We start from the raw sequence: 144,179 nt of genomic DNA, 5'->3' as shown, positions 1-144,179 counted from the left end.
GGTACCAATTCACATGTAGCATTTGCTTCCAAGGCATCCATTTCTTCATCCATGGCTTTCTCTCATTTTTCTTTTCCCATGGCTTGCTCAAAAGAAGTGGGTTCTGGTTCCTATATCACTTTGACCATATAGACATAGTGAATGGCTGTAAATCCATCATATTTCAGCCTGTCCACAGGATACCTAGCTCTGGTAGACCTGTGCAAAGTAGGTTCACTCCCAGGCGCTCTCAAAACATCCCTGGTCTTCCTTACTCCAAGTGTGACAATAGAAGGAATACCCAACTCATCATCAATGCTCTGTTCTGAGCCACTGGATTCACCATCCACATAAGAGTGACCTGCATTCACATCAAACATGGGCTGATCTACCTTCTCTTTTCCTTTTCGTGAAACCTGCATACCACTATCTGCATTGTTTTGAGGAGATTCTCCTGATCTCAATCTGCCTGTCCATGGCGAAGAATGTGAACCACTGCTAGAGGACACTCCATGTCCACTTATATTTTGTGACTGCTGTTGTGAAATATGTGCAGCATTACCATTTTGTGCATCTACATCATCAATCACATTTACTAGTTTATACCAGCTACTCATCTCATCAAAAACAACATCTCTGCTCACTGTAAACTTACGAATAGAAGGGTTATAGCATCTATACCCTTTCTGCTTGCAGAGAGTAACCAATAAAGATGCACTTCTCAGCGTTTGGATCCAACTTGGATCTCAACTCATCTGGCAAATGAACATAGGCAATGCAACCAAAAAACTTCAAATGAGAAATATCTGGTTTCCTACCAATATACCTCTCCTCTGGAGTCATCACATGTATTGCTGCAGTGGGAGTCCTGTTCATTATGTAGACTGTTGTAGCAACTGCTTCAGCCCAGTAAAAATCTTGCAAGTCTTTTTGGTTGAGCATGGCACAAGATACCTCTCCAATATGCTTGTTTTTTCTTTTTGCAATTCCATTTTGTTGTGGGGTATGACTACATGAATATTGCTGCTTTATGCCATGCTCCTGCAGGAACCTTGCAAACTCATTTGAGAGGTACTCTCCCCCTCCATCTGACCTTAGGCATTTTATTTGCAGGCCTGTTTCTTTTTCAACCATAGCTTTAAGAGTTTTGAAATGCCCAAAAACTTCACTTTTCTTTTTCATAAAATACACCCAAACTTTTCTGCTATAGTCATCAATAAAAGTGACAAAATAATGACAGCCTCCAAGAGATGCAGCTTTAGTAGTCCACACATCAGAGTGGATTAATTCCAATGGCTTCTTACTCTCTTGAACATGTCTAGGAAATGGTTTCCTTGCCTGTTTTCCAAATTGACAGGCTTCACATACCTTATGCATTTCTGCAACCTTGAATTTAGGCAATCCTGCAATAATATTTTGGGCCTACATTGATTTAAGTCATTGTAATTAACATGACCAATGCGTTTATGCCAGATATCAATATCTGCAACTACACTGGTCCCATGTGCAAACATTGTTGCACTCAATTCAGGCATGTCTGCATCCAACGTAAACATTCTGCCCTTCTTCTTTGCTTTTGCTATCAAGCGACCTTTATTTTTCATATCCTCAATAAAGCATCCATGAGGATTAAATCTGACCTGCAAGCCCTGCTCAACCATTTGACCAACAAAAACCAGATTCTTGGTGATATTCAGGACATGAAATACATCGGACAGGTATTTCTTTTTCCCATCCTGTATAGACAAAGGAATTTTTCCAATCTGCACAATAGGATGTGCAGTATCATCACCAGTCTCCACAAATCTCAGTTTTTCCATTTTCCTTGCATCCTCCATCCATTCTGCATGACCTGTCATGTGGTTTGATGCACCTGAGTCAACATACCATACATCGTTGCTTTCTTCTGCACTTGTCACAGAATTGTTTATGTGCTGCACCATAAACAAATGCTCATTTCTGTCATCACCCTCTCTACTAGAAGATGCATAATTCCCTTGTTGCAATTTTCCATTCATGATGTCATTCTGCTTTTTATAGCAGTCTTTAGCCATAAGACCCATTTTACCACAGTAGTAGCATTCAACATTATTGTTTGCATTTTGGCCTCTTTGCCATTCACCATGACCTCTTTGGCTCCCCCTGCCTCTAGAGTTACCATGTCCTCCTCCATAGGACTGGTTTTCTTGAGTTTGCTGCATATTCTAATTTCTACCACGGCCTCCAGATCGGCCTCCTCTACCTCTGCCTCTACCTCTTCCAGCATTTGACACAAAGACAGCTTCTTTTGAAGTTCCTCCTGAAGAAGATGCACCACCATTTCTCTGCTCCTCAGAAATTAGAAGAACAATCAACTCCTCAAAATCAGGAAATCTTTCATCGACGGAAATGGATGTTCAAAACTATGCATAATCCTTTCCTAGACCATTCAAGGTCACAGAAACTAAATCATCATCTTCCACTGGCGACCCAATGGAAGCAAGTGCATCTGCAATCTTCTTCACCTTCATGTGGTAGTCATTGATGCTCATACTTTCTCTTTGCACATTGTGCAACTCTTACTTGAGCTGCATTTTCCTGGCTTGCATATTTGTGCTATACATTTTTGACAAAGTATCCCATGCCTCCTTTGGCGTACTTGCATCTTGAATATGCACAATCATAGAGTCTGAAATGTTGATAGACAGCCAATACATAACTTTCCTGGCTCTCTCATGCCATGCTTTAAATTCCTGCATTTGCTCTTGATTGGGAACATCAGGAAGAACTGGTTCTTCTTCATTTCCTGCAACGAATTCCCAATATCCTTTTCCCATAAGGAAATTCATCATTCTAAACTTCCATGCTTGGAAGATGTTCTTGTCAAGCTTTTCAGTGACAATCTGTGAAAGAGAATCAGACGCCATTACAGAACACTGCAAAAAAAAATTGTCACTGCAAAGAACACAGCTTCAGCCTCACAAGGGCAAATCTGCAAAACTGACGAAAGTGGTATTTGACCACACAGTCACTTCCTAGTGACGATTTTGCATCAACAGGCAACAAGGATGATTCTGTAACTCCCAATGTCTTTGCGCACAGGCATACAATGCAATTTCTACAGTAACTTTTCACCGACCTGTAGAACAGTGGTCGCACAGCATAAAACAGGGCCTTTTCCTGAGTGCATGCAGAAAAACTTCCGCCTCCAAAACAGGCCCCGAAATGGCCTCAAATCAAAAAAATTGAGAAGCATATACTGCCCTCTTGCTACGCTGCGAAGGGCGTCTCAATCTGAGACAATGCACTCTTGCACTTTCCGGCTGTGCTACTTGTAGAGACTTGCTCCCAAAATAGAAAAATGAAAGCAACACTGGTCCTCTTACCAGAACACCGTGAACTTGGTTTGCTTTCTTGAGCTCCTTACCACAAACAAGGCTCTGATACCATGTCAAGATTGTGGGAGAGAAGGAAGGAGTCTCACTTGTAGCTTTCTTGCTTGCACAATGGGGGAATACACACAAAGGTGGAGACTAAAAACATTTTTCCTCTTCTTAGTTGTGTAAGCCAAAAAGAACTCAAGTACATAGAAATAGAAGAACCCTATATATGGGTCTCAAACCAAACTCAACTAACTAAGGTGACATACTAACTGAGCCATGAACTAGAGTAGATAAGGATAGATGTCATCTAGCTATTATTCAGGGGCGGTGTACCAACCGCATCTACAGCTAACAAGTCGGTGACATAAATGCACAATGGTCACCCTGGTATATCACGAGTGGAGCTCGATATCTCAACAGGGAAATGGGAATGTACCTGACTCCAAAGTTCGTAACATCCCTAAATCCTCACTCTCGGTAATTGATTGAAGAAACACCAGTCACACTCAGTCCACCCTCTGTCTCATGCTCTGTTGATAGTGTTGAGAATCAGCAACCAACCACACTTCTTCTTCCATCCTCCATAACTTCCGCCTTTGCCATGCTCTAGATCCCGCAATTCTCACATGGTATCAGAGCTTGGTAGCACTTTACATCCACTCTGCATATGGGATTCTGTCTCTCTTCCTAGAATAAACTGCATCTTCCTAACCTAGCTGTACCATATCAACCGGCTACACATCGTGTGCATCTACAGGACTTGTTTCAAAAGCGGGTTTCCTCAGCTTACGACGAGCTGCTAACAGGAGTGCATCATTTGACAATTTTGTCTACTGCCCCTCAATATTGAAGCTCAGAAAAGAGAGTTTGCATCATTTCCAACAACATTGGTTTCAGGGTGAGCCTGTCATAGTGACAGATGTACTCGACAAGACCAAAGGCCTGAGCTGGGAACCTATGGTGATGTGGTGGGCCTTCAGAGAACAAACCAAGGAAAAATTTGTTGAAGAAAGCTGCTTATGTGGCTGCACAGCTGACAGGAAATCAGCGCCAGAGTGATTGATAAATCTAATTTTGAAGCCTTCAACAATCATTTCACTTCGGGCTTGTGATCTGCAGTGGCTCGATTGATACTCAGTTCCCTTGACGGTCATATCTATGCACATATAATTGCCTATATACAGAGTAGAAGTGATGAAGGTTCCCGTGCTGCAGGGCCTCGACCTTAGTCACACCAAGGTTTCAAACATTGATGCTCCATTGCACTCTGGTTCAAAGACATTTGTGAGGCGTATTGTAGTTCATGAGATGCATCGCAAGGATCAGGAGATTGAAGGGTTGGACATGGACATGGACATGAAGACTACCAATGCAATCAAAGACCAAGAGGACCATGAAGAAGAGGACCATGAAGAAGAGGACCAAATGACCAATGCAAGCAAAACGTTGGAGAAAAAGAAGAAGAAGAAGACCTACATCAAGATGAAGAAGGACAAGAAGATTTTTTATGCTCATAATGCCATACCTAAAAAGACTGAAAACCACAAGGGCCTACCGGTCCTTGATCCATCAAATTTTTACTGACTTCTTTAGCCTTATAATGTCTTGCCCTAATGCTTCCTGCCATAAGCTTTGTAAACTCCTCATGTAACTTGGCATTACAGTCCCTGTACACTTTGTGAGGCCCCTATTACAGCCTCTAGATGTCCATCATGTTTTGGTACCCACACTTAGCCTTTTCTGCAACAGCCTCTGGTGTCTACCATGTTTGTGGTGTGCCCACACTTTGCAGGTGGTTCTCATTACAGCCTCTACACACTTTGTGCCTTTCTAGTTGTGATTGAGGAGGGGTGTTGAGAATCAGCAACCACACTTCTTCTTCCATCCTCCATAGCTTCCGCCTTTGCCATGCTCTAGATCCCGCATTTCTCACAGATAGATACAGAGGGCAGCCCGTTCCTGAAACCCATTGATGTAATCCTCACGGTCACTTGTGCAGAGGTTGTATTCCTTGTGCGCAATTGATGGTGCAACTGTGCATCCCACCCTGTGCCGGCATACAGTGCAAGAAGGAAGGCCAGGGAGCCTTATAGTGCAGTGCACAGGAACAAATCATGCTTTGTGCATTGAGAGGTCCATCCCGTGCGTGCAATACTTTGTTCACACAACTCACCTCTCATTTGATTTAAAGGGAAAGATTGGTCACTCACCCCACCCTCTATCTCACACTCGGATAGATACAGAGAGCAGCCCTTACTCACGTCCCCATCCTTTTAGGATGAAAGCTTGCATCACTCAAGGGGTTAGTGATGAAGATTATGTTAGATGTTGTTGTCATGAGAATCTTGAAGATGAGACGTACCCAGGGAGGTAACCAACAAATCTCATACTTCAATGACTTGTAAGAAGAATCGTCTGTTAAGAAGGGCAGATGGCGAACTGATATTGCAAAGACAACACACCAAGGGAGGTGGCTTCGAATTACTTATTGAAGAGGTTCTGCTGGTGAGTCAGTTATCCTGAACTGCGGGGTGTTACCACCTTTTCCACAGTCAGCTTCTCGCCCAAGGGTGTTTCCACCTTTTCTTGGAACGAGGCCTGCTATGACAAGGAATTTCTTCCTTTTCTCCCATAAAAGTTTTGTTGTTGTTTTTTTTTCTCTTTTGCTTTTTCTTTTCTCTTTTTTTTCCTTTTGTTTTCTTTTTTCCTTTTTTTCCTTTTCTTTTCTTTTTTTTTCTTAATATAGGGAATGGTAGAAATACCATATATCAGGACCAACCTCGCCACTATTGTTGGATCAGACGAGAAGAGAACAATGTTGGAGTGAGATGTTTCTGCGCGGGTAGCAGAATGAGACCGCCTCATGAGGAGAATCATAATGGCTATCAGAAGCACGACAAGAAGGACAGTGCGCCACCCAAAAGGGAAAGGGTAGGTCGACTGTGATTGTCAAGATCCCCAAGGAAGGAAGTACTTTTTCAGGTAATAGCCATTGATGAGGAAAGGATCATCAGAGGCATCAACGGTCTGCACCTGAACAGAGTCGTTAGGATTGACAACAAGTACCTTGTACGGGCCCATCCACTGTTGTTGAAGCTTGCCAGGAAACTTACCAAATCTCGAATCATAGGCTAGAACAAGATCACCTTCTTTGAACTCCTTATGCTTGATGAAACTGTCATGATAGGCCTTGCGTCGCACTTGAGTAGTTTCCATGCACTGTAGGGCCATCCGCCGTATCTTATCCAAGCATTCCAAGTGCAGGAGACCACGTTGCAGTGACTCATTATCTCCCAAATGTTCTTTAACTACCACTCGCAAAGAGGGCAATTCGAGCTCAATAGGAAAGACAACTTCTATACCATACACTAGCTGAAAAGGGGTCTATCCTATGGAAGGTTCTGTACACCCAAAGGGGCTCTGTAAGTCGATCGTCCCAGTTGCGATGATGTGCGGCAATTGTTGTCAGAATTGAGCAAAGGATGCGATTAGTGACTTCAACTTGGCCATTGGCTCTGGGATAATAGGGAGTGGAAATACGGTGGCAGATCTTATACAGTTCCGTCAACTCCTCCATGATTTTGTTAAGGAAATGAGTACCTCTGTCACTTACCAGCTCAAGGGGACTGCCAAAACGGGTGATAATATTCTCATACATGAACAAGCCTACACTGTTACCATCATCCCGCTTCAGGGCTTTAGCTTCACACCACTTTGTGACATAATCCGTAAATACTAGGATGTATCTGTTCTAGTTCCGTCTGGTAGGTGGATGAATGGGACCCACAAAATCAATCCCCCACTTTTCAAACGGCTTTAGGGGGAGAATGGGTTGAAGTAGCATGGCACTTGTTTTGGTGGGTTTTCCCATTCGCGCTGACAAGCATCACATCTCTTGCAGTAATCATATGCATCCTTGTGGAGGGTCGGCCACCAGTATCCTGCTAACAGAGCCTTCCTAGCTATCGCTTCTCTTGCGAAGTGTCCACCACATGGTTCTCATGGCATGCAACACATCTTCGTAGCACTTCATCTTTGCCTTTCTTGTACAAGGCACCGCCTAGCAAGGTGTAGGGGGCTGATTCTAACAGAAGCTTCTTCTTCTCACGGCTTGAGATGCCAGGAGGATACTGTTGAGTTGCTAAGAGATTGGCTATGTCTGCATACCAGGGAGTAACTGCTTCAACTAGAAACAAAGAAGCATCAGGAAGGTCTGGATCATCCTGTTCCTCTTCTTCTGTTTGAGGGATCCATGACAGATGATCGGCTAAGACATGGGAACGGCCAGGCTTAGTGATCACTTCAAAGTCAAACCCTTGGAATAGGAGCAACCATCTCATCAGTCGTCCTTTAACATCTACTTTGTTCATCAAGAAAGATAGGGCTTCATGATCCACATAGAACTTGAAATGTGTTGACAATAAATAGTATCGAAACTTCTCCAGTGCAAACACCATTGCCAAGCACTCAAGCTCTATCACTATATAGTTCCATTCCCTATCAGTGATCTTTCGGCTTGCATAATATATCGGTTGATCTAATTTGGAGGGGCCCTTTTGACATAGGACAGCACCTAGCCCTTCAACTGATGCATCGGTGTGCACATGGAACTCCTTCATCCAATCAGGAGGCTGCAAAGTAGGTGCTTGGATAAGGCACTGTTTTAGGGTATTAAAGGCTTCTTCACAGTCATCAGTCCAAAGGAAATTAGCTTCTCTCCTTAGGAGCTTGTGCAGAGGGGCTGCCTTAGTTGCAAAATGTGCAATAATTCTTCTGTAGTAGCCCACATGGCCAAGAAATCCTCTCAATTGCTTGAGGTTTGTTGGTGCTGTTAAGGTGGCAATCTTCTCAATCTTTGCTTGGTCTGTTGCAATCCCTTTTGCAGAGACAATATGGCCCAAAAGAACTCCCAAGGAGATGCCAAAGACACATTTGTCGGGGTTGAGAGAAATCCCATACTCTCGGCATCTGTCAAAACATTGCTCCAGTTGTCCCCAGTGCTCACGGATCAAGCTATAGACACAAAAGTCATCAAGATATACCTCAATGAAATCATGCAGATGATTCTGGAAGGAAGCCATCATTACTCATTGGAAGGTGGCATGAGCATTACAGAGCCCAAATGGCATCACTCTATAGGCATAGGTCCCCCATTCTGTGGTGAAGGTTATTTTGGATTGGTCCTCTTCTGCGATTTGGACTTGGTTATATTCACTGAATCCATCCAAGAGAGAATACAACTCATGGCCTGCCACTGTGTCCAATAGTTGGTCTGTAAAAGGGATAGGGAAATGATCCTTCTTCATCTTCGAATTGAGCTTTCGAAAGTCGACACATATTCGGAGTTTCCCATTCTTCTTGGGTACTACCACAATGGGCGAAACCCATTCACTGTTAGCCATGGGATAGATGAACTCTGCTTCAAGAAGTCTCAATAATTCGGCCTTCACTTGAGCTGAGTAATTAGGATTTATATGTCTTTTTCTTTGTCTTACAGGTTTGGCATCGGACTCTAGGTCAATGTAATGTTGGCATACTATGGGATCAATCCCCTTTAGGTCTTTGTACGACCAAGCAAACACGTCTAAGTTCTCTTTGAGTAGGTCTTGCAAGTCCACTAGTTCTTCTTCTGGAAGATTGAGACCCACTTTCAGGTGACGTTCAGTACCCTCAATATCCAGGAACGTCACTTGTCTTTCACCTTCCACTTCATGGATAAATATCCCACGGATTGCTTCTAGATAGAGGTACTCTTTCAAGAGAGTCGTATCCTCGTCTGATGTCCCACTAGAACCAGTATCCTCCTTCTGTACAGATGACTCATTCGCCTGTTTAGGTTACTGGAAGGGAATCAGAGCTTTGTTTGCTTCGGTGTGAGTGGTAATATCTTCTGGACTTAGGGATTCATCTTTAGAGGATGCGTCTAGGAATGTCACATAGCACGGACCTGCTAGAGGTCGGGGCTCTGACGGCTCTAGCTTCTATTGGCAGGGGGCATCATCATCATCTTTTCTTTGGACTGAACAGTCAGGGTGATAGGAGCCATTGATGAACTTAATCTTTATGCTTTTAATTCATTGCTTATACCGATTCTGCATACTTTGTGGTTCATTGATCAACCCATATGGAACCATAGTCATTCCATCTAGCACCTGGAGATCTTCGGCCTCTGAGGTCTCTGTAGGGACATCAACAAGATCATCCTCTATCAGAGGGAATTCTTCATCTGCACTTTCATAACCTACTTCATTTTCTTCCTTATCATTTTCATCCTCTTCCTCTGAAGGCTCTATCTCTGCTTCTGTAGAGGCTCCGTAGGAGAAGAACGTATCTTCTGCCTCTACTTCTGTAGAGGCTCCATAGGAGAAGAACGTATCTTCTGCCTCTGCATCTGCTTCTGCTTCTGTCGTAGGTTCTGACTCTACTTCTAGCTTTGGCTCTGGCTCTGGCTCTGGCTCTGTTACTGTCTTTGTAACTATCTCTGTATCCGCTCTGTCTTTGCTCTATAGCCGCCCTGTATCTGCTCTGTACTGTCTTTGCTCTATCTCTGCGACTATCATGTAACAAGGAGAACAGTACATCCAATCTTCTATTTCACTGTTAGAGGTGATTTTCAAAGTTAATTCTAGTTGAGGTAGGAGGTATTCACCCATGGACAAGGATTTTACATCCCGTGGCAGTTGGCTTACAGTGCCCACTGTTAGGGACTGTGCCTCTATTTTCTTAGGAAAGATTTACTTAACAGCCTCTTCATCTCCTGATGTACTGTCTGTTACCTTGTTAGAGGAGTCAATTATGACTTCAATGGATGTGGATCCATTGCCTTTTTGCAATCCATACAACTTTAACACCTCTTTGCTCTACCTAGGGTTAGGATTCCTTTGAACCAGTCCGTCCTGGCTCTTGCTTCAAAAAGCCAAGGTCTTTCCAATAGCAGAGGGTATGAGGTCCCATAAAAATTTGGTTTGACCACTAGATATGTCAGCCAATAGTCTCTTCTTGCAAGGGTTGTTTTTACGTATGGGAGGATGCCCAATGGTTTGACTCTACTTTGGTCTACCAATCTGATAAGCCACTGTGTAGGTTGAATTCCTTGCAACCCTAAGTCCTTCATTGTGACATCCGTCATTATGTTTACTGATGAGCCTCCATCAATCAATGCATCTGAAATAAAGCATCCTTCTATCCATACACTAATCTCTGGGGTTCCAGGATCTAGGAAGGCATTAGCCACATCTACTTCCTTTACAGGCTCCGGGGTCTTATTGGTCTTAGTCATTGTTGAAGGAGCGATCCTTAATCCACGTCTTCTTATCAAGATGCTTTTGAAGCTCTTTCGGCAACTGGGAGACAGCATCAGCACTGCCGGAATGTTAAGTTTGGTTTAAAAGTGTCTAGGTCTTTGACCAAGTCATAATCTTTGATAGAATCCATAGGCTTCTCCAACTGGATGGGGAAGGGGGCTAACCCATTTTCATCTTTCCTTTTTCTTCTAATAATTGTAGCATCGGCACTTCCTCTGTTTCTGGAAGTGCTTCTGTATCTTCTATCTCCTAGGCCTCTGGTCCTGTCTCTGGGCCTTCTCTGTAACTCTCTGTGGCACTGTAATGCTCTGTACTGCAGTGTTCTGTTATGTACTGCTCTGTCCCTCTATTGGTAAGTTGAACTTCACAGTCTTGGCATGAGAATTATTTTCATTCTAAACCCCTGGTTCCTTCTTCTTGGTGCGCGTCACAGCGGCAACTTCCAACTCGACCAAATTGGAAGCGGGCTCTTGTACCTTCTGTTGGCTATCAGTGGCAATGGCCTTTACAGGGGGCTGGACTGGGACAGTCCTTTGCAGTATGGCCTTCTCCTTTGCATTGGCTACATAAGGGCTTGTAATCCACAGATCATCTAGGGTTTGGATACTTTGGGGAGATATGTCCTTTTTCTCCACACCTATAACAACCGAAATTAGGACCAAATACCCTAGGCTTTGGTCCAATATCCTGTGTTGTCATTTTAGATTCTAGCAAGTTGAATCTTGCATTTTCATCCTTATGTCTTCATTCATGCATCTCTTTCAGAGAGCAGATATCCTCTGTATGGTTCTTCCGCAAACAGTAGGAATAGAAGGCTCCAGGAATGGTTGGTTTTCGGGTACATTCAATGGCTAAATGTCCCACTTGATGGCACTTTTTGCACCAGGTATTAGAGCGCATCACATCTCTTCCAGCTCCCGTAGGAGTGGATATATTGGTAGTATTCACCTTCAGCGTGTGTAACTGCTTTGTAATCACATCCAGAAGCTCTTTCTTGATACTTGCAACTGAGTTGGATAAGTAATCCTTCATATTTTCACCTCCGAAAGTACTTGTAGTAGGATTTTGGAAAGCGTCTGTGATTACTGCATAAACTGGTTGGGTCGATCCAGAAGGTCCTCTATTCTGGCTCTAATTCAGAGCTCCTGTTGAGACTTGGGGTTGTTGGTTCTAGTTGGTAGGGTTCCACTGTTGTTGAATCGCCATTGGAGAAATTGTTTGAGGCCACTATTGTTGTGGTTGAACCAGCATTTGAGGCACTATCGTCTGCGGTGACCACACTAGATTAGGTGCACTATACTGCGGCACTGTTTGCATCTGGGGATAGGGGTAGGGAACTGTCCCTGGGACTACATTTGGTGGGTATACCATTCCTGGCATGGGAGGAGGTAAGACTCCTCTTCCTGGGGTCATTGACAACCTTGCTTCAACTTCGTCGTACAATCTTGCACCTTCCACTACAGCTTGCAGATTGACTGGTCTTCTCAATTCCACGAACTTGCGAACTTCTGGTTGTAGGCCCCCGGGAAACACTCCTTTTTGGATTCCTTCGTCCAAATGATGGTTAGTCCATCTCTTCACGATGGATTCCATTCGTGAGACATAAGCTTCTACCCTTTCTCCAGAGGATTGACTTAGGTTCATGAACTCCTCTCGCAACTGCTCTTCAAAATCTTCACGCCTGAATTTAGTGAGGAAGGCCATGAAAGGTGAGAAGGATCGAAGCTTGCACGCGAGTTATGGCGGCAAAGCAAGAGCAAGAAAGAGAGAGACAAGAAATGGGAACTCCAACGGTCACAATGTGTGACCGGGCCTTCCTTAATTCAAACTGTCACTAAAAGAATAAAGAATAAAGTGACGTGACGGGCGCCCGCCACCTGCAGTGTGCAGTGGCGGGTACTTTCAGTGTAGTAATACACGGGGCGGCACGGTGGAGGCGCCTTTACCCCCAACAACCTCCCACTTAAAGGCGAATCTGCCCTAGTGAGAGAGAAAAGAAAAAAGAAAAGACAATACAAATGTACATAGGTACAAGGGATGAGGAAAGGGAACATCTCATCCAATGCCCATCAATCTCCTGAGGAAGGCAAAGCGCTCAGTAGTGAGGCTTTTCGTGAGCAGATCTGCAAGATTCTCGTCAGTGGAGATCTTGACAAGGTCAACAGACTTGTCCTCCACAACACCACGTATGAAGTGATACCTCACCTCAATGTGTTTTGTCTTCGCATGGATGACCAGATTCTTAGCCAACTGAATGGCACTCATAGAATCCGAATGCAGTGTAGGTATAGCATCAATCCCAAGGTCAGCAACTAGACGGCCTAGCCATATGGCCTCCTTGCAAGCCTCAGTGGCTGCAACATACTCGGCCTCAGTGGTAGAAAAAGCCGTACACTTCTGAACCCTGGACATCCAAGAGACAGCCCCTCCAGCATAGGTGAATACATAGCCAGAAGTGGACTTCCTACTATCTGCATGTCCTGCATAATCGGAGTCAGTGTACCCCACGATCCCTGTATCCTGGCTGCCATAGCAAATACACATATCTGCTGTGCCCTTCAGGTACCTCATGATACCCTTCACGGTATCCCAATGTCTGCTACCAGGTGTAGCCATATAGCATGCCACAACACCAACTGCATGCGCAATATTTGGACGAGTGGCTATCATGGCATACATCAAACTGCCCACAGCTGAAGCATAAGGGAACTTGGCCATCTCGGCCCTCTGCTCATCTATCTGCAGACAATCGGCCTGTGATACCTTCACATAAGAAGGTAATGGACAGCCAATAGGCTTTACGTCCTGCATGCGGAAGCGCTCAAGGACTTTATGAATGTACTCCCACTGTGAGAGATACAAAAGCCCCTGATGCCTATCGCGCTTAATGTGCATCCCAAGTATATGTGAGGCCTGTCCCAAATCCTTCATCTCAAAGCTCTTCTTTAGCTGAGATTTAAGAGCATCTAGCTCATCATGAGCTTTCCCTGCTATCAGCATATCATCAACATAGAATACCAAGATATGCAAACTGCCATCATGGGCTTTCTTCGTGTAAAGACACGGATCCATAGCACTCCTGTTGTAGCCTTGTGACTGCATAAAGGCATCAAACTTATGATACCATTCCCTAGGTGCCTGCTTCAAGCCATACAAGCTCTTCTTCAACTTGCACACTAGGTGCTCCCTGCCAGGTTCTGCAAAGCCCTTAGGCTGATCCATATAGATCTCATCATGCAAGTCCCCATGTAGAAAAGCCGTCTTGACATCCATCTGATATAGATCTAAGTCAAGCTATGCAACCAAAGCCAAGACTAAGCGCAGGGTGGTCATCTTAACTACAGGAGAGAAGACCTCATCAAAGTCCACACCATGTTCCTGCTTAAAACCCTTTGCTACCAATCTAGCCTTGTATGCCGGCTTGGGGTGTCCAGGGGTACTTTTCAGCTTGTACACCCACTTGCATGGCAAAGCCTTCTTGCCCTTAGGCAAGGCAACCAAATCCCAAGTCTCATTCTTATGCAGGGAGTCTATCTCAGACTGCATAGCCCTCTCCCAGGAGTGACTGTCACCCCTGCGCATAGCCTCATCATAAGTGAAAGGCTCTCCTGCATCTGTAACCAAAACATAATGCATAGAGGGCTGAAATCTGTCAGGTGGATGTCTGTCTCTAGCAGACCGTCTCACTGCAGGCTCTGTTGCCTGTCTAACTGCCTGTTCAACACCCTAGCCCTGTGGAGGAACTGCTGCAGGCTGTACTACTGGCTGTGCTGGAGCTCAAGGCTCCTCCTAAAAGATCACTCTGCGGATCTCAACCACCTTCTCAGCCTACCTGTGCATCTTGTCTTCATGGAAGACGACATCATGGCTGCATACTATTTTTCGCGCCTGCGGATCCCATAGGCGATAGCCCATCTCTCCTGACTCACCATAGCCAAGGAATATGCATTTAATGCTCTTTGGATCCAATTTACTCCTCTTGTCCTTGGGCACATGGCAGAATGCCTCACATCCAAAGACACGGAGGTGCGCATAAGAGGGTGGCTTACCAACCCAAACTTCCTCTGCAACCTGGAAATCCAATCCACTCGAAGGCGATCGATTTATGACATGCACTGTCGTACTAACTGCCTCAACCCAAAAACTCTGGGGTAGGCTTGCATGGCTAAGCATAGAGCGCACACGCTCCTGAATAGTCCTGTTCATGCGCTCAGCCAAACCATTCTGGGGTGGGGTGTAAGGGGCGGTCAACTGACGCTTAATACCCCTGCCATCACAAAACTACTCAAAAGCACGTGAGACATATTCTCCCCCATTGTCAGTCCTAAGGCATTTCAGCCTATACCCAGTCTGGTTCTCAATAAGAGCAAGCCAACGCTGAAAGACTGCCAAGACATCGGACTTTTGCTTTATGGGATAAGCCCACACTTTCCTAGAAAAATCATCAATGAAGGTAACAAAGTACTTCGCGCCACCCATAGACATGCAAGGCATAGGCCCACAAACATCGGAATGCACCAATGCCAAGGGCTCACTCATGCGTGGCCTACCCGATTTCTTATGCGTAGACCTATTCTGCTTACCATAAAGACAATGATCACACGAGTCAAAACGTGCATAGTCCAAAGGCGGAAGATACTGCAAACCAGATAACATTTTCATTCCCTTCAAAGACATATGCCCCAAACGGGCATGCCAAAGTGATACATGTGGGATAGAACCCACTACCAAAACATGGTCAACTGAGGACCCAGATACAACAAGAGGATAGAGGCTGCCAGCCTTGGCGCCTCTAGCAAGCACAAGTCTGCCACGAGTAATCTTCCAGGCAGAATCCCCAAAACATACATGAAATCCTGCATCATCCAGCTGTCCTGCAGACATAAGACTGCGCGTAAGCACAGGTACATGACATACATCCCTAAGCAAAAATGAACTGCTAGTGGAAAACTACAACTGAATATCACCACAGCCCACAATATCAAGAGACCTGTTATCTCCAAGTCTGACTGATCCAGATACAGTACGGTAAGAGTGAAATCACTCACGGTAAGGCGTCACATGGAAGGACGCACCTGAATCCAATAACCAGCACTGTGCATACATACTAGGTGTCTCAGTCAAGTGTGAAGCATCAGAAGAACTAGCTGCAAGTATGAACTCATCACTACCATCAGAATCCTCGGTCTGCATGACATTAATTTCTTCAATCTTGACGCTGGACTTCGCAGGTACTATGCTGCGATCAGAGGACTTCTCCTGCACTTTCTCTTTGCCCTTATCCTTGCGCTTCTCATTGCGCAACTCATGACACTGTGGTCTGATATGGCCCTTTTTCCCACAATGATGACAAATGACATTAGCGTTGCGCCCACGCGACTTACTACGCAACTTTCCACGAGATTTAGACCGACCCTTCTGCGAGTCACGGCCACGGTTATTACCACGATCATTCCTGTCATTCCTACCTCTAACTGTCAAAGCATGTGAAACACGAGAGGCATCCAAGTTTTTGCGATTACCCTCTTCCTGCAGACGAGCAATCTCAACATCATTCAGTTTCAGAGTAGCACTAGAGGCACATAGGGCAGTGCCGAATACATCCCATGACTCATTCAGAGTCCCAAGCAAGAAAAGAGGAGTTACTTCCTCTCCAAAGGTGATATCCTGTGAAGTCAGGTTCTTCAGTATAGCATGGAACTGGCTCAAGTGAGCAGACATAGTCGCATTATCCTTCATGCGCAGATCCATAAGCTGCTTCAACCAGTACATCTGACTCGCCGGACTTTTCTTATCATAAAGATTCTTGATCTTATTCCATAGATCCCATGCACTCTGTGCTTCCTCGAATACATTATAATATACCTGTTCAGTGAGAGACAATACAATCGTGGACTTGCATAGCTCATCAAGTTCAAGCCAGTCGTCATTGTCCATAGTTTCAGGCTGCTCCCCACTCAACCGAAGTGGCTTAATCTGATATTTTTGCACCAAGACCTGCCAAATTTGACTCTTCCAATAAGAGTAGTTGGTACATCCAACTTTGTGATGTTAAATATGGCATTATCAGTCGAAGAGGATGCCATAATGCAGGGTGGAAATGCACAGACAATGTAAAACTGCTGGCTGTTTTACTGCAGAAAATGCCCAAAATCCACTGAAATGAGCTCCAAATGGCGAGAAAAGTGTGCCAAAAGATGTTGCCCACTTAGTACTAGGTGCGGTACACCAAATCAGGATATTTCAGCATTAAAAAAATACTGCTCAGTCCACCAATAACTGCTTGCTGTAATAAATTGTAGGTATGCAGTCTAGAGAGCAAACTATCCCAAAATAGGATCCAATGTCAAACAAACAATGTTAGGTCCAAAGCCGGCATGAAACGGACATAAGCAAGGCCAATGACAGTGAAAAGAACATGAGCTCAACACCGAAGCATGTCAAAAATAACATCTGCCAGTGAAAGGCACACCCCCAGACACTCTAGGCAAAGTGTTCCTGTAACTGCCAAAACCTGACACAAATAGGTGTCTGCTCAAAGAGAAAGATCCAAATATGAGACTCAGCTCATAAGCATCCTATGAACCAAGAGTACATCAATGCATATCCATAAAGATCGGAGTATGATCCCAAAGTCTCAATGCGTATGTAGCTGCTCAAGACATAAACTGCTCCAAATACATGTAAGTGCTCCAATAGCATGCAACTGTCAAAGGTCAAGCAAGCATATAAAATGCTCCCACTGGCATAAAAGGCATACAAAGCAAGCTCAGAAGCTCAAACAACCCAAGAGAAAGCACCAGTGAGAAGTGACCCTGTCAATGCATCAAGCGCATCCAAGAGAGCATGACATACATGAAGCACCGGTCGTATTAACCACGAAGCAATACATAAGCCCAAATAAGCTCTCGGTCAACTCAATGACATCCAAATAGAAACCAAGATCAGTGATCAAGTAAGCTGGGAATGCTCAAATACATCCAAATCCAAGCTCCAAATGTCGGTATGGCATACACGAACCAAATAGCATATGTCACGAACCAAAGCATGTAAAGTACCTTCAGCCCACTGTTATTCCAGCATGTATTTACTGTTCTAAACAGTAGATTTCAGCCCCAAATTCAAGCCAAAATCATGGTCAAACCAAATGCATACATCCCCAATACATCCGGGTAGGAAGTAGACCGCATACGGGCATCAAACAGCTCCAACGGAATGAGGCATAAGCAACAAATGTCAGTGTCAGGGGTGCTGCCCTGTTTCCAGCACTGTTATGCAGTGAATGACAGTTTCAAAACTAAGAATGATCAGCTCCCAACCTCAATGTCAAGCCAAAGCATCAAAATGACATCCAAAAAATGGCTCAAATGCCCTCCAAATAGGCCAATGATGAGTGCTCCATGAGCAACAAAGCATTCAGCTGTAAAACGTGGAGGTCAAAGTCTAAAAATGGGTGCCATATTCAGCGTGTTGAGGCTTGGAGTACTGCTGCCAATCACGTGGAGTTATGATGGTTGGGGGGCTCCAAAATAAGCCCCAATAGGCCACACACAAGGGCTTGATGAAGATCAAGTGGCTGCAGCTTCAACACGTGAGGAGGGGAGGGCTGAATAGGTGCGCTGAAATCAGCATGAGTTGCTGGAAAATGGCTGCTGATCAACGTGGCTGAATGTTGAGTGTGGGGGGGCTCAATGATGGCCCAAGGTAGGCACATACCAAGCCATGAAGGCCCAATGCAAAGGGGAGGGAAGATATGAGCTATGGAGCTCAAGAAGAGTGGCTGCCCTTTGTTCCTGCCCTGTTTCAAACTGAGAATACACTCAAATGCCTACAAATACTGAAGCAATACCTCAAGGGCAAGGCCCTGATGAAGCTCAAGAAGGCCGGGATGGAGCTCGGGAAGCCGGGGAGAGTCGGGAGCTCGAGAGGTCGGCTATGGCTGCCGGGATGGAGACCCAATGCGTGAAGCGAGTCGATGCGAAGGTCGGGAAGCATCAAGTCGAGCTCGAGCAAGAGAATGCCAAGCTCTGATACCAGTTGGTATCAGAGCGTTGAAAGGTGAGAAGGATCGAAGCTTGCACGCGAGCTATGGCGGGAGAGCAAGAGCAAGAAAGAGAGAGACAAGAAATGGGAACTCCAACGGTCACAATGTGTGACCAGGCCTTCCTTTATTCAAACTGTCACTAAAAGAATAAAGAATAAAGTGACGTGACAGGCGCCCGCCACCTGCAGTGTGCAGTGGCGGGTACTGTCAGTGTAGTAATACACGAGGCGGCACAGCGGAGGCGCCTTTACCCCCAACAGGCCAACTTCAGGTCGTCCCATGTGCCAAAAGTTCCTGCTACTTGTCTCTTATACCACTGAAACGTTGCGCCCTTGAAAGTGGCGGGGAAGATTGCTAACCAATGCTCAGGGGTTCTGGCATTGTTAGCCACACACGCTACCATGAATTCTGCTACATGAAGATCAGGGTCTTCATTGTACTCTCCCTTAAAAACTAGCAATGGGACTATGTTTGCTAGCCTATCATCAATATTTCCAGGACGAATCTGACTAGGAAGGGGACCTTGAGTTGCCATGGGGACTTCTGTAAAGAGTGCTTTTAGGGTGTCAAAGGAGGCTTCTGCTGCAAGCTTGTTCTCAGCTTTGATTTTTGCCTTCTCTCTTCTCACGTACCTCTAGACTCGTTCCAACGCTTGCCTCTTTATTGCATCATTCTTCAGGGGGTTGGCTTCAACCAGTTGGTCTGGACTCAATAGGATAGTATTAGAAAGGGCTTCAGTCTTTGATGGATTCTCTGGCCAACATCTCCTGTACTTCCTTCTTTTCAACATCTCTGAATTCAGCTTTCAAACCACTATAGAGGGGAAGATATTCTGTTCTGAAAGTATCAAAACTCATTCTTCTTAGGATCGTTGTTGCGTCATTATAATAATGCCAACTTTTCAGAGTTTCAATAGTGTATGTTGTGAAAAACACTCTGTCTACCAACTTCCAATGGGTTGCTAATTGGACAAACAGAAGATTGTCAGTGTTCCAAGCATCCCATGTATCTTGCTGTTGAGCCTCCACGAACAAATTCCAACTCTTTTCCTTCTTATCTTCGTGAACCTCCACACACCAAGACTCTTGAAGCTTCCTCACAATCTCCCACTTGATGATGTCTGGAAACTTCTCAATGAATGCCAAATCTTCCATGGATGGTCATTCTCTCTTTTTCTACTCTTCAGTTTGTTCCCAAACAATTTGCCACCAAGATGCAAGTTTCTGCTACTTCAACAAGAAGAGGAAACAGTCCACCACTTAGGGCATGCGTCATGATGGTGATATGTTTCCGCCATTGTGGGATGAACTTCTTGTGGAACATGGCTTTGATTATGAGAAATTACAACTCTTCAGTGGAAGAAGAAACTTTGCAAACATCCATTGAATTCTCCTCTTCTTGACAATGCCATTTCCTTCATTTTCAGACTCTTCTGGTGCTTGTTGCTGATGACAAGTTTCCCCGGCTGCGCATCAAAAACCTGGAGCCCCAAGAGGAACACCAAGGAAAAGGGAATTCTCTTGCAAGAAAATCTATCTTGTAACATCAACAAGCTTTTATTTCATTCTTTTGATCATCAAAACAAAAAAAAACAGCAAATCTTCACGCAGCATCATAGTAGATATCTCCCACGGATTTGATAGAATCAACCATAATCTTCAACATCTTCATAAAATTCTTCAATATAACAAAGAACACAAAGGAATACATCATCTTTTAATGAAAATAAATCACATATTATCCTTCTTCAATGACTTCATAGTTCTCTCTCTCAATCTCTCATATACAGTAACACTATTTTGATAGAATTGACTATCTCTGGCTCTCTCTCTCTCTCTCCATCAATAGTACATCATCTCCTTACTACAATACTCTCATAATAACTCTCAATAATCCTTCTTAGGTCATGGATGCACCTCCCAAGAGGTATGTCTGATATGAAGAGTCACCAGAGCCACTACAGTGTCTTTTCACAGCTCACTACTGTCACTGTCACTTAGTCTTCTCTTCAGTCTTCAACAGCTATTTCTTCCACTTATTTTAGCTCTTTTGAACTTAGATTCATCCTTTCCAAAGGTTAGAAAACTTTCCCAAAGTCACACACATACATTCTACAGAGACACTTACAGAAGGTCTACAGAACAGTTACAGTACAGTACCAGAGCAGCTACAATATAGTTACAGTACAGAGACAGAGGCTCTACAGAAGGTCTACGGAAGGTCATCAGAACCTCATAACTCATACTCAAACCATTCCAAACTATCAAAAAATATTCAATAAACTTTCAAAAGATCTCAATCTTCATCAATCATCAATCCATGCTTCATACAGAAGACAATCAGAACAAAACAAAAGCTATACAGAAGGTATACAGAACCTATCAGAACATCATAGAATTTCATATCTCCGCTAAGAATCATCATGAACTTCCCAAACATAATCAATATCATCCAAAACACTCTCAAATACTTCCATTAACAACCACACATCACTGTAAATCCATCAAAAATCAATCATTCAAACCTCAAAATCAACAAAAATCAGTCAAAAATTCAGTTTTTTTCCACTCTCAACAAAATAGGCATTGCCCATAGTCATAGTCATGAAAAAGAATGGGAACATTGGAGTTTGCATAAACTATAAGAAGGTTAACATAGCCACAAAGCAAGACAATTACCCGCTGTCATACATAAAACACATACCAAAAAGAGTGGTAGAAAAGGAAGGCTACAATTTTATGGATGGCTTTTCAGGCTATAATCAAGTGCAAGTCCATCCGGATGATAGGCACAAGATGGCATTCGCCAGTGAATGGGGGGTGTTTGCCTACATAGTCATGCCATTTGGACTAACTAATGCTCTTGCTACCTTCCAATGCCTCATGTATGCCATTTTCAAAGGGCATGGTTAGGAAACAAGTAGTTTTGAACTATTTGCATTGTTTTAACTTACAGTATGGCGTCTTCTTCCACTGATAGTGCTATCTTCAATATCATTAAGCTTGATGATATGAATTATGCCTATTGGAAGAGCCAAGTTTGGCAGGTATTGGTGCAAATATCGCAAATAAAGCCAGTAAGGTTTAGTGGAGAGCAGTCTGAAACTATGACTAATAACAAATGGATGGAGCTTGATGAGTTATGCAAGTCCACCCTCATCTTGTCTCTCACTGAACAGGTGCATTACAATGTGGTTGAGGAAGCATAGAGTGCTTGGTAGCTTTGGGATAAGATCAAGAACCTTTATGGCGAGCAAAGTCCTACAAGTCATATATATTGGCTAAAACAGCTTATGGATCTCCGCATGAAAGAGAATGTGACCATGTTAGCTCATCTGAGCCAATTTCATGCTATTCTTAAGAACTTGGTTTCATAGGGCATTGATTTCAAAGAGGATGTCACTCTGTTGTTCCTGCTTGGAATTCTTAATGAGTCTTGGGATGTATTCCTCACTGCCTTATGTGCTTTTACCACTACTTTGAAGCTATCTGATGTTGAGAGCTCTCTTCTACACAATAAGAAGAGATAAAACATAAGAATTTGGATGCCTCTCGTGTGTCTCATGCTTTTGATAGTTAGAGGCCGACATGATGGAAATGCAAAGAATGACCATGGTAATGGTCGTGGATAGGATTCGTAGAAACCTCGATCCAAGTCGCGTGGCAAATCACACAATAAGTCTTATGGGAGAAATGCCAATCTGCCTTATCATCATTGTGGGAAGAAAGGCCACAGTGTCATGAATTGCACAATGAAAGGCGCAAAGATAAGTGGAAAGACAAAGTGTAGGAAAAGTCTTCTAATCGCAGCATAGTACCTACTAAGTCAAGTGTTAAAATTAAAGAGATCAATGTTATGCAGTCCAAGAATAGTGATGGGGATTATAACAGCTTCATCTAGTGCTTTGCAGATAATAGAGATCCACTCTATGTATACATAGTGTTGGCTCTTGGACTCAGATGCATCCTTTCATGTGACACCTTACCGAGAGTGGTTCCATTTATACCATTCTATTTCGGGTTCAATGTGCTTGGGTGATGATAGCTCTCTTGAGATTGTCAGCATTGGTGATGTTAGGTTGTAGTTTCCTTCTTGCAGCAGTTTTGCTATGCATGATGTATGTCATATACCTGCATTGACATGCAGTCTCATATTTGCTAGATAGCTTGATGACGCAGGATATCATGTATCATTTGGAGACTCTACTACTACATGGAAGATTACTTGTGGAAGGCTTGTGCTTGCAAGAGGTGCCAAGGCTAGTAGTCTCTACCCCTTAGTTGTTTTTGGATCTACAGTTTTGATCATGCTTTGTTTGTGGGGTCTTTACCTCATATATCTCTTTGGCATGCCCGTTTGGGGCACATGTCTATTAAGGGAATGAAAATGCTTTCTGGTTTGTAGTGCTTACCGCCCCTTGACTATTCTCATTTTGATTCTTGTGATCATTGTCTTTATGGTAGGCAGACTAGGTCTATGCATAAGAAGTCTGGTATGTCACACATGAGTGAGCCCTTGGCTTTAGTTAATTATGATGTTTGTGGGCCCATGCCCTATCAGTCTATGGGTGGTGCAAAGTATTTTGTTACTTTCATAAATGATTTTTCATGTAAAATATGGGCTTATCCCATCAAGCAGAAGTCCGATGTATTTTCAGAGATGGCTTACTTTGGGAGAAAACCAGTCAAGGCATATGCTTAAATGCTTACGAACAGATAATGGAGGTGAGTATGTCTCACGTGCTTTTGAGCAGTTATGTGACGAGAGTGGTTTTAAGCATCAGTTTTTGACTGCCCCCTGCACCCCTCCCCAGAATGGTAGAACTGAGCGGATGAATAGGACCATCCAGAAGAGATTTCATAGTATGCTTAGCCATGCAGACCTACCCCAACACTTTTGGATTGAGGCAGTTATGACTGTCGTGCATATCATTAATAGATCGCCCTGTAGTGCCATTGATTTTTAGGTTGCAGAGAAGGTATGGACATGAAAGCCTCCCTCTTATGTGCATTTACGTGTCTTTGGATGTGCGGCATTTTGCCATGTGCCCAAGGACAAGCATAACAAGCTGGATCCTAAGAGTGTTAAATGCATATTCCTTGGTTATGGAGATGCAAGAGAGATGGGTTACCGTCTATGGGATTTGCAGCTACTGTAGAAAGTCATCTGCAGCCATGATGTAGTCTTCCATGAAGACAAGATACATAGGCAGTCTGAGAAGATAGTGGAGGTACGCAGGGTTATATTTCAGGAGGAGCCACAAGCTCCCATATAGCTAGCTAGACAACCTACAACAACAACACATGTACTCATGGCCAGGGTGTTGGACACTAAGGTAAGTTACTCATGAATATATGTGTGCATTACGTGGATTCAAAACAAGTTATTTTTTAAATACCATTTTTTAACATACTTCTAGGGTGTAATATAAAGGGATTATTCATAGACTAAATAGAAAAGGGTTATGTTTTATTCCAAAAAAATTCATAGATAAGGATATTTATAAATAGGCCTTGAATGCACGTGATGTAGAGGATATACATATAGTAACTTCCCCAAGGTTGGACAAAATGTTGAGCAAGTAGTAAAGCCTACAGTGTGGCATTCTACTAGAGATAGATGCCCCTGTAATAGATTTCAGCCCTTGATGCATTATGTCTTGGTTACAGATGCAGGAGAGCCTTTCACTTATGATGAGGCTATGCGCAGGGGTGACTGTCACTCCTAGGAGAGGGCTATGCAGTCTGAGATAAACTCCTTCCATAAGAATGAGACTTGGGATTTGGTTTCCTTCCCTAGTGGCAAGATGGCTTTGCTATGTAAATGGGTGTACAAGTTGAAGAGTACCTCTAAACACCCCAAGCCGGCTTATAAGGCAAGACTTGTTGCTAAGGGTTTTAAACAGGACCATGGAGTTGACTTTCATAAAGTTTTTTCTCATGTGGTTAAGATGACCACCCTTCGCTTGGTTTTGGCCTTAGTCGCACAACTTGACTTGGACTTGTATCAGATGGATGTCAAGACGGTATTTTTACATGGGGATTTGCATGATGAGATTTACATGGAGCATCCTGAGGGATTTTCAGAGCCTGGCAAGGAGCACCTAGTGTGCAAGTTGAAAAAAAGTCTTTATGGCTTGAAGCATGCACCTAGGGAATAGTACCATAAGTTCGATGCTTTTATGTAGTCATAGGGCTACAGCCATAGTGCTATGGATCCGTGCTTGTATACGAAGAAAGCTCGTGATGGATCTTTGCTTATTTTGGTACTCTATGTGGATGACATGCTATGAGCAGGGAAAGATCATGATGAGCTAGATGCTCTTAAGGCTCAACTCAAGAAGAGCTTTGAGATGAAGGATCTAGGACAGGCCTCTCACATACTTGCTATGCGCGTTAGATGCGACAGGCATCAGGGACTCCTCTATTTGTCATAGAGGGAGTACATTCATAAAGCCCTTGAGTGCTTTCGCATGCAAGACGTGAAGCCTATTGGTTGTCCATCGGCTTCTTATGTGAAGGTATCACAGGCCGATTGTCCACAGACAGATGAGCAGAGGGCTGAGATGGCCAATATGTTCAAAGATGGGAGAGAGAGACAGGGAATACTCCATATCCATGAGCCTTCAGACTCTCATTGTGTTTTTTTCATTATTCAAGAACTAACTGAGAAGTACACAATACAGTGTAAAAGTAACTAGACTAGATGTAGACCTAACTGACTAACTCTAGTCAGGTCACTGACTAACACACACCCGACTTATTCAATGTAGTCACATGGAGACAAATGTACACACACACTAGCCTGTCACAGATGTCGGTCACTCATAAAGACGGACTAAAGTGAGCTTGACTTCTAACACTCTCCCTCAAGCTCAAAACAAAACTCAAATCATCTACATCACTCCAAGTAGCTGTCTAAAGTGAATGAACTTATCTTTACCAAGTGATTTGCTAAAGATGTCTGCTACCTGGTCTTCAGTCTTCACATGCTCCAAGTCAATCTGATCTGCTAAAACCATTTCCCTGATGAAATGGTAGTGAACCTCAATGTGTTTCGATCTTGCATGATAAATAGGATTGCTTGCTAACATGACACTGCTTAAATTGTCACAATACAGTCTTACTTTGCTATCCAAGTGTACTCCCAAGTCATTCAGCAACTTCTGTATAACCACATAGCTTCACAGGCCGCTAAGGCCGCACCACGATACTCTGCTTCCGTACTGGACAGTGCAACTGTAGGCTGTTTCTTACTCTGCCAACTGATCATGCTACTACCCAATCCAAAATCATAGCTGCTGGTTGACCTCCTGTCATAAGTGCAACCAGCCCAGTCAGCATCAGTATACCCCATCAAGTCAAGGGGTTTCTCATATGCATAAAACATCCCATGATCTGTGGTACTCTTTACATATCTCAGAATTCTCCTGACTGCATCTAAGTGTGGTTTGCAAGGCTTCTGCATGAACTGATTGATCAGCCCCACATCATAACTCAAGTCAGGTCTAGTGATCGTGAGATAGATCAAGCTGCCTACCATCTGTCTGTACATGGTAACATTCTCAATCTCTGTCCCAACATCAATCTGCAGCTTGACATTCTGCTCTAACGGCATATCCATAGGCTTGCAATCAGCCATACCATATTTCTATAACATGTCCTGAGCATACTGCTTCTGTAGCAGCCATATGCCTTGAGATGTAGAGACAACCTCGATCCCCAAAAAATATTTCAGCTCTCTTAGGTCCTTGACCTTAAACTCAACCTGTAAACATATCTTTACTTCAATAATCCCGCTTTCATCATCTCCTGTAATGATCAAGTCATCAACATAGACAACTAGGAATACATAGCCACGATCTGTCTTCTTCACAAACAAACTATGATCAGCATCACCCAATCGGAAACCATGTTGCTGCAAATAACTGCTGATGCGATCATTCCATGCTCTGGGTGCCTATTTCAGCCCATATAATGCCTTTTTCAACCGGCATACATGTGCTAGAAATTCTGGATGCACATAGCCTTCAGGCTGTTCCATGTAAACTTCTTCCTGTAACTCTCCATTCAAAAAGGCATTCTTTACATCCATTTGCCATAGTTTCCAACCTCTAGCTGCTGCCAAAGCAATCATAGTTCTAACTGTAGCCATCTTTGCTACAGGGTTGAAAGTCTCCTCATAATCAAGACTATACTGCTGCGTATACCCTTTTGCAACCAGCCTGGCCTTGTATCTTTCCAATGATCCATCTGATTTACATTTTACCTTATACACCCACTTGTAGCCAATAGGTGTTTTGCCCTCAGGCAACTGTACCAAAACCCATGTGCCATTTTCAACCAAAGCTTAATATTCCTCATCCATAGCAGCACACCAATCCTCATCTGCAACTGCCTCATCAAACTTACTTGGTTCTCTAAAACCTGTTACTTTCGTAATATAAGCATAATGATGGGCTGAATATCCAGTGTAAGTGTACCTATCAGCAGGTCATCTAACCCTCTCTGATCTCCTGAGTTGTGGCTACTGTGAGCTTGCCTCTCATGAGGCAGCACATAACGACTCTGCCTAGCACCTGGCGTCATAACAGACGGAATTCCCAATTCACTATCTAAGCTGTCACTGCTAGATGAGTCATAACCTGCAGTGAGTGGACCTGTTACATCTTCAAAAACCTTTTCTTTTCCCTTATCTGTTCTCCCCCTCACTGACATATCCCTATCAGTGGATACAATAGTGTAACTGTGCAAACGTCCTATCCAAGGACTCACTGTAGATGATACATCACCTGTTTGACCACTCATGGAAGTACTCTCTGCAGGAGTATTTTTAGCACGACTCATACTGGGTGAGCCATCAATAGGCACTGCAACAGGATTCCCATACCAAGATGCTAACTCATCAAATACCACATCTCTACTTATGAGTGTCTCATGCGTAGAAGGTACATAACACATATAAGCTTTCCGTTCCTGTGCATATCCCACAAACACACTCTTCACTGCCTTAGGGTCCAGTTTCTTTCTCTTCTCATCCAGTATATGCACATATGCAATGCTGCCAAATACCTTCAAGTGCGAAATATCAGGTTTATGACTATACAGCCTCTCATATGGAGTGACATCATGAATCCCTACTGTAGGGGTTCAATTCAGCACATAGATAGCAATCATCACTGTTGAGATATCGAGCTCCACTCGTGATACGCCAGGGTGACCGTTGTGTATTTATGTCACCGACTTGTGAGTTGCAGACGCGGTTGGTACACCGCCCATGAATAATAGCTACATGATAGCTATCCTTATCTACTCTAGTTCGTGGCTCAGTTAGTATGCCACCTTAGTTAGTTGAGTTTGGTTTGAGACCCATATATAGGGTTCTTCTATTTCTTTGTACTTGAGTTCTTTTGGCTTACACAACTAAGAAGAGGAAAACAGTTTTCAGCCTCCACCTTTGTGTGTATTCCCCCATTGTGCAAGCAAGAAAGCTACAAGTGAGACTCCTTCCTTCTCTCCCACAATCTTGACATGGTATCAGAGCCTTGTTCGTGGTAAGGAGCTCAAGAAAGCAAGCCAAGCTCGCGGCGTTCTGGTAAGAGGAGCAGTGTTGCTTTCATTTTCTGTTTTGGGAGCAGATCTCTGCAGGTAGCACAGCCGGAAAGTGCAGGAGTGCATTGTCTCAGGTTGAGACGCCCTTCGCGATGAAGCAAGAGGGCAGTATATGCTACGGGAGAGGGCTTTAGCCCCGTGGCGACCTTGTTTTTTTGATTTGAGGCCATTTCGGGGCCTGTTTTGGAGGCGGAAGTTTTCTGCACGCACTCAGGAAAAGGCCCAGTTTTATGCTGTGCAGCCACTGTTCTACAGGTCGGTGAATAGTTACTGTAAAAATTGCATTGTATGCTGTGCGCAGAGACATTGGGAGTTACAAAATCATCCCTGTTGCCTGTTGACGCAAAATCGTCACTAGGAAGTGACTGTGTGGTCAAATACCACTTTCGCCAATTTTGCAGATTTTCCCTTGTGAGGGTGAAGCTGTGGTTTTTGTAGTGACAGAATTTTTTGCAGTCTTCTGTAATGGCATCTGATTCGCTTTCACAGATTGTCACTGAAAAGCTTGACAAGAACAACTTCCAAGCATGGAAGTTTAGAATGACGAATTTCCTTATGGGAAAAGGATATTGGGAATTTATTGCAGGAAATGAAGAAGAACCAGTTCTTCCTGATGTTCCCAATCAACAACAAATGCAGGCATTTAAAGCATGGCATGAGAGAGCCAGGAAAGTTATGTATTGGCTGTCTATCAGCATTTCAGACTCTATGATTGTGCATATTCAGGATGCAAGTACGCCAAAGGAGGCATGGGATACTTTGTCAAAAATGTATAGCACAAATACGCAAGCCAGGAAAATGCAGCTCAAGCAAGAGTTGCACAATGTGCAAAGAGAAAATATGAGCATCAACGACTACCACATGAAGGTGAAGAAGATTGCAGATGCACTTGCTTCCATTGGGTCACCAGTGGAAGATGATGATTTAGTTTCAGTGACCTTGAATGGTCTAGGAAAGGATTATGCCCAGTTTCGGACATCCATTTCAGTTCGTGAAAGATTTCCTGATTTTGAGGAGTTGATTGCTCTTCTAATTTCTGAGGAGCAGAGAAATGGTGGTGCATCTTCTTCAGGAGGAACTTCAAAAGAAACTGTCTTCTACTCAAATGCTGGAAGAGGTAGAGACAGAGGTAGAGAAGGCCGATTTGGAGGCCGTGGAAGAAATCAGAATATGCAGCAAACTCAAGAAAACCAGTCCTATGGAGGAGGACGTGGTAACTCTAGAGGCAGGGGGAGCCAAAGAGGTCATGGTGGATGGCAAAGAGGACAAAATGCAAACAGTAATGTTAAATGCTACTACTGTGGTAAAATGGGTCATATGGCTAAAGACTGCTATAAAAAGCAGAATGACATCATGAATGGAAAACTGCAACAAGAAAATTATGCATCTTCTAGTAGACAGGGTGATGACAGAAATGATCACTTGTTTATGGTGCAGCACATGAACAATTCTGTGACAAGTGCAGAAGAAAGCAATGATGTATGGTATGTTGACACAGGTGCATCAAACCACATGACAGGTCATGCAGAATGGATGGAGGATGCAAGAAAAATGGAAAAACCAGGATTTGTGGAGACTGGTGATGATACTGCACATCCTATTGTGTAGATTGGAAAAATTCCTTTGTCTATGCAGGATGGGAAAAAGAAATACCTATCCGATGTATTTCATGTCCCGAATATCACCAAGAATCTGGTTTCTGTTGGTCAAATGGTTGAGCAGGGCTTGCAAGGTCAGATTTAATCCTCATGGATGCTTTGTTGAGGATATGAAAAATAGAGGCCGCTTGATAGCAAAAGGAAAGAAGAAGGGCAGAATGTTTACGTTGGATGCAGACATGTCTGAATTGAGTACAGCAATGTTTGCACATGGGACCGGTGTAGTTGCAGATATTGATATCTAGCATAAACGCATTGGTCATGTTAATGTACAGTGACTTAAATCAATGCAGGTCCAAAATATTGTTACAGGATTGCCAAAATTCAAGGTTGCAGAAATGCATAAGGTATGTGAAGCATGTCAGTTTGGAAAACAGGCAAGGAAACCATTTCCTAGACATGTTCAAGAAAGTAAGAAGCCATTGGAATTAATCCACTCTGATGTGTGGACTACTAAAGCTGCATCTCTTGGAGGTTGTCATTATTTTGTCAGTTTTATTGATGACTATAGCAGAAAAGTTTGGGTGTATTTTATGAAAAAGAAAAGTGAAGTTTTTGGGCATTTCAAAACTCTTAAAGCGATGGTTGAAAAAGAAACAGGCTTGCAAATAAAATGCCTAAGGTCAGATGGAGAGGTATCTCGTGCCATGCTCAATGAAAAAGACTTGCCAGATTTTTATTGGGCTGAAGCAGTTGCTACAGCAGTCTACATAATGAACAGGACTCCCACTGCAGCAATACATGGAATGACTCCAGAGGAGAGGTATACTGGTAGGAAACCAGATATTTCTCATTTGAAAATTTTTGGTTGCATTGCCTATGTACACGTGCCAGATGAGTTGAGATCCAAGTTGGATCCAAAAGTTGAGAAGTGCATCTTTATTGGTTACTCTCTGCAGCAAAAAGGGTATAGATGCTATAACCCTTCTACTCGTAAGTTTACAGTGAGCAGAGATGTTGTTTTTGATGAGATGAGTAGCTGGTATAAACCAGTAAATGTGATTGATGATGTAGATGCACAAAATGGTAATGCTGCACAGAATTCATAGCAGCAGTCGCAAAATATTAGTGGACCTGGAGCGTCCTCTAGCAGTGGTTCACATTCTTCGCCATGGACAGGCAGATTGAGATCAGGAGAATCTTCTCAAAGCAATGCAGATAGTGGTATGCAGGTATCACGAAAAGGAAAAGAGAAGGTTGATCAGCCCATGTTTGATGTGAATGCAAGTCACTCTTATGTGGATGGTGAATCCAGTGGCTCAGAACAGAGCATTGATGATGAGTTGGGTATTCCTTCTATTGTTACACCTGGAGTAAGGAAGACCAGGGATGTTTTGAGAGCACCTGGGAGTGAACCTACTTTGCGCAGGTCTACGAGAGCTAGGTATCATGTGGATAGGCTGAAATATGATGGATTTACAGCCATTCACTATGCATATATGGTCAAAGTGATACAGGAACCAGAACCCACTTCTTTTGAGCACGCCATGGGAAAAGAAAAATGGGAGAAAGCCATGGATGAAGAAATGGATGCCTTGGAAGCAAATGCTACATGGGAATTGGTACCTTTGCCTAAAGGTAAGAATGCAATTGGCTGTAAGTGGGTTTATAAGGTGAAGCACAATGCAGATGGTTCTGTGAATAGATACAAGGCAAGATAGTAGTCAAGGGGTATGCACAAACATATGGCATTGATTATGAAGAAACATTCAGTCCGGTTGCAAGGATGGCAACCGTAAGAGCAGTCATTGCTATGGCTGCATCAAAGGAATGGTCTTTACATCAGATGGATGCAAAGAATGCCTTCTTGCATGGTGATTTGCAAGAAGAGGTCTATATGGAGCAGCCACCAGGTTATGTGCATGCTGTTTATCCTGAGTTTGTTTGCAGGTTGAAGAAAGCCTTGTATGGCTTGAAGCAAGCACCTAGAGCATGGTCTGACAAGATAGGACAGTATCTTGTCACTATTGGCTTTCAGATTTCCAAGGCAGATTTCTCACTTTATGTGAGAAAAATAGAGAAAGGTATTATGCTATTTGTCATTTATGTTGATGATTTGATTATGACAGGAGACAGTGATGAAGATATCCTTCATGTGAAAATGCTATTGAAGCAGAATTTTGAGATGAAGGATTTGGGAGAGCTGCGTTATTTCTTGGGCATTGAGGTGATTAGATCACCAAGTGGGATACAGCTCTTGCAGAGGCAGTATGGATTGGACATGCTGTCCAAATATGGGATGACAGGCTGTAAGCCTATTTCAGTTCCTTTGGAGCAGAATGTGAAGCTGAGCACAGATGCAGGTGAGCTTCTAGAAGACCCTACTATGTATAGATGCATAGTAGGAAGTTTGATTTATATGACTATTACCAGGCCAGATTTGAGCTATGCTATTGGATTGGTAAGTCAGTTTATGCAGGCTCCAAGGAAACCACATTTGGATACGGCTAGACGCATACTCAGGTATGTGAAGTCCACATTGCAGTATGGACTATTTTATAAGATTGGGGTTCAAATACAGTTGCATGGATACACTGATGCTGATTGGGCTGGTAGTATTTCTGATAGACGATCTACCAGTGGATATGTGTTCTCTTTTGGGAGTGCTGCAGTCACTTGGAGCAGCAAGAAACAGCCTACAGTTGCCTTGTCGAGCACAGAGGCTGAGTACAGGGGTGCAGCAATGGCTACATGTGAGGTAGCTTGGTTGCATAAGCTACTTTATGATATGCATCAGTCTACAGATGGGCCAGTTGTCATTTATTGTGACAACATGAGTAGTATACACTTGGCAAATAACCCAGTCTATCATGCTAGAACAAAGCACATTGAGGTGCATTATCACTATGTGCGAGAGAGGGTTTTACTAGGTCTTATTGATCTAGTTTATGTCAGCACAGAGGATCAGGTAGCTGACATATTCACGAAGGCATTGGGCGCAGAGAAGCTGCGCAAGTTCAGAGACCTGCTTGGTGTGTAGGAATTGGGATTGAGCTCGAGGGGGAGTGTTGAGATATCGAGCTCCACTCGTGATACGCCAGGGTGACCGTTGTGTATTTATATCACCGACTTGTCAGTTGCAGACGCGGTTGGTACACCGCCCATGAATAATAGCTACATGATAGCTATCCTTATCTACTCTAGTTCGTGGCTCAGTTAGTATGCCACCTTAGTTAGTTGAGTTTGGTTTGAGACCCATATATAGGGTTCTTCTATTTCTTTGTACTTGAGTTCTTTTGGCTTACACAACTAAGAAGAGGAAAACAGTTTTCAGCCTCCACCTTTGTGTGTATTCCCCCATTGTGCAAGCAAGAAAGCTACAAGTGAGACTCCTTCCTTCTCTCCCACAATCTTGACAATCACTGCTTCAGCCCAATAACCATTTGGCAGGCATTTCTCATTCAGCATAGCTCTAGCTGATTCCATCAAGACCATGTTTTTCCTCTCTACAACACCGTTTTGCTGCGGTGTATAACTACATGTGAGTTGTCTTCTGATCCCATATTTAACAAGATACCTGTCAAAGTAATTAGAGACATATTCACCTCCTCCATCTGATCTCAAACAGGATATGTAGTAGCCCACCTCATTTTCTGCATGCTTCTTGAAGTCTTTGAATGCAAACACATCATCTTTATGCTTCAAAATATAAAGCCAAGTGTACCTGCTAAAATCATAAATAAATGATACATAATACCGTGCACCTCCAAAAGAAGCATTATGTGAAGGACCCCAGACATTAGAGTACACAAACTGTAAAGGCCTAGTGCTGTTTTTTACGTCTCATGAAAGGAAACCGTGCCTGCTTCCCAAACTAACATGTAGGGCATACATGACCAAAGTCATTATACTTGAATTTGGGTAATCCAAGTACTACTTCCTTCTGCTGCATAGATTTCAGCTTTTGTACATTGACATGTCCAATCCGCTTGTGCCAAATCTCTACATCCCGAATGGCACTCTCATCATGAGCAAACATGGCTGCCTTAAGTCCCGGAATGGTCGCATCCAATGTAAACATCCTGCCATCCCTTCTACCCTTGGCAATTAACTTGCAGCCATTTCCATACTCCTCAATGAAACATCCATCTTTGTTAAATCTCACTTGCAGATTCTGTTATGCCATTTGACCCACAGACAAAAGATTCTTTGTTATGGTCGTACATGTAATACATCATGCAGGCCTTTCTTCTTGCCATCAGGCATCATGAGAGGAACAATCCCTTTATGCTTTATGTCATGTTGGGTATCATCCCCAGTACATACATGACCATGTGTACCTACAACCATCTCATCAAACCACTCTCCATGCGGTGTCATGTGGTTTGACGCTCCAGAGTCAATGTACCATCTATCATCTCTAATATGTCTTGATGCATTTTTGGATACAGAGATTGTTGGGCGTAAAGACGCCTCCATCTAGTCGCCCGTGTAGCAATACCCGCGTCTGCCTACAGCAAGCGGCAAGCACCCATCAGTGTCACTTTATTTTTTATTCTTTTAGTGACAAATGAATAAAGGGAAGGTTGGTCACACATTGTGACTATTGGAGTTCCCACATTGTGACTCTCTCTCTCTCTCTTGCTCTTGCTCTCCCACCGTAGCTCTCCTATGCAATCCTTCTCACATTTCAGTAACAACTATAGTTTGTTGATGATTATATTAATGTATTAAAGATTTAGTTTACCTTGATGTTATATTTCCCTTCACTAGTCCCCCATTCATCTCAGTGGTGGCAAGGACAGCAAGGATATTACATATCTCATACATACATACATACATACATATGTTTGTGCATGTGTGTGTATGTATACATATGTATGGGTGTATGTATGCATGATACACACACACATACCATTTTTTCTTGTGCATGTGTGTGTATGTATACATATGTATGGGTGTATGTATGCATGATACACACACACATACCATTTTTTCTTTTTGCCTCTTCTTGTTTTTCCTATGCTCCTTATGTGTATGTACATGTGTTTATATGGTCTTTAAGTAAGTGTCCTCCCTCTTCCTCTCGTCATTTTTATTTTCTCTCCTTTCTTTTTCCTATTGTCCCTCATCTTTCTTCACCTCATATCTGTGCATATGTATGCATGTTTTTATGTGTATGCATTGCATGTATATGCATGCATGCGCGTGTGTGTGTGTGTGTACATTGTTTGGAAATGTTCAACTAGTTAAAATTATTATCTCATTCTATATGTTCAGTTTTTTAAAAATTCAACTCCTTTTTAATAGTGTATATGTGTTTGTGGATGTCTTTAGAGTATATACAAATTGCATGCACATGTTCAACCATTAAGATATCAAATTATTTCATGTCTAATTATATATATATATATATCTCTCTCTCTCTCTCTCTCTCAAAAAAGGAGAGAGCCAAAGAGCTCCACATATAATTTTTCAAAGACTCACCTTTTCCCTTTTCATAATCATATCCTATGTTCAATAAAAAAAGAGAGAGAGTAGAAAATAATTATAACCCCCACTCACCCTTTAATAGAAAGGCATCTATATTTCTTGAACACCAAATTTTTCCTCCATGTGCTACATTGGCTTGGGAGTATTCTGGTTGGTTCAAGATTTGCAAGGCAAAGCTCTAAATAATATATAGAATAGATGAAATAGACTATATCTATTTTCATTACATGTTGTCTCCCTTTTTCTCTTCACACAAATTTGTGTCTTATATTGATAATTTTGTGGAATTTTCTTTAGTGAAATATACTAATAAATTCACTGCATACTCTCTATGTACTCCTCCTTAGGAATTCTCTTATGGACTCTTCCTCGCTTTCTCCATATGTTCCTGATAAACTATGAAAAATATTTAAGGAACGCGATGATGTGTTTCCTCCTAAATATAAAATGTGAAAAATATTTGTGGAGGGTTTACCTCCTAAATGATGTGTTTCCTCCTAAATATAAAGTGTGAAAAATATTTATGGAGGGTTTACCTCCTGAATGATGTGTTTCCTCCTAAATATAAAGTTTGCAAAATGATGTATTTTCTTGTAGTTTGTTGCCAGGTTTACCTCCCGAATGTGTTGTAATGCACAATATTGATATTATACCAAGGCATAAACCCATTAGTCAACCATCTTATTGACTTAATGCTAGTCATGCTAGCATAGTGGAGAAGCAATGGATTGATTATCTTCAACAAGGATTTATTCAACCTAGTTGCTCTCCATGGACTTCACCAATATTGTTCATGAAGAAGAAGGATGGGTCTATACATATATGTATTATCTATTGCGGTCTAAATGCAATCACAATAAAGAATAAGTACCCACTTCCTAATATTGATGAGTTGTTAGATCGACTTAAAAAAACACAATACACTTGCAAGATTCGCTTGAGGTCAATGTACCATCAAGTATAAGTACACACAAAGGAAGTGCCCAAACTGGTCTTTCAAACATGTTTTGGCGATTACGAGTTTTTTGTTATTCCCTTTAGACTAAGTAATCATCATGCAACATTCACGACACTCATGGATAGGGTCTTGCATCCAAATCTAGGAATATTTATTATTGTTTGTGAACCCATGATTCGACCACCTTATTGCCTTAGTGTGAGTTAAGCTAGCATAGTGGAGAAGCAATTTATTGATTATTTCCAACAAGGATTTATTCAACCCAATTGCTCTGCATGGACTTCACCCATGTTGTTGGTGAAGAAGAAGGATGGGTCTATGCATACGTGTATAGAATGTTGTGGCCTAAATGTGATCACAATAAATAATAAATATCTACTTCCTAGTGTGGATGATTGTTAGATTAACTTAAAGGAGCATGATACACACAAAAGAAGTGCCCAAATTGGCCTTTCAAACATGTTTTGGCCATTACAAGTTTTTTGTTATGCCCGTCCAGACTAAGTACCATCAAGTATAAGTACACACAAAGAAAGTGCCCAAACTGGTCTTTCAAACATGTTTTGGCCATTACAAGTTTTTTGTTATGCCCTTCAGACTAAGTAATCATCACGCAACATTCATGAGACTCATGGATAGGGTCTTACGTCCATATCTAGGAATATTTGCTATTGTTTGTGGGCCTAGTCCACCTTATCACCTTAGTCTGAGTCAAGCTAGCATAGTGGAGAAGCAACTTATTGATTATTTCCAACAATGATTTATTCAACCCAATCGCTCTACATGGACCTCACCCATGTTGTTGGTGAAGAAGAAGGATGGGTCTATGCATATGTGTATAGAATGTTGTGGCCTAAATGTGATCACAATAAATAATAAGTATATGCTTCCTAGTGTGGATGAGTTGTTTGATTAACTTAAAGGAGCATGATACACTAACAATGTTTACTTGAGATTAATAAGATTCACTTGGGATCAAGTATAATCAAGTATGAGTACGCACAAAGAAAGTAACCAAAATGGTCTTTCAAACATGTTTTGGCCATTATGAGTTTTTGATTATGTCCTTCGGCCTAAGTAGTCCTCTTCTAACATTCATGAAACTTATGGGATAGTGTCCTATGTCCATATCCATTGGATTTTTTTTCCCTTGTTGATGATATCCTTATTTACATTTGTTTTTTAAGAATAACATTGGAAAAACATTTACTTAGTCTTTGAGTTTCTTAGAAAGTGTAAAATCTCTAGAAATGAAAATAAATATGAATTTTTCAAGATGAAAGATCACTATCTTAACCATATAATATTTGAAAAATGTACTAGGATGGATTTGCTAGACAAGGTCCAACAACGGTCTTGTCTTTACAAATCTTGAGAAGTTCAAAATATTTCTTAGTTTGGTAGAATTTTATAGAAAATTTATCAAAGATTATGCTAAGATACTTGTTCCTAAGATGAACTAGTTGAAAGCTCACTATCACACTTACTCTTGAGGTAAGGAACGACAACACAATTTTCTCTACTTCACTAATGGTAGCTATAATGGATCCACGCAACCCATTTGTAGTGGAAACTTGTGCTAGTGCCAAAACCTACCATTCCAAGAGGGTAGATGCATCATGGCTTTGAAAAGTTAAAAGCTAGATAGGGCTCAACATAATTATTTTGCTTATAAACATGAGTTTTATGCAATTATTTATGCTTTGAAAAAATAGCACAATCACTTGTATGGTGCTATGTTTGAGGTAGTATTGATCAAGAGAGTATCAAGTGGTTTACTACCCAAAGGGATTTGAAGGGAAGAAAGGCTAGATGGGCTAAAACCCTTCATGAGTTTGATTACATGCTTAGCTATCACAAGGATTGATACAATATTGTAGCTCATGCTCTCTATAGAATGCTCGAGATTCCATTTCTCTCGTTTAAAGTATTAAAGAGTGATTGTTTTAAATCATAATGGCTAAACACATTTGAAAGACCATTTCGAGCACTTTCTTTGTGCATATCCATACTTAATGGTACCTTGACCTTAGAACACAATATTAGTGAGTTTGGGAATCTCCCAATTCCCATTTTTTTAATACTAAAAAGGTGGCACTCGGATAACATGCCCGTAAGTTTCTCAAAACCATATGGTGTGACCTATCATTGGAAAGTGCTTGAAAAATGGAATCTATGGAGCTATAGAGCGCTCAATTTGGAGTTATAGTATTCAAGTTATGACAAATCCAAAGATTTGACCACGTGTCCCAAACTTATGGGAACTTCCCATATTCCCCAATATGCTGTTTTAGGTGAAACTTGCTAATGCATCATGCTCCTTTAAGCTGATTTAACAACTCATCAACACTAGGAAGTGGATACTTATTCTTTATTGTGATCACATTTAGACACAATAGTCTATGTACATATGTATAGACCCATCCTTCTTCTTCACCAATAATAACCCATGGAGAGCAGCTATGTTGAATAAATCATCATTGATGATAACCAACAAATTGCTTATCCACTATGCTAGCTTGACAAGCATTAAGTCAATAAGGTGATCGAGTAATGGATTTATGTCATGGTAGATCATCAATATTGTGTGTTACAATACATTCGAGTGGTAAACCTTGTGTCAAATCAAACATAATCCTATTTCTTAAACAATTTTCATATGTTACAAGGAACATGTGATAGAGAAAGAAAAGAAAAGTCCATAAGAGAATGTTGCAATGAGGAATTTTCCTTTAAAAAGAGAGTAGAAAGAGAGCGTCTACTAAATTAATCATTATATTTCACTTAAAAAAAATCCACAACATTTGTAATGAAGCTAACCTAGCTTAGCCTAAACTGGCCTAAATCCATGACCAACCATGGATGATCAACAAAAAACCAACAAGACAAATTCAAAGGGAAGGTACCAATCTGCATTAATCATGGTTGGCAGCCATAGCTAAACTAGGAAAGAAGTACAAGAAAGTTGCCAAAACATGAATTCTCTAAATGATCTAAAGTCGATGATGCTACATTTGGCTGGCCTTACCTTTTATAACTAACCCTAATCCTCTAATTATAGGGTATATTTACTTATGTCAGCCCATTTTATGGCTATAATGGTATCCTAGATACATGGAAAATTTTCCTAATTACAAATCATCCCCTCCTAGAAAAGCTTTGTCCTCAAAGCTAAAATTACAATGAATACAATGATGGATACATGTAATAGGAGAAATATAGGACACAAAACTCATGACAAACTCCAAAAGTGGATCTTCAATTAATGGTCTTTATAGCATAGGAGATCTGCCATGAAACAGTGAATCTGGGATGAATAGGGTAGCTGTAGAAAAATGATCATAACTTTTAGCAGGAGTATCCAAATGGGGCGTATGAACACTAGAAACGAAGTTCATAAAATAAGCTATCATCCCATAACAAAATTTGCCCTATTTAATGAAGTTATACTGAGAAAATTAATACAACAAACTGTCCCCTGTCTCCAGCCACATGAAATTCTCCCAAAATCAACCCGGATCGTACGAGATTTCAAAGTAATAGTCATATATAGCCCAATGAACCCAATCCTCACCCGAATCAAAGGGTATCCCATCATAATAGCCATCTAAGGTAGGAAAATTAGCATCAAAACTGTCAACACAATATTGACCACCACCTAGGTCAAAAGGATAAGAAGAGTCATGCCCATGATCTGCATAATCAAGCCCATATACCTCAAAGTCATCAATATTGCCATCATTCTCATCAAACATGTGTGTACTGTGATAGCAGAGATCATCATCATCAATAGGCTAATAAGCATCATGATGCACATGAGGCACCACAAGATCTACAAGACTGTCATTGTCATATCCTTCTTGAAAGACAAAAGGATCTTGAGTGTCTTCAATGTCATCTTCTTCTCCTTGATCCCCTTCTTGATCATAATCTTGTTCCTCATTTACTACATTGTCCTCTTCTTCATCATCTTCTTCATTTTGTAAGCTGTCATGTACTTCATTTGCTACCCACTCCTTTAGCTTTCAATTCTTCTCCATATGCATGATCCACATCAATTAGTATGGAACACATCCCCACATTAAATGATGTATGGTGCTATCCATTCTCTACTGCACATGGCTGCATATGGCTGAGAGAGAGTAGCATGAATCCCATTATGATGATGTCCATTGGAGCAATCATAACCATTGCATACATATTTATAATGCTGGTCATAGCTATAGGCATTTCTGTAAGCACTATCATAAGTATGCTATCAAGAAGCATTTGAGTATAGTCTTGAAGAAGAAACATAGTCATTAGGTAAATATGGCTAACCAAAAGAACCTTGCTGTTGTTCAAAACCATGAGATTATTGTCCAACTTCATGGTAGGAAGAAGAATACGTATGTGATTGTTTAACATAGCCAGCATAGATATGGCCACCATGAACATTCTCAAAAGAAGATGTTACACAAGAAAAACTGCCATAAGAGTGCTCGTTTTCCAAGTATGTTGGACTGTACATATATCCCCCTTGATCATAATCATTATGTTGCTAACCAACATCATGTGAATACTGCCTTTCTTCAATGCATGAAGCATAATCACCATATGGATAAGATCACCATAATGACTTTGCTGCTACTCTAAAACATCATGCCTCTACTCATAGACATTGCTTTGATAAGGGACGTTGCAAACACAACTCTCATGATAGTGATTATCATGAATAAGACCATCTTGCTCTGCTACTGGCAAGAACCATTTGAGAAGGGCTCATTTTGGCATGCATTACAATGACCAGATTATCCCCTAGAATTGCTAAAATATTGCCCACTAGTGAAGGAAGAAGTAGGAGATCCAAAACTGTCATGACAATGAGCTGGAGCAGCCATATCTTGAGAAATACTGATCCAAATGAGGTGCTTGATGGCTTTGCTCGAAGCCCACCATGTCTAGTAACAATTAAAATTCTTGGTTCACATTAAAATATTCCAATGCCCCATTCTGAAAATGATTTACTATGTCTGTCCACAGTAGACAGCACCCTATCCCAAGCACCTGTTGCATTGTTTTGGCCATAACTTAAGAAATACTGATCGGAATGGGGTGTTTGATGGCTTCACTCAAAGCCCACAATTTCTACATTCAATTAGGAGTCTTGCTTTGCATTATTTTGTACCTACACCCCATTTTGGAAATGATTCTCTAGGTATGTCTATAGATACAACACCCTGTTTTGCCCTGTTTGAGTGTTTTTGGTACTTCTCATCCAAATTTGAGCCAATACCCAATACCAAAGCACTCAAGAGAATAGGGAAGAGTTGTAGGTTACTATGGTAAGTGAAAATAACCTGTGAAAATCCAAATCTGAAGTAAATCTTGTTTGTAAGTTACCATAAGAATGCCAATGAACATGTATGTCCTGTCAATACCATTGCATACTCCAAAGTACAAACCCTTTAAGTGTAGGGCTGAAATAGATTGCATTATACATTCAATGCATTTTCACCCCTGCATTACATATTCCCATTGGAGAGTACAACTTGCTATTGAATCCAACATCCCCATCATTCTTGCCACAATGCCATACATCATTGCCATATTGTATCCATTACATTGAACCGTTTGTCCATAAGTGTGCATTGATCAATTACCATTGATCAAACAACCAAATACTTGCTAGAATGACAAATAACAATGCAATAACCAATTTCCTTCAAGCATTAAGTACCTTGCCAAGAGAATTAAACCATTCCATGAATATGGCATTGTAAGATTGCATTCCCAACTAACCAAGAAAGCATTGATGGGTGAAGAAGAAGTAGATGACTGTAGGAGATTTCTTGTAGACTAATGTTGCTTGAAGAACTTCAAAATTCAGCTTGAGAATAGTAAAATAATCTTCTCATTGATGGTTCCATGAAGAGACATTTACTTACAGCATCATACCATTGAGAAAGCTCCATTGGTCTTCCATACAAGGTAGCTTGATAAAGAGGAATCAAATGGCACAAGACTTTATTGAATCTTCAAGAGGAGTGTTGTTGAGCCTTCCACAAGTATAAATGGACCCAAAATTTGAAGAAGAATCCCAAAATTTATGCTCTAGGAAATGCCTATGTTGTCCAAGCTCTTCAATCTTCAAGAGATAGCCAAATCTCTTCAATGTTGATGAAGAATATTCAAATGTTGATTGCTACTCATGTCAAGGACCTTCAAGAAGTGTAAAAGACTAAAAGTCCCATAAAATGATAATAAATTATCCAAAAAATTTAGACATAGACCATGTTGTCGTGCAATGACTCCATATCCAAGCTTGAAGAAAGCTTCAATATAAAAATGGCATGGATGTCCTCATTCCTATCAACATCTCCTTGAAGAGGATCAGTAGACCACTCCAAAAGTCATAAGAGAGCTTCAAAACTAAGAAAATCCCTGAATCTTCATAAGCTTTTGAAGACCAAGCTGACCATGACCTTTTATGAGCAAGAAGAAGCCAAATCTTCACAATGTAGTATCAAGGATGGCCAATGTTGATGGTTATACGTATGAGGAACTCTCAGGAAGCATCAAAGGCCAAAAGCCCCATGATCAAGATGAGGAAATCTCAGAATATTTGCTCTTGTAAATGATTTTCATGAAACAGGGTTTTCAAGATGCCTCCATTCCCAAATAGGTGTAAGAAACCATTACGTACTCTATGTGAAGCTTGCTACTCTTGGCATGAGCTTATAGAAGCCTTAGAAGCTCCATATGACCTTGACTTTTCACGCAGTAATGGAGTATGTTTCAATAGTGCAAATAGCAGAAATGACCTTGATTTGAGCAAGATATTGGCTATGGAGTATGAAGTGAGCTTGAAATAGGAGAGAGAAAGACTGTGTCTGAAAAGCAAACCCTTTCCTCTCAAAAGTAACCCCCACTAAACTCAATCTCAACCCAAGTTACCTGCATTTTATCCATCTCTCTTCATTTTTGGGCCAAAATCGAGCCATGACCTGCTAAAATTGACTGGAGCCCACCATTGCCCACTGGATATTGCTAAGATTCACCATCTTTAGCACGGTTTGAAGCAATCACCATAGATCTAACCACTGTTTTCCCTATGCTAGTTACCCCAACTAACTAGGACAAACAAACATGGTTCCAAACCCAAACCAAACATGCTGTAACCAAAATTTTCATGACTGTGACCTCCCTATCAAGATCTAAATCATGAAAATGATGTTGCACAAGGATCAAAGACAGATGCTCTGGTACCAATGTAATGAAGCTAACCTAGCTTAACCTAAACTGGCCTAAATCCATGACCAACCATGGATGATCAACAAGAGACCAACTAGACAAATTGAAAGGGGAGGAACTAATCTGCATTAATCATAGTTGGCAGCCATAGCTAAACTAGGAAAGAAATACAAGAAAGTTACCAAAACATGAATTCTCTAATTGATCCAAAGATGATGCTACATTTGACTAGCCTCACGTTTTATTAGCCAAACCTAGCTAACCCTAATCCTCTAATTATAGGGTATATTTACATATGTCAACCCATTTTATGGTTGTAATGGTATCCTAGATACATGGAAAGTTTTCCTACATTACAACATCATCAACATAAGACACAAACTTGTGTGAAGAGAAAATTTGAGACAATGCATAACAACAATATATATTTTCTATTTCATTATAAGAATGTTATCCTCAAAACTACATTGTAGTGTGCTACCTAGGTTGTGCAACCACTCTTGCCTTAATACCACATCTATCCTAGTTATGTATATAATTTGGAAGCTTATATTCATAGTATGCCCATAAACTCCTAATGAAACATCACCCACTTCCATATCACGTACATCCTTGGCACAACATAGGTAGAAGTATTGGGCACCTAGGGAAAACATAGTTTCTTAATAAACATATAGTTAAAAATGTTGTGAGTTGATTCGTCATCCACAAGAATACAAACTCATTGTTCATTGATCATGCCAGCAACTCATGGGGGGGGAGATATAAATTGCCATGGAAAGGTAGTCAAACAACACATGCTCATCAACTTAGTGGCTATCTTGTAGAATTAAATACTTAGAACAAGCCTCCACATGAAGCACATGCACCATGTGTATTATTTTTTCTTTTCCCTTATTCTTGTTAGGATCATTGCCCTTGAGTTGTGGACAATCCTTGTGTTCATGAGGGCCTAAACAATTGAAACACAACTTCTTACATGCTCTCACAAGCTCTTTGCTTGAAAGTGTCCCTCTAGTTCCCTTGGGCTTTTTAAATTTATCATCCTTCAATGAAACACTAAGTTTCATACTCTTTAACATATTACTAGTCTCCTTATTCTCAAATGTCACTATGTGAGTCACTAGAGAATTCAATTCCCTCTAGTCAACTAGTTTAAGTGTATCTAAATTGTCTAGATCATTCTTGATTTTATCCTTACACATGTGTGTGGCTCATCATGCTATGCCTGTGACGGTGAGGACATGATGTGATACTTGATATTGAGAGAGAAAAATTGTTGCTTTGTCTTCACTATGGAACAATTCACAAGATTGCAAAAGAAATGTGGTAAAACTCCAAAAACATTGTATGCCAATTCATAGGTGGGAGACACTTGAAAAGCTCATTGTCTCCTCCATAGCAAGTTTTTGAAAACTTTCTTTGTGGTATGAAGCAACAAAAAAGCTTAACTTGATGGTTAATTACCTTGCAATTAAGCATGGTTGGGTAATGATAGTACTACTCTTGGAAAGCTTTTCCTTCTAGCAAATAGTCAACTCTCACATGTAGCAATGGTGCCAATGAAGCCTTTCTAGACCCTTTGCAAAGTATGCCAAGGAATATGCATTGGTCATTGTCTTGGTCATAAGATGTAGGAGGGTGCCACTATGTCATTCATGGTATAGCACGAAAGTTCAAAAAAGATCAATGAACCTCCCATCCACTCAAGCAAATAACCTCTTTTAGCACCACACTGTTATCTTTAGGCAAATCTATGTTCTCTATATTTAGATTGACCTTAGTGAGTCTATTCACATTGATCTACCATCCTTTGAGCTTTGGCCCATATACATTTGTACTCATCTCTTGCATCCTATGCTCTGACAATGTAGGCTATCCAGACCCCTGAACCCCATCAATGGCTTACTATTTTGTGTGTCTATGACTATGTGTAATTGTTGAGGATTGTAATTAGGTCATGTTGAAAAAATGGTGTATCTTAGTAGGCTAAGTGAATCTCGAGGAATCCTTAGGTAAGTAAATGCTCCATGATGTAGAAAAAAATGTTCCTTCACATTCCACCTTGAGATAGTGACTCTAGCTTCAATTATTTAGCTCCTTGAGTAGCTAAATAGATCTAGTCAAGATTTTTGTCAACCAACTTAGAGGCCATATAAAATAATCCAAAGATAAGGTCTAGAAGATCCCAATGGCAAAGCTTTAGCACAAAAAGAGATAAACATTTCATCTTTTAACTTCCTGAAAAGTTAACTATTGGATTGAGAGATATCAACCTTGTCAAAACTACTTATAGTAAAGGTAGTAACTAGAAATTTACTCCTCCATTAAGTAAAAGTTAATGATTGGATTGACTCTACAAAACTACCTGTAGTAAAGGTGGTGACTAGAAATTTACTCCTTCATTGAAGGAGACTTTTCCACCATCCAAGCACATGTGTTATATATTACGAAAAGTGCATAAAATATATGAACCTATGCACATATTTTCACACTGTGTTATCACAATAACATTATCTTGACTTTTGCTAAACCAAAAGTATTGTTCACACTTGAATGAGAGATGGGTGTGAAGTTGTATACTTTAATGGTGATTAGCTTAAAGATAAGTTTAAGAATATTTAAATTCTTCGACCTTCCTTTAGGAAAATTTTTAAATTTTTTCTTTATCTTTTCATTTTAGTTATTATTTCATATGATGGTTACACTCATTTCTTTATATGGTGTTGACTATTTAAGAGGATGTATGTAATCATTGGCCATATGTAGTGCTTTAATGGTCCTATTTTGTCTTCTTATTCACATCCTTTTTCATCCAATGTTTATTACTAATCCTCCTTCTTTTGATTTTCCTATTACATATTGCTTCTTATCTCTACCTTTCAAAAGGATCATAGCTCTTGTTTGCATGAGAATATTATTTATTCAATTTTGCCCTCTAGATGTGGCGAGACTATAGTCAATATATTGCTTGTGTTGTTTCAAGACATAATGAAAATTATATTGGCAACCTTTCATGTGAGAATTATTGAAAGGGAATCATGGAATCTATTCCCCTCCCTTCTTTTATATGATTATTTTGTTGTCTTGCACAACTTTTGTCAATATGATCATTTCTAACCAACATGTCATCTTATATAAAATATCCTCATTATATGCTTTATAAGTTAATCATGTTTTTTTAACTATTGGATGGTTTAACTTCTAAGAAACTATGATGTCATTTAGTAGATCTGAAATTGTTAGAAAACTAATGATGAGGTAGAAAGATTGACATGGTCGAACCTATATAAGAGTATTGCCCAAATTTTGTCAATATGATAATTTTTAACCAACATGTCATCTTATATAAAATGTCCTCATTATGTGCTTTATAGATTAATCATGTTTCTTAACTATTGGATGGTTTAACTTCTAAGAAATTATGATGTCATTTAGCATATCTGAAATTGATAGAAAACTAATGATGGGGTAGAAAGATTGACATTGTCGAACCTATATAAGAATATTGAATGGGTTCAACTACCTTTCTATATGATTAAGCACATATACTTGAACAAGTTTTCTCTTCTTTTAGCAATATGTGTGTTAGATATAACAAGCAAATTTTTACATGTGTTGATTTGGCTATTGGACTTTGTATATATTTTTAACTTTATATCTAGTAATATCTTAATAAATTCGAGCTACATTCTAGTAATGGCTTGATAAATCTGAGTTAAAAAGATCATGCAATGACATAGAATTTGAGTCTAAAGTTAATTTAATATTTGCTTTAGTATTTCATATATTTTATTATTATTACTAAAAGCTTTTGGGGGAGGAGCCACATGTTGCATTTCTACCCCTTCCCCAAAAGTTTCTAGGGGTTGCCACCACATGGCACTCCTCACCTTCTGTGTGTGTGTGTGTGTGTGTGTGTGTGTGTGTGTGTGTGTGTGTGTGTGTGTGTGTGTGTGTGTGTGTGTGTGTGTGTGTGTGTGTGTGTGTGTGTGTGTGTGTGTGTGTGTGTGTGTGTGTGTGTGTGTGTGTGTGTGTGTGTGTGTGTGTGTGTGTGTGTGTGTGTGTGTGTGTGTGTGTGTGTGTGTGTGTGTGTGTGTGTGTGTGTGTGTGTGTGTGTGTGTGTGTGTGATCCACTCCAATGCTTCCTCCAAGATTACTCACCAAAAACAATCTTTTGCTAGTAAACTTACAAAGAAATAACAAAGAAAATCTCTAATTAGTGCAATGGCCACTTTGGCCAAGTGGGTGACCCTCTAAATGTCATGTTCTTGGCTATACACTTGGATGTAAACAAGAAATATTTTTATTTAAAAAGTGGGCCATTTTCCACCTTTGTGTAGCTTGCAATGACAAATTTAGTCAAGAATTATTGTTCTACTTATAGGTATATTTATACTTATGAATTATAATTGTACATGCTTTCATATTTTATATGTAAGTATATACATTTATAGGTATATATGACTTTATTTGTAAATTTAATGCATGAACTATATTTTACCAAAACACACACACACACACACACACATCTTTTTTTTTTTGGTAATATCCAATGCAGTATATTTATGTGCTCACAAATTTACAAGCTGGGGACCCCCGGAAAAGGGGGCTATCCCAAACTATCAGAAACATAAAAAGAAAAGCTCTATGTAGGAAGCGTCCATGTCACCCTCATAGCTGGCATCATATAGAGATTGCCGTAGTGAGGCTCGGAAGGATTCATATTGCTGGTGGTTTTGGCGACCCAAGTATGCCAAATTATGATCACTCCAGATTGTCCAAAGAGCCCAATATCTCACCCAAAAAAGAAAGAGTGAGTATTGAGACAAAGAACACATAAATCTGCCAAAGAGACAGAAATATTTCCCAAAGCTATGACTCGGGAAACAAAGCCGAAGCGAATTTGAAATTCTCCTGAGGAGGATCCTGGAACAAGGACAGTGCCAAAATAAATGAGGGACAGTCTTTGAGGGAGCCAAACAAATCAGACATGTGGATGATGTAATGTGACGTTTAACAAGTGTGACCCCCACTGACAGTGTGCCTGTCAAACATCTCCAAAGAAAAAGCCTTTGTTTCAGTGGCATTTTACACTTCCAGAGCATCCTAAGATTCTTCCGCCACCATGCAAGAGACTTCATTAAGTGCCACAGAGAATTAGCATGCTGTTGAATTCATGGGGCAGGCTGAAGAAGCTTGTATACTTTGATGGAAGTTAAGACAGAAAGAGAGACAGGACGAATGCATGTAGTAGATGCCTGTAATTGCCAATCCATAAGCCTCTTTGTATCAAGCATAGGTGAATTTGGTAGAAAGGGACGCAGTAAATCGGCAATTTTCTTCCATATAAACCTATGATGCATTCCCAATGCATAAGAGATCATGGCCCGAGGAAAGGATAAAGTATATCCCCGATCATCCACCACATCCTGTATGTACCTAATTCCCAGTTTCATAAGATTGTATGCCCGAATAGGTTCTTGTAAAGCAAGAGGAATGTCAAAAATGGCACTCCAATGAATGCTTTCTTTTCGCATGGAGTTTGTCCCCAAACAACTATTAGGAGCCCATTTGACCTTAGAGAGAACCTGTTTCCAATCAAGTATCAAAGTAGTAGAGAAAGGACAACCAGGTATTCTGCCCACAAATCTGCCAATGACAACCTCTCAGAATTCCGTAATCCAATGACCATATGCAGAAGTGCTCATGGCAGCACACATGGATGCTAGCATACAAGTCCACGACTGTTGCTAACGGAAGAAAATATGCAATATGGTAGCCTTCCTTGCAAGGACATGATATCTTATATTGAGGATATTTAGTCCACCATGTATCCTTGGAGAGCACACCATTTCCATCCTCATGAGTCTCAATGCTTTCACAGCAGCTTTTGTCTTCCATAGCATCTCCATAGCTTGAGACATAAAAGCGGAGATATCCCTGGATGACCAATGCAGCAAAGGCAAATAGAACTGGACATAAGACATCACAATGGATTGTACTATTCTGAGCCTGACATGAAGGGGCCAAGTAGAAATCTTCCAGTATTCCAGTTTATGTTGCAGTCTTTGGAAAATCCATTTCAGTTGCATTTTCCTAGTGATGTGCCATCCTATGGGGTATCCCAGATGCTTGACAATATCTGTGGAAAGCACCACCTGACCAGGCCATAGAATAGAGTGCCAGTCACATTGTTTGAGGGGAAGCAATTTAGATTTGTCAAAATTAACATGTAATCCCGCTGCCAGACCATATAGTGAAAGAGTGGCCATAAGCATGCGAAGTTCCCTTGGAGAATTCCGTGGCATGAAAAAAGAATCATCAGCATACGCTTGTGCCAAAAATGATGTAGTCCTTGGGATTTGAAGACCAGTCATCTGCCCTGTGTTTGTTAAGTGATCAAGATATACCAGAAGAGGATGGGTCACAATTGCATAGAAAAGAGCACTAAGAGGACAGCCCTGCCTGACTGATCGACCCAATATCCATGAGCAAGACAAATGCCCCCCCAAAATGCACTGAGCAGTAGAGTCAGAGTAAAGCCAGTAAACAACATTTGCCATCTTGGGACCAAAGCCCAACTTAGTCATGATCTAAAAAATAAAATCCCATTGGACATTATCAAAGGCCTTAGCAATATCCACCTGCAATATAAGTACGTCTTGATGCAAGTATTTAGCATGTTCAATTGCAGTCAAGGCATTGGATATATTGTCATGGATTTGTCTTCTCGGCACAAACCCATACTGATGAGGATGAAGTCCTGCATGCAGTATCCCCTGTAGCCTATGCACAATCATTTTGGCAATAAGTTTGTAAAGCACAGACATCAAGGTAATGGGCCTCCAATCTGATATATGATCACTGAGATGTTTTTTGGGCACAAGCTTGACTAAGCCATGCTTCCAAGAGTGCAGCAGCTGATTTTCTTGCCTAGCAACATTAATCATCTGCAAGAGGACCTCTTTTAAGACGTCCCAAAAGGAAATATAAAATTCCACTGTTAGGCAAACCCATCCAGGAGACTTATGTTTACTGAGGTGTAGCAATGCATCATCCAGTTCTGTATCAGTAAAAGGCCTCTCTAAGGTAAGAGTATCATCCTGCTAAACTATTTCAGAGACATATTGGAGAAATTCATTCCTGGCATCAATCACTTGATTTGACGGGAAACCAGGTGCAGAATTTTTGTTTTGGAAATAATTGTTGCATTCATATTGGAGATTAGAGAAAGAGTGAGTCCAAGTGCCATCCAGCTTCCTAAGCCTCAGACATGAGTTTTTCTTTCGAGTAGCATGCAAACTCTGGAAAAAGGATTTTGATGAGCAGCCCTTGTCCATGAGGGGCTTCATTCTTGCCCTTATCTGCCATTTATGCAATTTCCTCTGATCATTGATAGCAAGCTTAGATTGGGCATGTGAGAGGAAATCTTTTTCCAAATCAGAAAGTGACCTTGACTGAGAGATTTCAGTCAATACTTGTGCTGTCCTTTTTGCATTTTTAACGTGATTCCTCCATTCTGCCATATGCCATTTCCCGTATTTCGTAATGACATTCTGCACACGGGAGATGAAACTATCCCAGGCATAATTCATATCCTCCTGTGCATGTAATGACAAGGGATGAATGGCCAATCTGATCATTTGCTGAAAATGATGATGCTAAAAATACACCCGATTAACATGCAATAATCTTCTTGAGAAGAGTGGCAGATCATCCAGAGGCATGCCATGTTACAAATTCATCCACAATGGAGCATGATTTGACAAACCCAATGAAAAATCTATAAGGAGATGGGGGCTGAAATCTGCAAATTGTTGTGGATGAAAGAGATACCATTTGTCAAGCCTTGCCCAATATGTGGTAAATGCATTATGGTGAAAGGTATATCCAGGGACTGACCCTTGGAGAAGTATCCATAAGTCTTCAGCTTGCACAGAAAATAGCATATCATTCCATTTCTGCCTTTCCAATGATAACATATGAGATCAGGAAGTAGTATTATCTCTAGGCAGGGGGAGTTATCAAAATCTCCACATATAAATGCATTGGATCTCCATGGATATCTGCCTATAGAATCCCACAAAGAAGCCCTCATGGCAGAAGTCTGAGAGGCATATACTGATGCAAACTCAAAAATATCACCATTGACATTGCATTGTATAACTATCCATCTGCCACACTGCTGTCATTAAAGGCCAGCTGAGGTTCCAACTCATGTCTTACCAGTATGCATACACCTGAATAGGTAGCAGTACCAACATAATATATATCATAGCCCCAGAAAAAAACATGCTGTCTAGCCATAGAGTGTTGATTGTGCTCTTGCAAACAAACTATATCAGGCTGCATTTTATGTACATAATTCCATAAAAGCCTCCACTTCGGAGCATTGCAGAGGCTCTGTACATTGTATGTAAAGCACTTGAGTGTCTGAAACATAAAAGAGGTATGTACAATAGCGCATATAAGATGAAAAACAAAACATGAGAGGCTAGGCCTTTACCTGCATAGGCTGCATGCCTTCAGAGATAGCATTTTCCCCCTCCCCTGAGTCACATATGGGGATGCCCTTCTTCAGAACCCCTGCCCAATTTTGAAGAACAGGGGGAGGGGCTGAAGCAGAAGTTTGTCCTGGCGAAGGGGTAGAAGCATCCCAATGACGAGATTGGAGGGAGCGTTGCTTCAGTACAACCACCTTCTTGGGTTGTTGAAAGCCATCTTGATCAATCCCCACTGATTCTTTCATCTTCTCTTTCCCTTTTGCCACAAGTGAGTGCACTTGATTGGTTGATTTTGCATTCTTTGCCCCATTTGCATTTGTTGTCTTAGCTTGCAAGCAGTCATTATTTTCCCTTGTCTGGGGTGGCAAAGCATTTGGGGGGGGTTGATGCAGAACCACAGGGCATTTAGAGGCCAGATGCCCAAATTTGTGACAAGTGAAACAAGCACCTGCAAACACACCACACTTCAAGTCAAAATACTTTTTACCCAATTGTAATCCCTCCACTTCCACTGCAATCGAAGGAGGGGTAGGTATATCAGTGTCCCAAAGAATACAGAACATGTTACGGTTCCCCATGGGGCGAGGTGGACAAATGACCTATCCCAAAGAAGCAGCTAGACCAGGCAACTCCTCACGCATGTAGTCTGGGAAGTTTGCAACCTCAACCCATACTGGGCAATGATGGCATATAAGACTTTGATAGTTCTTATTTGGGGACTAGGGCATAGCATGCACCATCTGCCTCCCGTAAAATAGGGAAGAGAACTCAAGAAGCCTCTGCTTTCATGTGGCATCTGTCAAATGCACTTCATAAAAGCCTCTGGAGGCAAAGTAAACTCCCTCCACAAAACATCCTCCAAGAATAGACTTAATCCACTACACAACATCGCTGGCCGCAGGGATTCTGCTCAGAAAAAAGATTATTACCGTAGTTTGAGATAGCTTCTTGAGGGGATTCACAAGGGACGGCAACTTCAATTTATAGGTAACCTCTAGAATTGGTTTGCCCCATTCCTATCGTGATTGCTGAAAGTCATCCCTGAGGGTATCAAAGACATACTAAGCATCCATTGAGAATTCATCATCTTGTGTAGCAGGCTCTGATTAGATGACGCTTAGTTTCCATAGGCCTTTCTTTGCGGGCATATGTACAGAAATCTGAAACTGATGCCATAAGTGAAAAAAAAAACACACACACACACACACGCACACACGCATGCACACACACACACACACACACACATGCACACACACACACACACACACACACACTCTCTCTCTCTCTCTCTCTCTTATGGACCACCAACCTATCCATGTCACACACACACACACACACACACACACACACACAAAATATCAATTATTGTATAATTATAAGAGATTGTGTATATAATTATATGTAAGACACATTATCGTATATGTTTGTGTAGTATGTAAAAGGTATAACCCTCTTGCCACATAAAACATGCCTTTGAAACCTAGTGCAAAGTGCTAGGAGAACACTGACACAAAGTGTTGGGAGAATCTACGTGTGCAACACCTACTAGTTCTTTAAACATACAACCTATTCTAGTGTGCCTTTGATATCAAAATGATTGGAGGCTTGTAATAGATTTATTATGGACTATAAAAAGTAGGAAATGTAGCCTAGAAGCAAGAGAAAATATTGAAAGCTCACCATTCAAAACATTTCTTAGTATTTTCAATTAAGTGTAGGACACTTGAAACCATTGTAATGGGCCCCTAAATTATGTGTATAAATACCTAGTAATTAGGTATCATTCATTATTATAACTAAAAGCTTATAAAATTGGATAGGAATGAGTAACTTTGCACCATTGATATGCAAATATGCATGACTATGTGCAATCATTGAGCCAATAAAATCTTTTGGCATTGGCCTATAGATAAACCTGACTTGAGGCATGGATGATCTTGAGGTTTTTTATGAGCAAAAAAAACCCATAGTATGCACCACTCAAAAAACTAATGATGTCAAAACGTATTTGGCTTATTGGAGTAAATATGGATATGTGGTAAATATGTCAATGAAAGTAACTAGTAAGTTAAAGTTGTCTAGTTGTCTTAGATGAGCTCTTAAGGTTTGGCTTTTTAAATTACAATTTTTGTCACATGATTTTTCAAAGAAAAAAAAGATTCCATACACAAATTCCCTTGGGGCAAAGTCTCCCAAGGCAAAATATATTTGAGATCAAGTTGAAGCAAGTTAAACCTATTCTCTGTTAATATCTTATCAGAAATAAGTTAAGGGGAGGGCTATGGGAAAAGGAGCAAAACTTTTTCTTCTCATTGTTGATAGATAAAGTAGTTGGGACATATATTCCCTTTTTATTGTTTTTAAATCATACATAGCAATATAAAAGATTTGAATGAGCCTAGTAAAAATTTATTCATTTTTTAATTCGGATACTACATGTGAAGAGGGGGTTAACTTCTCTAATGTAGAGAAAAGGAAACCAAGTTGTTACATGCTTTATTTTTATCAATGGGAATTTTATTTGGCATAAGTTGTTGAAAATGACTAATACCCCATCCATAATGTCATAACATCATCTTTGCCCCCAAAAAGCATTTCATTCCAATCGCTTCATAAAAGTACTTATGGTGTTTGTAGTGCACTACATTCACATTAGGTTTTATAAGCTCTCATGATTGTCCAATAAGCTACATTCCACTTCCTTGCATTACAAACCCTTATTGAGTTTTCAAACCAAGTCTTACAAAGAAAAGCTCACTCACAACTAAGATGAAGACAAACCTTGTAAAGATGGCCCCACATGCACACATCCTCCTCGGACCCTTGCATGAAGGATGTTAAAGATATTCAGGGTCTTAAAATTTTCTCATTTACAATCTTTATGGAGACACATAATTTCCCCACATTTCTTGCCCTAGAGCCAATTGTGATGTTTGGCAACTCATGAAACAATGTCAAGGTTTAATATAGATGGTTGTTAGTTGTGGCAAAATATCACAAATCTGATGGAAATAAGAGCTCTAGTCTTTCCACATTATCGAACTAAGATAAGTAAAGTATTTTGAAATAGTGGTGAAAAAGGAGACAAAATAAGACACACAAAGAAAACAAAAATCCTTGTAAAATTTAGATCCAAGAGGAAAGGGTCTTTTGTAGGTGTGTAATGTGGGGCCATTATTTATGGGCATGAAGCTTGAAAGAAGAGACTATCAACTAGGGTGTGCTTCTATGTTTTGGGGTGGGGGGGAGGGGGGGGGGGACTTGACTCATGCTTTTTGAGATGGATATTTGGCTAAGGATGTATGGAGGTAGATTTTGGGCAAACTTGGTATGCGATGATACCAAGAATGGCTCCAATTTGGCTCGTATTTTTGGAATTTCCATAGCACGCAATGGGATAAGGGAGCAAGTCTTTCAAGTAATAAGAGCACTCCAGATGGGAAGCTAGAATTACAATAGTCATAAAGGGGCTTAAGAAGGAACTAAGATGGGAATGAATCCTCTTTAAGGTAAATTGGTATGGGGCCTTCTAAGTATGGTAGGTAAACTAAGCTAGCAAAACATGCTCAAGATAACTAGTCTCTTGACTTAGCATGCCTACTTTCGTAAACTAAGAAATTTACTTACTATAATACAACCATATCATTTTGCATCTAAAAGGTCAATATTTTCCTCACAATAAAACAAATAATTTATTTGCTTATTTATTGATCTTAACTAGCATTCCATGAAAAGATGGGGGGAGAGAGAAGGAGCTTGAGCACTTGCAAGACACACAACACACTGAGAATGCACACAAGATAGGAAGCTAAAACCCTAGTGTTTCTTCGTCTTTATCACTATAACAGTCTACCAAGAATAAGAGAGATTACAATGTACATAATATACAAGCAATCCATAGTGTGAATACGCTAACTAGAAAAATGACTATATACATATCTCGTAACTCAGGCAGGTGGACCAAGTATAAAGTATCACTTGAATGATATGTCGATGTAGGTACCAACCATGTCAATGATATGAATATGGAAACGACCATCCACATACATGAGTGTTAGCTTGTGCTGATCTTAACATCTCAACACTCCCCCTCAAGCTCTCCACTCCCTGACCTCAACTCCAAGTAAGCTTTGAAATCATTGAAGCTTTTTTACTCCTAGGGCCTTAGTGAAAATATTTGCAACCTACTCTTCTATGCTCATAGACATGAGATCAATATCACTTGCCAAGTCTCGCTCTTTGATGAAATGGTAATGAATCTTAATGTGTTTCGTGCATGCAGAAACACTAGTTTCCTCGCCAACCATATGCTACTTATGTTGTCACAGTAAATGACAATTCTCATGTCTATCTAGATTCCCAAATCATTAAGTAGCATTTTGCATCCAAGCTACCTCATACCCTGCCAAAGCAACATCCCTGTACTGTACCTTTGTACTCGATAATGTAATAGTGGGTTGTTTCTTACTACTCCAAGTCACAAAGGGAAATATATAGTCACTTACAGACTTCCTATCAGACACAATGTCTGGCCAATCTGCATCAATATAGCCAAATAATTGCACCATGAAGTCACCCTCATCAAAGATACCATAATCCAATGTGGCCTTAAGATATTACAAGGTACATCTCACATTGCCCAAATGAGGCTTACGAGACACCTGCATAAATTGACTCTCCAAGCCAACTGTGTAATTACAATTTGGCCTAGTGACGATCGAAATTCCCACCATATTCCTATATATTGAGGGATCCTCCAATATCTCACCTACATCGACACTTAGCTTAATATTTTGATCCAGTGGCACTGAGATTGACTTAAAACCATATCATACTTCATTAACATATCCAAGATGTACGACCTTTGTGAGAGCCATATCCCCTTAGATGTGATCACCTCAACGCTAAGAAAATACCTCAACTCTCCCAAATCTTTCATGTCAAATTTTTGCATGAGAAGATTCTTCACATGCTCCACCTCTTGCACATTATCAACCCCAACTATCAAATCATCCACATATAATATAATCACAACAATGCCCCTATCACTTTGACATCCATAAAACGAGTGATTTGTATTTCCAACATGGAAACCAATAGAGACAAGATACTATGCTATCTTGTCATACCATGCTCTTGGTGCCTATTTCAGCCCATACAAGGCTTTGTATAGTCTACATACATAATTGGGTTGAACCATACTCTCATAATCTTTTGCAACCCCGTGCACACTTCTTCTTACAACTCACCATGCAAGAATGCATTCTTCATATCCATTTGATACAAGACCCAACCTTTTACTACAAACACTAAAATGATAGCTCTTACAATTGCCATATTTGCCACTAGAGCAAATGTCTCCTCATAATCAGTCCCATAAGTTTGTGCATTATCATGAGGAAAATGCATGCCTTGCGTATTTTCCAAATTGGTATGCTTCACATGCTTTTTGCATATTAGCCACTTTGAACTTAGGCAAGCTCACCATAATTTCACATGACTACATAGTCTTCAATTGTTGCACATTTACATGGCCAATACATTTATGCTAAATGTCAATATTAGCTACAACTCCTACACCTTCTGTAAACATAGTAGCCTTTAGCTTAGGTGTATTTACATTCAGCATTATCTCCTTCAATGTAGTTTCGATAACCTTTACCTATAAGGAAATTGGTTAATATGAACTTCTAAGCATATAAGTTTTGCTTGTTAAGCTTGTCACTCACAATCTCATTAAATCCCTTAGACATTGTGCAACAAAACCCAAAAATTTGCTTTTATCACCAACATACTAATTTAGATAAAGTGTCATCCATACTAAACTCAGCATATAAGCATACCCTAAGCAACGCTTGTAATGTTTGATACTATCCACAGTTTGTTTGCTACACCTAGCACCTACTACCTGTTTGCAAAATAATGAGGTTTGTAGCGTCTATGAACCTGACCAGATTCACACGTGAACAACCTCTAACTCTCGAACAGAGACCAAAACATGCCTAAAATGCAAATTCAATTGCACAGGTGCAAACCCAAGGTTTGTAACACTCCCTCAGCTCATGAAGATGGCTTGTCAATCAAAGATTGTATTGGAGAGATCTCCATATGTGTACTCCACAACAGTAAGGTTTCCTTGTAGACCTCTTGTGCTTGTGGCTCAGAGCTCCTCACTTTAACATTGCACTCTCTCTCTCTCTCTCTCTCTCTCTCACAAGTTTTTTCTTCCTCTAATATTTTTTCCCATATCTCTCTCTCTCTCTCTCTCTAAGTGTTTTTCCTCAAAATTTTTATTATTCTTTGAAAATTTATGCTTTTTGATTTCCTTTTTCATTTTCTCACTCCACTTGTCTCTCTCTCTCTCTCTTCTTCTTCTTCTTCTCCTCTCTCTCTCTCTTCTTTTAATTTTTTTGGTAAACTCTCTCTCTCTCTCTCTTTGTCTCTCTCTTGTTTCCATTTTTTTGTATATATATATATATATATATATATATATATATATATATCTAAAGTTTTTTCTTCCTCTTTAAAATTTTTTTCCACACCTCTCTCCCGTCTCTCCCTCTCTCTCTCTCTCTTTTTCCATTATTCTCTGAAATTTTATGATATTCGATTTCTTTTTTTGCTCTCTCACTCCACCTCTCTTTTTAAAATTTTCGTAAACTCTCTCTCTCTTGTTTCCTTTTTAAGATTTTTTTGATAAAAATCCCTCTCTCTCTATTTTTTAACTCTCTCCCCCTAAATTCTATTATTCTCTCTCTAAAAATTTTAAACTCAGGTTTGGAAAGAGTTGGGAGGTTTGAAAGATCTCTTTGTGTTCCAAAATCACCTTGGTATAGGGTAAAGGGGCGAATAGATTGTCATCTAACAATCCTCTATTATAATTTTTTTTTCCAAGTGAGGTGCATAAATAATTTTTAATAGTTACTATATAGAGCTTTAAAAAAAATGACATTTTGATATTTTTATCAAGTAGCCTTAGTTACAAATGAAAGGTTCATAAAAGATGGACAGTGAGGGGCCAATAGAGTGACACTCGAGCACGCATTACTTTAAGATTTTATAAAATTTAAAATATAAAAAAATTTACATGGCTCAATTGTTTGACTTAAGCTAAGCTCATTTGTAATTTCAAAAAAATTATATTATATTGACAAGTAACTTAAAAAGCCACATCTTTCTTGTAAAATTGTCACTCTGGGGTGGGGTGTGTTTTCCTTTTGAAGGGCACTACTTATTGACCCCTTTACCCTAACCAAGATTATTAAACAGAGGGGTCGGCAGGGACAACAGTTTTCCAGTTTGCATGCAGAAATAGTGGAAGCTTGCATGATGGAGAGTTTGCTTTGCCTTGAACAGAAAAACAGTATCATGCAGAAATAGTGGAAGCTTGCATGATGATGAGCTTGCTTTGCCTTGAAGAGAAAAACAGTATCATGAGGCTGAATGTCATGATGAGGGCTAACAGCTCTCTCTACTTCAGCACCACGATAGAGAGACGGAGAGAGAACCTCTCAATCAGAACTCTGTGTAACACAGCAATTTGACTAGACATTAACGCTCCGTAGAAGAGCGACGCCTTCACAATTCTCCAAATGCTAGCTTCTAATTAGGCCTTTGTATGTGCCTCTGATTGATCTGACAATGGCTTGTAGCTTCAATTTCCTTATGCTCTGTGCTTTCCTCTTGCCAATTAATGCTCTAAGCAAAGAATGCACCAACACGCCCACGCAGCCATCCTCTCACACTCTCAGAGAGTACTTGCTGTCTTTTGAGAAAAAACACTCAACAGGAATTAGAGAGGTCTTCCCAATTGCACTGGCTTCCCACGTGCAAGAAGCAGCAGAGCTTCACTATACTGTACCTGATTATTACAATCATGATAATATCCCTCCAGCCAGGATCAGACAACTTGTGGAGTCGGAGCCCGTCTTACAAGAGATCTCCTTGCACGATGTGAGGCTCTCCCCTGACTCTCTCTACTGGAAAGCCCAGCAGACCAATCTGGAGTATCTGCTGATGCTGGACGTGGATAGCCTCGTTTGGAGCTTCCGAAACACATCCGGTATTGCTTCTCCAGGCTCCCCCTATGGTGGATGGGAGTCTCCTGACTCTGAATTGCGTGGACACTTTGTTGGTACGTATACGAGAGAGAGAGAGAGAGAGAGAGAGAGAGAGAGAGGAAAGGAAAGATATATTAACGTTTACAAACGGCCAATGTGGCCTGTGAGAAAAACCAAAGTATATCCATGTCTGACGCCATCTCATTAGTAAAGTCAAAAAGTCTAAACAACTGGGAAAAAGAAATGTTAAAAAAGTGTAAAGTACATCTGAAACTGTATATATGAGGTATGGGAGATGGGTGTGGAGGGGGGACTCCTCATGCTTACTATAATTGCGATAATCGTGTCTTCACTCAAAAGAGTGTCTGGAAAGAAGCTTCTCCTCAGAGTCATCAAAGCTCGTGAACTAGAAAGACATCTTTGAATCTGCAAACCTATCGATGGGGGTAGCATGTGAGGGCCCTTGATCGAGGATATTGAGCTAATCCATTAAGTATGGTTGTTTCATATTGTTGAGATGAGTGTGCAATGGGAATACGAGTCAAAAGTGGAGCATTAGCAGTGTTGAGTGTGAGAGTGAGAGAATCCCAAGATGATTGTACTAGCTTGTCACGGTACACAAAGAATAAAATGTATTTATATGTTAGGGTACAAATAAGGATGGTTCACACTTGTATAAGTTTATACATGGAGATTAAGGGACTTTAAATCGAACAACCTCCCACTTAAAGGCCTGAAGTAGTACCTTTAAGCTAGCCAACTCCCACTAGTTGGATGCAATGCTCATGTTGAGCCTTTGCAAGACTCTTAGTGGCAGGGTTATCTTGGGTTTTGACCTTAGTTAGTGTGACAAGACCATCATCCAAGACCTGTCGAATGAAGTGGTACCGAATATCTATGTGTTTGGTACATGCACGAAACATGGCATTCTTAGCTAGACATACTACACTCTGGCTATCACAACCAAGCATTGGAGTATGTGAAGAGAGACCAAAATCCATGACCAAACGGCCAAGACAAATAGCTTCCTCAGAAGCTTTTGTGGCTGAAATATATTTAGCCTTGCCACAATTTTTTGCAACCTTGAACACCAAGAGCTAGCCCCACCAGCTAAAGTAAAGTCATACCCAGTGGTAGATTTCCTAGTATCAAGATCTCCTGCCATATCTGAATCACATAATCCTTGCAACTCTAGTGTGTCCTTTTCATAGTATACACTTCTCTTGTCTACCTTTTAAGTATTTGAAGATACATTTCATTGCTTCCCAATGTGCTTTGCCAGGGTTAGACATGAATCTACTAACAACTCCCACTACATGAGCAATGTCAGGGCGAGATGCAACCATGGCATACATCAAAGATCCACAAGCTGATGCGTAAGGTATGCCCTTCATAGCACTAGCAGTTGCATCATCTTTTGGGCAATCAATTTTGCTAAGCTTTGTATGTGACGCTAAAGGCACACCAAGAGGCTCAGCATTACCCATATTAAACCTGTCAAGTACTTTGCTAATGTACTTGTCTTGTGAGAGAAACAACTAGTACTGCACTCTATTTCTTTTAATGTGCATATCCAAAATGTGTTCAGCTGCCCCCAAATCTTTCATTGAGAAGGCTGAACTTAGCTGCCTTTTAAGAGCATTCAAAGTACTCTTATACTTTCTTGCAATCAGCATGTGATCCACATATAAGACTAGCACAATGTAGCTTCCATCATCAGCCTTTTTAGTGTATAAGCAGTGATTTGCATGATTGCGTTTAAATCCATGGCTAAGCGTAAAGGTATCAAGCTTTTTATACCATTGTCTAGGGGCTTGTTTTGTCAGAAGTGGTGCAGCAATGGAAGCGTAAAGAATATGCTGAAACACAAGACAGAAGAAAGAATGAACACAGTAGACAGATGAGAACTCAGATGTATGCTCGGGAAATGGAATCCATATCGAACACGAGACAGCAGCATACAACGGTGAGTCACTGGCTGCGTGGGCTCCTCAGCACCGGCTCCTCTCTCCCAGAAGGATCTCCACTGATGGCTGAAGCACTAAAGACTGTGGAGGAGGAGCCCTATAAATAGCCACAAAAAGTGGGGAGCATAAAATGCAGGTCGGCCAGCATTTAATGCTGGTCGGCCAGCAACAAATGCTAAATAATACATCATAAATGGCCACTAAAATGTGCCATAAAATACTGCATAAAATGCCCAGCCTCTAACACAGACTCACACCATGAGCTGACTAATATCTGCTAACACCCTCTCTCAGATCATGTGTGATCGGATACAATGAAATAGTACAATGATGGAGAATCATAAACTACACAACAAAGTAACACCAGAAGGACCATGGATGTCCAAGCGGTGAGTGGCCAGCCCACCACCAAGATGCCTCGGAGAGTATCTGATGTCGATGTCGATCGTACCAACAATACCTGAAAATAGAGAAGACTCATAGCAGCTCTCTGTATAATGTCACCTATGTCACTCAGGACATACAAAGCCAATCTGCCAAACATGTCTCTGAACATGTGACCATGGAGTTCCCGCCTTTGGCCAAACCACCAAAGTGTCCCCTCATGTGAGCTCCAGACGAAAGCCTCTCGCTCTCTTTCAAGAAGAACAGCTCATCATAAACCCAGAAATCAACACCAGTCTCTAGGATTTCACTGCCAGATACCGTCGATGCGTCAGGGACATCCCTCTCTGGAACCTGTGCACCTGTATCAAAATATAGATGAGGCACGGCAGCCCCACCAACACCCGCTCACACTCCCTCTCTGGCACCGAGGAGTCGTGAGGGATGACATCATGCCATCATTAGAAAGCAGCTGTGGAAGGGGCCATCAATCCCTTCCCACGATCTGTCGAAGACGATCCCTTCCGCGTCTTGGCCGTGGCCGAGGCTGGAGGATCGGAGTCAGAATCAGAGGCAGATGATGACTCATCGGAGGAGTCCGCATCCCGCTTCGACTTCTTCTCCTTCTTCTTGGACGCCGCTAACTTTATACAATCCTTCCGTAGATGACCTTTCTTCCCACAATGGTAACACTGTGGCTGCGACTTCTTCTTCTTCGAACCCCTCTCTGAAGCTCCAAGAGCCTCACCTGACCCTCCATACTGTGACGGAAGCCGTCCCTGTAGCTTATCTTCACTTGATGTGCACGGAGGGGCCATCTGGAGGAGGTAGAAAAGAAAAGTAGAAGAAAAGAAGGTCGTTGGGAGAGTGAGCACAGCCAAAACGCAACCAAAAACACCAAAAATAGTGAGTTCACATGCAATATAACCCAAAGGCTGACCAAAATAAGCCAAAAGCTGCTGCACAAAGTGAAAAAATCAGGTTAAAACTGCCAAAAACAGCAAAAACGGCCTGAATAATCAGAAAAACAGGCAAAAATAATGCTGTAAACAGCAAAACGCAGGCTGCAAACTGAAGAAACAGGGTCTAAAGACTGTTGCCAGCAGGTTGATGAAGGAAACATGGGCAGCAAAGAGTGGAACAGCAGTAAACGCAAATCTGTCCAGAAAAAACGCAAAACGCAAATGCTGAAACACTGTCGCCAGCAGCAAATCAGCAGTCGCCAGCAGGAAGGACAGCTGGCTGATCAGCAAGAAGGGTGTAAATCCTGAAATCAGCAAGAAAACACAGCACAAATAGGTTGCAGCCTGAAATCTGATACCATGTCAGAAGTGGTGCAGCAATGGAAGCGTAAAGAATATGCTGAAACACAAGACAGAAGAAAGAATGAACACAGTAGACAGATGAGAACTCAGATGTATGCTCGGGAAATGGAATCCATATCGAACACGAGACAGCAGCATACAACGGTGAGTCACTGGCTGCGTGGGCTCCTCAGCACCGGCTCCTCTCTCCCAGAAGGATCTCCACTGATGGCTGAAGCACTAAAGACTGTGGAGGAGGAGCCCTATAAATAGCCACAAAAAGTGGGGAGCATAAAATGCAGGTCGGCCAGCATTTAATGCTGGTCGGCCAGCAACAAATGCTAAATAATACATCATAAATGGCCACTAAAATGTGCCATAAAATACTGCATAAAATGCCCAGCCTCTAACACAGACTCACACCATGAGCTGACTAATATCTGCTAACATGTTTCAGCCCATATAAGCTGCGTTTCAACTTACAAACCAAATGCTCTTTCCATGGAATAGCAAAAGACATCCTGTAAAATCAGCTCTTGGCCGTTTTCAAGGGCCAAGTAAATGCTACCTACACACTCTATCTCACATGCATAGTTGTTGCCCAAGTAAACCTTGCCTAGGCAACCTGCAATCATTTTGAAAATGACTCTAAAAAGGGAGTAACATGAAAAGAGGCATTGCTATCCACTATCCATGATTGGAATAGCCCATCATGAGTTGAAAGTAAAGCATTAATTACCTTCTTTTTGGTGATGTGCATATCACCTGCTGCTGCCATAATATCTACATCATTGCATGAGGTTGCAACAAGTATCTCTCTAGTGTAAGAGAGCTCTTCAATGATTACACTAGATACAACATTTGCCTTCGCAACTTCTTTTGAGGGAGAGCTGTCATCATCTTTCTTGTCACCCTTCTTTTTCTTTCCTTGCAGTTTCTTTCCTTTGCTCTTTCTTGTAGTACCAACAATCAGGCTTTTTATGCCCTTTACGCCCACACTGATAGCAAGCAACACCCTGTTGTTTGCCCTTGCTTTTACTCCTACTTTTGTCTTTATTTACTGCATTACCCCTCTTCTTTGACTTGCATCTAAGATGATAGGTTGAATCACATGGCATAAGCCGTATCAAGATACTTAATGTTTGTAAGTACATCATCAGATACATCCATTTTAATGTATGCAATGGCCTTCTTGTTGAGTCTAGCTCAATCCTCATCTGTCATAGCTGCAGGTTTGGTTTCCAAGAGAGCATCTCATAGTCCTTGAGAAACAAAATGCCTTGCATCCTGTCCTTCTATAGATCAAAACCAGTGCCATCAAACCTCTTGATTTCAAGAAGGGATATAGTGTCACTACTGTTAGAAGCATTAGTGGCCATTTTTTAGCAAAGTGTCAAGTACCAATGTTGTATTTTATGAGAGTAAATAACAGGCTGAATATTCAGCTAATTTCAGCCCAAAATTTCAGGAAATAAGAGCAAGATTTGATCCAAATACACGTACTGCAGTAGAAAGAATGACGTTCATCAATATAACTGAGATTTCAGCATACATTCCATGCATACATCACTGCAGGTGACTCCCACTTCAGCATTATCACCAATAATACATCTGCAACAATCCGAGATCTGCAAATGATCACTAAGATTGCTGCACTATGAATATTCAGTAATACATCAACTCAATAGGAGCTGCCTAACATGTGTACTGCATACATATGTGCCCAAAAGCACTTCTAATACACAAAAAACCACCAAGATTCTCTGAAACTTGTCCAAAATCTCACAAATGGGAGATAATAAACTCAAATTACACTGCTTATAGCACCAAGATTGCTTTAGCAATGTCTCCAAAGTGCATTTCACACATCAATTTTGCCAAAATTCACAAATTTCAGCAAAAGCCCCAAAATTTCGCTGACTAATTTGCCTTGATTGCACGAATACATGTTCTCAATAGCATAGAACAGTCAAATTTAGCAAAATTTCAGCAAAATTTTGCAAAAGGCCCAAATTTCTCAAATCCAAATGTGCACCAATGTCAGTAAGTTCGGCTCAACTGAGCAAAATTTCACTGATACATGAAAAGCCCCAAAAATTTCAAAGCCAATGTGCTCAATATCTGCAATTTGGTGGTCCAATGTCATTGTTATGTATGAACAACACGAAAACCTAGGAAAAGCCCCAAATTTTTAGGCACAAATCTGTAATCTGTGCTTGCATGCACAAAAACCCGTTAGTGAGTAGGGTGCATGCTTGATAAAATTTTAATAAATGATGAGTCTGGCCTGAAATGTGTTGACGTGACCAGTGTGACTTGTCAAAGGATGTCGCCTATTGTCTGGTTGGTTAGAGTTGACTGCCGCCTGGTCACACTAATTGCCACACCTGTCTCCGTCTGGTCATTCCAGTCACGCTAACTACCGCCTAGTCTCCGCCTGGTCACGTTGACTGCTGCCTGGTCTTCGCCTGCTGGTCACACTAGTTGGTCAATGGGCTGTCGGTTGCTTGCAAAAGTGACGACCTGCCATTATCTTCGCGTGTGCACGCTGAAACTGACCTGCATGCTCCTTGGGAAGCGCGCACACCTTAGTCGCAGCTCTGATACCAGTTTGTTGGGGATGAGTGCGCAATGGGAATACGAGTCAGAAGTGGAGTATCAGCAGTGTTGAGTGTGAGAGTGAGAGAATCCCAAGATGACTGTATCATCTTGTCACGGTAGACAAATAATAAAATGTATTTATATGTTAGGGTACAAATAAGGGTGTGTTCACACTTGTATAAGTTTATACATGGAGATTAAGGGACTTTAGACTCGAAGGGACTTTACACCCAACACATATGATGTACACATTTCCACTAGATAACTTCTGTACTTTGTAACTTTCCTATACCCTGGGAGTTCTTCTCCATCTCTTCCACTTCTTGCTCTTAGAGCATCTCCTCAGATGAATCAAAGAAGGATATCTAATGGTCCGCTGTCTTGGCATTAAAATCACCTAACGTCTTGGCAGGTAGAGGGAGACTGTGGAAAGCAGAAACTGGCCTAGGAATGTGTTGAGAAACATGGATCTTGAGCATGGTTTAACTATGGAGGATAGAATACATAGACATGAACCATGATGACATAGACAAGAGACAATGATTGTTACTCAAGTGAATTAGGTTCTAAGATTAAGTGCTTGGACACATAAACACAATCTTGACTAGGACATGACAAGGACACAGATTGGAAGTACAAAGTACAATAGCATTGCATTGAAATAAGAACCGAGTACATGCTTATGTAGCCTTTGGGTTGTTCCACATTCCTCATTATGCTTATGGGATACATAGCATCTCTTCCTAGAGTATACATCATTTGTCATATCTTTCAACACCCCCCCTCAAATGATGAGTTCCTACACTCACTGGCTTTTCCCCCACCTACATGATGACATGGCCCGGGAGACTAGTCAAGTTAAAGCTTGAAACTGTACAGTTGGCAAGGCTTTTTACAAAACAACATCCACTAAGGGAAACAAAATCCACTATGGGAAAACATAAGATCCACTATGGAAAAGATACAATGAAAATTTCTTCAAAACAATCTGTTAGAGTTGTTGTTCTTATTCATATTCTTTATTTATGAACTGCTTTTGATGGTTACCATTGTGCACCTGTTGTGCTCTTTTCCTGTGGAAACATTCACTGTGCCCAATCTTACCACAATAATGACATGTGACCTGATCCTTAGTGTTGGTGTTGAATCTTTATCCACATCCTTTTGCTCCACAAGTTCCCTTGGTGTACAAGAGGTTGTCCTTTGAGATGATTTCTTTTGCATCCTCGTTTTTAAGTTTACTTTCCTTCACGAAGTAGAGAATGCTCAATGTCTTTGAGTGAGAGATTAGGAACATTGCTTAGGGTAGACACAAGGTTCTCATACGGTTCTTGATTTACACTTCGTAGTAGTAGTTGTGATTTCCTTGCTGGGTACCGAGTGTCATATTAGAGTGGCATTGACAAGCTTGAGTTGAAGGAAATAAAATATTGAAGTAAAAGATGAGTTTGAAGCTTAAAGGCTATGGAGTCCATAGTTAGGGTTTCTGAACCCGGCTGGTTTTTCCTTTACAGTAGCACGTAGAAGTGATCATTGCTCGAGATATTTGGTGAGGAATAAGCTCGTATAGTGTCCTAACAAAGCCCTATGGTCGCAGGTTGAATCGCGCTTTGTGTCAGGAGCTGGGAGTGTATGACCATCACAGGCGCAAATTTGGACAGCGATCTCCAATTTCTGCAATGTTGGGTCAGAGTAGGGCAATGTTGGTGTTTGAAGTGATACAATTAGTAGCGGAAAATACTTTTCCAAAAGGAAGCTCAGTGAGATTTGGCCTGTAGAGAGAGATATGAGAACTCCAAGTATGTAGGATCTTGCAGGCTTTGGCTGCCATGAAGATAGGGAGTGTAGATGAAGTTGGAAATGAAGTCACCCACTTGGATTGAGCTGGACAGAGATGAGCCGAGAGAAGAGATTTTAGAGTTGAGCCATGCTCACCATGGCTGTGATACCATGTTGAGAAATACGAATCTTAAGCATGGTTTAACTATGGAGGATAGAATGCATAGACATGAACCATGATGACATAGACAAGATGTTGAGAAACCCTTCACCCTTCACTCTTCATTCGCAGTTTGCGTTTTTTGCGTTTTTGCGTTTTGCGTTTAGGGTTTGCAGCCCCGAAAAGGGGCGCCATCCTAGATTGACTGTGCCTATTTATAAGCCACTCTCTCATTCATTCTTTACGGTTGATTCATTCAGTCCGTCACCTCTTCTCTTTAGCCTCTCCACTACCCTCACACCCCTTTAGAAGGACATCGCGGTTCGTGGTTCATGGTTGTCATCATCATCCTCCTTGTGCTACGGTACCCTTGTTCCCTTGTATCACATTCACTCTATGATTCAGGTCTTCATCATTCCATTCATCAGAGTTTCTTATCTCTTCTCTTCTCTTCTCCATGTTTGCCGAGTTCACTCCGTGTTCCTCCCCACCAACCCTACTGTCTCGCTGGTACGTCCTCTTATGACATGGTATCAGAGCTGGATTTGCTCAAACAGTGGCAAAGATCCTCCACTCCAGTGAAGGCAAAGACCGGTGGCTTGTTCGGCATCCACTTCTCTTCTTCTTCTGCTGTATCAAAATCTCGTTTTTGCAGATTTCAGGTGTTTCAGCTTGCTGCCCACATCCCGTTCGCGGAGGATATCTCAGTCGAAGTTGTCCATTGCTGTCTCCATTAGTTGGCGCCTGATTTTCAACCCTCTTCACGCAGTTTGGAGCTGATTCCAGCCAAGCGACTGCTGTTCCTGTGTAGACTTGCTGCCGTACAGTCTGCCACGTCATCACAGTCCTGCTGCTTGTGTTTTTAGTCTTTCTCTCTCCTACAGGCTGTCCTGCCTGCGTTTTTAGTCTTTCTCTCTCCTGTTGCCTGCGTTTTTAGTCTTTCTCTTTCCTGCAGACTGTCCCACCTACGTTTTTAATCTTTCTCTCACCTGTTGCGTGCATTTTTTAGTCTTTCACTCTCCTCACGTGCGTTTTTCTATTGGTTGCAATCTCTTACTGCTGGTCGCATCCTCCTCTCATTGGCAGCTCATTTCCAGCCCTTCCACTACCCTTCCACCCTTTGAGGCAAACATTGCGGTCCGTGCTTCACACTGCCCTCACACCCCTTGAGGTGGACATTGCGGTTCATGGTTCATGGTGGTTGACCTCTTCCTTTTTCAGCAAGGCACACTGGTATCCATGGCTTCTTTAACAACAGATGACCGGACTACTGGGTGCTCCTACTGCGGCATCACCAGACACACCACCGATGCTTGCCGACTTCGACCTTTGTTCCCCACCCCTCCGGAGTACATGCGTCTTCCACCAGGCACTCCTTGTGCCACCTCTCCTTTCTGGGCCAGAGAGATCGTTCTATATCGGCTATCAGAGTATTATGCTCATGGCAATAAGACGCATCCGATGCGCACAAAGTCCTTTGGAGCACATGGAGGATCGATTGGCGCCATGACCTCTTGGAGATCGTCGTAATGCCAGCGGCAGTTTTCTCCCACCTATTTTCAGGTACAGTGGCTACCACGGCCCGCGGTTCTGCAGTCCGCTCCATCGAGAAACAGTGATTGTTTGATACTGTCTCCTCGTCAGTCCACTCCTTCGAGACATAGTGGCTGCTCAACTCCTTCCTCTTCTTCAGCTACCCAGTCTGCTCCACTGAGAGATAGCGACTGTTTCCCACCTCTTCCTCATTCTGAGCCCCACCCTTCCCCACCCTCGACTCCTCAGGTTTGAGAGGCTATCTCTGGGAGCTCTTCGACACCCCAGATACCTTCTTCGGCACGACCGGCGGCACTTCCTTTGTCATCAGACATTTCGGAGTCTGTGATCCATGAGTTTTTTGATTCCCTATCTACTTCAGAGGGGGATGTTATTTCTTTGCTCTCAGAGGGGGCATCTACTTCTTGGACTTCAGCAAGGGCCTCTCCACCTCCCACATCAAAGGGAAAACCTACTCCACATGAAGTTCTTCACCCATCCTCTACTTTCTTGGGGTGGCTCTCTTCGACCAGTTATCTCTTTTACTAATACCTAGGATCTTCAAGTACCACCTAGATCGGGACCTCGGAGGTTCAGCTGCGATTTGGTGACGAGGCCTTCGTATTCCTTCCAACATGGATGCACGAAGCTAGTGGCTTCTCTCCCGAGGTTGAGTTTCAGTTTCTCCAGTTCACTTTGTCTACTGTCCTTTATAGCAGGTTACCTTTCAGGTGGAACTCTTGGATCTGAGGAATCCTCTACATCTTCTTCCTCCTCTTCTCTTCTTGCCTTTGTTTCTTGGTCAGCATGGAGCCACCTCTCGAGATCGAGTACAGGCATATCCTTATGGTTCTCCGCACCACACAAAATCCGACATTCCTCCTATGCATTGCATGTTTTCATCATCTTTGTACTAGGATGCTTGGGCAAGTGAACAATTTCCCCACGAGGGACACTGTCCAACTGGCACCTGCTGCATGAGCATTCTTCAGCATGTAGCATTGCATCTCCACCTCACTCTTCTCTTGTTCCCCTTTTTGGGCCTGAGAGAGGGTGTTGAGAAACCCTTCACCCTTCACCCGCAGTTTGCGTTTCTGCGTTTTGCGTTTAGGGTTTGTAGCCCCGAAAAGGGGCGCCATCCTAGACTGACTGTGCCTATTTATAGGCCACTCTCTCATTTATTCTTTACGGCTGATTCATTCAATCCGTCACCTCTTCTCTTTAGCCTCTCCACTACCCTCACACCCCTTTAGGAGGACATTGCAGTTCATGGTTCGTGGCTGTCATCATCATCTTCCTTATACTACGACACCCTTGTTCCCTTGTATCACATTCACTCCATGATTCAGGACTTGATCATTCCATTCATCAGAGTTTCTTCTCTCTTCTCTTCTCTTCTCCATGTTTGCCGAGTTCACTCCATGTTTCTCCCCGCCAACCCTACTGTCTCGCTGGTACATCATCTTTTGACACAAGAGACAACGATTGTTACTCAAGTAAATTAGGTTCCAAGATTAAGTGCTTGGACTCATAAACACAATCTTGAGTAGGACATGACAAGGACATAGATTGGAAGTACAAAGTACAATAGCATTGCATTGAAATAAGAACCAAATACATGCTTATGTAGCCTTTGGGTTGTTCCACTCTCCTCACTGTGCTTATGGGATATAGAGCATCTCTTCCTGGAGCATACATCATTTGTCATATCTTTCAACAGAATTCACATAGAAAGCCGACAACTCATGAAAATGCACCTAAACTGCCACAGCTTCTATGACTCTGACAGAAGCTCACAACTAAGAGATGACAGGCTGACATGACTAACATAGGTATGCTAACACCCCCCCTCGGGATCCTCAGAGGTCTGAAGACTCAACAACCTCATGTGATGAAGTATAGAAGCCTTGGGCAAAGGCTTCATGAAGAGATTCTTGCGTTGTTTGCCATGGGACAGTAGGCTACTGCTAACTCAGAATCCATGATCCACTTTTAAACATAGTGATACTAAACCTCGATGTGCTTCATGCGAGCATGAAACATAGGGTTCTTTACTAGAGCTAGAGCACTTTGGTCGTCTACATGTAGCTCCATAGATCTAGGTTGGGGAAAGCCAATCTATGCCAACATGTGGCGAAGCCAAACCTTCTCCATAGCTATAGAACATAATGCATGATACTTTGCTTAAGTAGAAGAAAGGGCCACAATAGGTTGCTTCTTATTGCTCCTTGAGAGATAGCTCTCGACCTAAGGAGAAGGCATAACTTGTAGTGGACCGTCTCCAATCCACATCACTTGCCCAATCAGAATCACTCCAACCAGAGAGAGTAACCCCCACTCCATACATGATCTCATAGGATTGAGTCCCTTGTAAATAACGAAGAACGTGCAAGGCCGCTCTCCGATGCTCTTGTGAGTGGAAGTCTTCATAAAAGAAGACAACAGAGCCACAACAAAAGAAATATCCGGCTAAGTGTGAATAAGCTAGATGAGGGAGCTAACAAGACACTTGTAACAGGTGGCATCTGTAAGGGAAGCTCCGGTTGCCATAAGCAGACTCTAGGTCTATGGGGCATGAAATAGGACGACAATCGGCCATACCAAACTCTAAGAGAAGCTCTATAATGTACTCGTGCTGAGAAATAAAGATGCCTTGTGCCATTTGATAGATCTCCAATCCAAGGAAGAAGTGTAGGATCCCAAGATCTGTCATGTTAAACTTCTGTCTCAAAATCTTCGGAGTTTGATCAACCACTTGAGTATAGCTCCTTGTGATAATAAGATCATCCACATACAAGATGAGCAAAACACACCTATCACCCTCAACCTTGAAGTATAGGTTGGGGTCATGACCCAATTGATGGAAGCCACTATGTAGAAAAAATTGATCAATCCTTTGGTACCAAGCTCTAGGAGCCTGCTTCAGGCCATAGAGGGCCTTCCGCAATTTGCAGACACGGTCCTGCGTCCCCTGCACAGGAAAACTTGGAGGTTGTGAAACATAAATCTCCTCCTCAAGGATGCCATTCAAGAAGGAAAACTTTATGTCCATCTGATACATAGGCCAACAGTGGTGGGTTGCAAGAGTCAAGATAGCCCGAATATAGACATCTGACCTATAGGTGCAAAATCTCAAAATAGTTCAAACCATCCCTTTGAGTAAAAACCCTTGGCAACAAGCCTAGCTTTGTGCTTGTCCAAGGAACCATATGCAAGGTACTTGGTCTTATAGACCCACTTCACACCTATCACCTTCCGCTCCGGCGGACGTGGAACCAATTCCTAAGTCTAATTACGCTTGATAGACTTGAGCTCCTCCTACATGGCTTGACGCCAATATTCTATGCAAGAGTCTCCTCAACTATAGTAGGCTTGCTGTCATGAATTCGTGACATAAGAGCATAGTTCACATAGAGTGAACTATTCCACTAGGCTTGTAAGCGAGCTGATTTGCGTAGACTTGTAGGAGAAGCAAGAAAGTGAGAAACACCTGAATCCTACACGAGTTGTTGGTACCAAAGAGAAATTGGAACAGACTCATCGTGCTGCGAGGGAGGCTGAGTAGCCTTTGGTACCTGCAATACACCCGTTTGTGGAAGAGACTTCCTGTCACCAAGGGAAGTTAGATCCTTCCTATCTGAAGAGGGCTCCCCCTTTGATGGCTGAGCATTCCTAGAAGACTTTGGAGGCTAAAGGGGTGGAAGTACTTGGCGAAGAAAAAGATGTCACATCTGTCAAAGGTGGTAGAGAAGTTGGGGTAGAGGGTGGAGAAGGAGGAGGGGGAGGAGCTGAAGATGAAGAAGGGGTGCTAAGAGGCAACTTGGAAGAGGGAAAAGGAATTGAGGGTGGTGGAGGGTCAATTGATGACAAAGAATCACCTGCAAGAGAACCATCAATAGGATCCTTGGAGGTCGTAGCCTCGTCGAAGATTACATCCCTACTCACCTTAAGCTTCCGTGTCGTCGGGTTGTAGAGTGGATAGCCCTTCATGGTAGTGCTGTAGCCTGCGAAGATGAGCTTCTTGGACTTGGAGTTAAGCATTGTCTTCCTCTTCTTCTTGTCCACATAGACAAATGCATCACATCCAAAGATGTGGAAGTGAGACACGGAAGGCTTTCGACCAAAGAAAGCCTCGTAAGGTGTCATGTCCTGTAAGGCAGAAGTCGGGGGAGCAGTAGGGGATGTGAATTGTAGTAGCCATTGCCTCACCCCAAAGGGAATGAGGAAGACCTTGATGCTCCAATATCGATCAGGCCATCTCTAGCATGGTCTGATTCGCACGCTCCACTATACCATTCTCTGAAGTTGTGTTTGGATGGGTACACTCCACCCAAATGTTGTGATCCCTACAAAGCTGAGAAAAGAGGTTAGAAGTAAACTCTCCACCATGATCCACTTATACGCCACAAACTTTGAAAGTAGTTTTTGTCTCCACGAACACCTTTCACTCGTATAGAAAAAAAGGAGTATGCCTTGCTCTTGTACTCTAGAAAATAGGCCAGACATAATGATTGAAGTTGTCTATAATCTATTAGCAATCATGTTTGTCATGCCTTGTCATCTCTTGCTTGTGAGCCTCAGTCCGAGTCAGACGAGGACTTTAGGAGCTCTGACCTGTCTATCACTTGTTTTGATGGAGGAGGTAGCTTGTTCTAGAGCACTCGATTTATTGCATTTCAGTGCATTTTCTCCTCTAGTTAGGTTTTTTATATGCACTTCTTGAGCAGTTTCTGCATTCTTCAGCCTGCCTCACCTGCTGGACATTGTCCAACCTTTTCGGGATTTTTCTGAGCATTTTTGGTATTTTTACTAGCATTAAATATTGGTCGGCCATATTTTGGCCCTAGATTTCAGGTCGACCAGTTTTTGGATTTGGCTATTTATAGCCATTTTTCACTTAGCAATCTCAGTGATCTCATTTAGTTTTCTTCCTCTTCGACAGTGCACACTCTTACTTTGTCATCTTCCTCTGTCTCTGGCGTTGCCGTCATCATTAGGGTGATTTGGTACCCCCACTGACGCTGTGGGGTGCGCGCAAGAACTGATCAGTCCTTTTATATTTAGCATTTGTTTCTTGTTCAATGCAGGTTTCTTTTCTTCTTTTCTTGCAGATTGTCTCTCTCTCTTCCTCTGTGTTCGAGTTTCTTCTTCCGTTGCGCACTCTCGCATGGTATCATTGTCTAAGAGAGACAGAGAGCTTACTTCTCGCAGAGGAGACCACCCCAGACTGCTAGCCGGCCTTGCCACATCAATGTTTTGCTGAAAACACAGCTTTCTGCTTGAAGACGTCCGCTTTTCTTGTGCCAGGTACCCGTTTTGCTGCCCACTTCCTCTCTTGCTAGAGGCAACAGGCTTCCTTGGTCAGACAATAGCCTTTTTCTACAAATGCAGTGTTCCTTGGTCAGGCGACAGCTCTCCTCAGGAAATGCACATAGTCCTTGTGCAAGCGACAGTCTATTTCCCCTAGGCGGACCTCTGTATTGACTTTCTTGTGATCTTGTAGCCGTTTCCTCCTGTTTCGGGGCTGTCTACTGCTAAAATGCAGATTTTTTGTGGGTGTCTTCCAGGATATTGAAGATGTCTTATCACCAATTCTTCAGAGGATGAGGCCTCTATCCATTCCTCTAAGAGATGGAAAGATTTTCGTGCTAGTTCATGCGACGACTGGAGGTCACCCAGCCCGTTTGTATAGGATCCCTCTCCTCCTGGTTTTCTCCATGTTTCATAGAAGGCTCGTTTTGCTGGCCTTCACATGCCTTTCATGGCACCCTCTATATAGGTGCCCATACTCCCTTATTTGCCCAAAGAAAACCCCAACTACTTGCTTTGGTCATGTAAGGTAGAGTGTATCCTTGATACCTTCGATCTTTGGGAGTTTGTTACCCACCCTATTCCCCATCCAGTGGAGGATCCCACAGTTGGATCATCGATGGATTGTGTTGCATTATGGAATCAGCTTAACTCGCCCGATCTTTCCTCTTTACGAGCTTCCAAGATTCTATCCTAGTGCATGTGTGTACGTTATGGAAAGCAGCGGAAGTGTGGACAAAGCTTGCTTCTTTGTACCATCAAAAGACATTTGTCCACTGGATTACTCTCAAGAAGAAATTACGGATGCTGGCTATTGATGACTCTCCTTCCATGAAGGATCATATCAACAGGTTGAAGGATATGAGGGATGAGCTTGCGTCCCTTGGCAAGATGATCTCTTCAGAGGATATGGCCATGATTCTTTTGACTTAGATCTTGCCCCGCTTGTTTTGGAGCATGACAAGCACACCAAAGAGGTAGCCAATGGATCCACCTCCAACAAAGCTTTTGTTGCAGGTTTGGGAGGGGAGAAGAAGAAGATAGGGAAGTCAAAGGCTAAAAGACAGGAGAGTTCTTCAAGTTCTAACTCTAACTCGGAGAAGGCTAAATGCCCATACTGTGGGAAGGGGACACATCTAGAGGAGAAATGTTGGAAGAAGTATCCTCAGCTTCATCCAGGAGTGAAGGATGGAGCTAATGCATTTGAGCCTTCTACCTCTATTCCAGTGGTTACCCATGAGTTAGTGTTCCTTTAAATTGTTGAGAAGCCTTCTTCAGTGATTGCCTCATCTTCTAAGAGGCCTTGATTGGTTGATAGTGGAGCTTCTAGTCATATGACTCCACGAGGTGATTTGTTGTAGGATCTATGCCCTTTTGAGGGTTTAGTCACACTGTTGGTGACATTGTTTTGTTGCCTATTTGTGGTGTTGGCACTTTGCCTTTATTTCCTGACTGCACATTGAGCTCCCTTTCATAGGCCCTTTATGTTTTGGACTTTGGCTTTCCACTCCTCTTAGTTTATAGAATTACTAGGCTTGGTACTTGGGTTGTCTTCATTGAGCAGGCCATTTGTATTGAGGATTCTATTATAGGGGCTGTTATCGCGATAGGTTGGTAGGAAAGCGGGCTTTACAAGCTCCATTCCCCTTCTCTTATGTAGGTTCTCTGAGGCAGTTGTCTATTGCTACACCTATTCCCACTTGTGCACCATCTTTGCCACAGGTCCCTTCTCATCACCCACCCTCTCCTTTGGTGGTTTCCTCGTACCTCCCATTCCTTTCAAAGGGGGACGATCTCAGTGATGTGGTTGTGGGTTCCCTGGCCCCTAGTGTTTCAGAGGGGGACTTCCCAAGATCGTGAGGAGCTTCTTCATTGGCTGTCTTCATCGACGAACATCATTGACATTGGCATTCCTCTTGCCACCCCAAGATCTGTTTCTCCCTTGGCCTAAGGAAGAATTGGTTACTCATGGAGATGGCCAGATGTATGCTGAAAGCTAAGAGTTTGCCACATGGCTTTTGGATGGAAGTAGTTATGTGTGCTTGTCATGTTTTGAACAGGTGCCTTACCAAGGCATTTAAAATGTTATGCCCTTTGAGGCTTGGAACAGCCAAAAACCTTCAGTTGGCCATTTTCGTACTTTTGGTGTCTTGCATATGCTCATATTTCCAAAGTACAAAGAAAGAAGTTGGACAACAAGGCTGTTAAATGCATTTTTGTAGGGTACAACAGTGAGAGCAAAGGATATAGATTGTATGATCCTATTTCCAAGAAAGTCTTTGTCAGCAAGGATGTGGTTTTTGATGAAAAATCAGAATTATCCCTTGTTGGTTTTGATACATATCAGGCTGCAAATGATGTGTTTGAAGGGCTGCTGCCCATTTCTTTTGGTGACACAACTGGAGCTTCAGTAAATGAACACAATGTTCAGCTAGCTGCTCCATTGAGCAATGCAGAAATTTAGCCTATGGCTGATCTGAATATTCAGCAAGATGCTGAATTTGAGGTTTAGCAAGAGCTTTTACACAATCAAGAAGCTCGGTAGATGCCTAGATGGTACTTGCAGATTATGAAAGATAGTCATTTGGATGCTCCTATTGCTGGTCATACTAGAAGACAAGCTCGTCTGCATGATCATGCTAATACAATGGAGTTTGTTATGGTAGCACATACACTTGATGATGAGGAGCGTGAATGTTTTGAGGATGCACAACAAAGTGTGCATTGGATGGCAGCAATGCAAGCTGAATTTGATTCTATCATAAAGAATCAAACATGGGATTTAGTGACATTGCTTGTTGGAAAGAAAGCCATTGGTACAAAGTGGGTCTATGAGCTGAATAGAAATGCAGATGGATCCATTGATAAGTATAAAGCCAAGCTTCTGGGCAAAGGCTATGCACAAAAGAAAGGCATTGACTATGAGGAGACATTTGCTCCTACATCCCGTCTAACTACCATTTAATGTAGGGTTGCTTTGGCTGCCCATTATGGTTGGACTGTGCACCAACTTGATATTAAGACTGCATTTTTAAATGGGGAACTTCAAGAATAAGTGTATGTACAGCAGCCCATTGGTTTTGCAGTAGAGGGATATGAACACTTGGTATGTAAGCTGAAAAAGGCTTTGTATGGTTCAAAGCAAGCCCCTCGAGCTCGATATGCAAAAATTGATGCCTTTTTACTTAGCCAAGGGTTCATTAACAACTCATCAAAGTCTACTCTTTACGTATGTAAAGAGAGGGGATCCTTGTTGCTGGTCATATGTCTTCATGTAGATGATCTTCTACTCACAAGGACACATGCTGATCAAATTTCAGCATTAAAGAACAATTTGCAGCAAACTTTTGAGATGTCAGACTTAGGGCCTTTGCACTACTATTTGGGCATTTAGTTTATTCATGATGTTAGAGGCATTGGATTGTCACAGTCCAAATATATTGGTAGACTCCTTGAGAGGTTTGGCTTACAGGATTGCAAGCCAATTTGCACACCAATGGAGATTGGACTTAAGTAATCCTTGCATGATGACAATGATTTGTTTGACATCTGTACATATGCTCCGGAAGTTGGATGTCTAATTTATTTATGCAACACAAGGCTAGATATTCAGTTTGCAGTTTCAGCCATGAGTAGATATATGCACAGCCCTAGCCCACACATATCACATTGGCAAGTTGTGAAGCGTGTTTTTCATTACTTGCAGGATACTAGGACTCTTGGACTACTTTATGCCAAGGGGGGACGGTTGCGGCTACATGCTTACAGTGATTCAGATTGGGTTGGTGATTTTGATTCACGTTACTCTATGAGTGGAACTTGTTTCTTTCTTAGCACATCTTGCATCTCTTGGCTTAGCAAGAAACAATCCACTGTTGCCACATCGTCTTGTGAATCTGAATACAAGGCAACTTTCACTACCATAGTTGAATGTGTATAGCTGAGACGTTTGTTGGCTAATCTTGATGTATCTGTCATGGAACCTACTTCTTTGTTTACTGATAGAGTCAGAGTGCCATTGTAGTCGCAAGGAACACAGTATTTCATGCACACATGAAACACACAGAGATCCACTATCACTTTGTTAGAGAGAGGCTACATGCAGTATATATCAGCCTTATCTATTGTTCTACCACGAGTAATGTGTTAGACATCTTCACCAAAGCTCTTCCTTGTGACAAATTTGAAGCATTTCGCAATGCTTCAAATTTGATCTCCTTTGGTGAATAATCCTTGTATATTGATCACTTTTCACTCCAGGGGGGTTTGTTGGGTTTGACTCACACCTATGCTCACAAAGGAGTGTTGGTGATCCGCGGTAGGATACTAGGGCACTTTTTACTCTCCTTACGAGAAGGTTTTTTCCCCCCCAGTTATATTGTCTTTTATTTTATGTGCTTATGTTACGTAGTACGGACACTTATCGTGTTTACACCTTCTCATTAACAACCCTAAGGTTTAAGGGTTGTACTTTGTACTTGCATTACACTCTTTGAAAATTGCATTGGGAGTCGTGTCTCCACTCTCTCACTCTCTTCACTGTCAACTGTGTACTCTCAGGTGAGCTTCGATCTTTCCCATCTCACATAAATAGGGCAGGGCGGCTTGTTTCTAGCCCTTTTTTAGACTACGTTTACTAGGGTAGATTTGGGTTTCGCTCTTGGGCGGCCTCTACCAGGTTGGACAGCACCATTATTGCATTTGGGCGGTGTCCAACAGGCTAGGTGGCCATTCTATTGGCCGGGCGACACCAAAAGAGACCTGCGTTTTCTGCAGATAGCGCCTTGCACACATGCTGCAGAACTAGGCCGTATATCACCTGCGTTTTCACGCAAGTAGCCCCCAACACACTTGCTGCAGGAATATGCTTTGCATTATCTGTGTTTTCTGTAGGGCAGCCTCCTTTCTGCTAGGTGACAACCTGTAAGGCTGGGCGACAACTCTTCTCAACTGGGAGGCATTGTTCTCTGTTGGGCAGCATGTTTACAGGTGGACAACATCCTTTCCTTGCTGCATTTTAAATTGGCTAGTCTTTTTTGACCAGGTGACTTCTTTTCGATGCTAGGCGAACTCTTTTTCAGGCCAGTAGTAGGGTAGATTTGTGTTTATTGTAGGTATACCATTTTCGGGCATTCCTAGTTCATTACTAGCCCCTAGATTGACTGCGATTACAGATTGAAGACTTATTTTCCTTTGCATTTACTGCTTCCTTTCTCTACCAAGCGTTGTGTGTTACCTTCGGCATCGGATACTCCCCATTTGTCTTGGTTCAGTCAGTTTTCTTCTATACCGTGGCTTGACGGACCTTGATTAGACGCCTCTTTATTGGTCACCTTTATTCAAGTGGCAGCATTTTCTTTGTTTTCTTGTAGGTACTTTATTGAAGGATATTCATAGCCGACGTGTATGCTATTGGGGATTGTGTGGTTCGGAATTATTTAGACTGACCACCAGCTTATTACTCTTTCCCATTATATTCTTCTAGGATTTCTAGTCTCCAATTTGCATTGATGGCATCTCCTGAGAAAGTGCCAGTTCTACCCTCTCTCTCCGCATCCGACAAGCTGGATAGGGTACTACCCTCTATGGTCGTGCTGCATGGAGTGTCTCCTCGATGACTATGACCTTTGGGGTTTTGTTATAGTCCCTATATCCCGACCTTTTGCAGATCCTCATGATGGTGTGATTGCGGATTTGGCAGCTTTATGGGATTGGTTGAATGCTAGAGCTTGCTCTTCTGTCCTTTTGGGTTGTACAAATTCTGTGCTCATGCATGTTGGACATCTCTCTATTGTTGCAAACATTTGAAGGAGATTGGCATCTCTCTTTCGGATCCAGACATTTGGGCATCGCTTATCTCTTGAGTTGAAGCTACGATAGCTTTCTATTGTAGATTACCCCTACGATGAGGGATCACATCCATAGGATGTAGGAGATTCAGGATAAGCTTTCATTCCTTGTTATAGATATTTTCGGAGGACCTTGTTGTGACACTTCTCTCACATCTTTCATTGCCAACATATGATGTGTTCTACACTAGTCTTCTCACTTCTCGTAGCCGAGAGACTCACTTGGGATGATTTAGTCCCATTGGTGCTTGAGTAGGATGGGCATCATAGTGAGCCAGTTTCTTGTGTGTGAGAAATGCGGGATCTAGAGCATGGCAAAACCAGAAGCTATGGAGGATGGAAAAAGAAGTGTAGACTCATGATGGAAAGAACACTGTTTGTTACACAAGTGAATTAGGTTCCAAGATTGAGACTTGGACTCATAAACACAATCTTGTGTATGTGGACAATGACATTGACACTTCACTGAAAAGAAAAGAGTACTATCATTGCATTAAGAAAGGAAGCAAGTACAATGCTTTATAGGAAAGTAGGAAACTGCAGTAAGCACCATTGTGCATATGGGATAAGTTAGCCTGCATGTCCTTGACCCTGAGACTCCATACAAAGAGGCTGTTTGAGTGTGATTGCTGATTCTCAACACCCCTCCTCAATCACAACTAGAAAAGACACAGAGTGTGTAGAGGCTGTAATGAGAACCACCTGCAAAGTGTGGGCATACCACAGACATGGCAAAACACCAGAGGCTGTCGCAGAAAAAGCTAAGTGTGCGTACCATAAACATGGTGGACATCCAGAGGCTGTAACAGGGGCCTCACAAAGTGTACAGGGACTGTAATGCCAAGTTACATAAGGAGTTTACAAAGCTTATGGCAGGAAGCATTAGGGCAAGGAAGTACAAGGCTTTTAAAACAGTCTATCAGAATTATGAGAGTTCAAGGACTGATGAGTCTTGTCATTCCGATCCTGGTGGTCTTCATCTTCATCTTCTTCTTCCTTTGCTCCATTTTCTTCTTCTTCTTTGACTGCGACTAGATAGGCCTTTTGGGATCTCTTTCTTGCGTGGCAGAACTTCTCGGTGTGTCCGGTCCTTTTGCAGAAGTCACAAAAGAGCTGATCCTTCTTGCCTTTGTACCTGTTGCCAACATATAATGCATGCTCATCTCTAGAGGTACTTGGTTCTTCTTTGGTTTTTAGCTTCTTTTCTTCTTCTAACAGTGATGCCTGGATATCAACAAGTTCAGGATTTGGCATGTTGATTAAAGTTGTTGATATATTATTATATTCAGGAGGCAAGCTCTTAAGTAGAACACCGATGCAAACATCTTCATCCATTTTAATGTTGATTCCTGCAAGTTGGGTTAGGAGTCCTTCCATGTAATTGAGATGTGTGGCAAGTGATGTGCTGGACTTCATTTCAAGCCTGAAGAACTCAATCAGGAGACCATACTTTGATGATTTAGATTGTGCACCGAACAGGGTGTCAAGTCTTTTCCATGTATCTTGTGAGGTCTCATAGTTATCCACATGATGGATATAACTGTCGTCTAGCTCCAGTTTGATAATGGTCTGAGCTCTGTTATCATTCTTTTGCCAAGTAGTTGCAAGGTCCGCGTCCCGAGGTTTCTTCTCTTTGCCATTTGTGATGGCCCAGAGACCCTTCTTCATCAGGATGAGCTTGATGCGGGTTTGCCAAGTGTGAAACCCGACTCCTTTGAATCGAGCATTTGGAGAGTCTTTTCCCATGTTAGATTTACGGGAACAGTAGCAAATCAACTTCAGACTTATTAGATTTGAGCAACAGAAGAATTGATTGAGAGACACAAGTGCTAAAAAACACTAACTGAGTGTCAATGAATACCAAATCTGCAAAAGTCTTTTACTCTTTTAAAATCCAAGTGATCTTCCCCTTCTTGATTTGATGCTGATGCCTTCAGATCTGAGTGACAGTACTTTAATGAACTTCAGAGAGTATTGCTCAGTGATTAAAATCACTGTTGATAACTTCAGTGAGAGAAATAGTGAAAAATATCAAGATTTTGAAGCTTTGGCTATGGTGGAATTAGGGTTTCTGAGACAGGGGCCTGGTTTTTCTCAGATTGCAGGAGCTACAGTGGATCATTTTCAAAAATTTTTATATGCCTAGGAAGCTGATTTCATGGGCTACCAAAGCCCTATCATAATCATCAAAATCGTGGACAGTATGCAGCACGCAGGCACGTCGAACAGCAGCAGGCGCATTTCTGACAGGATTCCGCGATTTTCGCAATGCTGAAGCCAGGGCGCAGTAATGTCATCGATTCTCGTGCCAGGATGAAGTGCCTTGAGCAGAGGAACAACTCCCTAGAAGAAATCGTGGGCTGAAATGGCCTGGTTGAAGAGTTATGGAAGCTCCAAGTAAGGTAGGTCCTGTCTGGCTATGGCAGACACAGAGCAGAGATTGGGGATTTTCACAATGCTGAGCTCCAGATGGTCCAATGTCCTGGATTGATGTGATACAGGGAAGCTTTGTGAGTTGGGGAATACTTTTCCAGAAGGAAGCTCCAAGAGATTTGACCTGTGGAGTGAGATATAAGCAGCTTAATCTGACAGGGTGCTGCTGGCTATGGCTGCCATGGAAGCTTCAGTGAGAGTAGAGTTGGGAGATGAAGTCATGAGCTGACATTGAGCTAGACTGAGGTTGAAAGGAATCAAGAGAGGCTAGACAAGCAATGCCATGCCCAACTGGGCTCTGATACCATGTGAGAAATGCGGGATCTAGAGCATGGTAAAACCGGAAGCTATGGAGGATGGAAAAAGAAGTGTAGACTCATAATGGAAAGAACACTGTTTGTTACACAAGTGAATTAGGTTCCAAGATTGAGACTTGGACTCATAAACACAATCTTGTGTATGTGGACAATGACATTGACACTTCACTGAAAAGAAAAGAGTACTATCATTGCATTAAGAAAGGAAGCAAGTACAATGCTTTATAGGAAAGTAGGAAACTGCAGTAAGCACCATTGTGCATATGGGATAAGTTAGCCTGCATGTCCTTGACCCTGAGACTCCATACAAAGAGGCTGTTTGAGTGTGATTGCTGATTCTCAACATTGTGGAGCACGTGCACACGGCCATGCATCTGCGGTTTTATCTCCATGTACAGGACAAGCCAAGTAGAAGGAAGGGAAGAGAAAGAAGTTGGAGTTATCTTTCGACTTGATATAGCTTTTGTGGGGAAGCGTAGAGGATATCCCACGTGTTCTCATTAGGGGAAGACCTTGCACCCCGAAGAGAAGTGCTGGAGGATATACCCTCACCTTGTTCAGGAGCGAAAGGTGGATCTACATCGGAGCCTTCGTCTACCTCTACTTTGTCACCTGCTATTTCCTTGAGTCAGTGTTTCTATACATTTATTAGTTGGAGGAGCCTTCTCTGACTGTCTCTTCCTCTATGCAGCCTTGGCTCTTTGACAATGGTGCATTGAGTCCTATGACTCCAAGAGGTGATTTGTTATAGGTTCTCCATCTGTTGTTAGAGGGTATTGTCACTGCTAATGACATTTTTTCGGTGTCTATTAGTGGTGTTGGTACCTTGCCTCTATTGTTTTTCGGTCCATTGAGCTCCGTTTTTGAGGCCCTATATGTTCCTGACTTGGGATTTCCTCTCCTCTTCATTTATAGACTTCCTAGACTTGGGACCCGCATTGCTTACCGAGCCGGTCGTCTTTGTTGAGGATTCTTCTATAGGAGCCACTTTTGTGACAAGTTGGTTGGAGCAGGGGCTATCTATGCTCCATTCCCCTTCCTTGTGCAGGGCCCTCAGAGGCATCTTTCTACAGCTGTACCCATTCCTGATTGTGCACCATTTTTCCCACAGGTTCCATCCCATACCCACCATCTCCTCTGGTGGTTCCCTCGTATTTCCCATCCCTTTTAGAGGGGGACAATATTGGTGATGCGGCTGTGGATTTCCTGGCTCTTTGTCTTTCAAAGGGGGCTTTCCAGGATCATGAGGAGTTGCTTCAGGGTTTCTAGTCTTCTTTGGGTCTTTGTTTTATGTGGCTACTCCTTTTCTTTGTCATTGAGCCACCATTCCTTGCCGCTTGGCCCTTGGTCCTTGGTGTTTCTATGCAGCTTATGGTGCGTTCGATAGTTTCTTGCTATCATCTCATAGTTGGGTTAGAGGCCTCGCTCACCCATCCCCAATTGGAGTTTTTAGAAGTGATCCATTTGAGGCCTCTCCATTTCCTTTTCCCTTTGGTGGGCTTTTGTTTGATCGGATTTTTTAATGGAGAGGGGTTCTTGCTCCTTGGCTGGCTTTCTTCATCAACGAACTACATCGGCATTGGCACTCTTCCTTCTACCCTTGGATCCGCATCTCCTTTGGCCTTCCTGCTACATCCAGGATTTGAGAGGGGGCGTTAGCAGTTGTGTGTCTTGTATGGTCACCTCCTGCCTGTGAGCCTCAATCTGAGTCAGATGAGGAAGTTAGGAACTCTGACATTGTATTTGTTTGTCATTTTATGTGTTTTGGACACTTTAGATAGAGGGCACATTAGTGCATTTCTTTTTATACACATTTGGCTATTTTTTAGTGGTTTGACCACATTTAGGGTTTTCCCTCCTTTTTGCCTATATATAAGTAGCCTTCCCTCCCACTTTCACTATACATTATCCATCATTGATCCTAGTGATCAACCAGCCCTCCTCATTGTCTCATCCCCTTGCTATCGTCTGGCGCCCACACAAATGCGTAGAGCTGCGTGTTGGGGCTGACTATTGTAGCCTTGTACCTTCAGCCATTGTAGTCACATTGTTCCTTCTCTCTCCTACATTTTCTCTTTGTCTCCTCTCTGTGTTCACTTTCCTCCTTTCATTGCACACTCTCATATGGTATCAGATCCATGCATGGGAGTTCAAGATGTTAAAGAGATGCATACTGTCTGCGACAAAACTTGCAAGATGTCATCCCCATGTGCTGTAGACCTTGCGCTTGGAGTTAAATAGGGCAGGGCAGCTTTTTTCTAGCCCTTTTTTAGGCTATGTTTACCAAGGCAGATTTGGGTTTTGCTCCTGGGCGTCCTCTACCAGGCTGGGTGGCACCATTACTGCACTTGGGCGGTGTCGAACAGGTTGGGCAGCTGTTCTATTGGCTAGGCAACACCAAAAGAGACTTGTGTTTTCTGCAGGCAGCGCTTGGCACACATGCTGTAGAACTAGGCCCTATATCACCTGCGTTTTTGTGTAGACAGCCCCCAACACAGTTGTTGCAAGAATAGGCTGTGCATTACCTGCGACTTCTTTTCAATGCTGGGCAACCTCTTTTTAAGGCCAATAGTAGGGTAGATTTGTGTTTATTGTAGGTACACCATTTTTGAGCACTGTTGGTACATTACTAGCCCCCGGATTGGCTGTGATTACAGATTGAAGACCTATTTTCCTTTGCATTTATTGCTTCCTTTCTCTACCAAGCATTGTGTGTTACCTTCGGCATTGGATACTCCCCATTTATCTTGGTTCAGTCAATTTTCTTTTGTATAGTGGAGCTCTTCTCAGTTGGGCAGCATTGTTCTTTGTTGGGTGGTCGGTTTATAGGTGGACAACATCCTTTCTTTGCTATGTTTGAAATTGGCTGGTCTTTTTTGACCATGCGACTTCTTTTCAGTGCTAGGCGACTTCTTTTTTAGGCCAGCAGTAGGGCAGATTTGTGGTTATTGTAGGTATACCATTTTCGGGCACTCGTGGTTCATTACTAGCCCCTGGATTGACTGCGATTACAGATTGAAGACCTATTTTCCTCTGCATTTACTGCTTCCTTTCTCTACCAAGCGTTGTGTGTTACCTTTGGCATCGGATACTCCCCGTTTATCTTGGTTCAATCAGTTTTCTTTTATACCGTGGCTTGAAGGACCCTGATTATCCCAAAGACACCTCTCTATTGGTCACCTTTATTCCAGTGGCAGCATTTTCTTTGTTTTCTTGTAGGTACTTTATTGAAGGATATTTATGGCCGACGTGTATGCTATTGGGGATTGTGTGGTTCGGGATCATTCAGACCGACCACCATCTTATTACTCTTTCCCATTATATTCTTCTAGGATTTCTAGTCTCCAATTTGCATTGATGGCATCTCCTGAGCAAGTGCTAGTTCTACCCTCTCTCTCCGTATTTGACAAGTTGGATGGGATGAACTACCCTCTATGGTCGTGCTGCATGGAGTGTCTCCTCATTGATTGTGACCTTTGGGGTTTTGTTATAGTCCCTATATCTTGACCTACTGCAGATCCTCATGATGGTGTGACTGCGGATTCGGCAGCTTTATGGGATCGGTTGAATGCCAGAGCCGGCTTTTCTATCATTTTTGAATTGTACAGATTCGGTGCTTGTGCATGTTCGACATCTTCGCACCGCAGCAGAGATTTGGAGGAGATAGGCATCTCTCTTCCAGATCCAGGCATTTAGCATCGCTTATCTCTTGAGTTGAAGCTACAATAGCTTTTTGTCATAGATTCCCTACAATGAGGGATCACATCCACAAGATGGAGGAGTTTCGGGATGAGCTTTCATTCCTTGGTATAGACATTTCTTCGGAGGACCTAGTTGTGATACTTCTCTCACATCTTTCGTCACTAACATATGATGTGTTCTACACCAGTCTTCTCACTTCTCGTAACCGGGAGACTCACTTGGGAGGAGTTAGTCCCAGGGTGCTTGAGTAGGATGCGTGTCACAATGAGTTAGTTTCTTGTGAAGCACGTGCACACGGCCATGCTTCTGTGGTTTTATCTCCCATACAAGACAAGCCAAGTAGAAGAAAGGGAAGAGAAAGAAGTCGGAGTCATCTTCCGACTTTGATATAGCTTTTGTGGAGAAGTGTAGAGGATATCCCACGTGTCCTCATTGTGGGAAGATCTCGCACCCTGAGGAGAAGTGCTAGAGGATATACCCTCACCTTCGTCAAGGAGTGAAAGGTGGATCTACATTGGAGCCTTCGTGTACCTCTACTTTGTCACCCACTATTTCCCCTGAGTTAGTGTTTCTGGAGGAGCCTTCTTCGACTGTCTCTTCCTTTGAGCAGCCTTGGCTCTTTAACAGTGGTGTATCGAGACATATGACTCCCCGAGGTGATTTGTTAGAGATTCTTTGTTCATTAGAGGGTATCGTCATTGTTGGTGACATTTCTTTGATGTCTATTAGTGGTGTTGGGACCTTGCCTCTATTGTCTGCCCATCCATTGAGCTCTGTTTTTGAGGCCCTATATGTTCCTGACTTGGGCTTCCCTCTCCTCTCCGTTTATGGCCTTCCTAGACTCTGGACCTGCGCTGCCTTTATCGAGCCGGTCGTCTTTGTTGAGGATTCTTCTACAGGAGCCACTTTTGTGACAGGTTGGTTGGAGCGGGGGCTATCTCCATTCCCCTCCCTTTGTGCAGCGCCCTCAGAGGCATCTTTCTACAGCCGCACTTGTTCTTGATTGTGCCCCATGTTTGACTATATTTTAGGGAATCCCTTACATATTACTTTGTTGAACATACATGCCAATATGGGTGCCAATGTGTTCACATACATGTGAGAATTGCTTTGCCACTAGGCCATCTTCATCCTGTACCCTCCCATTTTGTAGTTTGTAGATTGTCTTTTTGACCATCTTTCAAATGAAGAACCACTGCATTGGCATGTAGGCCTATGGAGGCTGCATGGGTGTCTATCCCAATATATTATAAGATTGTCTTTCACAATGCAGCCAAGCATCATGCCATGTAATCTATATGGGGGGCTGTCTTTTGTGAAACATTCTCCATGCTCTTTTGCTATCCCATTCCAAAAATAGCTAGTATATCTTTGTCTCAAGTTTTGCCAAGTAGCCTCTCTTCTTCTTCTACACAAGATATCTAAAGAGCATCTTTACTTGGCAATGTGTTTGAATGCCCAAAGCAATCTTTCTCTGTGGGCATATGCGAGTATCTCTACACTCATCATACCGGCCATTTTGAGGGGTTGTACAACGTAGAGGTTTTCTCTAGGGTAAGGTGTGAAGGAATGTGTACGTAGCTGAAGTATGCAAGGCCTCTGCCAAATCTCTTACGCATTCTTCTAAGGATTTTCTCAAATCTAGCATTTGTAACATGTCATGCATAGAGCTACTATATATATGTGAAGTCTGTACAAAGTGGCATCTAGGATCCCTAGGAAGATATGGTATTGTTTATCATGTGTCCGCAAGAGATTCAAAAGGTCAAGATGGCATGATCCATTGCTATCCCAATTGGTCACCTCGAGATCTCAAAGTATCTGATGTTTGGTTTTAATAATGGGGATCCTATAAGGTAATCCATTGTACTTGCCCACCACTTGTGGTTCCAGCATGTTAAAGCATTTGATCTTGGCAAGTATGAGAAACCATTGAAAATAGCTAATCTATGTGTACTTCTTTGAGCTGCAAAGTGTGTCCCATAGATACTCCCTTGTTTATCTTGGGCTATCTGTTGAAAAACACAGATCTAGAGCATGGTAGCTATGGAGGTTGGAACTCAAAGTACAAACTCATGAAGACATAGACTAAACAAGACCAATTGTCACACAAGTGAATTAGGTTCCAAGATTGAGACTTGGACTCATAAAGACATTCTTGTGTGTAAGGACAATGACACTGACACTTGATTGAAAGGACAATAGCATTACTTGAAAAGTGAACCAAGTACATGTCTTTATAGCTTTCCAACTTCTCCACTCTCCTCATTGTGCTTATGGGATACAACACCTCATCCTGTAGCATATATCATTTGTCTATTTCTCAACACCCTCCCTCAAATGATGAATCTCTACCCTTGCTGGCTTTTGCCCCCCCTGCATACAAAGATGGACCAGGAGACTAGCTCTATGGCAGCCTAGTCAAGTTAAGGCTTGAAATTGTACATTTTTGGTAGGGTTTTTACAAAGTCAAATCCAGAAAGATCCACTATGGGAAAAACATACAATAAAAATTCTTCAAAACAATTTGTCAGAGTTGTTGATGGTAGCGGAAGCATCTTCTTCTTCTTTTTCTTCATTCATGAACTGGTTCTGGTGATGATCACTTTGCACTTGTTGGGCTCTTTTCTTGTGGAGACATTCACTGGCTACATGGCCAGTATTACCACAATAATGGCAGGTCATCCGACTTCTATTGTTGGTGTTGAATCCTCGACCTCTTTCTTTGGGTCTAGTATCTCCTCTAGTGTATATGAGGTTTTCCCTTGAGCTGGTCTCTTTTACATCTTTGCTTTTAAATTTGATTTTTTCATCAAGCATTGAGTGCTCAATATCTTTGAGTGAGAGACTCGGAACATTACTTAGAGTGGACACAAGGTTCTCATATGGATCCTTGTTTATACTTGTAAGCAATACGGCTATTGCTTCATCTTTATCAATATTCTTTTTAAGAGTTGCAAGCTAGGTTTTTAAACTCTTAAAATTATTAATGTGTATGGACATGGAAGCACTATCCTTTATATCTAGCTTATAAAATTGCATGAGCAATTTTACCTTTGAATTCTTTGCTTGAGTGCCAAAGATCTTGTCAAGCTCTTCCCAAGCCTTTGTAGCATCTCTGATGCCAGAGATATGATGCAGGACATCATCAGATAGTCCCCATGCAATGATGCCTAGAGCTTTGTTGTTCATCTTCTTCCATTCTTTGGTTCTTGGTGGAGCTACTGCAAGTATCCCGATTTCTGCATCTTCCTCCTTGTCATCTGTATCTTCTTCCTCATCTTCAAATAGGTCCCACAAATCCTTCCACACGAGGTGGTACATAGTCTTCTCCTTCTAGGCATGGAAGCCTTATCCATGGAACTTTGCTATTTGCTCAAACTCTGCCATGTTGAGCAGCTCCAATTAACTGAGAAAAGACCAGCAAGGCGGATTTGTGAAGTGTCACAAGGAGGTTAGTGTCAACTGACACTAGTTGAGTATCAATAGATACTATTCTTGAGCTTAGTATTGAATGTCGGTGCTTGATCTTCTTCTTGCTTGTTGATTTGAAGTGTTAATCTTGCTGGGAACTGAGTTCAGACTCAGATAAGAGTGACAGTGTGTGCCCTAAGTTGAAGGGAGTGAGAAATTGAAAAAAAATGAGCTTGGACCTTGATGGCTATGGCTTCCTGGATTAGGGTTTTGACCCAGGCCTGGTTTTTTCCAGATATCTAGAGCTAGAGTTGATCATTTTGAAAAATTTTGTTTTGGAAATGTAGCTTACTCCATGCTCTACAAGCGCCCCATGAAAATCGTCAGAATCGGGTACAGCAGTATGCGCGCAGATCAACGAATCATAAACAGGTGTAGTTATGGCAGCGAGGTTGAATTTCAGCAATGCCAGGCTTGTGAATGCCCAATGTCAAGCTTAGATGTGATAGGAAGAAGCTCCTTGAGTGGAAGAACAATCCTCCAGAAGAAAGCACACTGAAATATTGCCTGGTTTGAGAGATATGAGAGGTCAAAGTGAGGTATGTCCTGCAGGCCACAAACTGGGGCTATGGCAGCAACTGACAATAGTGACAATGCTGAGGTCCAGATAGCCAAATCTCATGGATTGATGTGATACATGGAAGCTTTGTGAGGTGAGGAACACCTCTCCGGAAGGAAGCTCAGAGAGATTTGGTATGTGGAGTGAGATACAGGAGCTTCAAGATGACAGGGTGCTGCTGGCTATGGCTGACATGGAAGCTCAAGTGAAGGTAGAGTTGAGAGATGAAGTCATGGACTAGAACTGAACTGACTAGAGTTGAAGAGGGATTGAGAGAGAGTAGAGGAGAGCTAAACCATGCTCAACTGAGCTCTGATACCATGTTGAAAAACACGGATCTAGAGCATGGCAGCTATGGAGGTTGGAACTCAAAGTACAAACTCATGAAGACATAAACTAGACAAGACCAATTGTCACACAAATGAATTAGGTTCCAAGATTGAGACTTAGACTCATAAAGACATTCTTGCGTGTAAGGACAATGACACTGACACTTGATTGAAAGGACAATAGCATTACTTGAAAAGTGAACCAAGCACATGTCTTTATAGCTTTCCAACTTCTCCACTCTCCTCACTGTGCTTATGGGATACAACACCTCATCTTGCAACATACATCATTTGTCTATTTCTCAACACTATCTTATGTAGACCCACCTTATCTACATGAATCTCCTTAAACATGGCATCCTCCTATATATAAAATTCACTTTGTCTAACCCCAATTCATGCATTAAGTCCCCTACCAATAGTACATGTACGAAGGGGGCATTTCTCATGATATCCTCATATAATGCATCAAAGGATGACCCATCTCATGAGGCATAGCCTAAGTTTGTAGGGGGAAAATAGCATATAGTGATGAATTATCATTTGGTCTCCTTATGTGTATACTTACCCACATGTATCGTGCATGAGGCATAGCGTTAGTTTGTAGGGGGAAAGTAGCATATAGTGATGAATATATCATTTGGTCCCTTTATGTGTATCCTTACCCACATGTATCGTGCATCTTCAACTTTGCATGCCACTTGTACATCTCTGAGACCCTCTTGAAAAATTATGGCTGCACCCCCAAAGCCTTAGTGTCACTAGACTTTCTAGCTTGTGAACGGAATGCACTTTTCCATTTGTACCTGTGAACATCTAGTAGTGGGCTTACTTTGGTGCATTTCTATATACATGGCTATGTCCATATTTCAAAAACTGTCGGGTGTGACTACTGACAATCGTGATGTTGATATTCTTATGCAGGGCATTATATGAGTGCAGCTGCTCTAATGTGGGCAAGCACCCACAATGATACTCTCTATCAAAGAATGGAAGCTGTGGTAGATGCTCTTTTTGAATGCCAGAACAGAGTAGGAACAGGATATTTGTCAGCATTTCCATCAGAATTTTTTGATCGGTTTGAGCAGATTCAGCCTGTTTGGGCTCCGTATTATACAATACATAAGGTTTGTGGTCTTCATGGTTTTTGAGATGGCAAGAAGCCAGATAAAAACACTTTTGCACAAAGATCCTGCACAAAGATCCGATAACCTTTGAAGCTCCTCCATGAGTAAATGAAAACCATTCTTCATTTGATAAACATGGTGTTGCTTGTTGCCAGATTATGGCAGGGTTGTTGGACCAATATACATTGGCTGGCAACACAAAAGCATTCACAATGGCAGTGAAAATGGCTGACTACTTCAACCAACGTGTCTTGAAGCTCATCCAAGTGCACACAATAGAGAGGCACTGGTCATCACTGAATGAAGAAACAGGTGGCATGAATGATGTTCTCTACCGACTGTACACACTGACGGTATGGTTTTTCATCAGAGCTGCTTTTGAAACAAGATAATTGACATGTCTAATGATTGTTACTTGATTAGATTTAAGTTCTAAGTCAGCATATTTTTTGTAATTCTCTGCCAAATCACAAGGAGAGCTTTGTTGCAATGATTACTACTTCCATGTAAGAATGCACAATGAACATAATTGTGAAAAGACAAAGCATAAAAACTGATACAAAGAACAGTGAGAGATGAACACAACAACTCAGAATAAACGGGCAATAGAATCCATAAAGCGAAGCATGGGATGAACAATACAATATGTGAAGGAAACTGCTAGGGTTTGCATTGAGGGGACACAGAGTGTACGACCACGACAGGAACACAAAGAGATAGACACAGACACAGAGGGCAAAACTCAAACCCTAAATGCAAAACTCAAAACTCAAACACAAATAGAAGAAGGGAGAGAGAGAACACAACTCTGACGTGAATGAATGCTGCAAATGAATGTAAGAGTGTACAGTGTGCTCAAGGGCAAAGCAATGTCGGAGTGTGACGTCCACCGAAGACGGATCCCAAGTATGTGACCACCAGTCGGAGTGTAGGAGTGCTGAATAGTGAATGGCAGCAGCCTGGTCACCAAAATACAGCAGTCTGGAGGCTGGAAATTGGTAAACGCAGCAGTGCACCACCGATCGGAGGTTGGAAATTGTGCACAGTCTGCTGTAAACAGCAGGCTGAAATAGTGTCTGAGAGTGTCAGGGCCTGCAATGCTGAAAACACAAGCTGGCTGACCCTGGAGATGATGGACAGCAGGCTGAACAGCAGTTTGAGCCAGTCTGGAGCAGTCGTCGCCAACAGTTGAGAGCTGTCGCTTACAGCAATGGATAGGCTGAAGATAATGTGGTTGCAGTCGATGATGGCTGGACAGCAGATGGAGGCGGGCGGCAGGCTAAAAACTGGGTGGCAATAGCAGCAGAGGGTGTGTGGGCTGGTGTAACCTGCTAACAAGGATGATCGTTGAATGGGGGTAGCCTGTCTATTTATAGATGTGGAAGGGTGCCCCAAAAATTAGGGTTTTTACTAAACTCTCTCGAATTGCTTTCCGTTTTAGGGTTTCCATTGAATTCTCTCGAACCGCTCCCCGTTTTAGGGTTTTACTCTAAAAGAGCATTTTTAGTGTGTTTTGGGGCTGTTTTAGGGCGGATGGAATTACATGGAATGCTTTTTTTTTTTGGAATAAGTGAAGTAAATTTGATGGGATGCGGCCGATTGAGTAAAAGTGATCCAGAAGACGAGAGAAGGGAGAGTACACCCAACACATCACAAAATAGTACAAGCTAACCCATCCACTCAGGGTGTCGATGATGAGGAAACATACGTGATGAAGTATCCATGTGATGAAGAAGGAGGGTGGTGTGGTAATAACAGCCGTCGGTGGAAACAACTTAGGATCCGTGCAAGTGGTGCTCTGCACAATGAGATGCAAAGTATGCTACATGTTGAAGAATGCTCATGCAACAGGTGCCACTTGGACAGTGTCTCTAGTGGGAAAATTGTTCACTTGTCCAAGCACCCTAGTACAAGGATGATGTAATCATGCAATGCAAAGGGTAAGGTACAACAGGGGGAATAACAAAGTGTTGAAGCCTGTAGAATACCAAGAAGGGTAGAAACCCCCTCTCAACCTTGATGTAGATGCTGAAGAAGGAAGAGGAGCCTGATGTTGGTCTTCATATGGTGCCGAGAATCATAAGGAATGAAAGAAGATGAAGTGGATGAAGCACCCCGCTAGAAGAGCAATGTAGAAGTCACCGCCATGATAGCATCGAGAGAGATGCTGAACGATCCGCCTCGAGAGGAGAAACCGCCATGCTGGAAGAAGAGCAAGTACGCCTAGGATGATAAAACCATGAAAGGAACGTTGTGCATCCCCACGTCTCTAGCCTAGGGAGGATCTAAGCAATCTGCAAGTTAGCCCTACATTGAAAGACAAAACTTTGCAAAAGAGATGAGAATCTGCAAACAAAGAGGTTAGTGATGAGATGCTCCAAAGCAAAACAGAACAGAAAGAAAATCTAACTCAAAATAAATGCAATGAATGTGTATGTGTGTGAGTAAAAATCTCCTGGAAAGCTAGCAGTAAGGGGTCCTTCACTACCTCCCAGAAGGTGGTGAAGAAGGCCTTAGAGAGGCCATCCTCTTCCGGGCATTTTTACCCGTCCTGTGTGAGGAAAGCCTCCTCTAATTCCTTCTCTGTGAAGGGGGCTAGAAGGGAGCGTCCCATCTCCTTTGTGACGAGGGATGAGATGTGATCACAGTCCTGTTGTCTACAACACTGTCCTTTGGCTGAGGTTGTGTCCTGCTGGAAAAGACGTTTGTAGTAGTTGGTGGCAATCTCCATCACCTCATCTGGGCTAGAGGGAATCCTCCCATATTGATCATGAAGGCTGCATATTTGCTCTTCTGAGGTGTGGGGCTGGTGTGCCTAAAAGAACTCCCTGCACATTGCGTCCCCCTTCTGCGCCCAAAAGGCTGCTGAGGTGTGCAATGAGAACTCCGAGCCCTTGTCCTCTAGGCCGGTGATGGCTGCTCATGCGTGCACGTCCTGTGCGTGGAGAATTGGATTCCCTGGTGTCTCTTGTAATAATCTCTGCGTGGCTACTAGGTCCCGCCGGAGTGCTCTCTCCTCCTAGCACTGCTGCCTGGCCTGTAGGGCTGCCTCTTGGCAGATACTGCTCGACTCGGCTAGGACCTCTGCAACCTCCTCTGTGATCCGGTCCCTCTTGCCCCACTTCCTAGTCCAAATGTACTCAACCTATCTCTTCACCTCCTCTCTCTTGTAGATTGAGTTAGGGATTCGACAGGATCGTGTACCTAGGGAGGATATTGGGGGATCAAGTGTTAGGAGGACCGGGCAGTGATCGTACAGAGTGGTGCTAGTCAACTGCCCTATCTGGCCTCCGCGAGAGCATCCCCACTCTCCCACATAGAGCCTGCCCAACTGCTCCAGCAAGATTCCGCCTAGCTGCTTGTATCCCCATGAGAAATCCAAATAACCTTTCCCTCATGTGGAAAGTTGGGTCTCTCCAAGCGTCGCGAGCTTCTACTACCAGTAGGAAGATCTACCATGCCTCCTGCTCCTCCCCAGCTACGCCCTGGTAGTTTCTGCCTCTACCTTGCTAGTCCTCTAAGGCCTCCAGGTTGTTGAAGTCTCTTTCAACAATCCAGGAGTCCACCTCTAGGAGTCCTGCTGCAATCTCTACCCAGAACCTGTTGCGTGCCTTGACCTCAGTGGGGGCATAGACATTGAGGACTCCAAGGCACGAGTCCCCAATATCCAATTTGATCCATAGAACCCTCCTTGCTACAATCGTCCCATGGTCTCGTACATAGGCAGTGAGGCTCGGGCCAATCGAGGTGCATATCCCTACACTCTTGCCGTGGGCACCGATGGAGTGCGCCCAATAAGTGTGACTTGCCCAAGGGTACCTTCCCTATCCTGTGGACCTGGGCAGGAGTGAGCTTGTGCTCTTGTAACAGTAAGATGTGTTCACTCCCATCCGACATCTTACTCCTGGGTGGGAGTGAGCTTGTGCTCACTCCTGTGGTAGCAGGTGTGCTTGTCTCGGGAAGGTGTGCCGAGCGGCGTGGGTAGACGAATTGGTGGTTGTTTGGGGGGGGGGTATGGGTCCCTAGGTGAGGTGACCTGTGACGCCTCTGTGGGTGGTGGGTGTGTAGGCCTATGGTCCTGACGAGTGGGGCAGGGAGAGGGGGGTTGCGTGGCGTTTTGCCGAGGGTGCGACTCTCACTCTCTTGCCCCCTGCTGCCGTGGTTGTGTCATCTGAGGGGCAGATTGTGGCCCCCCTTTCCGTCTCCCTCTTTGTTGTCTCTGGACCCGTGTAAAGCCATCCGCATCCACCTGTGGGCTTGTTGGCGAGGCCGCCTTGGCTCCGAAGCGTGTGCAATCTGCTGCCTGATGCCCAAAGTCATGGCAACGCAAGCACTGCCCTGGCTGTCCGGTCATGATAACTTGTTGCCTGAAGGAGCGGGGGGTTCTCAGCATCGCACTAGGTTTATCACTCTATGTTCATAATTGGCTCGAAAAATGGAAATCACAACTGATTCAGATGCTGCTGCACAGTGACCATTAAAATCTTGTTCCCTTTTTCTCATATGCTATTCTTGAAGCTGTGTTTATAGTTGCCAGAAGATTGATCTACAAATTTTAATCTTAACAGCTGACAATTGTTTATATTTTTCACTCTCTAGCTGTGTTGTTAATGCACCAAGTCTAGCTTTGTCAGAAACTCCAACAGCTGTTGAGATTGACGAGCAGCAAAATAAAGAGAAGAAGATGGCAGGGCTGATGGCACTGGACCTGCATGCAAGCCAGAGGTGGAAGGTGGATGGAGGAAACAAAGAAGAAGTGAGACTGTGACAAGCAGGATAGCAGGGAGTGAGGCTGGACGATAGCAGACACAATGGCAGGGCAGGCAGCACAGGAGCAAGGAAGAAGTGCCGGGGCAGGCAGTGTGCCATAATCCATCAGAGAAGGAAGGTGAGGCTGAGGGATGGAATGGGGGATTGAGAAGGGAGGCCACACAAGCAGAGGGTTGCCAGCATTGCACTAGACCTGTTACTATATGTTCCTGATCGGCTTGCAAATGGGAAACTAAAACTTGATTGAGGAGGCTGCTGGACAGCTACCATTAAAATATTGTTCTATTATTTTCATATGCCATTCTTAAAGACGTGTTTATGGTTGTTAGAAACTTAATCTAGACATTTTTCTTTTTAGCAATGGTCAATTGGTTAATTTTTTCATTCACGGTGGCTGTATTGTCCACAACCCCAGCATCTAGTGAGATCTCATCTTCTTCTGACAATGTATCTTTCTGAGCAGGACAATCTTGATCATCTCAGGCTTGCACATTTATTTGATAAGCCTTGCTTCTTAGGACTTCTTGCAGTACAGGTACACTGCTTAATATCCGTGTTTCAAATGTTCTGTGTTATTTTGTTGTTTGCACTATGTTATTAGGTTTGACAACTAAGAGAAACGTTTACTTGCTTATAGAGGTCAGTATATGCCATTTTTAAACTGAAAGAGTGATATTGTGAGGAGCTTAATAAAGACTCATTTTAGTCATGGACATACCTCATTATCCAAATCAGTATTCTCTGAACCCACTTGTGTTGGTTGCAATCATGTTAAAATACTTATTCTTAAAGATCAAGTTTCTAAAGAGCAGCATCATTATTGAGTTCATATGAATGATTCCAAATAAGGCCATAAGGGGGAGAGAGAACGATAAGCTCATGTTTATAAACTGAGGAAAAGCTCATTGGCAGGAAATAATGAATTCTGAACTGGTTCTAAGTTGCTATTACGGGCAGCAATAAAGGTTAGACCATGTTAAATAAATCTATAAAAGGTCTTCTGAATTGATTGACAGACTTTAATAACCTTGAACCTGTTCTAAGCAGCCATGCAAGTATGAATGATGTCACTTCAGGTACTGATTGGAAGCCCTTTTATTAGCTTGAACAGGTTTTAGGTGGCCATGCAAGTATTGCTGATGTCTTTTCAAGTAATGCTCTAGGCAGGTTGAGGCATGTCATGGAGGAACACCTTTAGTTCCTCCATCCCTTACTGCAAGTGCATGCCAACCTTGTGGAGACCCCTACTCTTGTACTCGTGCTCTTTATCATCTATTGCAGAGTTTCTTCAATCTCTTAATCTGTCTCTTTTCCATGCATTCATGATATTACTTCAGCTATGATAGCCGGAACTTGTGATTTTAGTGCTATGACTGCTGTGCTTTTTTTTATGTCCCTGTTGTGTGCAATCAACCTACCCTCTCCTCTTTCTGCTACAAGGTGACTTGCTAGAGACCCATCCACATGGCATAACATCTCACTAAGCATATAAAACTATAGTTTAACAGAGGAGTGACATAAATTGTAAAACATACTTGCTTATGTTGCCATCATTTTTTTGGGAATAACGTAAGTAATGAACTCATAAGTAATGACTCTGTGTGTTTAAAACTTGTTTGCTTTTGATGAACACCACGTGCATTCATGCTACTGTAAACATATGTAATCATGCAATGATGAACACACCCCTAAGCTAATTTTGCTACTTCAATGAATGCAGGCAGACAGTCTCTCAGGATTTCACTCAAATACACACATTCCTGTGGTCGTAGGTGCTCAAATGAGGTACCAAGTTACTGGTGATCAACTTTACAAGGTGATTTTCATCTACTAATTTCTTGACTCGTGTTTTTTGTTATTAGCGTGGAGAGAGAATCACAAGAAAAGAAAAACCAAAAAGTGAATTAACACCCTACTGAACAGAACATACCAGCCGCTCCTGATTGAACTTTGATTTGTGGCAGGGGGTTTGGAGGTAGATATGTTACTTGTAATTGGATGCACCTAGCAATTAACATGATTTTGACAGTTTCTTAAGTTTATTCACTTAAAACGCTGAACACTATTTTTACAGGATATAAGCACCTTCTTTATGGATATTGTGAACTCATCCCACAGCTATCCTACTGGGGGGACATCCTTTGGAGAATTTTGGTGAGTTTGGTTGTGTATCTTGCATAATTTCAATCGTTGTCTCAGAATTTGTGGTTGCTACAATATAAACTGGTAATATCAAAGCATGGTTAGTCTATCAAGAACTCAAAAGCATGACATCCATCTTGTAGCTCTTAGTCCATAAGGTGTATGTGCAAGTGTGTATGCCCACATGTAAATATATTTGTGTAAGACTGAAAGAGCTATATATCAGGTCTTCATTACAGACAAAGGCCTATGATTTAAGAGAGAGTATCATATTTGTTGGAAATGCTAGAAGTAAATACGACTGTTATGTTATTGTTCTGCTCTGCATCTTTAACACTCCCTCCATTTATGATATTTGTGGTCAGTGCATGACTTAGGCAGAGGGTTCGTATGCATATCCAGATGAGGTGTGAGATTATGGTGTTACAGTGCTGAATGACACCATCTAATAAATTGTTGTAGTGGCTAGTTGAATCATGGTCCCTAATGACAATGATATTAAACAAAGCTATATACCATCTGATGCCATTTCCAAAATGAAATATAGAAAAGGCTTGACTATGAGACATAAGAGAGTGACAAGTCATCCAATGTTGTGGCAAAGGACATACACAAATAGTGTACTAGCTAACTATCTGCGCCAATATGAACCATATTTGCATTTGATGACTTGCATCTATAGTGGGTGGAAAGGGTTATGTAGAATCTCCCTCAACATATGAGGTAGTGATGTGACTAACTGGCAAAGAAGATAGTAACTGGGGTCTTCATGTCATCTGCACATATAATGAGAACTCACCTGTAAGCCTGGACCTTTACACTTCAAAAATGCCAATAAGACCGATCCAATCTTTCCCTATCTGCTTCTAACATATAAACCCGTTTTCGAGACTTGGCTGGACCAGCTTAAACAATTGTTGATGCTAGATGCTAGACTGGCTGCAATTACACAATTAGAAAGAACTTCATGGAACCGCAGTAAGTCACTACAAACTTGTGCATAACCACCCACTGACTCTTGAAGGATTTGTCACCTGTGGGTATCAAAAGCGGAACAATATTCTTAGGAAGCATGTCATTGGAGCAAAGGTTCTGTGACTTGACTATTCATGAGCGTCCTGAATTACTGGCAGAGTTCTAGGTTTTCCATAGGCATTGAGGTTGTGGATCTTTTAGGATAATAGACATAAAGTGATTATCTCAAAGCATGAAGTTGCTGCAGTGAGTTTTTAGAGTGATCTCTGATACATTATTAAATAAGGAGGCATTGGCATCTTTAAAGGAAGTAGAGGCAAGGTGGAAGCAAACTCTTTAAAAGTTTTGAAAGAGTAAGCCACTGCTTATGCAAAACGTTTCTTTGGTGACTCCTACTTGGAATACTGCTTGTTGGAAGGACATCAGCAAAAAAAAGATTAATGCCCTTGAACAGCTAGTAATTATAATTTCTGGAAAATGCTTCTCAAAGAAATTTCTGATTTTTGGAAAGGCACAACATAAACTGGCTGAAAATGCACACTTTTTGCACAAACATGATGTGAAGCTATTGGCCTGTATAGATTGGTTGCAATCATGCCTTTCTCCAGGCTACAGATCATGGAAGGCACTGCTTTTGCAACCCTCTGTTGAAATTAAAATTTGATTTTCTACAAGAGCAACCAGGTCAACAAAAAATTGATTATTTTTTCTCTCATACTGTCACCATTCTCAACTGTGCCATTTAGGAGCACCAATAGACTTGTTTAGAACTTTATTGTCTACTAGTATGGTGCTTGAGAGTTTAGGAATCTGTTGATGGTAAGAGAAAGCTCCCAGGGGTAACAGTGTTTTGAGGAAGTTAGTGCTTTGATGGAGTCAAGTGTATGTCAGATTGCTATCTTTATGTCAGGCATGGGCATTCCATTTCGTGCTGGCCATTTAGACATCCTGTTAAAATACATATACTCATGCATAGCCCGAATTTCCAGGGATGTGTTCCTGCTTTGCATTCTTTGAATTGTGTTGCATCTCCATTTCAATTGTTGCTTCCAGTACAGGTGCATCTTACTGGAAATTGCACCTTAAATATACCTATCTTGACATTGAGATGAGCACACAGTAGAATATCCCCTTGCAAATGGGAACTCCTGTATTTCAGTAAACAATGTGACACATCTATAGCTCCCCACCTTGCATGGTGTCTTCTGCATATGTTAAGGTTTTCAGTAATTTATGTACTGCTACGTTTATCACCAGCCACATGAACATTCTTCTGCTCTCTCAGGTTAAGAGGGTGAGGTAGGTGTGACCAGCCATTGCTGTATTCTACCACAGTCCTAGTGCATTTTGCCCTTATTTGTTAACTGTGATCTGATGAAGTTCTGTTCCAAAGAAATATTATTCACTTAACTGCAACCCTCTTCTTAACAAAGATTGAACAGGATTCAATGTCTGTAATCTGAGGATCAAGGGCTGCAATAATTCAACAGAAAGGGCCACCTGTTATGTAGATTTATTTGTGCCATTGATCCTTGCCATCTCTCTGTGATTTGCCCCTTTGGGATGCCATTTATCTGACATTCAGTATCCTGATGACTCAACTGTCTCTAATGTCGGTTGGGAGTGACTTGGTCTAGAGCTGATTGGTCTTGAACGATAACAGCTGCTTTGTCTTATAATCTCTGCTGGAACAGGCGAGACCCGCTAAGAATAGGGGACAGCCTTTTTTCCACTGAGACTGAAGAAACTTGTACCACATACAACATGCTAAAGGTTTGGACTAGTCAAGATTCTAAAGTTACAATATTGACTTGTGAACTTTACAAGCATTCCACCAACATTCACATATAAAATTTTACAGGTTTCCCGAAACCTGTTTCGATGGACCAGACAGATGAAGTTTGCAGACTATTATGAGCGTGCTGTAGTAAATGGTATTTTGAGTGTTCAAAGAGGCCAGGAACCAGGTAGCATGATATACATGCTTCCAATGGGAAAGGGACTTTCTAAGGCAATCAGTTACCATGGATGGGGTACCAAGTTTGAATCATTTTGGTGCTGCTACGGAACCGGTAAGAATTTTTGCTTCACCAGTTGACATTGACAAGTACCACTCAAACTTATTTAGTGAACTTATTGAAACTCATCTGCAAATTTTGCAATGCACAAGAGAGTATGGTTCTGAGTCTAGCCAGTAGTTGCCACACCCTTAGTGCATGAGAGTGTGGTTCTGAGTCTAGCCAGTAATTGCCACAGTGTTAGCAATCTTGCATGATTATCTATCCTAACAAGTAAATGGCTTCAATTTCAGGTATCGAGTCTTTCTCAAAACTTGGTGATTCCATTTACTTTGAAGAGTCAGGGTTAAATCCTGTTTTATACATAGTTCAACTCGTCTCAAGTTCGATGACTTGGCATTCCATCGGACTAGTTATACAGCAAAGAGTTACAGCTCTCATCTCAAGCAGCAACTCCTTGCAAGTTGTGCTTGAGTTTTCTGCTTTGAATGAGGTAATTATAGTAAATTTTAGCTAAATAACTTTCCTTTTAAGTGCATGACATACCAGGTGATCAGGATTTTCCATGTGTTTCTCAATTAGGCTTCTTATACAGGATGGCAATGATATAGCAAATATGCAATCAAACACAACCATCTGTGTACGTACTCCAATTTGGACAGCATCTTCAAATGGAAGTATATTATTGAACAATGAGGCTTTACCACTGGTTCTTGTTCCAGGTGATTATGCATAATTTCGTTTCCTTTGACAAGTTTAATGACCGGGTTAACCAAACAAAATACGATGTCTGTGCTTGCTTGTTTAACCCTCAGTACTTGGTTGTAAAATTGTGATTGCTTGGGAGTTTTTAAAAACTTTTCTTTTTGAGATAAGAATGAAGTCTAAAGATGTAGCCTATGTCAATGACTGTCACTGTGCCATCGAGGCGAATTGGAGTGGTGGTTGCAGGAAAATCCAGAACAGTCTCAAACAGTTTGCAGAATCATTTGGATCTGCAGGATTGGTTGTGATGTGATCGATTACAACTAAACTGCCGCCTGGGCCATAAAGTGGCCGCCCTGCTTGCTGGCCACAAAAATGTCCTGTCCAGGCTAGAACCTGTCCGCCCAGGGCAGAAATGTGCACCCAGCATGCAGACAGTGCAGGAAGAAGAGAAAATGACTATTGCTGAGTGCGACATAGACTGTAGGACAGAAAGAGAGCAGGTCTGAGAAACCTTAACCCTAAACTTAATCCCCACTTGATATGCCTATGATGAAGTGTCATGGAAGGATGCTGTCACAAACAAAATACTGGTGGACAGAGTTTTCAAAGCTTCAGATGTCCGTGCCGCTCACAAACAAGAGATGAACACAGAAAAACATGTCTGCTAACACCCCCTCTCATATCCTAGGTGTGGCTTAAGACCAAAGAAGCAGAGGGGAACAACTCGCAGCACAAGAAACTCAAAAGCTGTGAACAATCTCCGAAGAAGGCTCCGAAGGTCTGCAATGGATCTGAGTGTAGCAGAAGTTCTGATGGAAGATTATCACACGTTGATGTTGATGTAATGAGAGAAACACAGTAGAATGAAGGAACAAAACTGACAGAAGATCAAATAATAAAAGGCTGTAATAGTCAGCCCCAACATGCAGTTTGGAGTGTCAATGTGGGAATCAGACGAAGGTGGGAAGATGAGGAATGCCGGCATGAATGATGAATGATTGACTGTGGAGGAGGATGAGGAGGGGGGTAGTCTATAAATAGACACACAAGGTGAAACTAGTCGACCTGCATTTAATGCAGGTCAGACCAGCAAAATGTGCCATAAAATGCATAATAAATGCTCTAAAATGCTGCCTCTGCCTTTGGATGCTTTTCCAAAACTGGGGAAAGCAAGTTGCTTGGACTTAATGCAGGTGTGGACCTCCACCTAAAATATTTGGGACAAAAGAAATGATAGACAAATACACAATTAGAGCTCGAAATGTCCTCATGTAACGGAGATTGAGGCTCATAGTTAGGAGATGACCATACATGACATACATGACTAGTAATAGCCGTAGCCTTGGAAAGGTTCGCTTTGTCCTTCAACCCAGGCAGAAGACTGGTGGGCAGCAGAAATTTGACGTATTCACATCTCGAGGTCATGTTATGTGCGAAGGTTCGAACTGAATAGAGAGAAGCCAGTTGGGTCTAGACATTTTCCGTAGAGTAGATCCTCCATACATGCACAAGGATGGAGTCATGGTAGCTCATGAAGAGGAAAGAATAGGCTTGAGAATTGAGGCAATCCCAAAGAGCTGCCTGATTGGCTTTGGATTTGACAAAGTATCCATTGCCAATTAAGTGATGCGGCCGGTAACAAAGTTCCATAGATTGAAGGTGTTGAGGATGCACTTCATCTTGCATAACCACAAGGCATAGCTCCAACTTTTCCTTCTTGGGGAGGGAAGGTAAGATGGGCATCTATGCAAAGGGTGCAATAATAGCAAGGTGAGAGTCCTCAGTGCCACCCAAAGTAGAAACCTGAAGAGATGGTTGTGGGGGGGAGGGAGCCGACCACAGTCCGAATCACAATTTGATGATCAATCTCTTAAGTCTTCACGATGATCCTCTCAATCTCCATGATCGTGACAGTAGTTAATCCTCTTGATCTCGATGGTTGTAATATTGGTCTTCACGATCCCAATTGTTGCTTTGCTGGTCCTCACAATCTTTGTCATATTGATAGTTTACCCTATCTTGCCAATCATATGGGTCAGCTAGTGTCCTTCAATTACTTGTAAAAAGAACACAAGAAGATACAAAAAGATGCTGAATTTTGATATTGGGGACTCTAGAAAGGTGAGAGGTCTGCTAAAAGGTCATAACAGCTCTATTTTCTCTCACTTGGTGATGATACCATGTGAGTCCACAACAAAAGAAGATCACAAACATGGAGTCAAGGGAAGACTCAAGAGAGAGAAAGAAAAGAGTATATTAATGTCTCTAAAAGGCCAATGTGGCCTATGAGACCAAAGCAATACATACAATGATGGTGTGTTTCTCATCTGAAACGAGAAAAGATGAAAAACATGCCTATAAGACTGAGAAGTGAAACAATGTCCTATAAAAAGAAAATATGTTGATGATCTAAAAGTAAAAGTAGAAAAAGGAAAATCCCCATCAGTGAGATGTCTGTCCTTTAAGGAGATGTATCTCTGCATGACTAAGGCGTCTCGGCATTTGTCTCCTGTGGCACTCAATGATGGCTCTAATTTGTTTGTGGTGTGGATGTCTAGGCCTTTGTCCGGGTGGACGTGGACACCTAGATTGGTTGAGTACCACTACTCTATCCTAAGGGACACCTATAGAAGATGAGGTCCAATGATGATGTACTCTTGTAGGCTATGTGGCAGTAGTAGTGGTATGTGCCATAGTCAATCGATAGCAGTGAAAAAGTTAGTGACTGCTCCCTGTCTATGTGACTAGAGCTGTGGGAGCCTCCAACTTCGTAGAATAGCTGCTCTGTGCCTCGAGAGCTCCAAGAGGAAGAAACCCAAGCATCTTCGATCCTCAAACTGCATGATTCATCTCAAGGGTCCAAAATCCTCTCGAAACAGACAATGGTATCTGCCTCGTATGTCGTAATATACTGTGCATTAGCAAATGTAGTGTTCCTCTATCTTTGGCTCTCTGTCGTATAGTAGGCATATGCATTCCTCTATCTGTATGCCCTCCCATTTACTTGTCTCAATCCTTAGGTGGTGGGATGAGGTGTGGATTTGACCAATAATAGTGTGTAATCCATGAGGCAGTTGTGTATCCATGTAACTGAGCCGAGGAATGAAACCATCCTTAGAAACTTGAAGGAAGTGGGTCTGGTAGTGTGCCATCCTTGTGCCGTGGGGGTAGGGGGGTCAGATCCAAGTCTTCTACGTATTTAACCTCAGTATGTCGGCTCTGATGATCTCATGTGGCACTGAGGCCTTACATCTGATCATCCTGGATATCATGGACACTAGGGGTTTCTCCATCAACCTCCATCTGTCATAAGTGCGCCGTGATCTGCTATGGTGGTCAAGACTGGGCCCCCATATCTGTACTCCATAAAGTAGTGTGGATGTAACCAGTGTATCAAAGAGCCATAGCTTGGTGCGGGGTTCTTGGAATTGCACCTGTGAGCACATCCTCTCCAAGCCACCTAGTGTTGTGTATCCATGAGTTAGTCTAGTGTCTGCTGCCTCTCGCATAGAAAAGGTGGGCCTTGTGAATAAGACTCCCAGGTATGTATAAGAATCCACATACTCCAGCTCCTAAGATCCATATGTGAATTTAGGTGTTGATCTCCTGACCCACTGTGGTGTAGTATTAAATACCATCACCTTGGTTTTACCAAGGTTCACTGAAAGCCCACTGTCCAAAGTATAGGAGTGTAATGCATCCAAGTGTCTCTGTAGACCCTCTGGAGAGTCAACTATCAATACAATGTCATCTGCATACAATAAGAGAGGGATCCAGTGCCAACTAGTGGAGCTCCTCTATCTCCTTCATGTGAAATGTAATAAGCAATCCCATCAATGTACAGGCCAAATAATGTCGGAGAGAGGGGACATCTCTGCTTCACCCCAATGGTGGAGTAAATAGGTGCCAAAAGGCCCTTAGGTGTTCGGACTCTGCCCACAACTCTCTCATACAGTGCCAAAATACCCCAACTGAGCTCTTTCGGTACTTCCATGGCATGCAATCTATGTATCAGCCTGTCTCTCAGTACTGTGTCAAAGGCTTTGGGGAAGTCCACAAAGCAACAGTAGGTCTTGTCAGTCATGGGCCCTTCCCTCCTCAATGATCGCACTGAGTGTGAGGATGTGATCCAATGTGGAGAAGCCTCTCCTAAAGCCAGCCTGGCCCTGTGCTCCAAGACCTCACATCTTTGCCCACCTGCTTAACTCATGCTCAAGGATGGAAGCATATAACTTAGCCACCAACCATGATAGTCCGATAGTTACTGGGTAGAGTAGGGTCCCCTGACTTGAGGATAGGCACAATAGTGTTTGTGCTCCAGCTTTTTGGTAGGCCTTCACACATGGCTCTGTTAAACATGTAAGCTAGGAATCCTACCACCAAATCTCTAGCATGGATCAAGTGCTCGGCTACTAGTCCATCATGATCTTGTGCCTTTTCTCTGCTAAGTCTGTCAATGGCCTCTCGGACCCTACTTTCTGTAAAGAAAGTGGTGGTCTCTGGACAAGGCTCAAGTGGGTCAGGAAGAGGTGGTTGACCCTTCACAATATAGAGACTAGCTGCATACTCTTTCCATACAACGGTGGACGTAATAGGTGTGGTCGGGCAATGCTCTCTGAAAAGCCTCCAAGCCTCTCTAGAGTCCTGGCTCAAGAATAACTGATATAGGTCTCGCTCCAACTGAGCTAAGAATGTTCTCTTCTTCCACCGTGTGAGGCGTCTAAAGAGTATCTGTGCCGGTCTGTGGGTAGTGGACCCCAGTGCTATCTCTCTTTGTAGCCGTGCTCTGGTCTCACGGCACTCATCGTCATACCAGTTGTTTCGAGGTGTCCCCCTGGTGGAGGCTCTCTGTGTGGGTCGTGAGTATGGGAAGGCTACACCTGCAGCGATGTGTTGGGCCTCACTGAACTGTTGAGTCAGCTTCTGTAATGGAACGTCGGGGTCTGCATCATGTTACAATCTAAGGATCTTTGCCTCATAGGTATTCTCTGTCTTTCTAGAAAAGAGGTATATCGGGTGTCAGTGAGCTGCATGATGGGTCTGCGTGTTAGTGAATTGGAGATCGATGGTGAATGATAGGTAGGCATGATCCACTGCAACTCTGAGAAGGCGTGGGGATACTGAGAGGTCGTGGATGTGAGATATCAACGTCGGTGGGGCAAGAACATAGTCTACTGTGCCGGCACCGTGTCAATGAGGATAACATGTGAAGGCGCCGGATAGGGGGCATCTAGCCAGGCCATTGAGAATGGCAAACGTGTGTGCTGTGCCCATCTCCACAAGGTATCTCCCATATTCGGTGACTTCCCCCATATCCTGAGATGTCCTCTCCAGCTGTAGCTTTGACACATTCTGCTCCTGTAACATCTCCTCAGATGCATCAAAGAAAGACACTTGATGGGAGGCTCTCCTGGCATTAAAGTCTCCTAGTAAGATAACCTCTCCCTTATCCTCATCCAAAGCCACATATGGTGATTGCCCCTTGGGTGGGGTGTATCGGGACGTCATGGGGGAAATAGCATATGGCGATATACAAAGTGCGTTCCTCACCACACACTCTCACCCACATGTATCTAGCTTGCTCATCTCTACGGACTACTTGGATCACCTGTTGTAGCTCCTCCCTGATTAACACTGCCACTCCTCCCGACCCGTGATTACTGTGGTCTGTGCGTGTCTCCTTCTTGCAAGGTGACTCCCACCTATAGCCTGTCACCCGTGGAAGTGTAGTATGAGGCCCCTGATGTGTCTCTGAGTAGAACACTATATCTCTCCCTCTGAATGTCTCCTCAAAAGCTCCCACATCCAATTGGAGGGCTCCATTATAGTTCCAGACTGCCACTGCAAGGCTGGTCCCATAGGTCTCACGCTGTCATTTGTGGTGCCTCTCCATGACTACCACTCTTCCTCCTCTGTAGAAGGCGAGTTTGCCCTTCTCCTTGGCTGCCTTAATTTTTGGCATGCACTCCCTCATGTGGGCTAGTTGGGTTGGTGTGAGATCGTCACCCAAAAACACACTGGTCCCCTTCAATGTACAACGTTGAGCTAGGAAGTCTCTCCTAGCTTCCATGGTGGGGAAGCGGAGAATGAGTGCACGCTCTTTTGAGCTCTCCCTTTCTGTGCTTTTCTTGCCCACTCTCCAAGCGGAGACATGCATGTCTTTCTTAATATTCATTAACGTGTATAGCACCTTGGTGTCCTCATCGACTTTTTCATGCATCTTCAGCCCCGTCACCCGAACATGGAGTGCTTTCATTTTCCTTTTTTGTTGGGAGGGATGCTCTTGGAATTGCATACTCATCTTGGAAGTTGGGTGAGAGAGAGTGAGAGAGCCAAATTATGATAATACACATAAGGCTTAGGAGTTAAAAGATATTGTGTGGTCTAGTCTTCATAGGCCAAAAATAGCCTGTTTTTTTGTACAAATTGGTATGGATACGTACGGTACGGTACGGTACGAACTCGTCCGTACGTAGTACGAATGCAACTATGGATCTATCTTCTTTTGGCCGAACATCTTGGTATTCTTTTTTTGTGACTAGTCCGTACGTAGTACGAATGCAACTATGGATCTATCTTCTTTTGGCCAAACATCTTGGTATTCTTTTTTTGTGGTTTTGTTGGAGGACTTACCAAGCATCTATGACATATGTAGTCCTTCAACTTCTAAGGCTGCATCTTGGGCTGCTTTCAAAGTATTAGGCTTTGTCATATTGATTCTTGATAACTCATTATACGGTTGGCCCATGGATAAATTTTCTCATCTCCATATTGGAAGGAATTTCATAAAGAGAGGTAAATCTAAGAGAAATAGTTGCAAACCTATTGATATATATTTCAAAATTCTCCCCTTGGCTTTGCTTTGGCTCATCTCATTCTTGTTGTACATTGGCTTCAAAAGATGAAGGCAAATAAATGACAATTGTTGAGCAAAATGACTAGTGTAGGGACACTTTGTCTCTTCAAATGACACGTCCTATTCCTGATCCCACATATTACTTTGTTAGAGAAAGAACCTTGTAATCTAAAAATCTCTCAAATGGTTAAGAATTTGAGATAGCTATTGAAGATTAAATTGTTCCTTGCGAAATTCTGGAGCCTTTGACATAAATAGAATTTCCATTAGAATGATATTTATAAATAGTAGCCTCCTGAAGCTTAATTATATAGACTCACCGATTCGTGGTTTGTTTCTTTGATCATAAGCATCTTAGTTATGTGGTTTTTTTTATCAATATGATTACTTGACTAAATTTTTTATTCCTCTTGGGTATCTTGTTAATGATAACCCAAATATAATTATAGGGCATTCTGGCCATTGGCCATCTAAAACTAGCCTTCCTTCTTGGAAAGGGTGGTAATTCCTTGATCAAGCACTTAATTACAACAATCAACAAATAGACATAAATTGAAATGCGCAATTTACCTTATTAATCTTGGATAGTAGACACCTTGTTGGCCCCAAAATTGGTGCCCCTTTTAGTATTTCATTATTTTCAATTGCCAATGGATGTATTACAAGTCGAGATTACATGATCTCCTTGGCTAATCCAAAGCTCCTTGTTGATCCAACAATCAGCAAAGAGATTGGGTACTTTGCCCCTTGATTTTCACCAAAGACTTGCTCTGATTGGACCCCCAACTGGCCAAATGCTGCCCCAAATTTACAATGGATGGTTGGGCATCTAAAACCCCTTACAATTCAGACATTTCAAATGCTGATTTCAATATATGATGTCTTCTTCTAATGGGACAGGTCCTAAGGTGGCTGCTAAACCCTAATTTTTGCAAAAATTCAGGGTTTATAGCAAAAATGCCTCTATTGTCCACCAAATATGGTTGAATTCTTTTTAGAATTGTTGGGAATTGTTGCGATCTCATGAGAATGGGTTGGAGAAGGTGAGAGAAAGCCAAGATGAGAGAGAAATCTGATTTTCTTCGTGAGAAAACCCTAAAATCTGTTTGCTGCTTACTCCAACCTGCATTTAATGTAGTCACCTATTGTGAGGCATCTGCAAAATGCTGTCACTTGATCAGCACTACTGTTGCTAGCCCTTGGAAGGTGTCTCCCTGCTGTCCCCTACATGCTGAGGCCCCCAGATGGCTGTTTTCTTTGCAGTAAATTATTGTTCTTTGATTAGAAAATGGACTAATAGCTCCCTCCCTCTCTCTTTCCCAGGCTGTAAATTGAATGAATGGCTGAGAGCTAGTCCCTAAAAAACGTTTTCTCAGTTTGCATGGGTATTTTTGCCAAGTGGCAGCCTTCTAAACCCATTTTTTAGCATTATCCAGTCGCTTAATTAATTTTCAGAATTAAATAATCCTAAAAATGAATTTTGGCCTTTCTAACCTTGCCTAAAATTAAATGTGCCCATCCATAATTAAATTGGCTTGGCTATTAGTAACCTGGAGTGGTCCCCAAACTTGTTGATCCTTAGACTAGCATTAAATAATTAATTAATGCTAGTTTCTAGTGTCGCCATTGACACTTATTGGCTAAACATTTTGTGGAGGTATCATAATAACAATGGCTTGAAGTGTGATACCATTTTCAAGCAAAAATGTCTCAAAAGCACAAGATATGTATTCCCTCCCCCCCCTTCCCCACCCCCTCTATCTGTGCGAAGTGTTTGCACCTTCAAGTGTGTTTCAGCCTCAAGCTTTGCAAGAAGATGTTTAAAATGCATAAACACATCAGATTTTACTTTTAGCCCATACATCCATGTATACCTTGAGTAGCCATCAAAAGTAACAAAATAAAGATGACCCCCAAGAACACATGTTCTTATGGGAACACAAACATTAGAGTGTATTAGTTGTATTTTCCAGAAAACACACACGGCACCATCCTTTTTGAAAGTAAACCCATACATTTCGCCCAAAATACATCCTTCACATATATGGGGAGGTGGGATCTCCACAAGAGGCAATGCATCTACCATCTGACACCATTGAAGCATCATTAGACTGCCAAAAATCATATGTCCATAGCGAGCATGCCAAAGCTTGCATTATGCATTGTGAGCAAGAGAGTACTAACTGCCAGAGCATCATGAGACCGTTTGTCACACATATCCGACAAAAACAGACCCTTATACAGGATGTTGGATAACCTGAGGACATAATCCATCTCTCTGTCTCTGATAATGCATTCGTCATCTTCAAAGATGACTTGAAAGCCATGCTTATTAAAATACACCAAGCACAAACAAAACATCCAAAAGCATGAAATCTGAATCATTAGCAGCAGTAATTATGATTGAATCAATGCCACATACATCATAACTGCTGCTGTTCGCACATGTAACACGCTTTCTTGCAGGGGCTAAATGTGTTGGGGTAAAAGGCCCTTGGGCCTGCACGTGTACAGTGACCGCACATATTCTTTATTCATATATATATATATGAAAGTGCGATAAGGCTGTCATAACATTGTTGACAGCACCTACATTGTGTGTGCTCTTCTCTCCCACGTCTCCTCCATCCCTTTCAACTGGTATCAGAGCCACTCCTTCGCGAGCTCTTCCCGGCATCTACACGAGGTATGAGGTCTTCTCCCTCAGTCATTTTCAGGTAGCATCACGTTAAAAAACAGGTGCAGTTTTAGGAGGGGCCACGCTGGTCAAGTTTGTGTTGAGGGGAGGGCTAAGGTGGTTAGCTACCATGGGAGCCACAAGAGGACTCAAGAGGGCCTACACAAGACCTTAATGAAGTGCCCAAGGTGCAAAATAATAAAAAACGACTGTGGGTTGTCTGAGGATATGGGGCAGCCTGCGTGCTGATCCCAGGCCTGGGGGTACTCCACATGGACTGAGGGAGTAGTGGGGTGGGGTCACAAGAGACCCAAAGAAGCCAATAAAGGGTCTTCTCCACCTACGACGATCTCCACATGTTGGCATGAGCATCTACCTTGCGTTTTGCATAGAGGAGGCCCCTACAGTTTGCGTTTTCCATCATCAAGCATCGCCTCCACAGTTGGTGACCTTTCCCCCACAGGCGTCAACATTCTATAGTTTGTGTTTTCAGCATTTTGGGCTCTCACATTTGCATTTTGCTACCTAGGCCATCTCCCTAGCATTAGAGGACTGCGGTACATTCCCTTGACAGGCTGGTGATCATCTTCTTCATCCTTGATGGCATCAGAGGATTGGAATTCATGCTTCCTCAACAACTATCCTTCATCTGTTGAGAATAGCAAATGATGCTTGGCCATAAAGGCCAGATGTATGAGAAGAGACATTGAAGACATAAGTATTCTTAGAAGCCTCAATTATCCTCAAAGGCATATAAGAAACCATCAATATCAAGGTTCTAACCAATTTACACAAGATATATCTTGACTACTACTATAAGAGCCATTGACTTCCTTAAAAGGATGTGCAAATCATCTACTAGGCCACCTAGTTAGATATTGAATATGATGATGAATCATGCAATCACTATAGACCTTTACACATTTTATATGACTAGGATTGTAATTGTTGTATCCTAGCATAGGTGATAATAACATTGCTTATAAAGGAAAAATGTTTTAATATGCACAAGGACCAAGCAAATTAGCATCAATGTTACAACTGCCATAACCAATATAAAGGCATGTACTTGTTGACACTCATTTCAATGAAAAAAGTACTATCATTGTGTCACTCAAGATTGTGTTTATGAGTCCAAGTTAATCTATCTTGGAACCTAATTCACTTGAGTTATAATTCTCTATCTCAATTATGTTTTATGTTTATAACCTCCGTCTGCCATAGCTAGCATAGCTCTAGATCCGTGTTTGTTGACATGGTATCAGAGCCATGGTGAGCTATGACTAGCTTCATTAGAGTAGAATCCTTCTTTAGCCTTGTTTGATTATGAATGGATAGTAGGAGTTGAATTTATCTTAAGGCCCTTTGCCATATCCATACCTTAGGCTTATTCTTCATCTCATACCTTTCTCATCCTTCTCTTCACTTAATATCCACCTTAGGCCTATTTTTTCTCAAGCTATCATGTGAAAGAAGAGAGAAAGAGGGTGGAGAAGTAGGTTCATCTCTCTCTCTCTCTCTCTCTCTCTCTCTCTCTCTCTCGCAAGGAAGTGGAAGGGCTCAAGGGTAACTTAGCTTGGCTGAAGGATTTGCATCTGTTACCTTAAGGTAGACGGTTTCCCGTAGGCAGAGCTATACTTTGAGGAAGTCTCCAGCCATGAATTACCAGTAGGGAGAAATGGAGGAATTGCAGCACCAACTTCAAAGAAGGCTAGAGGCGGCTGTCAAGGATGCGTTTGTTGAGATCCAGGACCATGCTATTCTCAGAAAAGCAAACTCAACGTCTTGCTGAACTACGGGGCATAAAAACCAGAGGACTAGTCCAACGCTTTACAAAAGCTCCAGCCAGCACAAGGGACTTTTATCCCCGATAGAGCAAAGTATTCAAAACACACGATGAACTCTAACGCTTTGTCAAAGCTGCAGTCAACACAAAAGGCTGTCTTCCTAGATGGAGCAAAGCATCATAGAGGCAAGATGGACATCACGAGTACCTCACAGGCAGATGCGATTCAAGAGCTAGGTCAACGGTGCTGAGTTTTGGCTATCGGCTTCTCTACATCTGTTCTAGATCCTCTGGTGATTGCCGCACAGCGCAAACTTCTCCTACAGCGGCTGCCTGTTGTGCTAACTGATGACTGAGAATGATCATCCAAACGGAGCTTGCGGAGCAAATGAGAGGGGACAGAAGCTTTGCATTGAGCTCCATGAGAATGGTTGATGTGATGATCGGGCAGAATCGGTTGTGAAGATACGAGGGCACAGGAAAGGAATGTACCCATTTTGTATCCATCTCAAACTCATTAAGAAGACTAGAGCACAAGAAAAAGTATCAATCATCAATAAAAAGAATGAAGAACAAGAGCATGAAGAAAAAGACGTCCAAGAAGACCAACTAAGAATGCCAAAAGATCGAAGATTGGAGCAAAAGACCACGAAGAAGACCACCACCAAAAAGAAGATGTCGAAATTGTTTCCGTTGTTGCTGTTGACAAAGAATTTTCCTTAGTGGATGTGATTTCCCAAAGTGGATTTAAAACCCTTACCAAGAATGTAAAGATTCAAGCCTTAACTTGACTAGGCTGCCAAAGAGCTAGTCTCTCGGGCCATGTCATCATGTATGGGAGGCAAAAGCCAGCAAGGGTAGAGACTCATCATTTGAGGGGGGTTGTTGAGAATAGCAAATGATGCTTGGCCATAAAAGCCATATGTATGCCCATAGAGGCTGAATCTATGCCTTGAAGAGGCTAGGAGATATGACAAAGATGTATGCTCTAGAAGCTCTAGGAAGAGATGTCCAAAATCCCATATGCACAGTGAGTAGAATGGTACTATCCAAAAGCTATAAAGGCACGCACTTGTTGACACTCATTTCAATGAAAAAAGTACTATCATTCTGTGTCACTCAAGATTGTGTTTATGAGTCGAAGTTAATCTATCTTGGAACCTAATTCACTTGAGTTATAATTCTCTATCTCAATCATGTTTTATGTTTATAACCTCCGTCCGCCATAGCTAGCAGAGCTCTAGATCCGTGTTTGTTAACATCATCTTCCAAATGCAGCAGTAAGACTTTGGTAGCTTTATTGTTGGATTTAAAGAGCAATATGATCAGTTGGTTTCTGGAAGGCACTCTAGTGCACGTTATATAAGTTTTCCAGCATCATAGATTAGACATGTCTTCTTTCTGGATGTGTCTACATGTGGTCAGGATTTAATCCTCGCTCGGTTTGTCAAGAGTGCATTCTGCGGAATTCATGTGGTGATGTGTCCAAAAAGTGTCATCCCCTGCTATATGCTGTTGTGTATTAACAGTTGAGCTCAATCATGTTGTGACAAACACCGTAGATACAAAAGACTCAAGAGCAATGTAATCATGTGCCGTGAATGAGGCAGGTTGCAATGCTGCTTCTTCAGAAAAAGTGATGCTATGGCAAACTTAACTGCCTCATGGCCCTCAAAGATGACACATTGTAGATAATTTCCACTTTCTGAGTGGTGGAAAGACTTTGGTACCTCTTATTGCCAGATTTGAAGAGGCTCATGATCAGGTGGTTTCCGGAGGGCACTTTGGTGTTGGGATAAGGCGTTTTACTGGGTGAGGGTTAGGGTTATCCTTTCTCATGTCCAAGGTTACCTGGTTCCCTAAACAGGATGCTTGGTGCCTACCCCGCCAGCTAAATGCTGGTCTTCCTAGAGTTATCAACCGAAGGAACTGGAAATAAGCAGACTTGTCCAACAAAACCAGGGATGAAAGGGTTTGGCCTTGTGATAGTGTCTGCACAACTTCTTGTGCATACTCGACTCACAAAACAAAAAAGAGGGCACTCTGGTGCAGATTATGTATGTTTGCCAGCACCTTATATTAGTAACATCTCTTCTCATTATTCATCTACATTTGGCCAGGTTTTGATTCCCACTGAATTTGTTAAACCTGCAGTCTGGACCCTTGCTCCTATGTATTCCTGACAAGAGGAGAGGTTAGATTAGTAACAGCCATCAAAGCTTCAGTAACTTATTTTTCTACCAGGAGAATAGCCAACAGCAATACTTCAATCCTGTCTGATTACCCTAATATATCCTGTTAGTCTTCCCCTTTCTTTGTGGGATGGAAAAGTCCTTCAAGTTAATGCTGGAGCCACAAATCATTTTAAAAATATGGCTTGAAAGGAAATATGTAATATTTGTCAAAATCAGGAAACACCGTATTCAATTATGTGGAAGAATAAGGTAGTCCCTTTAGTGTTTCTTGTCTCATCAATAGTCAAAGGCAAATACGTGAATTGCCAGAAAAATATGTTAATGCAAAAAATTCTGCCAATATTTGGTTGTAAGCAGGAGAATATGCGAGATTAACTCGTGCATGGGAAGCTGGAGACAAGTTGGAGCTCTCTTTCCCAGTTGTGATCAGAGCAGAAAAAGTGAAAGGTACAAGGCCATAAAAGGCTTAAGACTTTCAATTAAATTTTACTCCTAGACATTTATGTCTGCTTTGTTTGTGCAGATGATAGAGAGGAGTACGGTTCTTTGTATGCATTCTTCTTTGGGCCTTACCTTCTTGCCGGATTAAGTAATGGTGATTGGGATATCACAGGAGTTCAAATTCAGAATTTATTTGAATGGATTAAACCAGTATCTGACTCACAGAAGGAAGAGGTGTACAGTTTTGCCCAACAGGATCCATCAACCATGATGATACGTCATCTTGCATACATGGGAAGATCTCTCAGAATGCATCTCCCTGCATTAGAAGGCACGAATGAAGCTGTTTACTCAACTTTCAGGCTAGCAGATCCTGTCATTGAAAACCTTGCCACTGACTCTTGTTTGAATGCTCTACTTTTGAAGATGAGAGCTTTTTCTACAGAGCTGAAACTCTGGAATGACCAGACAATGGCTTGGAAACATCTTGTAGGTAAGTTTGTTGCTATTGAACCTTTTGGTCTTCCAGGTAGTTTTCTTACACATGAGGTTGATGAAAGTATCAACCTAGCTAGTGGAGCCATCCTTAGACACACTATGCAAGGCAGAAGGCATCATTCTAGGCAGCCATCTGCAATAGATGCCGTGTTTCGTATAGTTTCCAGTCTCTCGATGGAGAAAAATTTTGTGTCCTTTGAAGCAGCGAGCCAGCCTGGTTGCTTTCTATCTACAGGCATTGACTATTCGAACGTAGTTCATCTGAGCTGCAACAATTTGGACGATCCAAATCAGAGAAAAGCAAGCAGTTTCTTGGTAACCAGACCAGCAGCTACATACCACCCCATGAGTTTTTTGGCTAAAGGAGACAACAGAGGCTTCCTACTCTCACCTCTTTTGAGCTACAGAGATGAGAACTACACAGTCTTCTTCAACGTCACCCTCTGAGGGAACAATTGGCATGTCAATTTCTATATTTTTGTCTAGAGTAGCTTGGCGTTATTGGTTTATGAGGATATGTACCTTACATGTAGGAGTGAAGTATTCCATATGCAGATTTTGTACTATGCTACCAACAGGGTAAGCCATGAAATGTTCTCTTAACACAGAGCTTGGCAGAGTTGGAGCTCTTGTATATTATCCTAGTGATTACACGAAGTGGCAAAGTTTTAATCTATAGAAGAAACATTATATGATAAGCCATAAAATGCCTGCCCTAGTTTATACCATTTGGTCATCAATGTCAAGCGTGACAATAGAGCTACATGCATGCTTATTGTATACATTCAATAACGTCAGCTGGAGTGTTATTTTTCAAGTGCATACAGAACAAGCAACAGCCAAAGATTGGATATGAGTTGTGCACCACATAACATGAGGAAAATACGAGTACAACATTGTCGTGTGAACAAGATCTACATCCTTTCAAATATACAAGAAAAGGTTTAATGTAAGGATAACAAAAAAAAAAAAAGGGAAAAGTAGGAATAAACATTTAGTGAAAGAGGACCTGCATGTGAAGACAAAATATGACCTCTACATTTACATGTACGAGTAATGATGACATCCACTCTTATGTATTTAGTAAAATATATGGTTGAAAGAGTCCAGTGCCACCTAAGCACGACCTTGTTGGAGGTACCCTGTAGTGAAGGCAAACCATTGGACAAGATTCCAATTGAGAAGCTTGTTAACACTACTTGTGCACCACATCTGGCATGCATATCCAACAAACAAGTGCTACTTTGTAAATCCTTTCTCAGCAACCCTTTTCTGACAAATCAACATGTGTCTCTACCCATGTCAAGTGCTTATAATGCTACCACACGATAATGCGAACGAAGCTAATTACATCTAGAAAGACACCCCTCACATTGTGTTTGCTCCTAACACTAAAGCATCGATCCTAGATCATTGTGGTCCGCAAAACACTCTGGAACTAAGCTTGTCAAATCACTACTTGTGCTCTTCCAAAGTGACGAGTTTGGCATACAAATGCTATGCATTGCCTATGAGACTCTTCTTCTTCTCTAACAACCTCAGCATGTCCTCGCCTTTGTCAATCACTCCTATACTACCACATGATATGCTCTCAAAATGGAACAAAGGTGGATGCATCTATGAAGTGATACTAGAGTTTGCACGGAGGAAACATAGAATGTATGAACACAACTTAAACACAATGACTTAGATAAGAATGCAATGATGTGACGCTAGGTTTTGTATGGAGAAAACATAGAATGTATGAACACAACTAAAACACAATGACTTAGATAAGAATGCAATAAATGCAAAAATACAAAACACACACAGAAGAAAGAAGAAAGAGAACTCTAAAGTGAATGAATGGAATGTTGTAAATGAATGAGAGAATATATAGGATGTTCAAAAGCAAAGCAATGGGAGTAGTCGAAGAGTGGCACCCCTTGGAGGCGAATCTCGAGGTTTATAACTATCAGTTGAAGTTGAGATGATGTTGAAAGTGGAAGGACAATAGGGTAAAAACCAGTAAACAACAATCTAGAGGGCTGAAACTAGTAAACATAGCAATGCAACCACATGGAGATGGAGACGTGACCATTGGTAGTTGTAGGAGGTTGGGTGATCATTATAGATGGTAATGTTGATAATGATGTGGCTTGTGCTGCAATAAACACAAGCTGTAGAAACCTTTGGAAGTGGGTGAGTAGCAAGATGGCCTACCTAATCTAGAAACACAACTATCTTTGAGTTATAGAATGGTCACTACCAAGCCAAAAGTAGAAGGCAGAAGCAATGGACAGGGTGCCAAGGGTTGTAGATGACATAGTAGTAGTCACTAGGATTGGATAACTAATGAATAGTGTGATGGCTAGAAGCTTGTAAAATAAGGATAAATTGAGTGGTTGTGCAACCTCTTATTTATAGATGTGGATTCTCTCGAAATTAGGATTTTGGCCTATGGGACTTAGAAACTTTGGTAATCTTTGAGTTTTAGGGTTATTTTAATAAGCTAATGAAGATTTAATGTATAATGTATCTTTTTTAGCTTAACATCGTCTCTCATGTCCAAAACTTGAATTAGAAAGGAAATGCAAGTGTAGCTCAGCCCATAATGTTTCGAAGCATCACATCCCAAAGAAGCCATGGTATCGGCCAAGGGGTGTATGTCCACTACCCAAGGACCTACCAAGGCTACCAAGATTATGGTTATCTTATCTTTGGAGCCCAAAGAGTGGCCCTAGAAAGACAAAGGATACTCATCAGTTGCCTAATTAGTGGCCTATCAAGACTTGCAAAGGTGATGAAACAACTTTGAACTTTTTTTTTGAGATAATAATAAATTAAAAAATGGTTAGATCTAACATGAAAAAATAGCAAGAAACCCAACCACCCATCAAGGGTATGGGTGACAAAGTAAAGAGGTGAAGAAGTATAAAGATGTGGTTGGAAGACAACCGCTAGTGGAAACAATTGCGGGTCTTCTCAGGTGTGCTATGCACATTGAGATGCATATATTAAATGCTACATAATGAGAATGCACATGCAATAAGATGCCCCTTGGATGGTATATTTGTATAGAGATTCTTCACATGCCCAAGCATCCTTTTACAAAGATGATAATGATCATGTAATGCAAAGGTAGGTATCAACAGGGAGGGGAGGTTGATATCAAAGACAAGTATTGAAACCTATAGAATACCAAGAAAGGGTAGGAGCCTGCTCCCAACTGTAGATATCAATGCCAAAGGAGGAACAATAACCTAATATCGGTCTTTGAGTGGTGTTGAGAACCATAAAGAAGGATACAAATGAAGCATCCCAATTGAAGCACCTAGGGAGAAGCTATCATTGTAATGGTATCAAGAGATATCTCAAGTTCCACCTCAGGGGGGTAAGCCTCCATACTAGTAGAAGAGCCTACAAGGAAGATGAAACCACAAAGGAACAATAAGCAACCCATGTCTCCGGCAAAAAGACCAATGCAAACATGTATATTAGTCTTAAATTGAAATACAAAACCTTGCAAAAGAGATAATAATCTACAAAATAGAGCTTCATATTAGATAGTTCAAAGCAAAACAAAATAAAAGTAAAGTAAAAAGAGAAGAATAATAGAGAAAGGTGGGAATGGGTGAATGTGTGGATGTAGCAAAAGACAAAAGAAGAAAAGCCTAAATCTTAAGTAGCCCAAGGACAAAGCTTAAGTAGCCTATGGACCCAACTCATTAGCTTAAGTAACTAAGAGTGCTAAGTAATGCTAGATTAGCCTAGAGTACTCTAAGGCTACTAGCCTAAGTGTGTGGTCACCATTCAACATGGCTATCAATAGGTCTTTGCCAAAGAAACTCAAGTCAAGATGGGGAAATGGTCCTATCAAAAAGTGCATGTGGTAAGAAATCTAATGGGGTGGGATCAGTGGACCGCTCATCCAAGCCTTTAGGAGAACTAAAAGGCAAGGAAGGAGGGGATTGTCCATATGCTACATGTCCATCTGCATATGTACCAAGAGCAGGTGGTACAATAGCTAGAGGTGTAGCCCCACTTGATTGTCCAAGGGGGGTACCGCTCATGGATGCATTCATAGCTTGCCACTCTTAGCTAGAAGACCTTAGGCCTAAGTGCAACACTCCTCGTCTACATGGGTCAAACGCTCACAGTGGGTGTAAAACGTATTCTTTTCATGAAGTTGCTACCATATGGGTTTAGTTTCTTTGGTTTTGTCTTTGAGTTTCCTTCTCGATTTGAGATTTTTTGCCACCTTTGGTGTGCCCCTTTGTAGAAGTAGGTACTAGAGCCCCTCCGAATAGGAAAATACGAAAGATGACTTCTTGTAGACTTAGTCATGCAATCTCGTATAACACAACAACTGGTGTTCCAACTGATAGAGGGTTGGCAATGGGGGCAAATAAATGATGTGATGGATAGAGTGGATGTATTTAGAATGTAGCTGTTTAAGAAAAATGTAACATGATCGTCATTTGACTTTGGTAAACCAATATGGGCAAATTTGATGAGTAATCACTCAACAAACTTAGGATTTCAAATCATTCCCTTCCTTAATAGAAATCTTTTGCACATTATAATTGAGATTGATACATTGGGTTTGATCTCTCATTGCATAGCGATCAAGGAGATGACTTCAATGATCAAATGCTAGGGGAAAGTGAGGAAACTGAGAGTGGAACTCAATAAGTACACCTTATTTAATTTGACATTTGTTGTAGCATTGCTAGCTCTCCATTGGTAGCGTACACTCTAAATCAATTGTGAGGTTCTAAAGACCCAAAGACTCAAGCACTCATTGCATGAGGTTAGACCAAGTGGTGAAGTTTGAGGATTGAATGAGTCTTATCTGTAAAACACATTCTTGCTATAGCAACAAGAGTAGTAGAACTAAGGGAGGAATAGTAGGGGTGGGGTGGGTAGGGTGGGCTAGTGGAGAATACTTGGGAATGAATACCAAAGTGCCCACCATGCATGCACGATGTGTGCACAATGGATTCAAAAATGGGCATGGGATGAGTATCCCAAGGACAGGGGTAGGGACTTTGTTGGTAGAAGATGGAAATCTTGATGTGGGAGTGATCCATGGAGTGTGTGACAACACATTATAAGCAGAGGATGGATATCCCTTTGTTCGAGACACCAATGGAATGGGTGATGCATGTCCAAGGGAAGTGAGGGGGATACCCAACACAAATGGCTCATGATAAACAAATGCACTCACTTGGGGGTGTGCATAAGGGACAATGTTAATGGGTTGTATCCCCCCTAATGATGTACTAGGGTGCAGAGTGGAAATCACCTATGAGTAACTAACATGTGGTGTGGAAAAAGAAAAAGTGCTAGGAATGAAAAAAAATTATTTGAATCCTAGTATACTTGATGTAGTTGTGAAATTTAATCCTAAACTATTGGAAGTAAATGCAATAGAATCAATAGATGAGGGCAAGATGGAAGAGGAATTGTGAACCAGAAATGCCAACTCCACGCTCAAAAGAAACAAAGGATAGAGTGCTACGTATACCGGTAGATGTATGTTTGCATCTAGAGCCTCCTCCATTGAAGCTAACATAATCAAACCTTTCATGATCCAAATGAAATATGAAAGGTTTTTGTTTCATATGACTCAAAGGGGTTATACCTAACATCGAGCCTAGATGTGATGAAGAAGATGGGTCATTAGACGTCCCAAATGTAGCATGTTGTCCCTAAGTGGAGAGGTGGTCAGCCTCACCAAAAACTTATCATGATTGGCTTATAAGAGTATTGAGGAATATTTCATGTGCATTCACGGAACTCCTCTTTCATGATCCCTACATTTGGCCTAGAAGAAGAAAGAGATGATGGATTGTCTTCCTCAATGAGGCCTCAATGATGCCATAATGTTTCCTAAACACCTCTAGAGATGGAGAAGCTTGAAAAGACATTATGGGATCCCAAGAGGAAGACATCTAGGTCATTTTGGACTGGTTGCATGTCGTTTGTGTATCTCACACAAACTAACCTCTCCACAATAACTACAAGATACTCTTTAGAAGAGCACTGATGTTAATACCATGTGAAGTGATGCTAGGATTTGGACTAAGAAAACACAAAATGTACAAACATGACTTAACACAACAACTCAACAAGAATGCAATAGACACAAAAATACAAAATGCAAAACAAAGAAGAAGAACTTTGGAGCGAATGAATGAGCGAGTAATCACCTATATTCAACCAACCAACCTATTTTAAATATTAAATTTCAAACTAGATGCTCATAAAAAACTTTTTGTGCTTTGGCAAGTGCAGCACATTGGCATACATATTGGTTAAGAGATTGCCTATGTAAATGTGCAAATTAAGAAAGCCTCTTTGAGGACATTAGTGTGTTTTCTATTTCCTTTAATTATGTTCATACACATGGCTCAAGCTTGTAGTAATCAACAAGAGTTGTATTATATTGAAATTTGTGATGGTTTAAATTGCTAATAATTGTGAAGGGTAGTCATGTAACCACAAGGATGCCTTGCTAATTCCGTGTTATTGGAGTTTAGACAACTTGATGTCTCAAGGCAAGCTTAGATGTGCAAGTATTCTAAACCTCTTTCTTAAAAGTGGTGGTCACCGACCCCTAGTTTCTCCTCCTTGCCTCCTCGTTTGGACTCTTAGAGATGGTTCATAGTGCTATTGTTCCAAGATATCATCCCTCCCATCCCATGGAGCTACTAATGTAAGCTAATGATGGCCGTGATTTCGTACACTAGTGAACTATCCCTTCTCTCATCCCAAATGGGCAAGTATGCATGTTTCAGCCTTGACAACACATTGCAAAAATTTTTGAAGTCCTTGTTTGCTAGCTCTTTAGCGCCAACTACTTATCTTGGAGTCACTTCACTAGCCATCCCCAAGTACCCCCTTTGTACATACATGAGAAACTTTCTTTTTCCAACTCATGCTCTTTCCCACATCCTTTGTCCTGAGATAAGCTATGTAGAAATCAAACATGGACTTTTTAGTAGCTCAACTCACAACATTTGGGAGGTTCTTCCAATTGATACACATTTGCTTGTGTGTGCACATTTTGTATGTGTGTGTGTAGAGAGAGAGAGAGAGAGAGAGAGAGAGAGAGAGAGAGAGAGAGAGAGAGAGAGAGAGAGAGAGAGAGAGAGAGAGAGAGAGAGAGAGAGATGAAATAAAATGCTTTATTAACATTTGCAAGAGGCCAAAATGACCTATGAGACCATGAGTCACAATCATATGTATGGTGATATAATTGTCTAAATAGAAGAGTAAATGAATAGTGGAAGAAAGCTAAAAGCTATAAGTAAAAAAGCTACTTGTGGGTAGGAGACTTCGACACCTACATGAAAATAGGACCGCAAACTTGTTTGTAGACAACCTGTAAACTTTTGATCTCAAATGCACATATTGAGATATATATATATATACTCTAAAAAGCCAGAATGGCCTATGAGACCATAACCAATACAACTAGTATCACCATCTCTCATCAGAGAAGAAGAGATAGAGATAAAGATAGATTTATGTATAGGTCTACATGGAAGATTGGGATGAGAAGTATGGAAAACTGAAAAAGTTGAAAAAAAAACTAGATTTAAAATATTAAAAGATTAAAAGAGTGTAGAGTATCTCCCCCTTAATCTATGGAATCCACTAAGACTCTACAAGCTACCTCCGATCGAGTTAGCGTGCCAATCTGCAGTTGTAATTAGCAATTGTGATGGGAAAGTGACACATATGGACATGTCTATGTCGTCGCATAGGTACTTTAGGGCATCGTGCTCTGCTTAGTGTTGTACCTTTGTCAAGTGTGTAATTAACAGGTTCCCTTGCACCGCTATTGATTGCCAAGTTATAGATGAGGTATGGACTAGCAAACCTCCATCATATGCTCATTTGCACGTCTTTGGTTGTGAGGTATTCTACCATGTTCCCAAGGACAAGCACAATAAGCTAGATCCTAAGTCCGTGAAATGCATCTTTCTTGGTTTATCGAGATGCATGTGAGATGGGCTATTTGCCTATGGAATCTGCAAGCTTGTAGAGTTATTCGTAGCCATGATGTTGTTTTCCATGAGGAAAAGATGCATAGGCAGCCTGAGCAGCTAGTTGAGGTATACATGGTGATCTTTCAAGAGGAGCCTCATGCTCCCGTCCAGCCAACTAGACAGCTTTCTCCAGCAGCGCAGAGCTTATGCTCCACTGGCATGAGATCTGCTTGCTGTGCAAGCTCAACCTATTTTGAGATGCTCTATAGAGCTAGACATCATCCTGTGAGCGCTTTATGCCCTCCATGGATTATGTTATCGTGACATATGCATGCGAGCCTATCTCTTATGATGAGGCCATGCACATAGATGATGGTCATTCTCATGGGACAAGGCTATGTAGTTGGAGTTTGGCTTATAGACTAACCATACGTGGGATTTGATTCCTTTGCCTAGTGACAAGAAGGCATTATCATGTAAGTGGGTTTACAAGTTGAAAAGTATCCCCCTAGATACCCCAATTCCACTTATAAGGCTAGATCGTTGGTAGCTAAGGGTTTCAAGGAGGAACATGGTGTTGACTTCGATGATGAAGTCTTTTCTCCTGTGATCAAAATGGCAACCTATGCTTGGTGCTAGCATTGGTTGCTCAGATCATATGGATGTAAAGACAACTTTTCTACGTGGAAACTTGCATTGTGACATTTATATGCAGTAGCCTAAGGGCTTTGAGGAAAAAGGCAAGGAACACCTAGTGTGCAAGTTGAGAAGGAGCCTTTACGGCGCGCGTGAAGCAGGGTATCTAGGGAACGGTACCACAAGTCTGATGCCTTTTATGGACTCGCGGGATGGATCTGTGTGTTTACATACGAAGAAGGCTTGCGATGGTGGCCTTGATGATTTTGGTATTCTGTGTGGATGATATGCTTTTCGCGGGGAGAGCTTTGAGATGAAGGGCATGAACAGGACTGGCATGTTCTTGGGATGCGCATTGCCACACGCGATCGCCCCAAGGGGCTCCTTTATATGTCCACAGAAAAGAGTGTGTCTGGAGAGTCCTTGAGCGGTTTCATACGTAGGATGGTAAGCCTATTGTTGGTTGCCCTGTGCTTTCTCATGTGAAGATCGTCTTGACACAGCATTTGTAGTTGGAGCTGTGGCACGGTATATGGCTACACCGACGGATGGTATAGGGACGTCATAAAGCTTGGGTAACATGGAGGCATGAGCGTGGATGCTCATTAACCATGGCCCTCCTATTCTTTTATAGACCAGAATTAGAGCGAGGGGTGTTCAGGGGTTAACACAAGATTGCGCTGGCAAAGCTTCGGTAGCACGGAGGCATGAGCACGGATACTCACAGCCATGGCCCTCCCGTTCTTTTATAGGCCAAAATTAGAGTGAGGGTGGTTCGGGCCAGGTCCCTTGTATTTCGGGGTTAGGGTTTGCACTCCTCCCGACATTGTTTGAACCATACGATTGGGGGGGTTGGATGTTTCAACTCATTCTCGCGCATGTATGCATTGAAGTAAGTGAGCCCTTTTGTTAGGATCCGACACTTTGAAGAGAGCTTGTCTCGCTGTCAGCCATTCTACTATTGAAGCAAAGCAAAGGCCTCTTAGCATGGCGTGGAATCTGCTTGTTAATCATCATCAAAGCCTAAAGAGACTCTGAAGAAGTCCCGGACGAGAGTGTCTGTCTACTCTTTTTAAAATTTATTTTGGCACCCAACCCAAATGATAGAGCCTTATTAGTTAGAGTGGATCTTGGAGCCTCCTTGGATTTCTGTCCTGAGCGCTCCGCTCTGTTCTTCCTAGACTTAGTTAGTTGGTGGTAGGTAGGCAGTATTCAAGATAAGATCGTTTCGTTTCAGCGGATGCTGTCGATCAAATACCTCTCCAGACTGGTGAGAGAGAGAGAGAGAGAGAGAGAGAGAGAGCGATTACATCGGAACAAACAACAGCGGTAAATTCACTTAATTTATTTCTACAAAAAGAATTACCGCTCTCCCGCGTGCGTGAGCGCGCGCGCCTGCGCGGCACAGGACCCCAGACTGGTGAGAGAGAGAGAGAGAGAGAGAGAGAGAGAGAGCGATTACATCGGAACAAACAACAGCGGTAAATTCACTTAATTTATTTCTACAAAAAGAATTACCGCTCTCCCGCGTGCGTGAGCGCGCGCGCCTGCGCGGCACAGGACCTGCATGATGCGACACCGCTTCTTCCACGGCCTTCTTGTTTGTTGTGAAGGATGCAGATATCGATGTAAACGGACTTGGAAATCGGTAAGACGCAAGACGCGTCCACCGATGTCTCCCATCGTCCTCGTGGTAGAGGACAGAGCCCATCAAAACAGTTCCTTTCCATTGCCGGGATTTGAACCCGGGTCGCCTGGGTGAAAGCCAGGTATCCTAACCGGACTAGACGACAATGGAGGCGTTGTGTGTTCTCCCACAATTTTTATCAAACAGCACAGCTATTGTTGAGCCTGTTTTCCATTCTCAAACAAGTAGCTAATCATCACGATTCCAGCAGAGTCAGTGGCCAAAGAAACATCGCGTGAAACTTTTGTTGTCACAACAAGTTTAGTAGGGTCACTTCCAACACATTTTGTAATTCGGTTTGGGCTATGCTCCAATATCAAGCCTCCTCACACTAGAGTTAACTATGCATCACTACCAATACGATCTATCTCCCAAGAAGTTTCCATGCCACATATGATACTAGACAATTTATGCGTAGCAAAAATTAAGAACATCGTCCCTATGATTAACATGCACGTGAGCATTAGTGGCACTAAGACACATGACATCATATTTTCCACATGCATGTTTATGTTTTGCACAAAACCATGTGCTTTGGATGGCTGCCAAGGTATGACAACCCTCACTCCTGCCTCTCGTATAGGTTGACATGATCCCTAGGCCCCGAGATCTATCATAATGCTAGCGATATCAACAATTGTGATATATGATGTGCACAATGTATATCCTTTGCAATGTCTACAATAACCCTCGAGAAAAACTTACATTCTTGCTTTGGAAAATACAAAAGGAGGCTATACAAGGTGTACAAGGTTTTGTCAGGACCATACAATCTGCCCTATCATTGTAAAGATCTTCACAACATGTTTTAAAGTTCACTTTCCTTATGAACATTGGAATTTGTATGTTAAAGTTATATTACCAAGTGGTTTACACCACTCTGAGGTTGAAATGGTGATATAGAGACAACTTGCAACCCTAGATCCCCATGGATGAGTTGCAGATTTAGTGTGTACATGTAAGAAGAAGACTTAAAGCCCTTGGTCTTCCCTCATCTCGCAACGTTATTCTCAAAGAATCCCGAACTTAGGGAACCAGCTCGATGTGAGCACCCGTGTGCAAGAAGCACCAAAAGCCTCTAAGATTAGTAATGAGAACTTGTGCTTTATTATTTGATTCAATTAGGCCCATAGGCTGCAACAACACTCAAACTCAAGTGTGCAACAGTCATACTCAAGTGTCAGCAGGTCAATGTTGGGGGGTTAAGCGCCGCTTGTATTTTACCTTGTTCTCAGTGCTCGCACACTTGTGCACCGCGGGTGGCGGCCGCCTATCACTGTCACCTTTGATAGGATAATAAAGGGAAGGTAGGTCACACATTGTGACTGTTGAAAGTTCCCACACACCGGTCTTGCTCTCTCTTGTTCAAACCTCCACATCTCCTTCTCTTGCTTATCTTTCTTGGCAGTGGGAGCATTATTGGACATTTGTCTATAGTTGAGTTCTCATTGACTGTAGTTTTATGGGACAACACTGTGGTATTTTATCTTTCAGCTATAAAATTGATGGTAGACACTTGTTTCGGGCACTCAAGTGCTTCTATTTTATGGACAACAATACATCGCTTTGTACTCCTCCTTTTGCATACGCTTTTGGCTCAGTTTTGGGACTGTTTTGTCGAAATTACAACAGCCCATGTTCTCTTTATTTTGTAGTCATTATGGCAGGTGCTTCTAGTGCTCAAGGTGATGGCGCTATCTTCAACATTGACAAGTTGGATATGGCAATAATTTTAACTATTGGAAGACATATATTTGCAAGTCTTGGTCTAAAAGAAGCAGGTTAATCCATGGAAATGCAAAGGCATACAGCTAGAAGACTTTGATATTGATGCTTGGGAGGAACTTGGTGATCTATGTAAGTCCATAGTTATTTTCTCTTTGTCTAAGAAACTCTATCTTAATGTCATTGAGACTACTATTGGTGCATGGCAGTTATGGGAAAATATATGTGATCTTTATGATAAGCAAAGCTTGGCTTCGTAGTTGTACTGGCTCAAAAGGCTTGTGGACCAAGGAAGGAACTCCTATGTCTACTCATTTGAATGAGTTCCATTCTATTTGCAACCAGCTACACATGGCAAAAGGTTGTCTTTGATGACAATATTAAGTCTATGTTCTTGCATCTTTCTTGGATATGGTGATGTAGGTGACATGGGCTATTGCCTTTGGGATCCGTAGACTAAAAAGGTTATTTGTAGCTGTGATATTTTGTTCCATCAAGATAAGATGCATAAGAAACCTAAGCATGTGATTGAGATGCTCTTGCTGATCATTCGAGAGAGAAACCTCTTGTTACTATACAACCAAGCCCCTTACATAGCATGTGGTTGTTGTTGATGCTCTATGGACAAGATCCGCTATTATGCATGATCGCATTGATGTTGGATACAGAGGACATAATGTACAAACTCCTCCACAGCCAGTTTCGTGATGCTCTACTAGAGCTTTATGTCCTCTTGATCGTTATATAAGTCCTCTATGAATTATGTCACGGTGACAAATTCTGTTGAGCCCCTTACTTTTGAGGAGCCTAGGCATAGAGGTGATGTTTCTTCTTTGGAGATGGCTATGCAGTCTCATTGCTGAAAAGTAATATGTGGGGTTTCGTTTTCCTACCTAGTGAAAAATATGCATTTCCATACAAGTGGGTATATAAGTTTAAGAGCACCCCTGGTTATCCTAAGCTAGCATATAAGGCTTTTTTGGTTGCAAAGGGCTTCAAGCAAGAAATGGGAGTTGACTTTGATGAGATCTTCTCTCCCATGGTCAAAATGACTACCCTGCGATTGGTTTTGGCCTTGGTTGCACAATTAGATTTAAACTTGTATCAAATGGGATACTAAGATAACTTTTCTACATGGGAATGTGCATGAGGATATTATATGCAGTAGCCTAAGGGCTTTGTGAGAAAAGGAGAGGAACATCTAGTGTTCAAGCTGAGAAAGAGTCTCCATGGACTTAAGCATGCAACTAGGGAATGGTATCATAGGTTTGATGCCTTTATACACTCATAGTCTTATTCCCATAGTGCTATGGATCCGTATCTCTAGACAAGGAAGGCCTATGATAGTAGCCTTATTATTATGGTACTATATGTTGGATATCATGCTGATTGTTTAGAGTACTCATGATGAGTTGGATGCTTTAAAGACTTAGCTCAAGAGGAGCTTTGAGATGAAGGACATGGGGCATGCTTCTCATATACTTGGTATGCATATTATGCCACACAATCGCTCTAAGAGACTCGTCTACTTGTCACAAAAGGATTACATCCATAGTATATTTGAGTGATTCCATATGTAGGGTGGTAAACCCATTGGTAACCCTTTACCTTCTCATGTGAAGGTTAGTAATAATGCGTATGTCCCAAGTCAGATGCTGTGAGAAGGTCGAGATAGCCAAGATTCTGTACACATCTATAGTGGGTAGCTTGATGTATGGCATGATTGGCACTAGACTTGACATAGCATTTGCAGTGGGAGTTGTGGCTCTAACATGGTGACACATGGCCGGTGACATTGGGACACCGTGAAGGTATCATGAGATACATGTAGACTTGTTTCTTTGCTATGCCAATGATAGTAGCCTTATTATTATGGTACTATATGTTGGATGCCATTCTGATTGTTTAGAGTACTCATGATGAGTTGGATGATTTAAAGACTTAGCTCAAGAGGAGCTTTGAGATGAAGGACATGGGGCCTGCTTCTCATATACTTGGTATGCATATTATGCCACACAATTGCTCTAAGAAACTCCTCTACTTGTCACACCCTTTCTCTTCTCATGTGAAGGTTAGTAAGGCAGATTTGTCCCAAGTCCAAAGTCAGATGTTGAGAAGATTGAGATGGCCAAGATCCCATACACATCCATAGTGGACAGCTTGATGTATGGCATGATTGCCACTAGACTTGACATAGCATTTGTAGTATGGGAGTTGTGGCTCTTGCATGGTGACACATGGCCACCATTGACATTGGGACACTGTGAAGGTATCATGAGATACATGTAGACTTGTTTCTATGATATGCCAACCATGTAGACTTGTTTCTTTGCTAGAGGTGGACTTCCTACTATTAGCTTGTATTCACATTTTATGAGTTCCATCTAGTTGTCCCACAATCCAGCCTTTCACATGAAGACCAAGCACATTGAGGTCCATTATCACTTCATTAGAGAGGTGATTGAGAACAAGCACATAGAGTTTGTCAAGATCTCTATAGACGAGAAACCTACTAATATACTCACTAAAAGTCTCCCAATGGAATGCTATGCATTCCTTTAAGAAGTTGATGAGCATAGGATGAGATGATGTCTTCCCTCATCTTGTTGTACTCATATGTACACATTCTACTTTTCTCCTCACATTAGGCATGTGGGAGGTTGTTGGGGATTAAAGGCAACTTGTGCATAGCCACCTATATTCTACCTCGTACTTAGTACTTGCACAATTGTATACTATAGGTGGTAGCTGCCCATCACTTTCATCTTTATTCCTTATTCTTTACTATGATAGAATAATAAAGGGAAGGTAGCTCACACATTGTGATTGTTGGAAGTTCATGTACACCGTTCTTGCTCTCTCTTGTCAGCAAGGTCTAATAATGTGAAATGTAACAATCATATAAATAAGTTTTATAAGTGATCTAATACAAAGATTTTGTGGCAAATATGAGGGATATTGTGGATATTTTCCACCAAAATTGAGACTATGTTGGGAGCTTTGACCAAATAGATGATTGAAAGGGACATTTGTGAATTGTGATCTATTTTTCAAAGAGTGACCACAAAAATAAAGCGTGGATATTAATTTATTTTCTCTATTAGAATTGGTGTTAAATGTTGCCTCCACCAAATTCACATAATTTTCAACAAATTACATCAAAGCCTCAATGTTGACGTTAATATAGCATATTAATAATACTGTAAAAGCGTGGGTAATTCTCAATGTTGATGTTTTTAGTTTATTACTATGAAAATAAGATATTGTTGATTTAGTTTACAAATGATGATGATTATTTTCTATTAATCTCATAATAGTGACTTATTACATGTGTATATAAGTGTAATGTTGGCTACATTATGCTAAGAAGATAGGCAGGAAATTAATGTGTTTCGTGCTTTTGGTGAGAAAATTATTACTAACTAGAGCAATGCAAAAGTAATGATTTTTATATTTGCTAGTGGAGCACTTTACATTTCTGAATCCAAACAATACTTGCATTTACAAGTATTATCATGTGAGATATATAAAAGTAGAAACAAACTAGTAAAGAAAATTATTGCATCATAAATATATGCATTGACAAACATATTGCGAAGCTTGATAACATATATAAGAGTCACATTCATTTTCAAGGGATTTTCATGCCAAGGACCTCATAATGATCATTCCCTTACTAATTGATGCAAATGCATCAAGGTAATGATTCTCCACATAGTATTTTGCTAGAGCCTCATCCACAATATCTTCTTCATATGACTAAGCCATGATTTATTGCCATGATACACGATGTACAACATATGGGAATTAATTTAAGATCAATTGCTTTTGTAAGATTAGTTTTATGATTTAGGCCTTAGGAAAGTAAGTCATCCATGTAAGGAAACAAAAAATTCCAAAATGATGCTATTCATGATTTTTAAGCATAAAAAACTAAGAAATATGAAATCCATAAATACATTCATGAGAGAGGTGCTCACTCATGTAGGGGGAAAGATTGTACCCATTCTATTGTTGTGCACTCTTACCTCTATTTCTCTCTTGCTCTCAAGTTATACACAAGATTAATAATAATGCATTCAGATTGAGCATTATGGGAAACTCCACCTATCACACTAGTTGTAGGTGATCTGATACTAAAATCCTAGTATTTGAAATAATCCTTAACCATGACCAAACGAATTGGCACTCAATATTATAGGTATTTAGTTAAGTATAAAAGTTTTTTTGTTAAAGAATCCCAATGGATTTAGAATTCATCGCTTACTCTAACCTATTATTATCTAATATCTTCATACCACTTACAACCACATTAACTTCAAAAGGGACATAGATTTGTTGCAGCATGAGGTTGTCTTGCATTATTTTCATAGTGGATATGTAAACTTGCCACATGATAAACAATTACTAACTTTCATATAGAAGGTAAAGTACATGGTTTAATTCATACCAATGGTGTTTGTAGGGTGTTTAAAGCACTTTATCCTCTTCAACAAGTAGTCAAGAGCGAGATACTAAAGTGGTCTAAAGACTGTAACCTTGTGTTGAAAAATGTTAAAGAAGTCCTTTGTAAAGTTTCTTTTGTGAAAAATCAAAATTGGAGTAAGTCATTCGATGTTAACACATCAATAAAAATAAATGCTATGGGGGGGTAGTATTATGTCAAAATAAGGAAGCATGTGATGTCCTACTTGTTGTGCCAGCCTGCTTCGTTTGTGCATGGGTCATGACATGCAATGGGATAGGTGTAGCCTCCCCATCGAGATTCTCAACACCGAACAACCCCAATGGGATGAATGGCACGTTAGCCAAACTCAAGGATGGTTTTCACTTTGGACAGGCAACGAAGAGATGAGTGATTCCGCACTCATGGCACCTTAGGTCAACCTTGTCTCTAGTTTGTTGCTCTCTTTTAGGACATCGTAATGAGATGTGTCCCGGGTGACTGCAAGTTCAACATATGATTGGTTCTTGGGTCTACCCTCCTAGGCCTCTACCTCATTCCCTACCTAACACCATCACCGGTACTAGTCAATAGTCCATAAGGACTACGTTGCCCTTATCGTCGTGCAAGAGTAAGGGTATACGTAAATCTCTTCCTCATTTGGATTTTCCACATAGTGGATTGGAGCCTCGCTCGTTGGATGGGTCACATAGGGACCAAGCGGTCTAGGTATTCTAGTAGGATTTATGTCCATTCTAGGGACAGCCAGCTTAACATCGTTTGACATGGGAAGGGCCAATGGGGCTTCCCTTTTGAAGAATTGTTGCGTCGTATTCTCTAGGTAAGTTTGACTGTATGGTTGTGAGTACGAAAGTCTTCTAGGCAATCTACAATGCACAACGTCGCGACCAAACCTACTGCAATTAGCACAAGGTCATGATGTGGGGTCTTGGCACTCGACTGGCAAGTGGATTGGACGTGTGGATGTGTTGGTCATCCTAGCATCTCCTGCATCTTGGCTATTTCCATTTTCATATCAGCCAATTCCTTGTTGGTATCCATGGCATTTCCCTTATCTTGGGTACTTGTGCCTAATCACTCACTGGATGTTGAAGCTCTCTTCGAACTTCTAGAGTTGGTCTCTTCTTGGTTTGAGTCCATGGAGCTCCTCTCCTTCAGCTGGTTGTCCACTTGAATGGCTTCTTCGAACACCCTAGCTAGCGCGTCTTGCTATAAGCTCGAGTTGCCTATCAAGGCTTTATAAAGCTCCTTATTTTTTATTCCACTAATGAATATCGTCAACACTGCTCTTTCGGTCAGTCGTTCGCCCATCGGGATTCTCTTGAAGAGACTCCTCACGTGGGTCACATAGTCGCAGATGTCCTCTTTTTCTTTCTGCTTGACATTCATAAGTCATACTAGAAGATTGCTAGAGTATCCGGGCTCAAAAAATCTCTTAATGGAGAGGTTTTTGAGGCCATTGAAGTTTGCTTGCTCTGCAGAGTCTATACTTGTGTACCAAGTGCAACCCTTGTTGCCTAAGCAAAGCCCGAACGCTTGAGAGCGCTGAGTCAAGTCGGTGAGATCGTTGGTCTCATAGACCTGCTCAAACTTCTCTATGATGTTGTATGGATCGTCGTGGGGCTGGTACTTATCGAGCTGCTTAGTGACAACTCGTATCTTAGACTGGCTCTTGGAGCCTTGGTTTACCCCTAACCCTGCTAGTAGTGACATTGCTAATGCTGCTCTACTGCTGTGTTGTCTAGCAATCACTTCATGAGAGGCTCACTTAGTGTCAACTATCCTTTTAGCGCTCTCTCATGGTCAGTTCAATTCCTACCTGCTAGGTTCAGTACTCGTTGTATCTCTTGCATCACTACGTTCTCCCTCAGGCTCATAGTCTGCTAGTCTCGATTGTATTCCACTATGCCTTACATTGCTTTGTGGGCTAGCTTCCTTTCCTCATCTAGGTCAGCTATGATGGCTTCTGCTATTCTACCACGGTGCTCATACTGAGTGTGAGAATCATAGTTCTTCACCAACTGTTGGATCACTTCTGGGAAAACTCCTAAGTCGAGTTCCTCGTTCTGCCTGTGGTTTGAGCTTTCTTCTAACATGGTTGCGTTCTTGTGCTTCACCAAACTGTCAAGAAGGTTAAGTAGACCGAGTAGATCCACGTTTCTATCGATGTTTGCTTGGTCCTAGCTCTGATTGCCCATCTATATCTTGGGAACTTCTCCTATTGGTGGGTTCCTTCAAGTTCTTTTATCTGAGTGAGTTTCTTAATTATTGCATACAATCCTCAAATTACCTCCACTCAACGTGTGTGTGTGTGTGTGTGTGTGTTCTTTTCCGTGCACTTGTGCTCAATCAAGCTTTCGGCTATTCTTAGGTGTACTTCAAGTGGTGGAAATCAAGGTGAGTGCGAAGAACAAGTGTCTAAGCAGCTTGCGCACTCTTGTTTCATCTTAAGCTTAATAGGCTTGTTCGATCGATTTCTGGCCATCTTGATAGGTTTTAGGGTTTCTTACTGCGTCGTCTTACTCGTTTTAGGTTCGTTTCAAGGTCTATGACTCCATTGGCTTCCATTAAGGTGCTGACTCTCTCAACAACCTACTCAAGTTGCTAAGTGACTACGTCTTGTAAATTTGCCTATTCCTTGTGCCAGAATCGAGTTTTGGGCATCGAGATGGCTCACAAAGGTTTTTTGTGGTTGAAATCTAGCTGGGTTTGGTGCAAATTTCCAAAAAGTTTACAAAAATCCGACTCGGCCCAACTCGTCCAAATTGTAGGGCTGAGTGGTGGATTCAGATAGGCCGAGGGCTGAATAGGGACAGTGGCCGAATTTGCGACTCGGATGGCCGAATGGATGTGGCCGAGGGCTGAGTCAGGTTAGTGGGCTAAGTCAATTGTTTTGATAGAGACGCGAGGGCTGAGGGTCGAATTTAAAGGTGTTGGCCAAGTTGTCCATTCGGATGGGCCGAATCAGACAAATGCAAGAGGGTCAAGGGCCGATTTTGGGACTCAGCCCAGAACCAAGCCACTCGGACGGGCCGAGTTGCGCATGATGGCAGTGTCGAGGATGATTTTGTTAAATCCAATGATCCAAGAAATCACAAGGCACATAAACTTCCTGATCACAACAAGGACCTAGGAGAAAGGGGTTGATATACCTGACGCATGCAAAGAACTACCTGATGGCAGGAACAAATCGAATCACCAATGGAAACTCTCTCTCTCTCTTTCTCTCAATGCTAGGGTGAAAAATGAGCTCTTCTATGGTCTCCTGGCCCTTAAAACCCTTCCCAGGCAAGGTCTTGCTATCCCTAATCACTCACTTGCCGACATTAATAATTTCAAACACTCTTTTTTTCCCGTTTACCATGATTTGTGCCCTATTTTGCCATGTTTAATAGTAGTAAACCCTACGCTTTTCTAATCCGATTTCTTAATCCTATCCTACACTAAATGCAACAAGAATAACAAGTAAATAACTGAAATGATTTCCCCTTCTTTGCCAATCATCAAACAACCAAAATAACCAAAATACTTAATTGTATCAAAGATTAAAAAACCCAAAATTCCTACCTATCTCAAGCTCCGTTTTGGGGATAAATCCCTCACTTCGATGCTTGATATGAGGTGTGCAAGTGCTCAAGCTTGAATCCGTTGGTCTCAGCACAACGGAACCAAAATGTGAAGAGGGATCACGCTAAACCGCCAAGACCCATGGACCGCTTATTGTTTCAAGCGTTTCAAGTGAGCTCTAATGGCTATCTCTCACCCAATCGACGCGCCTTCAAACCTACAAGTATAGTGAGCTTATCTCGATGCCGAAATGAGTTGCCTCAAGCATCCTCAAGCCTCCTCCATTGAGCTCCATCCATCATAGCTGTGTGCATGTGAGAAAAGAGAAGAGAAGAGAAGAGAATAAGAGAAGAGGAGATGGTGAAGAGCTTCACCCTCTTGATCCCTCACTCCCACACACTCACTCCCTCACACTCTTACACTCCCTCTCTCAAGAGCATACACACAAGAAAGGTGAAGAGAAGAAAAAAAGAAGAGAGGACTTTGATTAGCCACACACCAAAGAATGAACTTCCATTCACTTTTTGAACTTTATATACCAACCCTAAAATCCCATGGGCACCCATCCCTTTTTACATGACCAACCATTGTGGCAATGCCCTTTTTCATATTTTCCTCTTCTTGCCTCATTCCTTAAGCCTACACCTGTCTATTCTTTTACAAATGGCATAGGAGGGAGCTTGGGGCTCTTTTACAAGAGTTTTTTGAGTTTTTTGAGGCGTCTTCCATTAAAAATTGCGATTTTTGCCTCAGCTTTGCTTTAGGGGCCACCTTTGCACCTTTGCTCTTTTTCTATCCTTCTTCTGCCCTTTGCTTCCATATTGTTTCCATATCGAATTGAGGATAACTCTGTGTGTGTGTGTGTGTGTGTTTTTTTTTAAAAGAACATGTTCAATATCATCAATCTGTTCATGAGTAAAGTGGTCTACCAAGAAGAGAAGAAGGTATTGAACATGAAATTGGAGTATCCAGCCGTGAAGGCAACCATTTTTTTATTTTCTTTTGTTTGGAGAAAGTCCTTGCTATTGCCAAGGAATTCTAGGCTACTAGATTGGATATTTTGCATAGTCAAACAGGAAGGTAAGGGGTCTTGTTGGGGGTTCTATGCAAGAGATAGCTTATGGATGCTATGAAGTACCTTTTCTCTTTTGAACTCTCTAACTCTTTTCCATATTGTGTAAATTTGAAGTTTAGTTTCCTAACTTTGTTTTGAGTGGGGGATGAAGTGTCAAGACTTAATCTTTGCAACTAATTAGCAAGCCTTGGAAAATTGAAGCATAGTTGTATGTTGGTTGCGGGCTATTTTGCCTCTTGCAATACTCACCCTTAGCATCAAATTTTTGGTTGGTTAAAAGTGGGTCTTTGTAGGTTAAGCTCATCAAATAGTTTACAAATTGGTTGGTAGTACAATTATTGAGCTCATGATAGAGGTTGAGATCTTAGAATCTTTGGTGATTGGTTAAACACTTGCTCTACATGACAAGCATGCTTTTCTTTTGATCCCTTGGGAGCAACCTTTTTAGATGTACTTTTGGTATGCTTTATTTTGATATAAACTTATCTATGCCTTATGGAATAACTCATGTACTAATGGTTAGTCTATGTTGAAATCCTGGATTCAATCAATCCATGTAGGGGGCTTATCTTTTGAGGTCATACATGTACTCAATAGCTTATATGAATACTTCATTATAATCAAAATACTACAACCAAATGTTTGAATCCTAATTTATGAATTCTTGCTTAATGGAATCATTGCTATGATACATTGTTAAGGATGGGTGCATGAATGCTAGATTGAATCATCTTATACAACTGTAACATGTGCTTTTGTGGGATCCACAATATGCATTTGTTATGAGTTATGTCCATCTATCTTATTCTTGTATTGGCTTTAGAAGTCATATTTTTCAAGTGCATGTGTATTGAAATACCTTCTTATAGCGGTCTCCTGATGAGTGGACACTTGAAGTGAAGCTATAATCATACATTAGTGAGGTTGAAATTTCCCAAGACTTGCTTGAAGACAACATTGAAATCACTCCAATGAGTGAAGAAGACTTTGCTCTACCATATCATGTTTATCAACATGAAGCCTCTTATATTCTTTCTAGAAACTCCTTTGCAATGTAGCTACTTGATAACAATAAATATTGAAACCTTTAAAAAGAAGACTTCGGAGTTGCTTGAAATCTTGTGTACTTTCAATTGCTACTTGGATCTTGCTTTTCAGGGAAAAAACAAGTGTAATAAGATAACAGTTATAGAGGGTGTAATTAAAGTGCTTTACTAACTACCATCAAGGGTTTCTTTTTAACCCCTAAGCAATGCTATGATATTTATTTTATTACTATAAAATAAGACGATACTTATTTATTTTGTGGATTCTAATTGTTATTTTCTATTCATTGCATAATAGTGACTTGCTACACATGTGCACATGTGTAACATTGGTCGCATTGTGTAAAATGGATAGGTAGGGAATTAGAATAATTTATATTTTTTGTGAAGAGTAGATTATTAGTGGTTAGAGTAATGTAGGTGAAATAATTTTTTCTATTTACCAATGGAGCACCCATGGTATGCATCATTATTATAATTTTGGATGTTATTCTTGCAAGAATTGATTAATGTTCTTATGCACATAATTATTTTTTATTATTGTAACATTTATGGCTTAAGGCAAGGCAGTTATTTTTGTAAGAGTTGCAAAATTAAATGTATGATTTAGGGCTTATGAATTATTAGACCAAAGCAAGTAATGTATGCAAGAAAATTAAAAACACTAAAAGGATGATTTTCATTATTTTTGAGCACTAAAAGCTAAGAAATAAAAAAACCATAAATACTTGCATGAGAGAGGTACTTACTCATGCATTGGGAGAATTTGTACCCATTCTCTTTTCATGCACTCTTGTCTCTATTTTTCTATTTACCTCAAGTTGTCTCTCAAATCTTATGGTTCTCTTATTGAACTATAGTGAAGGGAATAGCATTTGCAAAGTCCAATATGAAACAACAAATGAGACAAGAAAGTAGAACCTTAAAAATCAATTGGTTGAGAGACCAAATGGCAGCTATCCGAATATTGATTCCAAGTAAAGATCTTGCATGAAGATGTCTTTGAATGCTATCTCTAAAATTTGATAGTGAGGTTATTTCTCTAAATGCACAAGTAAAATTTCCTAAGAGATTATGGAGGAAGAGTGAGAGATCTATTCATAATGGATAAGAAGACAGAAAGCTATTGCATTATTTGGTGCCTCTTTATATAAAAAATGGTTACATCTAGTACAATGATGCATGCGACCTCTTTTTGGTTTCAACCATCCACTTGTCCACCAATTTAGTTATCCTTATCCATCCACTCTTCTAAGTTTCGTTCTCATGCATCCCCTTAATGCATGGCTAATTATTATCGATTGCTATTGTCATCAAATATGTAATGTGACTACATAGCATGTGTTGCAATTATAAAGGTAATTTCTTCAATCTTTATCCCCACGTTGCATTAATAACCTTGACTTTTAAGGCATTTTCAGAGATGCTTTGTATGCCCATGTTCACCTATGAAGCCAAACACACAAGCACTTACTCACCCACAAGCATACATAGGCAGAAATTGACACACACAAGCCCACAAATAATTAAGGATAATAACACTCATAAATAAGCCCATATTTACACTTCGACACCCATGTATAATATGGCACACATAGCTTGGCATACAAACAAGCACACGATCACCAAGTACCACCTAGTACCACCTAGTACCTGTTAGGCATAACTTATTACAACTTTTGCTTTTGACACTCTAGGGGAAGGAATGGTGTATTGGCCACAGACAAGCTTTGATGGTCATGTGCAAGAGATGTGATTTAGGAGTAGTAGCGAATGACTTGAATGTTATAACTAAAGCTCTAAGTAATCTATCCCAAGCTATTGGTTGTATATAAGTTGCAAGATACAATTAAAAATGATAAAATTGTCAAAATGATGAGAATTGATTTAATTGAGTGGACATTTGAAGGTAGGATCAATTGAATTATTAGAGCCCCAAGAGAGACACCAAGGAAAAGGGGGTTTTACTGCAAGAAAATCTATCTTGTAACATCAACAACCTTTTATTTCATTCTTTTGATGACCAAAACAAAGAAAACAACAAATCTTCTAGCAGCATCATAGTAGATATCTCCCACGGATTTGATAGAATCAACCATAATCTTCAACATCTTTATAAAATCCATCAATAGAACAATGAACATAAAAGAATACACCATTTTTGAATGTAAATCAATCACATAGTATTCATCTTCCATGTCTTCATAGTTCTCTCTCTCAATCTCTCATATACAGATACACTGTTTTGATAGAATTGGCTCTCTCTCTCTCTCTCTCAATAATACATCATCTCCTCACTACAATGCTCAATAATGACTCTCAATAATCCTTCTTAGGTTGTGGATGCACCTCCCAAGAGGTATGTCTGATGTGAAGAGGCACCAGAGCCACTACAATGTCTCTTTATAGCTCACTCCTGTCACTGTCACTCTAGTCTTTTCTTTAGTCGTCAACAACTGCTTCTTCCATTTATTTTAGCTTTTTTGAGCTTAGATTCATCCTTTCCAAAAGGTAGAAAAATTTTCCAAAGTTACACATACATTCTACAAAACACTTACAAAAGATCTATACAACAGAACAAAACATGAACAGAGCAGAGACATAACAGAGATAGAGGCTCTATAGAAGGTTTACAGAGGGTTACAGAAGGTCATCAAATCCTCATAACTCATACTAAATCCATTCAAAACTATAAAAAAACTATTCAATAAGCTTTCAAAATGTTTCAACCTTCATCAATCATCAATCCATGCTTCATACAGAAGAAAATCAGAACAAAACACAAGCTAAACAGAAGGTATCAGAATCAATCAGAACCTCAAAAGAACCTATCAGAACATCACAGAGCCTCATATTTCTACTAAAAATCATCATAAACTTCCAAAACATAATCAATATCATCCAAACACTCTCAAACACTTTCATTAACAACCATACATCACTCTAAATCCATAAAAAATCAATCATTTAGACCAAAAAAACAACCAAAATCAGTCAAAAATTCAGTCTTTTTCCACTCTCAACATATCCCCACACTTAGAAAGGAAGCGTCCTTGCGACCTAAGGAAAATAAGAATATAAGTTCACTAACTCAATTTGATCTTCTTTAGTATCTTCAACAATCACTCCACCACAACCCCAACTTATCACCTATATCTCTAGAAAAGAATACTACTAAAGGAAAACTTCGTTATTCATTAACACATCTGATAAACAATAAAAAGTCACGACAAATTTGTAAAGGATATAAGAGGTTCTTCAGCTTTCCATTGTAGGCTTGCCATCCACCATCACCATCAATAGTTGAAAAGAGAGCTCTCAAACAAATTATTCAACTAGCATGAACTTATTATATACAAATTATTACAACACACACACAAACACAACCATCTGAATGGCACCTTCAAAAGATGTCTCATTAAGAAGCATAGAAGATACATCCAGGGGTATCAATAAAGATGATCCCTCTTGAAAGCTTGATGATTTCGAAAGAAATCTAGGGATAAGACTCATCTATACAAGATTTTGGAGGATTCTAAAAGAATTGAAGGCAACACATCCGTTCTAGCAAAACAAGGTATCTGCTAGGTAGACAAAGGGTATGAAAATATAGGGCATCCAACTGTTGGGAATCAATGTTCACATTGACATTCATACAAAGCTTTGGAATGGCCTTTTGATTGTTATGGGAATGCCTATGCATATATGCTAAGTACCAAGCACAATGGGCTATCAATCTCACTGAAGGATCTCGAGATTGTGAATTATTAACCCCCAAGTCAAGAAGGCAGAAAAATGAATGAAAAAGCGAAAAAAGGATGGAAAAAGAGCAAAGACACGCATGCGGCCTCTAAAGCTAAGATGGGGCCAAAAGCGTAATTTTAATGAAAGGCATCTCAGAAAACTCCAAAAACTCGCGTGAAAGAGCGCCAAGCTCCCTCTTGTGCCAATTGTAA

General features: G+C 41.7%; 1 protein-coding gene, 1 non-coding gene and 2 pseudogenes across 2 annotated transcripts; 1 reads left to right on the top strand and 3 right to left on the bottom strand.

The window, feature by feature from the left end:
• Positions 1–48,207: 48,207 nt before the first annotated feature.
• LOC148024402 (uncharacterized) lies at positions 48,208–49,497 on the bottom strand (annotated as a pseudogene).
• Positions 49,498–59,321: 9,824 nt separating this feature from the next.
• Positions 59,322–119,140, top strand: LOC148024400 (uncharacterized). The gene is made up of 12 exons (XM_087694049.1): positions 59,322–60,223; positions 92,775–92,977; positions 93,133–93,330; positions 98,211–98,282; positions 99,468–99,563; positions 99,822–99,901; positions 102,559–102,637; positions 102,726–102,936; positions 103,176–103,375; positions 103,478–103,604; positions 117,462–117,551; positions 117,628–119,140. The coding sequence occupies exons 1-12, from the start codon at positions 59,731–59,733 to the stop codon at positions 118,488–118,490; spliced, it is 2,712 nt and encodes a 903-aa protein (XP_087550175.1). The 5' UTR covers positions 59,322–59,730; the 3' UTR covers positions 118,491–119,140.
• On the bottom strand, positions 107,824–108,864 carry LOC148024401 (uncharacterized; annotated as a pseudogene).
• A 9,242-nt stretch (positions 119,141–128,382) lies between the features above and the next one.
• Positions 128,383–128,456, bottom strand: TRNAE-UUC (transfer RNA glutamic acid (anticodon UUC)). The gene has a single exon. It is a non-coding gene; the product is annotated as a tRNA-Glu (tRNA).
• Between the last annotated feature and the right edge of the window lie 15,723 nt (positions 128,457–144,179).

The sequence above is a fragment of the Lygodium microphyllum genome, chromosome 15 (genome assembly GCF_053477565.2).
Source record: "Lygodium microphyllum isolate KBCC chromosome 15, Lygodium_microphyllum_v1.1.10, whole genome shotgun sequence".
NCBI classification, from domain to species: domain Eukaryota; kingdom Viridiplantae; phylum Streptophyta; class Polypodiopsida; order Schizaeales; family Lygodiaceae; genus Lygodium; species Lygodium microphyllum.
This window is presented reverse-complemented; position numbering and strand designations above follow the sequence as displayed.

Bases quoted from the DNA above. Each gene is read 5' to 3' on its own strand.
- LOC148024400 (XM_087694049.1), top strand. From the start codon at position 59,731: ATGGCTTGTAGCTTCAATTTCCTTATGCTCTGTGCTTTCCTCTTGCCA. The intron at 92,978-93,132 runs GTTTGTGGTCTT...GCTTGTTGCCAG, and splicing joins CGTATTATACAATACATAAG to ATTATGGCAGGGTTGTTGGA. The intron at 99,564-99,821 runs GTGATTTTCATC...CTATTTTTACAG, and splicing joins CTGGTGATCAACTTTACAAG to GATATAAGCACCTTCTTTAT.